Source organism: Apteryx rowi, unplaced genomic scaffold, assembly GCF_003343035.1.
Source record: "Apteryx rowi isolate R43461 unplaced genomic scaffold, aptRow1 scaffold_24, whole genome shotgun sequence".
NCBI classification, from domain to species: Eukaryota; Metazoa; Chordata; class Aves; order Apterygiformes; family Apterygidae; genus Apteryx; species Apteryx rowi.
Genome location: NW_020448752.1, coordinates 603,361 through 745,768, shown reverse-complemented (window position 1 = coordinate 745,768; position 142,408 = coordinate 603,361). Strand labels below are relative to the sequence as shown.

The 142,408-nt window shown below is 46.2% G+C and overlaps 2 protein-coding genes across 2 annotated transcripts; one reads left to right on the top strand and one right to left on the bottom strand.

Annotated features, from left to right (window-relative positions):
• Positions 1 to 67,846: 67,846 nt before the first annotated feature.
• On the top strand, positions 67,847 to 109,816 carry HTR2C (5-hydroxytryptamine receptor 2C). The gene is made up of 3 exons (XM_026066315.1): positions 67,847 to 68,307; positions 96,931 to 97,131; positions 108,961 to 109,816. The coding sequence occupies exons 1-3, from the start codon at positions 67,923 to 67,925 to the stop codon at positions 109,788 to 109,790; spliced, it is 1,416 nt and encodes a 471-aa protein (XP_025922100.1). The 5' UTR covers positions 67,847 to 67,922; the 3' UTR covers positions 109,791 to 109,816.
• Positions 109,817 to 124,160: 14,344 nt separating this feature from the next.
• IL13RA2 (interleukin 13 receptor subunit alpha 2) lies at positions 124,161 to 135,924 on the bottom strand. The gene is made up of 9 exons (XM_026066357.1): positions 135,846 to 135,924; positions 132,601 to 132,752; positions 130,505 to 130,658; positions 130,027 to 130,147; positions 128,138 to 128,322; positions 126,820 to 126,977; positions 125,883 to 126,027; positions 125,196 to 125,298; positions 124,161 to 124,210 (listed from the first exon to the last, which is right to left on the bottom strand). Exons 1-9 carry the CDS (start codon positions 135,922 to 135,924, stop codon positions 124,168 to 124,170), a joined length of 1,140 nt encoding a protein of 379 aa, XP_025922142.1. The 3' UTR covers positions 124,161 to 124,167.
• Positions 135,925 to 142,408: the final 6,484 nt, after the last annotated feature.

The window sequence follows — 142,408 nt, the reverse complement described above, 5'->3', positions numbered from 1 at the left end:
CTGACTTGCCAACAGCTGGTCCAGAGGCCAGCGTAGCACCTAAAGGTATCGGAGAAATCGCTTCCCTTCCCCACCTGAATCTGCCAGCAGCAGAGATGGCAGCTGGCATAACTCGCACAGTTCTCCCCTTTCTTCCTTTTCCCTATCGTAAACATTGTGATCATATTTGTTTTTTTTTTCTTTTCAACTCTTCTAAATGCTGTCTTAGTCGGAGCACAGGACTGACTCATTCTTGCATCTGGGTATTGACGTCATCGTGATGCACTCTTGATTTCTAGCATGAATGTTCCAGTCTCTCCAGTAGGGAATTTAAAATGAATACATGATGCCATTTATTATTGATGAGAGGTAAATGAACTAGAAAAATGACATTCATGGGCTTTCCAACTCATTCTCCATTGCATTGAACATATTGGACATCAGAGCCTGTCAACAGAGTCATCTGAAAATGTCTCCTTCAGTGTTTCACTCTTAAGAGCCCAAATTATTCATCAGATATTTTACTATGTTAACATATTCTTATGATCACATTGAATTTAATTCCAGTGCATGGAAAGGCAAGTTCACTGTTTCTGTTTGCATAAAAACAGATTAGCATATTAACGCTTTATCAGCCACCCTTATAAATCCATCGTAGCAAGTCGAAGCAGAAGGAAGCGCAAAGTTAGAGGAGAGTAAGATCACATAAAACTGAAATGTTTATATCTGCTGAGATGATCGTGAAGCTCTAGTGAAGAAGATTCTGGTTCTTGGATGAGCAGCATGAAATAAGATGTTTGTATTTTAGAAAGCTGAACTGTTTAATTTTGCAAGGTGGGGAGTCAGCAGCAGGATGCCCTCCGTTCCCAGGTCCACCCGTGTAATTGTGGCACAAGAGAAAGCAGTGGCATTTCTCCAGGCTGATGTTTTGGGGCTTCTTTATGAACAGCAATGTGACAAGGGATATGGCAAAACAAAATTGATTTTTTTTTTTTAAATTTTTTTGATGAAATTACATTCTGCTGTGCCAGTGGACAAAACTACATCTAAGACTTTTTTTTTTTGGGGGGGGGGGGGACCCGATTGAAATTATCACAATTATAGTGCTATTTTCAATCTTGAAAATGAATTTTATGGGTTAATATTTACACATGTGCATAACTGGATGTTGTCATGCATTTAGTTTTGTCTGTTTAGCGTTACTTTAATCCAAAGTGGAGGTTAGCATGCTGGAGCAAAGCTCCGAGTGAGGAGCCGCGCTCCCAGAATCCATGGGATTGCGCTGGTGCGAGAGTTGACTCGGAGAGAGAAGTTTATTGTGTTTACATGCATTTGCAAGGCTTGTATTTCCGTATGGCCATAAAGCATCATGAGAGCAAACTGAAGGTCCTGCCTCTGAATTTTCTGATCCACTAGGAACTGAGATCTGGTTCATGTTTGGAAACTTGAAGTCCCAGGAGAAACTGGCTAAATGATGAACAGGAGCAGCATTTCTGACTGTTCACCTGCTGTTGTGGTTGGGGAGAAGAACAAGTGTTATGGAAAATAGCTCAATATTCAGCCATGAGGTGAGCACGGGCTAGCAAACGCGTATCGAATCCTAAGCGTGCTGTGCACAACGGAGCATTGCTGCACATGCAGGAAGCTGTTCTCCTGAAATTAATGGGACCGTTTAAGTGCGGGTCAAGTATGAACTTGTCTTAGATAATAAATTGGAAGGTGTGCATGAAGTAGGCTAAAAAGCAGGAGTGTGGTTTGTGGGATTAAGTGTTTTGGTTTTTTTTTTTTYCCCCCCCCATGTTTTCTTTCTTTCTGACTGGGTTTTGGCTTGAATCAGACTGAACCACGTCCTTGTTTAGAGGATGTCGGTGGAGAGAAAAATGGATGCCCGGCACAATTTGTCCGACATGTCTATTGTCCAACTGTTAGTCCTCTGCACTGATTTTTTTTTAAAGGACTCTACGGTTGTTCATATGAATCCCACCCACAGATCTGACAGTGTGGTTGAAGTTTGGGCTTTTGAATCCACAGCTGGACACGCGTCTCCTGGCTGCTGCCTGCCCGGGAGCTACAGGCAGGGGAAGCCACGACGTCCCAGCCCAGGGCCTGGGTGATCTGTGCCAGGGCTGGTGGCAGGAGCCCTGCCACGGAGGAGCTGAGCAAAACTAAACTGGCTGGTGTTTCTCCAAGGTGAAATCCTTTTAGCCAAACAATGTTTGTTTGGTTTTTTTCCAYCCTTTTTTTTCCCTTCCTCCACCAACTTTTGCTAGAGTTAGCAAATCAGCAGCATGGTAATTGCATCTGTTTTGAAAACTCTTTATTACCCTCTTGCAGCTCGCCAAGCATAGGCTTTTGATATATATTCTGAAAATGCATATTAAAGAAACATTAGAGGTGCGTTCATGTCCAAGGTACTGCAATTCAGKTTGCAGTATGAAAGGAAAAACTATYTTAAAACTTGCTGCCCAGGRWTAMGTGAGTATTTTTGTAACAGGAATATTTATTTGGGGAGGGGGGACCCTTAATTTTAAGTATTCAGAGTCTGTGAATATGATATTCAGAATATGTATTTGATTGTCATTTGAAAGGAGTGGTGTACTGTGCTGATTACTAATGATTACATAATACATCTAATTGGTAACAAAATCATGAAGAGAGCGTGTGTTTGAAAGTTTGAATGTTGTGTAGTTGCAACTCAGGTTTGCAAATCCAGCCCCACCAGGAAAAATGTTTTGCAAAGAAATTACTGAGTAATACTGAATTTGACACCGTTTTGCACTACTCTTGCCTGGTTTGCAAGCAGGAAAAAAGCTAATTTCGGTAACGCAATATTAATYGCTAATTATTGCTTAAACCTCTGTGCCCTTAATTTCCTCTCTTTTAGTTTTGAAGACGTTCTTGAGAGAAACTAATTTTAAGTTATTACTTTAACRCTTTTTCCTGAAGATTTGAAGAGCCTTGTGCAGACCATGAGCGCGTGTGGTGGGGAGGAGGTGGAGCAAAGTCGGCAGTAGTTTTCCTGAGCCCATTCCCGTTGGGAAAGAAGCCCAGTAGTGGGCAGCACTGAAGCCTTTACGTCAAGCAGAAGCCCCTTATGGCATAAATTCTGCCAACAAGTATGTGGAGTCTCCAAAAACCAAAACCCCAACCCTCCCCGCCGCCAACCCAAGCCAACACTGTACTCACAGCACTACTATTGCTAGAAAAACGCATTTTCTCCGTGATGTGTGATGCCTTGGGAAGCTCACCCGAAACACGTCCTTACTTTAATGGATGTATTTTGTTTTGTTTGTGTTTTAGTGTCTGGTGATCGTTAGGAGTTTTCCATCCTCGCCTGTTCACACCTGCCTTGGAGTTGGCTTGCTGTTTTTCACAGCCTGAAGCACTCTGTTACTCTCACCTTTAAAACAGTGATTTTTTTTCAAGTGTGATTTAAAGGTTACTGTTCAGATTTGATCTTGTGTATRAAAAGTTACTTCTTTTCCAGAATCTCACATCATGTATTCTCGGAAAAGAACCGGCATTAGCAATATACGTTCTTAAGAAGTGAAGTCACCAACGTAGGTCTGGTTCACAAGGGCCAGAGCACTGCCTCAATACGGGAACTGCTCCTGCGAGAACTTATGTATGAGGACACTCATGAAAAGCAAACCAAAACCAAAATTAACAAATGGGCAAAAAGCCCCTTGTCTCTAGCTTTTTTTACCAGCACATTGCTTCCTAGAAATTTCATCTTCTGCACTTTGCTTGTACAAGAAWGAGCAGCTCTTGCGATATATGGGGTTTTTTTTATATTGATTTAAATATATTGAATTTTTCTTTGTAAGTTTAATATGTAACTAGCGGATACCATTTTCTAGGAATATAGTGTTATTCTAAAAAACGATTGAGAACTTCAGTTCGATTCATAATCGCTATTTAAAGTAGCCATATAATTTACTGGAGCTGAGATTGTACTGAAACGGTTTCGTAATTTCATTACAATTTCTGTAGGCAGACCTCTGATCTTATATAACCAAGTGAGTGCTATTTTGGAAGAAAATATTCTAAACGCTTTCCTCTTTGTGAATCACAGGGGAGGGAAAGGGGAATACTTCTCCTGTGAATCAAAAGATCACATTTATTTCTCAAGTGTTCCAGGGCTTGCTTTTCTTGAGGCTTAAAATAGAACTTTTGGAAGTTTTTCACCTCAACAAAATGTTGAGTTTCTAAAGACTGACAGATTTGACCCTATATATTCTGACAGTTTTTCTTGTAGGGTTTTTTTCCGTTCAAGCTGTTATTTTCAGCCCGTTCTTTAAACGTGCACCAGGCCTCTTCTGCGAGCCCCCCGCGCGGGGTAGCGGTTTGAGCAGAGCACCTGTCTGCAGGCTCCGTATTGTTATAGCCCTTCACAAATCATCCTGGTGTCTTAGAAGCCGAATTCCATCTCCGAAATGCCAAGCTGTTTCTTTTTTTGTGTTTTTTTTGTTTGTTTGTTTGTTTGTTTTGGAGACTTTTAAAGCAGATTCAGTAAATCAAAGCCGCAGGCTCTGAGTTTTCCCCTCGGAGGCGGCTTTGGAAAGCTCCTGCCCGCAGCTCCAGCCTTTCCGCCTCCCCAAGTTGCAGCAAGCAAGCGCCGAGACCGGAAAATTATCGGGAGCCTCTTGGCTCTGCATCGTAGCAGCGGCCGAGCGAGGCCCGTGGCGGTGCTTCTGCCCTTACGTGCGCCTGCRTCTGCAGTAGCCTGTGGACATCTCTTGGCCACCCCTTTTTTATGACCATCTGCAGGGCTCTGAGCRCCCGGGGAAGGGTGAGCAGAGCGGATGCAGCGGGAGCTGCTGCAGATCTGCTCTGCAAAACAGATCCCTGCAGCCGGTAGGCAGCGAATAGGTACAAGATCAGATCTTGAAGGATATACAGGTTTGCTGCTGGGTTTTGAAGGACCACTAAAACTCCTTGTTCTGCTAATATCTTTCTTTTTTTTGTTTTTGTTTTGTTTTTGTTTTCCTTAGCTTAGCACTTCACATGCAGCTGATGACAGGAGCCAGCAAACTGCTGAGATTTGCAGCATGACATTGGCCGATACTGGCAGWTTTCCTTTATCAAGGGGGAAAAAAGCTGGAACTCTACTCTGCACCTCTCTTTCCCTTGGCAGCARGAGGTTAACCTCTAATCTGTAAATTCTGAGCGAGAAATTATTGGGGAAATTGCCTAGAGCACCAGAGCCTTATTGGGTAAAGTTAGGTGCAACGCAAGTCATCTAGTTTGTGTATTGGGAAGGAAATGCCGCAGACTGTAGCCAAGGACAACTGCATGTCTAATCCTGGCTCTGACTAAAGGCAAAGTTTTCACTATGTGATTGTTTTTTCTTTTCTTTTTTTTCCACTAAAAGACTTCATTGCTGATTTCTCTGAAATGTTTCATAAACTTCCATTGCRTGTATGTGGCTGGTTGTGGAGGAGGGGGAAGTAACATTTCTAAAAGCCTTATTTTATGTGAACRTACTCCCACTTTTCTGAAAAAACTGTTTTTCAAAACGAAGTTTTCAGCTGCTTTTTATTGGGGGGAGGGGGGTGGAATCATTGCACACTGCATTGAAGTAAGCTGGGAGGGAGGACGAGCTCGGTGAGAAGGTTTAATGTAGTTCCACTGTTAGACTCTCACAGCCGCATTGTGCCCAGGACCACGTGCCATTGACCACGAAGGTTACAAGAATGGTTCTTGCACCGAACCCCTGTGTCTGCAACTTAAACTAAACACGTGTCGGTAGTGCTGGCATTTCCTAAATGCTTTTTTTTCCCTTTTTAAGATGTTTCTTCTTGGTACTATGGGTGCATTTAGTCCTTCATTTTCTTTCAAAACTCTCAGAGCAATATGTGACAGTTTATGTATGGTAGTCAGTTCAGTTAGCTGCATGTACGTTCAGGCTAACTTCTCCAGTGCCGGTGTCTTTGTAGGCTGGGGGAAATTCAAAAACTAGGGAAGGATACTCATAGCAATCAGTAGAGTTCTGAAAATTGTTTTTTGCTTTTTGTTTTTGTTTTCTTCCCCAACAATAAGGAGGGATCTTTGGTAGGTTGTTAGGAAATATATTCTGTAGTTCGGCAATGGTTTGGAAAAAGAAAGCTGGAAAAGAYGAGGTAGGGAGCTTGCAAGGTTATTTGATTGTACTATGGGCTTTATTATCTGCCTTTTCTTATTTCAGATGTTTGAAGTCATCCTTTGCTTGCTCAGCTAATAGTACCCAAAGCGATCATTAATCAAAGTAAATAATGTGGTTGTAGCAGGAAATGTAAGGCGTACAATGCAGAGGGAGTTTTCATTGATTTCGGTGGAATTTGGATCAGTCCTGCCTGTTCAATAGCATAGTGGAAAGGGAAGGAGAATATAAGGCTTCAGAGATGTGATTAGTTTTACAGTTCACCAGGCATCACCTGAACCGTGATAACTGTGTATGAGCCCTTAGCTGCTGGTAGATGCTGCCTTTTTAAAATATAACTTTAACTCTCTTTCATCTTTACTGTAGGCCAAGATCATTCACTCGCACAGCTACCATTGCTCAGCCTTGGTGGGCTGCAGTGGGTCAAGGTGGGGTGGCTTCAACACAGGTGGGATGGGGTTCCCGGGAGAGAGTCCGTATAGCCAAGGGGAGCGCTATCGTACAAGGTCTCCACTTGCCAGGCTTGTTATATCGTCGCTGGGTTTCACATAATGCTCACGGAAAACTATTAGCGATGAATCAAATAAGATGATTGTACGTTTAATGTTTTGTAAATGATGCATAAAATTTATCAGTTGTTGCTGGAAGGCTGTACCAGAACAAGCAATTTGAAGCTGAGAATTTGCGAGTTAACGTACAAGATGTCAATACACGTTCGTGAAAGAGGGAAGGTGGCAGGTTGTCTGCGGTACCGGGCTGTGTACCGCGGTACTGGGTGGTGTACTGGCTACCAGTCTCAGGGCGGGACTCCTGGGCAGGAATGCAATGTTCTGAGCTTGGGATGGGAGCATTGGGATGAAGGCACCAGGCATCTTGATAAAGAAACCCTGTTTTACCTCAATAGCAGTAGCTCTTAATCAAGGAGAGAGAGAGAGAGGTAAGCTAGTTGCTTTAGCGCTTGAGGAGGGGTGTTTTTTTTTTTTTTTTGTCTTCTATGTCAATAATTTTTTTTTGTTTTATCTCTTCGCAACTTTGAAAACATGTTTGCAATGACGGAAGTTTATTGTCTAGTAGTGTCTAGTGATAAAGTTGGTGGAAGATTCCAACTACAGGGTATTCCTCACTCGAGGATATGGTGAATCATAAATTTGGGGTCCTGGGGCATGGGTTATAGACTCATAGGTTGGTAGGGACCTGTGGAGGTCTCTGGTTGCAACCCTCTGCTCCAAGCAGGGCCAGTTTAGATCAGGGCCTTGTCSAGTCGAATTTTGAATCTCTCCAAGGCTGGARAATTTCATCCTTCATGTTTTCATGCTTCTATTGTATAATTAAAGAATATTCCTTTACCTTGCCCAGTTACGTAAGCTACACAATGTGACTTTATGAAAATATCAAAATAACACAGGTAAGATTTGAGTATTAAGTAGCAGCTTAACTCAGAAGCAGCCTATGTAAATGCCATTTTATGGCATACCGATTGCTTCCTGTTATTCCTTGCAACCCGTAGCGGGCTGGGAAATTTCCTTCCAAAATTAACAAAGAGGAGAAGAGGTCTTATTTTGTTAGCCGGAAAACATGCGTTTCTCTCTGTTGCAGAGTCATGGTCACCTCTAGCTATGTTATCTGTTGTCGGTGTGTGTGTGTGTGTGTGTGTACATATATATAATCAAAGTATAGATAAGAAAAGGTATCTGTTGTGACTTATGCTTTAAAAACAAGGGAGCAGTCCCTGTCTCAGAAGAGCGTAATTGTTCCTCCTTCATCATGCAATCACTCAATGACAGACATGAAGTCCTCCGATTTCCACATCAGAGTCCTATTTGTTGAGGCATCCTTCCTTTCAGTAATGGTGTTTGATGTGCATGCCGCATGGGTGCGTGAAGACTGAGCTCGGGATGTGGCAAAGGGAAATGGCTCTTCTGAGAGTGTCGCTCTGCCAGCTTCGCTGACACCGCGCTTGTCATGTCACCCCGTGCTGTACGTCCCACGTCAGGAATAGCTCTTTTGTCAGCTTGACGAGAACTAAAAGGCACYCAGCAAGCGAAAATGCATGGAGGAGTCTCGCAATGAATGAGATATCTCTAAGCTCACAAGTAGAGGAAAACGGAAAACAGCTTGCAGTAAGATCCTTTGTGGCAGAACTCATTATGTTAAGTACAATCAATGTTGTTTGTTGAAGAAACAAAAATAAAATTTAAAATAATCTTACTCTTGAGATGAATGGAAATCAGTTCTGGAGAGGGGTGGGATGTGCTCATGTTTGCTTGCGTCTATGAGAAAAGGGCTTTTGTCGTATTTTCTTTCATTTCCACTGGAAGCTCAGAGGAATCTTGAGTGGGCAGAATGTAAAAACACCTGTACCAGTTCATACGAGGTATTCATCTAGCCTTGCATCCAGTCTCTGACTGGGGCCAAGAGTGGAGGCCTAGAGAAGACCATAACAACAGGGCAAGAACGTAGGTCTCCTAGGAGGAGAGTCTCCCAGCTTCCAGCACTTAGTGGTTCAGAACAAGAGGCAACATCTGTATTTAACATGATGTTTTCATTAAAGTGCTGTTTTAGGATACCTGTGATTATGTGAGAGTATGAGGTGACATTTAAAAAAGGAGGGGGGGGGCGGGAATCAACACCTAGTGCAATGGGAGAAATAAAAAAAGAATTTAATGAATTGTTATATGGACTGACACGTCTGGGATCGGCTGGAAGAGGTTATACTCTGGGCACCCACAGCAGCGGGCTTAGTGGGAGGACACAAACAAGGCTAGCAAAATTATGGCCCAGTGAGGAAGGGCTGTATTCTCCCTTCCCAACCCTAACATCAGCTGCTTTTTCTTTTTTATTTTATTTTTTYCCCCCCCTGGATAGAAGTTTAGCTCTTCATTGAAGACTTCACATCTTCAGCTGTGAGGTCGTTGCACAAAAACTGGACCAGCGTGAGAGAGAATAGGGTGCTAGATAAAGCGTTCAGGCGCTGAAAACAAGGCAATAAAACACGAGCTAGAATAAGAGGAAACCCTGGGCTGCCTTTTGTTTCCTTTTTCTAATCATCTGATCATATGACTTTGTTAACATTTTTCTTAGATTTGTGTCAAGTGGTTTTTATAAGCATGCATATTCTTGACAAGCGTTTGGGGCTCTTTCCCAACAGAAGAGCACTTTAATTATTACTATGATAAAGATGCATCATCATATGATTTGYAGGGCACTGAAGGGACTTTGAAAATCCCTTTGAAAATCAAAAGTTCCTTTTGAAACATCTGCTGGAATTTGTCCCAAGAGTCGCAACTTTGTGTAGCTGTTCATCCTGGCAAGTGTTCAGAATATTTGGTGGTTTTGCCACGTGGTATTATTGCGGATCTGATCGCATAAAGATGATCTCTCCTGTAATACCCTACAAGAGTTCCTGGTGGCGTAGGCCTGATAATCAAGCGTACCAAGTAAACTGGCACCCAACTCGAAGAGGGACGGTGAGCCTGGAGCAGCTGGACCCTTGCAAGGCATTTCCGTTTGGTTGTCCAAATTCACTGGTTAGGCTTTGAAATCTGGCCAGAGCCTTGTAGGTCAGAGGAAGTACTGGAAATGCTTTCTGTCTTGGGGTCTGTTGTGTCCTCATTACACAAGGATCTGAGTGATCTGTTCGTTCTCTACTGCCCTTGTGTTTGGTGCATTGTGTCGTATGTCGTCTCGGTGTGGAAAATGCTGTGACCCCTTCAGAGCTTGTCTGCAACCACGTGGGACTAAGTGAGTTCTTGTGATGAAGGCATGCGGCCMAGAGCTGCGATCTGGCTTCTCGTTCCGCCTCTGACCCAGGCGCCCTGCGCGATGCTGAGCAAGATGTTTAATTCTTTCTGTGCTGTGGTTTGCTTCTCTGTGACTGCGAGATAAATCTTCCCTGCTTGCAGAAAGTTTTGAGAATGCAGATGCACTAACGTTCACTGGTTTGGATCCTTCTGCAGGGAAAGCCCTTGGAAGGACTGTACTGAAGTCGTAGGAGTTCACAGCTCACATGTTTCTGCATTGGGTCCAGGAGATGTTTGGGCGCAGGCCCAGATCCAAGTGGGGAGGAAGGGCTGTGCAGCTGCAACGGGGTTACAGGCCATGAAAGCCGATCYGCTCCACTGGGTAGCGCTGATGTGTAGATAAAACACTCTTGCCCTCCCTCAGATAAATCTGCAGCTGATGCCTGCCGCCTTGAGCACTGAAAACTGTTATGGTGGAATGGGCAGTCGGCTGAAAAATCCCTGCGCTTTTGTCTCGGATTCGCTATTACGCGGTTGGTGTTCGATAGCGCAGCAGCACTGACTGTTAAAAGTAGTTGCGTGTATTGAAGCCTGGGACTGCAAAGGGGCCTCTTCTTTCAGCTGGCAGCGCTAGCAGGTGGCCTCTTGGGAGCTCAGCACCGTTCGTGTGCAGGTTCTGCATCTCAACGCTGCTGCTGTAGTAGGTGCCGCAAAAAATTGTGACGTGCCCTGCGTTGTGCTAGTGGAAACTCAAAAACTGACTGTGCATTTAGAAGAAATGGTGCAATAAAGTAAGGTGAATTCAGTGAGTAATACCCTGAGGAGGAACAGGTGATGACTGATTTCTAAATACTGGGCCTGAGAAAATATTAGTATTAATTCACTAATAACAGAGACTTCCTAACTGAAATGCACCTGCATGGAGCACATCCCTTCCCTTTGAAGATTACAAACAAGGAGTTAGCAGAAGTGGAGTCATCGTGGATGTCATCTCTCAACACACAGAGAAGCCCTCAGGATGGATGCAGCTACAAGGATGTTACTTTGGTCACACAGAAATTAATGGCAAAACTTGAACTGACTGCAGAGAGGGAGGCTCTGAGTGTGAAATGCGCATTTTCTCCCCCTCTATTTCTCCTGTAACTCAAAGTTTTTAGCCTGGGAAAAGTTGAGGGTAGTTGTGCATTTTGGCAGTGAACTGGTGAAAGAACCTACAGTAGGAGGGGAAAAAAAAAATAGTAGTAAGGAGGTAGGAATGTAACCAATTCTGTGATCTAGGGTGACATTCATGTGCCAGCCTGTAAAATTAATAGTAGAGAGAAAAACTAATACGGAGCGCTAAAGAGCAAGTTGTGTTAGGTCATCTGAACGGCTCTGGATTACATATGGTGCCATGCAAAGTGTCTTTGGAAATGATTTAATTTTCTGCTGTGCACGCACAGGGCCCTGAAAACAGCACAAATACTTTAGCAGATGTGCTTAAGAAAGCAAACGTTTTCCCTTCTGTGAGAGTTTCTTTGGCTGCGTTTTAAAACAAATCACGTTTCCATGCGTTTTGATTTCCTTGGGCATTATGGGAGAAGAGAAACTGCTTCAGATGCAGGGTGACACTTCAGCTGTGGGTGTATGGGGCCCTCACATACATTTTGCAGCTATTTGCTTTATCGCTTACTTCATCTTCGCGTGACCTGTCTCCATCAGTGGAACTTGACATGTTCTGCGAAGTTCCTGCAGGCTCCAGTTTGCCAAGAGGATCTGTTTCTTGTCCTCATTAAACTGTAAATATGTGGGCGCTAGCACTTGGCTTTGCAGCAGTAGCTGGTTATGCTATAAACAGGCTTTGGGACTCTTTGATCCCAAAGCACTCTGCGACTCTTGCACATTTGATGGTGGCTACAGTTTGAACCAACTACCCCCAAAAAAGGAGGCCAGATGGGAGACTTGAGGGATCAGAGAGCCTCAATCGTGCAACCTGTAGGAGCAGCTATGAGGGGGTTAGAGCTGTTTTGGAGGCTCTGGACTAGCTGAAGATTTCCCTAGATGGGCAAATAGTGAGCTCAACCGTTTTTAGGGTGGCTTTGTGGCATTGTAAACCTTTGAAGAGTCATCTAGTAGGGTGCCTGATCTGTCTTGCTTGGTAGAGAAGAAGAGGCTGGGGAAAGGGCAAAACAGCCAAAATTGCGTAGCAGAAAGGCCAAAAGGCAGGGATTAGAGAACGTTCTCCCAAAAAGAGCAGGGGCAAACGGGCCTTCTGGCAGCAAGGAGACAGGGTCCTGCCAGCCCCAAGCCAAAGGTGGCACTTGGTTGCTCATGAGGTACCATTAGGTACCTCCTGGCTGGGGGCTCTGGCAGTGCTGTAGAGCAGGGAGAAATGGGGTGATTTGGAGTGTTTGTGCAGAAGTGCTGAGGACTTGCAGATCMTGCTGACTCCAGTGCGTCCCCACACGTAGCCGTCTTCTAGCAAATAAACCCACTGATGCTCTAGCTTGCGGTCAGTTATGGAGCAATATTTGGAAGCCGTATAAATGTCATATATCATATTTAAAATGTAAGCGCACCACTTTGCATCTCGTAACAGTAAAAGCCARCTCTTGCACTAACGGGTAGCAGTTAGTGGTAAGGGCTCTGCAAGCGCRCAGCGAGGCGATGGCCCTGCCGTGTGCTTTACGATGAGATCTGCCCCAGCTCAGCTCAGTGACGCTTTGCTCTGAGGTGCGGAAATCTGACGCTTGGGTTTCTTCAGTGCCGCAGCTCCTCTGCGTATGGCCAGTTTGTATAGGGGGCACCCGGAGCCCAGTATAGCTCGAATGCCCTCGGATCAATACTGGGTTAGGCATCTTCTTTTCCTGGGGTTGGGATAGTCTGGCAAAGGCTTCCTCTGGGAAGCAGTCACAGCAATTACCTTTCCTTGGAGATCTGCCCCCAAAATCAATATTCAGAGGTATCTATTGCTGCCCTTCCTATCTTTGATAAATAGGCAGGGGCACGGACAATTCCCGTGTCTCTTTTCAGAGAGTTTTACTAACCTGTTACTTCTGTTTGACTGCAGCATTGAGTTTTTTGCAGACAAATAGTTTACTTGTTGTTGTTTTGTACTTATTATTAAAAATTTTCTTCCGGGGATTTCTTGGGAAGTGAGAATCATTTCTTTAGTATTACTAACCTCAAAGGTATTCTGTAAACTAAGGCTGTGTTCACATACGTGAAAAGCTTTCTGGGATCACCTGTGAAAGATACAATTATAAATCAATGATTGAGATATTGATTAGCAAATAATAAAATACAGTTGAGAGTAAGGAGTGATAGCCGAGTCCAGCGTAAAGTGCACGGATCCTGTTTTTCTTTGCAGTGGTTATTTCCTTACTAATGCACTTGCAAAACTTCCCAATTATAAAAGCAAGTGATAACTTTTTTTTATTCGAATGCTTTAAACTGTGTAATTTTCTTCTGAGCAGAAATTACTCAGGCTTTCACTTGGTGGCTTTTATTTTATTAAGCTTTAGAAACAATACTGTATTTTTATTCTCGTTATTCTTTTCATCCGTATCATTAAGCACAATGTTAGTGAGCCAGTGAAGGGCGTAGGGTTACCACAAGGAAGCTTGCTTGCTTTGGGGAGGAAAACCAATGATTGACATGTATTGGTGGTTAATAAATTCCATGGCTAGAGTCAATCTGCAACCGCTGAAGAGATTGTTTTATAATGCTATTTCCTGAGTAAATGGCATTATAGAATTTCCGTAATTATACATCGTTCTGGTTTTGAAAATATCCAATTTATTCTGGAAGCTGGGTGGTAATGAGCTTGCAGGCAGCTTGTCATGTAATTTCTAACTGGCAGCGACACTGGTCTATGATTGTATTTTTGCCTCTGATAGTGCTTCCCTTTGCTTTATCATTTACCAAACAATAAAGTAAAAGACAAGTAAGCAAAAACAAAAACCTCGATGGGAATTGTGAGCGCTGCTGAGGCTCCGCTGGGGGGGAGCTGAGTTTTGGGATCCATCCGTGTCTCCTTCCCTCTTCGCTATCTGCCTGCCCTGGAATGGGGCCGGAGCCTCTCGGTGAAAGCAGGACTGGGGCAGGTGGCCGTGGGGAAGCGGCGGTGCCACTGCCATGGGTGATGAGTTCCCACCCGTGGAGACGTGATCATCTCCTTCACTCATAAATATTCCTTTTTCCGCATTAAACGGATGTAGGAAGGTAATCTCCATCCCCGCGCTGAGGCTCCACAGCTGCAGAGCTGGGTTTGGACGATGCAAACTCTTCTCCCAGGATGCTGAGATGCTCCTTCTGGGGCAGCAAATCCAGCATGACAAGGACGTGGAGCAGTGGCATTGATCAGGACCACGCGGCCACGGCTCCGTCGTGCCTGCGGGCCCCCTGCGCCTTCGCGGAAAGCAGCGCACRGTCCCCATCCCGCGTCCTGACGGCGGCAGTTTTCCCGAGGGCCACACACGCGCCRTTACCAGCAGACGTAAGTACAATAAGCATCTCTAGAATCGGCGCTTTTCTATGCGTCTCCAGTAGCATTCCCAACTGGATTGCGCTAGATGAAATGCGTTGTTTTGTTGGTTGAGCTCTTAATCTTAAGTGCAGGGTTTTCAAATAATCGAGCGTCAGAAAACATCATATTTTAGACAGCCTTGCACTCAATCAAATTAGCGACTGAAACGTTGCCTTTCCAATGCTCTTGCAAGGGGGACATTTAAATTCAGGTTGTGGTGGGGGCGAACGCAGCAGTGAATACCCTGAGATAGGATTGCGACTCTTGGCGAGTCCAAGGGATTAATCCTAGTGCTCGCAGCAGCTGTCGTTCTTTCCACGCGGGATTCGAACCTTGCTGCTCCGAAGGAATTAGCATGCAGACTGCAACCTAAGCCTGTGCTGCACAAGATAAAACCGGAGATTAATTATAATTCATGCTGGGTGCGAAACAATACCATTTTCACAACTTAAGGGAACTATCGTACACTGTACAAATAGCTTTCCATGTTTGTTTCTGAGTTTGCAGAGGAGATATAAGGATGACTAGGCAGCTCCTGCAGGCTTGGCTGTTGCAGCCAGCGTTGGGTTGAGCTGCTAACTCTGCTCCTCCCGCTGAAAAATTCCTTACCGTGAACAATAAACAGGTTTTTCTTGTTGCAGTTCTCTGTGCGTGTGCTGGTGCCGCCAGCTGCGTGGCGAGAGGTCCACTTGGTGTCATGCCGTGCTGTGTTCTGGTGTTGGTACAGCGGTCTCACCGCGTCCGAAAGCCTCCACGCGTTGGGGTGTTTCAGTGCTCTTTCGGCCATGGGTCACAGGTGAAGGGAAGTGATTTATTTGCTGGGGATATTTAGAGACATTTATCTGCATGAAATTACTCGTAGTAAGAGGGTGCTCACTCCCCTGCCTTTCGAGGGATCTGGTTTGTTTGTGAAGAAAGGAGACCTTGGGCAACGTCATGAGAAGCTGCTGGTGGCTTTGGAGAGGACCGTGTTTGGGGGGGACGCCCTGCTCTCCAAGGGAGACCCGCAGGTGCAAAGGCGCCGGAGCTGCCCGGGGATTGTGCCAGGACTAGAGCAACTTTTCGCGGGGTTACAGCAATGGATGCAGCGTTATCGCCCTTCATTCCCCATGTGACAAATAGCTTTGAAATAATAGCAAGGAGATCTTTCAGGTCTAGAGGAAAGAGGAGAAAATTAGGAAGGACAGAACAGGCCTTTATAGAAATCTGCACCTCTGTGTAATAGAATATCTACTCTTATGAAGTGAATTCAGCTGCCTTTTTTAGTCCTCTTAGTGCAGATCGTGTGAAGGCAATTCTGTTCTTACCATTTCTTCAGGCACTGCACTTATTTCATTAGCCTTTATTTCTTATCACTTCGGCTCGCTGACAGCTTTTCAAGTCTCAAGTTCTGCCTCTTTGAAATGCTTTGATGTTCTCGTCTGTCTGACAAACTGTGTGTTTAAGGTCCTGGTCTTAATTTAGCATTTGTAGATACCCAGGGAGAATTTTGTTAATGAAGTCTTTAAAATACTAAATGAAGTTCTAGCTTTCTTCATGAATAAAATTTTATCCCCGCTATTATTTTCGCTTTGGAATGATGTTCCTGTTTAACATCTAGGAAATTTTTACTCCTTCAAAGCAGTAAGAGGCTTTTAGGGCTGTAATTAAATGAGGATTTTATGTTTCTCTTGGGATCCTTTTTTGGGTTTGTTTTGTTGAAAGAATAGGAATATGACACAATTGAAAAAGTCTCTTCAATGAACGAAGCATTTGATACTGCAGAGGCATGATTGCAAGTGGTCGTCCAACCTCAGATTAGGAGGGCTCCTGTAAACGTATTTATAATACAGCATTCTCTAGGTTGAAGCCATGCTTCGCTACCTCAAATTTGGTACGAGTTAATTGGATAGAAGTGAATGTTGCTCGTAAACTACATTGATTAATTTTGGAGCTACTGGTTATTGTAGCAGATCTGAATTTCTGAGCCTGGGATACGGCACTGATGGGAACAATTCATTGCAAGGTTGCAGTCTGATTTAACATTTCAAGTACTTAACGCAAGATGCGATAGCTCTAACAGCCTCCTTGAGGCAAAAGGAAGAGGCAGATGCAAGAGGAAAAGGTTGACATTAAGAGGAAGGAAAGGTTTCTGAAAGGCCTGTGAAACCAGGACACCGCATCTATTGTTATTAAGAATATTTAGGGCCATCCTGGGAAGCATGAGGAAGCCTCAGGGACTCGTTGCAGCCTGGAGGAGAGACYCAACCAGGGCAGCCCAGACAATCCCATACATTGGCATAGACGAATTTTGATTATAGTCTGTAACTGATTTTATCACTTGAATCGCACACAGTCTTTCTCTGCTCTAGTAATGTCTGCATTACATACATACATACATACATATATATAAAGAAAATCTAAAGAAAATGCCAAACCTGGAGACACCTGGCRGTGTGAATAGCGTAAGCGTACTGCCAGTTTTAAGGCATTTGTTATAACCTTGGTGACAGTGGACTTGTCAAAATGTGATCTCTTTTTGAAAAGCCAAAACAAGCCTTTTTTCAAAGGAAAATAAAATACTRCTGGAATTGCTTCTAATCGACCAACATTTGGCAGCACATTTCTTTTTTTTAAACTCCTAAGTGCTTTCCCTCTCAAATGAAAATAATTAAAGAAATTATTTACATGATTTAAAATAATGCACAGTGATTCTATTAGCTTAATGTGTTGATTCTTTTTCATTTTGAGAAGCTTTTTTTTGCTTCTGGTTGAAATTAAGACACAGCATGCACAGCCCAGGCACCGAAAGGGAGACTTTTAAATCTTAATGCAGACTCATTCATTAAACAGGGACTAGCTGATCTTTAGCAGTGAGAAAGCCTGCATCAAGGGGTGGGACAGCGTTCACTGCAGTCCAATTAGAAAATTCATTTTAACGCTAGGCATCCTGTCCCTTCTATCCCCAAAGCAAAAATAATAAAACCTTCCTCACATACAAGTAAAAATATGTATTTTAAATGTATTTTTGGAAATAAATAATCTTCTAATTCCTCTGTTTGTACAATAATTGGTATTTGTTAGGTACTCTGACCAGGCGTTGGATAGAACCAGCTTTGGCATAATGCAGTGTGCTGTTGGGTATGTGATTCTGAATTGTGCCTAGTGGGAACTTGGTCAAGTGATCTGAAATAAAAATGATTTCCAGTTATGAAATGTTTTTTAAGGAGTTCATATCTCTTCTGAGCAGTGCAGCCTTGGCACACATTCAAAATTCATGAGTCAGCATCTTCACACTGAGGGGTTTTTTAAATGGTTCTTTTAATTACTTCTGAAAGTTGTATCTGTTCTAGGTTCAAATTATTTTCAGCTGTTGGCTCTTGACCATGGGGATTAACCCCCTGCTCCTGATATTATGAAAACTGAAATATCCGCTCAGTGGCCTGATTTCAGAGTGAGGGCTGCAAGACTCATGAGCACGTGGAAGTTTCCAACATTAGTAACTTCAGACCTAAAATCCAAGCCTTAGGCACTCTGACGCCCTGTGATGGCTCTGAAGGTTGTCCATCCGTCCTCTGTGACCATTGCTCTGCAGCGGCTGTAATGCATGTGCATCTCTGCCAGTAGCAACCATCTCTGCTGACCTCCTCCCTCCTTCGTTTGGGTAGATGTTCTGGTTTTGGGTACCCAAGGATCGAGGAAGTGCTCTCCCTTTCCTTGGGGGGAGGCTTTTAACATGGTAGGGTGAATGCAGAGCTGTAACTACTGCAGTAAGAGTGGGAGTGATGACTCTGAAAGACATGCGGTTGGAGAAGACCAGGCCACAGATAACTGTAAAGCCAACAGGCCAGTCTGGAGGAGTAGCTAAAAATTGTCAGTGTTTTTGCATCTCTCTATAGTATATTCTCTGTTAACTCACCTGCCATTTTCTCTGCTTGCAAATAGACTTCTTAGGCTGGACCTGCCAAAACGCAGAGTGTACGCTGTGCTAGCTGTCCCAGAGAGCCGATAAGCATGGTCCCACCTACCTCAGGCCAATTCCTTGGTGGGCAAAGAGGTCCCTTCCCCACTGGCAGCCTGTTAGTTGCTTTTGTCTTTTAGGTAGGTTAGAAACTTCACCTAGCGCGTTCGGGGAGGAAGGGAAAGTGTGGCTAATGTGTTGCAGGAAGGGAGGCTCATTTCTGTGTTTCTTCTCGAGTCCATGTCCAACACAGCAGAGACCCATCTGCCGTCTTCAGAAACCCCCCTGAAGATGCAGGTGCTCTGGGAAGAGTTATGTCACTCTCCTTCTCACTGGATGGCCAGAAAGTGAATAGGTGGAAGCGCAGTTTGGTGTCAGAGGGGGATATTTGGATTATCTCGAGTCTTGATACAGGAGAGGTTGGTACTTCGGCATGTGCAGAGCATCCGCGCGCTCACTGTGCTGCTTTGCACTGGGTATTTGCAGAGGCGTTTCCAAAGCAGAGGTTAGAGTATTTCTATACCCTGTGTAATGCTTTGTACTGGGTGCACGCTTAACTTATCTTTACATTGAGAATTTACGTATCTGATAAAAACAAGCACAAACTGCCCTAGACCCGTCTCCGACGCTTAAGCAATCGTACAGGTCGTCTCTGCTTTGCATTGAACGTCGGGAGCGGGGACCGCTGTGGTGGCTGGTCGGTGTGTTGTGTTGTGACTCCTCAAAACCTGCACTTGAGTGGCCCATGCTGCAGAACGGATACTGTGGGCCTGATGTATTTGTTCGTTAGAAAATGGGTGAAAAAGCACAATAAAATAGTGCTGCAGAAGTCATTGAGGTTTTCACATTTGCATGCAATTCGTGTAAAAAGCTTTCAAGAATTTTAAGACATAGAAAGCAGTGTTTTATGTGAGCAAATCATATGCAAGATAATGCTATAAAAGAGATGCATATAATGATCTTACTGTAAGCCACGGCAGTAATGAATCTAGGAGGAGTTTTTAATTTCCAAATGGGCAATGTTTGAAATTTTGTTGGAAGTTGCAGCTGCTTGGCCCTGTGGCAGGGGGACACGAGGAACCCGTTAGCATCTTGGCTGCCCTGCAAGAGGCGGTGCATTTCCATGAGTTTTAAACGTTACTCATCGGTAATGACTTTGCATTACCGATATTTCCCAGGGGAAGCTGAAATTTTAAGGTGTCATTATTTTCCTTATAAATTGCTTTGGAGCCCCTTATTAAAAGGAAAAACATCTTAAGATGTTTATATCATAACTGTAATTATAAAAATAATATTYGAATCTGAAAAAGTCAAATGGGGAAAACCCACAAAAAACCCTCATAATGTTTAAAGCCAACGTAGCACAGCGTGACTCAAATATTACCGCTTTGCACTCTTACAAAATTTTTTCTGAGACTGCCTCGAAGCACTGTAATCACTAAATGAGTTAAGTTGCATTTTTACTCTCTTAGGCAGGGTAGAAGCATTCCTGCTTGGCAGGTGAAGAACGGAGGCACAGAAAGTTATTTTTTGAGCCCCTTTGGGAATTTTGGCATATGGTAGAACTGTGATAGGAGCCAGATTTTTTTTTTTCTTCTTCCAAATATTGGTTTTAAAGCTAACGCTGCAAACCCTTACCTAATAGTTTCTCTAGAAACCCAGCAACTCTCTGGAAACATTAAGGAGTTTTGTGAAGGCAGCGGATGTTACCGAGGCCCCGCTGGGTGTTTGCTCACACATTTGCGAGCACCCTGCCAGTTATCCGATGAGCCCTACCTGGAGGGATGGAAATAAGCACACGCGTTGTCGTAGAAATGGCTCAGTAATACAGCAGTCTTTTAGCTAATGACAAAATTAGACTTGTGAGCATGAGCTCTTGGGGTGAGTATGCTTCATCGGTCCTGCAGAGCTGGTTTTCTTTCGACACCACTTCATCTTTAGCGGTCTTGAATTTGACCAAACCGTGGTTCCCGCTGATGGAGGTGCCACCTCCTGCGTTTTTTCCCCGTGATGCAGCGTGGCGGTTCAGGRCGCTCTTCAGCCAGGGCGAGGGCAGCGCAGGCGGCAGAAAGCCGCGGCGGGAGCTCGACGCAGCAGAGCGGAGTGCGGGCAGCGGCTTCTGGGAAGATGATGGAAAAAAATGAAGTATGGCTAATGGACCTGCGCTCCCCTCGTTCCCTTCTGGCAGTCGTTCCCGCTAACGCAAAGTGAGCGTAAACCTGGCGCCAAGACAAAACCGTAGTGATTTGCTATTGTTTTAATAGATCCTAAAGCCAAGCGAGGGATCTTTGGGCTTCCCTGAATTAATTCCTCTTTGAGCTGAAGCTGGATGCTTCAGGCAGGCTCTGGAGGCTGAGAGCTGCCTGTGCCGCAGCCGCAGCACCCTGGAGTGGGGCGCACAGCACCCGCACCCCTCCCACCCCCCCGGGTGTGGGTGCCCAGGCACCTCGGGGAGCCCCCGTGCACACCGCTGACCCTGGCACGCGGGCAGAGCAGGAGCTGCAAAACCCCCGGGGCAGGTAGCACCAGGGAGCTCTGGGCACGTGGCCGGTGGGCTGCAGTGAAAAGCGGAGATTGAAGGAGTGGGTGTCTGAGCCCGTCGGTGAGCCAGACACAAATCTGACACAAATCCTAGATAAAATTAATCACCTTATAAATAAGAACTGTGACAATTAGGAAAAGGTATAGCTGCTGACCACTGTGTCCTCTTGGATGATGTAAAAACCCTTTAAATTACTCTCATGACATCACCCAGGTGCAACTGTTACCAGCCAACTGGAATCAGCCTCTCTCTTTTGGGTGAGGGAGGAAGACTAAGAAATAAAATTATACAACAAGCGTAACATCGGTTACTTGAATAAAATGTCTTTGATTACAGTCAGTGCTTCTCAAATCAAACTTCTATTTAGATTATAATTCTGCTTTGCGTATTGCTCTTGGCAATGGTTTTCCCTCTTCCGGTGTTTATTTGGCACACGTTTCTTTGGGATGAGGGGGGAGCTGGTGCTGTGCTCTGCCGTCCCCGTGCGGAGCAGCGGCTCTGCGAGTGCCCATCCCCGCGAGCTCCTCTGCCGACAAGTTGAGGAGGCTTCTCATCAACCATGATCTGAGCAGCATCACTTTCAGGCCTGGAGCGTTATCATGATAGCAGGTGCCTGCTTTGGAAAGCTCYCTAGGATGGCGATTCCTATGGTTGCGTTAGGACCAGCTGCTGAGGAGCACGCGCGCCGTGTGAACTGCCGCGTCCAAAAGCCGGTYGTTTAGAGCTGGATTTTTCCAAGTTTGTGTCTGTGTTGCAGAGAAGGATGAGATGCTTCAGGAGAAGAATGAAATCCCTTCCCTGTTTTRTGCAAGGCGTATGGTTACAGAAGCTCTCATTAACCTCCTCATCTGAGGAGGAAMCGCTTGACTGCACTAAGGTTATTGAGAGTGATATATTGGATAACAAACGGGAATGCTAACGGAAGGCAGAGTCGGGGGAGAAGTGCCGCAGGGACAGAGCTAGAGGTGATGCCTGCATCTGTCGTGTTCTCCCGGCAAAAGACTAGTGGGAATGGGAATACCAGAGGGCACAGCCAAAAGGCGTCGAAGCGCTGTGGATTTGCCGTGTTGGCTGTGCCCAACGTGGGGTGCCGAGAACATGCTCGTCTGCGCCGAGTTTGATATTGGCACGACGCTGAGCTCCAGGGGATGGAGACCGAAACGTGCTGGAGACCGTTATTTATTGCCTGCTTTTGCCAGCTGAGAAGCAGCTTAGTTGTGTGCTCTTTGCTCTGCTCCGTTCTGTTTTCTAAGAGTGTTCTGGAAAATCCGCGTTTCCCAAATTGCCCGTGCTGCCTTTTTAACGTGGAGGCAGCTCTATGCGCTCAGACCGTGGGACCCGGGGTGGCACCGGCTGGATCAACGCGATAGAGTGAAGCTGCTGGAGGGCACGCGGAAAATGCTGCCTTATTCTCTGCGACTTTGAGTCGCCTGGTGTCCACTGAAAGAAATGTCATTTGGTGTCAAAACTGTGCTCTTTCTCATGAAAGTGTGGGGGTTTTTTTGTTTTAAAAAGGCAGGTCTTCCAGGCCCAGCTGACCCTGCGTTGCTCCAGTTTTGCTCTTCTGTACCTGAGCTTCTTGGCTGTGTTAATGTTGCAGCTCGTCGCAGCTTTGCTGCTGCTGCCTGACATTTAGATCGTCCCCAAAGGTGGTGCGGGGCAGTCGGTGCAAAGCTTTTCACCAAAAATTTCTAAAAAATTTCTAGCCCTGCAGCAAGGATTCAGGCAGCAAAGCAGCAAAGACAAAAGCTTTTTCCTTTTTCTTCCCCCGGTGCCAGGGAAGCTAAAACGAGCTGTGAAAAGCGCGGTAGTTTCTGCGTGTTTTGGTGCAGCCCGTCAGCGGGTTTTGCCGATGCGGCTGCCGGCGCGGAGTGACCCGTGGCTGTCCCTCTCGTGCGGCCGATCGCTAAGTTTGAGGTTGGAAAGTTGAGCTTTTCACTCAAAGCTTTAATTTTGCCGTGGTAAAGGCAAACGCAGATGACAAGTTCAGAGACGCTGGAGCTCAAATGCTGCATGCGGAGGAGCCGCGGGCTCCAGCGCCAGGCGGGAGCGGGGTGGTGAGCAAGGAGCTGTGCCTGGGGTCCTGCCTCAAACCCACCTTCAATTTGCAATAAATAAATAGACAAGTAACAAGACATTTTGTCTGCGGAAAGCTTTGACTTTGATCCTGAAAGCAGTTGTGCTTTCCAAGGGTAGACTAAATGGAAAAGGCATTTTTAATTGTTTGTGGAATAAGGGGAGGAAGGACTTGCTGTTGAATCTTCGATTTGCAACCTTTGCAGTTTATCTAGTTACTGCTTTCCAAAATTTCTAACCGTTATATATTCCGCGTTTCTATGCAACAGTTAATTACATTAAGCGTGATTAAGCGCTGGCCCTGGCGTGCTGGCCCGTTGCTTCTCCCAAGTCTGTGCCTGGGCTGCCTGCGGCGTGAGGGCGAACTGATCTTTCCAGTTGTGTTTCGGCCCGTGCAATGGAGCATTTTCTGCTCTTTCTCTTTGCTTTTATGGAAACAAATGAGCGCTCTGAGTGCCTTTGGCCGGAGGCCGCTTGCAGGCAGGAGGCGAGCGGGGCTGCAGGCCCCCGTTTGCTCTGCAGCCCCGACGGGAGCAGTGACAAGTTTGCAGGTGGGGTCACACCTGGAGGGTTGCAGGCTGAAGCCCTGGGGGGCCTGGACTTGCCCTTCTGCGTACGGAGGTGGCATTTGTGTCCCGTCCTGTTTTGGAAATAAGATGCCTAATTGTTAATTTTTCAAAATTTTCTTTGCAGTTTTTGGGTTCTTTTAGAGATGATGCTGAGCAGTTGGGTAGGTGGCTCAACTACAGTGCAAAACTCTGCTTGCAAAACACAGAAAATATATCAATAATGGTGCAGAATCTTAAATGCCCTGACATTATCCTGCTACTGCATTGGCTTTCAACATTTATGCATTTCAGGAGAACAGCAGCTTCTTAATTAAAAACACTAAGCAGATGCAGATTATATTTAATTTAAATATTTATAGAATTAGTTTAAGCTTTCAAAATAGATTAGATGTTGAATGGGGAAACTGCTATCAGCTGAGTGATCATTTTACTTCTGAGCCCAATTAAGAAACTAGTCAGGAATACAGTTAAAAAGTTGCTGTGTTTGAGAAAATATTTTCTAAAGTTGTACATTCAAAGGGGCTTTAAAAACAAGTGGTCTTAAGTAAAAAGGGTAGTTTGGGAATATTCTATTACTTCTGATAGTATTTTAAAAACTTGCATTGTCTCTTGGCTTTCCAGGAATTACAGTTCTTCCCATTATCCTGAATACGACTGGGAAAAATATAGTGAATCAAAGAGAGATGAAAAAATAACAACATGCCAACTGGTTTGATTTTTATAATGCTTAACATGTTAAATTTGAAGCAAATGATCATTTTGGTTGATTTTAATTAGATTAAACACATGTAAAATTAAGCATGTATTTAAATCTTCTCAGAGCAAGACAAGTATAATCCCACATAACAACATTTTTACAGTCTTAAGGATGTTCCTATCTGTAAAGAAAGTCTTAGCTTTAAAATCTATCACAGTATCTTCTCCAAATCCGAGGCCAATATCATTTCAGTAGTCCAATGTCCTTTGACTCATCCTTTTCCCCAGTATCACCCATGAAAAGGCAAATCAGTCTGTCCCGATGCTGTTTTAAAGAATCACAGAAAAATTCAGATTGTAAGGGATCTAGACCAACCTGCCTGCTCAGGTTCCTTGTCCAGATAAGCTTTGAATATGTCCATGGATGGACATTGCTCTAGCCTCCTGGACACCTCCACTCTCATGGTTCGGCCAAGAGAAGTAGATGCCTGAGACCTTATTGGGAACGTGTTCAAACTTTTGGCTTGTTGCTCCTAATTTTCTCTGAAGACAGTTTTGTTCCCTGGTGCACCTCCTCATTTTGGGAAACCCTTTCTCTATTGTGTTGATTTGTCATATGCGTAAAGGTGATGAGATCCTACAGGCTTTGGGACTATTTCATGTAAGTGTAGACTGCGTTTTTCAAAAAAGTTAATGTTGGCCAGATAACCTGAGATCTATAAAAATTTTCTGGATTTGGTTTGAGCTTTCTAGAAATCTCTCTTGTAGTACTTTCAATTTTTCAGTGTGGCTACAAGAACTCACAAGATTGAACCCGGGCATTTCATACAGATGTTTCAACAGTATCTCATAACTTGCCCTACTGGCTTCCGCTGGATTTTACTCTGTATTGTGAAGTCTGTAAGATCTTTTCTGCTTTTGCTTGATGTTGCTACTAAACATTATGTAAATTGTTTTAAATTATATTTCCTGTTTGTGCATTGCTATTTAGACTTGAATGTAGCATGTGTTTAATTTTTTCTTGGCTTCATTACATTTCATCCCTTGCTTCATTGCATCATCTGTCTTGTTAGTCCATAAATTTGATCTATTCTAATCGCTGTAAAATCTCTGTTTCCCCTCACTGCATGTCACCACTGAGACTAGTCACGTTGGAAATTCCATTGCTGGAAGGTCATTTCATAGGAGATGCAAGAGGAAGCGCTATGAAATACTGATCATTAAGGCTGGTGTTTGTTAACCTCAAAGCAGCTGTTGCAATCTGTTTTCTGTTCATAGGCCAGTTTGGGTAGCTATCACACGTTGAGATGGCCACCCATGTGAGTGCCGTTGGTCTCAAACTGGGAGCGCAGCAAAGTCTTCAGTGGGATTTATGACCTGTATGCATGATAGGTTACGCTGTATTTTTAGGTTGCTTTCATGAAGGCGAATTGCCAGTTCAAAGTTGCTTTTTTTGGGAAAAGGCCTTTCCGCAGAAAGAGATTTTCTGGTACTTCTTAGGAACAGATGGTGATACAGAGCCAAGAACATGCAATGGCAACTCCACGATGGGATCCCTTGCGCAAGAGCACGTTGTCCAAGTCTTGTGTGCCTCATGCTTGGCTTTCTTGCTCCTTCCAAGAGTGCTGGTGGCTTGGTACTTGATATATTGATATCAAAATAGGTATGTGGTAACAGTGATATCAGTTCATTTCAATAACTTTCCTGTTTTTCATGTTTACAGATGTCAGTGACTCTACTATGCTTTTTTTCTGGTGCTGATACCTGCTCTGGGGCTGGCCTGGTGGCACAGGCGCTGCGTGCCGCAACTTGTCCTAATCTGCTGACGGCGTTTGCTTTATTACGTCCCCTCCTGCTCCTTCTCCTCCTCCTCCTTCCCCCTCATTTATTGCTTCTGCGTTGTGTTAGATACCCAGTGTAAACTCGTGTACAGATTTTCACGGTTCCTTGGATGCCTGTGCAGCCCCTAGCAGAACGATCCCTGGTCGGTGCCACCTCGAGGCTCTGGGGTCTGTGCGAGTGTGTGCAGTGTGCTGAGTTTTGGCTGCGTGTTTTCTTAGGCTGTGCTACAGGGATGTTTGTAGGAAGAGCTCTTCTGGACCCCAAGCCCTTCCCTAGCCTGGGCTCCCTTGCTGGGCTGACTCCTCTTTCTCGCCACGCTGGGCTTCATGCGTGAACGTTCATGGGAGAGACTTGGGAAACTACAGTTCATGCAACTCATGCTTGCAAAGGGAAACTACTGACTGTCTTGGAAAAAGTACTTTGATTATTAATAAATAAGGAGAGTGTGATGAAAGCTAGATACTACTTTTTTTCTTGAATCCTTCTGTCCTGTTTTTCCTTTCTTTCTGGTGTTTCGGACTGGTATCTGATCATGCTGTAAACACAACCAGGTAGACTGAATGGAAATGAAAACATGCTGAGCTTCAGTTGGGTTACCAAAGGGCATTTTCCAAAGACATCTGATCCCATTACAGTAAAATTCAACTCTGCTGTTCATAGAGGTTTTAATTAATTAATGTATTTGTTTAATTTCATYGGTTTAGTAGGGTTTTTTTATGACCTTTTACATTTGTTTCCATTCATGGGTGACTCAGATTATTTACTTCCCTGGCCTGGGGGTGCTGCAACCCCGATGTGTCAAATTATCGTGGCTTTGCTACTCCGCTGGTGCTTGCAGATCCCTTGCTCCCTGCTGCACAGAAATATGCTATTCTTCCCGTCTGCTCATTTGCCACGTTTGCTACTTTAATTACTGAAGTCAATGTTTACAGGTCTGATCTCTCAAAAACTTTGGTGACAGGTTAAAGCTTATTGCCTAGAGCGTATTGGCTAGTTGTGTTTGCAGAGAAGCAATTCCAATGAGCGTGAGCTTGTGTCGGTTTAACTGGGAGAAGAAATTTAGTTGTAAAATAGACAAAAGAAACAAGTGAAGTTGAGTGGTGTGAGTGCTCTCGGGTGTTTCCATGTCTAAAGTTGTTCAAATCTGAAGCTGTTAATTGCTGGCAGTTTTTGACTGGAGTTGCAGGGTTTAAACTACCCATAATTATGTCTGATCACAAAATACTAAAACCACGACAAATTCTGAGTAAACCACAGCTGACCAAGTCATCCAAATTAATAGGTTTTTAACCAATGGACAGATTTAATGGGGTTTTTGAAAGTTACCATGCACAAGCCACAGATTGGTTTAAATTTAGAGGATGGACAGTGTTCTTCATTCCTCTCTCGCTCCCTTTTCTTCCAAAGGGCTCCCTGGCGATGCTGTAATTCCCCGCTGGTGAGCAGCTCGGCTCTGTGCCGTCCCCAAGCGCGGAGCGTGTCGAAGCGAGCCCGCTGCAGGGATGCTAGCAAGAGCCCGACTCGCAGCCAGGACGGACTTCCTCCGCCTGTGACCGTACCCCAGCCCCGGATCCTCTTCGGAGCAGCTACTGGCGGGGCCAAACTCTGCGGTTTTCCGGCATGCTGCCTGGGCCTTTTCAGACCTAGCAAAGGCTGATGGAAAACGGCATCTAGGTCCAGCGTGAGCACGAGATACTCGCCCCACTCCCCGGATGCGTCCCCGTGCCGCAGTCCCTGGAAGCGGTGCCTTCTGACAAGCACCAGATGTGCAGCCCGCTGCAAAGAGCCTCCTTCCCTGAGCACATGTGTCCTCTTGCAAGAAAAAAGTAAGTGTTGGTCAGTAAGTGCTGGGTGAAGGTATCACCGTGTGTTTGGCTGAAAAAAGCTGCCCCTTTCCGGCGCAGCTCCTCTGGGCCTGGGGGGAAGGTGAGGAGGAGAGGGCAGCCCTGAAGGCCAGCAGTGGCCGTGCGGTTGCGTTGACCTGCTTGAGAAAGGGCTTCAACCTCCTGCTCTTAATTTGCTTCTGTGGGAGCAAGGCAGCGCTCCCAGAGGAGGTGATCCTAAGACTCTGTTTAGGCAGGTTTATTTGGTTTAAAGACTTTATCAGCAATACTGCTTTTGGCTCTTTAACTTCTGATTAGCCCCAGTTCTGCTATGTCTGCTATGTTGTTTTACGTTGATGGGCACCTTACCCAAAGCATTCGCGTCAGCCAAAGCAATGCTGGGTTCGTATTCGGAGAAGTTTGCTCTTCATCAATCTCATTGGTGTCCAAGGTGAACCTGAGGGGATTACTGCTCTGAGCCAAGTGACCTCGGGCTATTCATCTGGAATGCAGAGGCWCTTACAGACCTTTATAAAGAAAATAACTTCGTAATCAGTGCGAGAGACCTGTCTCTAAACCAACCCATTTGGAAAAGTTGCCAGCGTAGTAATTGCAAGCATCTTGTCGCAATCATGCTGAAAATGACTTCCCCTCATTGACAGCGGTTCTTACGCTGCCTACAGGACTGAGCTCTTTTTGCATCCTCTCCTGTGGTGCTGTGTTAGAAACGCTCTGCAGTACGAGACTGGCGCTGGACGTTGTGCTGGACTTTGAGCAGATGTTTCCTCTTTGTCGTCTGAGGGTTTCCCTGCAAAACGATACCGCTAAAACCATTTGGGAGCACTGTCAACGTGCAGAGCGCGTCTCTCCACCTGAGGCGGATGGGAAACGTGCTTCTGTTCCTCTGCGTCTGTGCTTCAGTCTCTGGTTTGCTAGCCAAAAATGTCTGTGTTCTGTTATACAGATATATATATAATGACTGACTTTCTTGAAGTCAGCAGTAACTTATTTTCCAATCTCAAACTTCAGGCACTTACCATATAGTTTCTTCCCATTCTTTTTGCAAATGAGAAAATATTTATGTTCTTGAATGCACATTTAACAGACTGCATTCACTTATGTGATGGTTTCTGTTCCTTCCCAACGGTAAGGTTCCACGATGGCAGATACTACACAGACACAGGAGACACTGCCTTGAAAAGTTTACTGGCAAACAGAAAATTTGGAGTAAAAATACTACAAAAATGCAAAGTGAAGGATGTGCTGGCCCGTAGTTGCAATGTTAATGTGAAGGTTTTGGTTGTGATGTTTTTAACTTTGGTTTTGTTTTGGTCATCAGTTTTTTAACGTATTTCGAGAGCATAAATAGTGATGTGCCTTGAGGAGCCCCGCTGTTGCCTGTAGGCATATAGGGCCTTTAGGTGCCTTTCACGGGGGGACTGACATTGCTGGCAGCTTTGTTATTTTCAGCATTGTTTTTTGAACAGTATTACTGAGGAGGGAGCAGAAATGAAATCATTTTTGGGTTGATGAGCCTTAAAGGTTCATCTGGAAGATTTTTACTAGCTTCATGAAAGCTCCTGTAGGCTTAATCTAGAAAATTATGGCAAAAATTGTTTTTCTCCTTTTCACAGGCTTCTCTTTAAGCTTCTTGATTTTTAAGGTACTACCCCAATCCCTTGTACTCCAGAAAACTGATCTGAAGCTTTACAGACTAAAACCCGGTAGGTCCTAATTTCGGAGGATGTTTTGAACAGTGCCAGTAGCAGGGAGACAGAGGACCCAGGACAGTACCCTGGGGATCTCACAGGCGATGGGAGACCTATGAAGGCTGGAGTCCTGCTGGGAGTGCTTTGGCATGTCCTCCTCTGATTCGGGTAGAGATGGGATGTATTTCACCCAGCATGTGCATGGGTGCTGGTTTTGCTGGCATTGGCAGCAGTGAACGCTTCAAAAGGCAGACTCTTACCATGTTCTTTGAGAGATTCCTAGTATTTGAGCTAGTCAACTGAAGAACAAACTTAAAGATATTTATTCCAGAAATGGCATTAGGGAGGATGCAGAGGCTGTTATGCAAGTTCCTCTCATGGAAAACATTTGTTTCTCCTCTCCTGGCAGAGATGGGAATTATTTGTGAGAATTTGTCTAAGAATTCATGAGAAAGTAACTTTCTGGGGGAGACATAAAAAACAAAAAAAAAGCCTTGACAGCACTGGCCCATTATTGCTTGCAGATTTTGATAGTGAAGATTTGTGGTTTTGGAGAGGGTATTTCCATGAGAATTCCAGCAGTTTGGTTGTGGTTAGAGTTGCTGTCTAGCAGTAAAAATGCCTTTGAGAATAAAGGTTTTGAAGAACCTTGTAGGTCCTTTCCGAAGGAGTATTTAGCCCTTCGGATGATTGCAGTAGAATTGTTTCATGCTTCTCTTGGGAGCAAAAAAGCCCTCCTAACCTACTGGCATGCTCTCCTTGTGTTGAGCAGGGGAACATGGACATCTCATGTTGAGCTTATCTTGAATACCACGTTTCTCCCATGCACTGATCATCTCTGAAGATGACGTGGCGGCTTGTCATAAAAAATAGTGTCTTACCCTAGTTTTAAAATACCTTGTATTTAAGATGTAATGTGAGCAACTTTGGTTTCTTCCACTCCCCCCCCCCCCACCCCGGCTCTGGGCAAACACCCAAGGAGCCTCTCTTTTCCTTGCATCCCCTCCACCTTCCCATCCCTGGTGTCACTCGTCTGCCCCAGGCAAAGGATGCTGCACGGTAGGGTCAGATAGCCCTTGCTGGCACTTGGGTCCATCGCAGCAGATGAGGAAGCTTTCCTTCCTCTAGGGTTGGTTGGGCAGGAGGGATCCATCCACGTGATTTATCAGCTGCCCCGCGGGGTGTAGGATGTCCTGATATCAGTGTTCAGAGACCAAGAGCAAGGGAAGCTACCTCCAGCTGGATTTCATACAGAGCTATTTGTCTCTGAAAGTGCCAGCAGATTTAAATAACTGCTGCTGTTGTCAACAAGTTCCTCCTGCGTGTTCTGTAATGATTAAGGTCTTCAGAGGTTTTGGATCACTTATGTTTCTCAGTGTAGCTACAGATTGCGAACATAAGGGTTGCATCAAGTGTATTAAATAATGAATTCAAAGGCAGAGGTTCCTTTCCTTCTGTGTACTTCAAGTAGCAAAATTCCTGCTGACTCTACATTTCTTGCCACTGAAAGAGATAACTTGATCAGGTAGCTAATGTTAACTYCAAGCTTGCCAGCTTTTTCACTTGACATACAATTGCTCTTAGAAACAGCTGCTGCTTTGCTGCTACCAGTGCCAGGGAGCGTTTTGTTTGATGACTTAATCAACATGTTATTCTATCAAGAACTATTTATAGATTCGTATACAGATGTGGGTTGATAATTTTTGGAAAAAAATTAATTTCCTTGAATTCAAAACATGCCTGTCAAACTCATGTCCTCTTTCTGATTCGGTCTGAAACCTGGAGCCAGAGTCTAAGCAGGTTTTGTATCTAGTCAGAACTGTGCAAGATGATGACTTTGTTATTCCTAGACTTGCAGCAAATTTTCTTAAAACGTGATTGCTAAAAAGTTTGAAGTCAGTTTTTTGTGAATATTAAAACTCTGTCCATAACTCTTTGCAGTTCACTGTGCCTTGTATGGTTAACTTCTATGCAGATCAAACTGGGCACCAGCAATTTGAGGCTCAAATTTCAACAGCCAAGAGTGATGGTTAAAGCCAAGTGCCACAACATTAGATAGGCCTGGTTAATAGGGACAAATTGTAGTTTCTTCGGCTCGCTTCTAGTTACTTATTGCTSTTTAGTTTTGTCCTGGAAAAAGAAAGAGAGAGAGAAAAGAAAAGACTACAAAAAAAAATTAAAAAATGGCTTGGACTTTTCTAAAGCAATTGTAGTTGAAGGAATCTCAATATGGAAATTGGCTGGGGCAACTTCTTGCAGCATCACAAGTTTGGAAACATGAAGAACAGGCTTTCCAACATCCTGTGAAAAATGCATCCAGTCCTCCTGCATCAGTGGAATCAGGCTGAAAACTTCTGGCCAGTCTGAGAGTCGCTAATTAAACCCAAAGGAAAATAATGGTCACTTTTTGGGGGGAATTTCCTTTTCCATTCAAGAGGATGGATGAATGCAATGATAAAAAAAMCCAGCAAAACATAATAGCATATTTATTGCTTATTTGTCCACACAACCCATTTTTGTGGCTTGTGGCATTGATCTGAGGTTCCTTCTCTGTTCCCATCCCATTCTCAGGCTACGCCTAATGTTGGTCCACCATTAGCTGTTTCATCACGCAAAGTCTGCTGCGTTCTACCAAGCAATGGTGGTAGGAAAACAGTGTTTCTAGGGAACCTAAGCAAGCTGGAAATGCTAATCCCTTTTCTTTCCCTCTGTATAACACCCACAGGTTTGCCGGTTTCTTTATTATCACTAGGTATCAGCTGTGTTATTAGGGWGGAGCAGAACAAAGAAGGTCCTGCCTTCAGACCCCAAAACGTCTAGGTTTAGTCTTCAGGGAATCTGGGCAGTGCTCAGCTTTGCCAGAGATCAGATCCTAGGTACGATAAGCATGTTGCCAGAGAAATCACAGTCCTCCTGACTTGTACCAAGTACCCAGCTCAATAAATGATACCAGAAACACCCTGTCAGACCCCGTTCGTCTCCCTTGATCTGTTACCGGGCTCAGCAGTAYGGATCTGTAGTTTGTCTTTTGTCTTTTTAAGAGTTTATGAAGAAAATAGTTGCAGAATACCTGTTGCTTGACTACTTTGAAAAAAGATGAGCTAAATGTTTAAAAGTGCTTTTTTTTTTGGCCCAAACCATAGTGTCTGCAAGTGGGCTACTGAGAATTAGCAATTTCAGGTTAGTGCTGCGCCCTTGCTTAGTTTTAGCTCCCTGCCTGTAGAGGAGCCTTATCAACTAGATCATTGAGAAGGCTGGGACGACTAGTGTGCTCGGCATTTACAACGCTTTATTTCTCTGAGAAGAGGAGGTCTTTTTGCTCCATTGCAAAGACTGTTGCTTTTTATGCTGAGCGTAAAAAATGCTTGGTCTTTTTTCCTGGAAATATTTTTCGTTGGAACTCTTTGCAGCCACTTTGAAACTAAAAAGCTCCTGTTACCTACAGGTATTTCGATAAATGTTGCAAGAAACCAATATCTGGTGACTTGCAAAAAAGACATTTTCATCTAAATCCAGTTTCTGTAGTTCTTGTTTCCAGCTGGTATTAGAGGTTTTAATGCATCCGGTATATTCAGTTGTAGTTTGGGCAGTTATATGAATGTAAAAGATTTTTGACCTTTTGTTTGGGACAGTGAGTACATTAAATTACAGGTTAAATTTTCTTTTGAAAGACATTTTTAATTAAAATTATATATATATATATWTWTWTTTTTTGAAACCCCTTATCTTCAGTTCTCAAGACACCATTTAGCCATTTGCAAAAACTCACATGCAACAAACCGAAGGCCAGATTTTCACTTGATATGACTTTTTATTTCCTGGGCTTTCTTCTAATCTTGTTCTCTCAGTTTTTCTCTTGCTGCGAGTCCATTGTGCTTAGAGTAAGTGGGACCAAAATCAGAATTATTACATTTATCCTGAAGATCTTGATACCAAGTTTGTTCTGCATGTCTCGGAAGAGCTAATCATTCATCTCAAATTGAATCCTGACCTGTATGTACACTTTAAGTACTAATTTAGCTAATGGACTGCCCCAAAGTTTCAGCATTATTTCAGGAAATAATCAGTAATCCTGACTTTCACAAACTTTCATTAGTTTACAGAATTACACATTTCTCTTAAGAGAACTAATGAGAGTTTGTGAAATTGTCATTCAGGTCTTGTCTCTTCTTTCTTTCTTCCCTAGTRTCTTCCTGACTCTAGAAGGGCCCTGTTACATCCTAATTAGGTTTTGGGTTGGTTTTTTTTGTTGTTGGTGGTGGTCTTTTTAATTTTTTTTTAAATTGTCCAGCTCTCCTTCCAAATCGGTGCTAATGCGGACCTGCTTTCTCTGCCAGATATGTTTGCAGATTTTTGTAGCTGTTTTAAGAAAAGCTGCCAAAAAAAAAAAGAAAAAAAAGGAAAAGAAAAAAAAAAAAGCTTGTTGTATAAGCAGGATTTAAAATGCTGCCATAGCCTTTATAACTCCCTGTAATGAGCGGGAGGGGACAAAGCTCTGGCCTGACGGTCCTGCTGTGGCTTCTGGGAGGCCGCCTACCTATTTTCTTAAGCTTTGCAACTCTAACGTATCCTRTATGGACAGACATGTAATTACTGTTACTGATGTCCACTTCCCTCTGCTTGTTTTAACAGCTCCTGGACAGATTAATGAGTAATTGTAATGCCACGAGACGGTTACAGTCTGCAGCCTTATATTATAGGTTGCACGAGGGTATTTTTAAGCTGAAGCTAGGGTTTACAGTGTCTTGAGAGATGTTTCTGAGAGTAGCCACGTTTTCAGCTCGCTTCTTAGCCTACCTTTCAGGAGGCTTTTCCTGGGTTATTCTTAGCTTCTCCTGACACCCACAAGCATTTCAGGCTGCAGGGAGATGGGTTCTCTCTGTTGTGTAATGACTGCCAGCAAGCAGGGCGCTCCCTCCTTTTTTTGGGCCAATAACAGCAGAAAAACGGTTGACCCTCGCCCTGTTTTATTTTGAGCGATGACGCTGGCTCGCGGTGCTCGGTAACCTTGTGGGGGATTCTTTCATGAAAGCAGTGATCTGTTAAGAATAGAGGTAGATGGCAGGAGAGAAAATAGCTTCAGCTGCTGTGAGTTATTTGTGTCCATGTGACGGTCTGCTCTCATCCTCCCGTAAACACCATATTGGCCTGGTGCTCCAGCAGGTGCATGACAACGCAGAGCAGGTGTGTGAAACAACTGCTCCATTCAAGGAGATGTGTGACCATGCAATGAGGGTGTTCAGGTGCTTGGCAAGATGACCACTTTAACCCATTCTTGTACACCCTGGTTTTGTAGCTGGCGCTTTGAACAGGCCCAAGAGACTGGGAGCATGTTTTCCCCTTCTGACCTCTTCTTGGCTTAGGGAGCATCTATTTTCCATTGAGTGAATGTAATCAYGGTTCATCCGTTGCCATTTCCACATGACAGGAGATGACTTTAGGTGACCATATCTCACACCAGAGCAGCTGGTAGCTATGTGAGGCATGGCGTTAGAAGACTACTCACTATTATTGTGGGAAAATCCTGAAGCCAATATCCTCAGACTTTGTTCAGTGTCCTTTGTCTGGTTTTGTAAAAATATGAGGGGGTACGTCCAGCCCAGAGAGGTTCTCATACAGCTATTTTGGCTCTGCGTTGTCGCTCAGCCGGGGAAGYGTCGAGGGGGCAGAGCCAGCCCGTGCAGCTTCCCGCTGACACCGGGTGGAGCGGCTCGTGGGGCTGATCACAGATGAGACATCTGGTTCAAATTCTTTGATGGAAGTTGCAGCTGCTTGTGCAACCATCCATCACCCAATGTCATTCTTTGGCTTTTTAGGCAGCCAGTGACATTTTCTGATGAAAAGCCATGTTATTGTTTTGTAAGAGTCAAAAGGGACTTCTGGACAAAGAGAGACAACTTCTTATGACCTTTGCCATGAGARGGACACCAGTGCTGGAAGTGAAGAGTATTCAGTGCTTAAGGCTACATTTAATATCCCCCCGTGACCTGTTGTAAGAAGAGAGATGAGGATGTTAATGCCCAGAGTAGTCCGTGAAAGGATATGTGCTTTTAATCAACTTCCCAATAGTGGGATAAAAAAAGCATTAATCCTTTTAGTATTCTGCTTCTGTTATCTCTATTTCTTTTTCCAAGGTCMGTAAGACGTAAACAATGGGGACGATAAGCTTCAAAGGCGTTCAACTATTGAGCAGTGAGAAAAATCACACTCGGCAGTATGGATTGTTCTTCTTTYGCCAGCCCTTTTTGTAAGGGAGTCAAACCAGGTAGAGAACAGGCTGCGTGGTTTCCCATGGCGCTGGTCCCAACAGATTTCCAGCAGAGCCTGAGCTTCATCTTGTGATCTCCAAGCATCATTTGTCGCATTCAGACTGGGGATTTGGACTTGCTCCTCTTATCAGGAAATGAAGCTTCTTGACCTAGGGGTGGCAGGGTATGGCTGTATGTGATAAATGAAGTTATTGTTATAACTGACAGTTTTGATTTTGTTCTGGTTTCAAGGAGTATGTGTAGTTTCTTTAAAACAAAATGGGGAATAAAAAACCCTGTCATCCACTGCGTGCACTAATTTCTGCTGGTGAAATTTTTAGCATAATGGTTTGGATATAGTAGTAAAAAGCTGCTGTGATATTGTTCGCATATCCAGAGTGGGCTTTTGTTCGGCGGTGGTGAACTCTACCCCTAGGTAGCAGGTATGCCTTTTCCCTTGACTTCCTTAGGGTATGCAAGARCCACACCTGGCTGTTTGCGTATTAAAGCAGCGCAATATTGACTTGGGCATCTTTTGTGAAYGCTTAACACATGAGTGACTGTGCTGGGTCAGACCAAAGGTCCACCCAGCCCAGCACCATGCCTCCAGCAGCAGCTAGTAGAAGCTACCAGGGCAGGAGCGCTGCGCCGAGGGCAAGCACACAGTGCTCGCCCCTGTTATCTTCCACACTCCTGCAATTTCTGCTTCGGGACTTCCTGAGCCAGATCTGGGATTACCCTGTTTAATAGCCCTGAATGGATTTTTCTGCCATTATTTTGTTTTAATTGCTTTTTTAGACTCATCTAAAATTTAGTTATTCATGAYGTTCTTTGGCAGTGAGTCCAGTCGTTTTTAACATGGCATTTCTTGAAGAAGTACCATCTTTTGCTTGCTTTAGAGGGTTTTTTCAGTTTAGCAGCCTGTCACTGGTGGTGGCTACYCTCCTAGCTTTAGCATGGGAAAATATAAAACCTTTGGGATTGACAGTTATGTAYTGCATTTCCTAAGGAGAGAAATTTATTCTAGCTTTGGGCAGTCAGTTGTATACTGCTGTCATGAACTTAATGGTTCACATACCATATAAATTGTGGCTGTTTTAACTATGGATGATGTCCCTTTTACCTATGCAGATCCTTTCTGAATGCTCCTCTTGCCTCCAATTTAGTAATATTCCATGCGACTTGGCAGCAAATTTTATTCTCCTGCATAGAAAATGTGCCATTTAATGAGTTTATAACCTATTGCATTTGTATTTAGGCCTTGATTCTTTCTTTCTTTGATGTCGCTTTAATTTAAGTAGAACAAGCAAGTTGTGTCCTGGAATACCAAATAATTACCGTAGAATAGATGTTTTGGTTAATTACACGATGCAGTCAAGCCCCAATTTGCTCTACAAGGTTTCTTTTGATTGATGAAGCTTTGAGCCGCCTTCGCGGCAGAGCTCGGATTCGTGCCCGTTCTCGCTCCGTGCATCTGGAGCCCCGCAGGGCCGAAGGGCTCCCGTCGGTCCTCGGGGCGGTCGGGACGTGCGCGGGGACGGTGTTGTAGGCGCGTGTTGCGCCTGCGCACAGGCGAGGGAGGGAGATGAAGAACAGTGGTAACAGATTATAAGCAGCAGCGTCAAACAGTAGTTTCTCATGCCGGGAGAAAACCTAAACCTGATCTAATCGGACCTTTTGCATCGCAAAAATCTATAGAATTTATTCCCTCGTGATTCCAACCCAGGAACTTTTTGATTTTAGGTGTTGGCCAGATCCCTTTTCCCTCCATGCTGTTACTGTCGATGTAAAAAGCCAAGTTTTATTGCTTACTGCGGCACTGCAAAGATTTTGTTTTTGTGTATCATGCTGTGAACATCCAAGCCAAGTTGTTGACAGTCTTAATGTGTTTCACAGCAAATAAATTTCCTGAGGTACGATGTGTTCCACCTTATCCTTTAGCTAATATATCAATTCTGCCTCAGGCAGAAGTGCTTAGCATCGTGTCTCCTGGTTGTTGCTTTTAATTTGAATTCTGTTACGAGCATTGAAGAAACCGTCTCAGACATTACAATTGCTTTAAATTCACAGTAGAAATGGTCCTCGAGCCTTTAAACATGGTGCAAAAATGCAATAGTTCTTGCAGTTCTGAGGAGGAAAGAAATTTCAGCTAAGTACAGTATTTATTAACAAAAATGGATGAATTGTCCTATGGTAATTTTTTTTTTTCCCTAACAGCCATTTCAAGGCTTGAGAGCAAGGAATGAGCTTGATTGAATTTAGCACCATAAAAAATTGCCATACTGGCTGAGATCGGAGGTTCATCCCGATTACTCTCCTGTCCCTRCTGGTGGCTCAGGAACTTCGGGGTATGAGCAAGAATATTCTCTTCCTCTCTTGGTAAAATTGGTGCTAACAGTCACAGCTTCTCAAAATCTGGAGTAATTGGATTTAGTGGATGATGTTAGCATCAAGGACCTCCTGAAGAAGAGAGAATGCTTCACTAACTGCTTTCTCATATGGGGGTTTTAACTATACTATTGATATTTGCCTCAGCAAATAAGTCATATTTTCCCACATCTATCTGCCGTAGCAGCACTGAAGCATAAGAGTTCTGTGAAATGCATTCCCAACTATCTTTTTTTTTTTTTTTTTTGCCTTTTCTTTTGCTACTGCTCGCCTGGCAAGTCGCGTGGTTACCAAAGAGTTCAAGTTTGTATAAAAAGGGTACGCTTTGCTCTCGTAGTTGCAGCAAAAAGCTTGCAAACTTTAGGAGCACGCAGTGCACGCTTTCTGCAGCTGCAGAATGGGAGTGAACCCAGCTGGGGTTTGCTGTGCTCCTGCTCTCAGATCTTTTTTCCAAGACAGCATGTCTTGGTTTATCTACTTGTAAATTGAATATAACTGAGCTTACCAGTGCTATGCAGGCACTGTATGACTGAAAGGCTGTTTGAGACACCTCGGATAATTGAGTTGCTGTGTAAGCACTTGTAACGAAGGAGTCTAGCTAAATTAGCTGTCACGGTTTCTGCAGAATTTTTCCGCAGCATGCAAAGATACGCCAGTGGTTTGGCGTCTTCAGGATGCTTTGAGATAGGGTCAGGCGGACTAGTTCACCTAAGGAAAGAGCGTGTCTAAATTATAGTCTCCTATCTGTCTGCATCTGGCGCAAGCTGCTTTCTAAAACTGGAAAAAATGAAAAATCCAGGCTGTGTTCTTGGCTTTGCTGCGTCTTCCCCTCCCGTTTTGGCTGCTGGCGTGGCTCCGGCCRGGGGTCAGGTATCTAAGTGCTTTCAAGCCCGGCTTAAAGCAGGACGTGCCGAGGCTCTTGTGGGAACGCCGCTTCGCCCGGGCTCTCGGCGGGCGGCGCGGTTCAGCGGCGGTGCCTCGAGTTTCGTGGAGACGCGGAGACGAGCCGATCGGTCGCCTTGATTTACAGCGGCCACCAGCTGGTTCGCGCGCTCCCGGGCGCAGTCCGAGCTGCGGCGAGGGTCGCTCGCTGTGCGCCGGCGCTCTGGGCTTGCGCGGGATTGAAGCCGGGCGGCCTTGTAGCTCGGGGTCTGGCGGGGAGGCGAAGCGGCCGCGCTGTTTTGGCTGCCCTCTGACAGCTCCTCGCGAGGACGTTAGGCCTGGAGAGGAGCGTGAATCAACTGGCTTTGCGGAAGAACTGCTTGGCGCTCTGCCACCCTGCCTGGAAATGGGACAGAAATAATGTCGTTGCTCTCTTCTCCTCCACTTTGCCCAAATGCCCCCAAACCCTGAGGCTAGAAAAATGGTCCACAGCAACCAAGAAAACGGCAATGTGTTCCTGTTCTTAATGATGACAGGATTTAGCCTGACTGAAAGGCCCAAATTACTCAGCCTTCCTCGGCGAGCTGCAGCAGAGGAGCGTGGATCGAACAGTCRAGCGCTAACCAGCGGAGAGCGAGCGGCGCGATCTTGCCGCCGGCAGAAACCGCGCTCTTGCTGTGAGTGATAGCCAGCACGGGGAGCGAGGCGGGAGACGCCAGAGCCGGGAGCACGGGCTGCCGCCGCTCCAGCTGGGGCGCTTGGCTCCCTAACTGCAGGCTCTGCCAGCTCGTTCTCTGCAGAGCTGCTTCGGATTTAGGAGAACCAAGAGCAAGGAGGTGCCGTTTCAAAGAYGTGGTATCGGAAGATAGCGTTGCGGTTATCTAGTCTGCCCTCGCACAGAAGAGAGGCCAGGAAGTGTAACCAGAGGGTTAAATGCGTTTGTGGACATGGTCAATATGTTCATAATGCGCATCACTTGTGAAGATATAAAACTAGGCTGATCCCAGTGCTGACTCTGAAATGTTAAAATGATTTAGTGTAATTTCCCAGGTTCTGTTGTATTCAGTAGCACAATTTGCTTTTGCTGTATTTGTTTAATTTTGAATTAAAAGGGTATGTCTAGAATTAAGCATTTTCTTGCCAGTTTGAGATCACTTATTAGTGATATATTCATACATCGATSAGAGATTAAATTTAGTATATTAGTCTTAGCTAGCTTAACATTTTTAATGAAGAGAAGAATCTGTTTTCTGTAACTAAGCCTATAATTCTAAGCAAAACTGATTTAGCTGATCTCATAAATGATCAGTGAAATTGGAACTTGATTAAGTTCTAAATCATTAGCATCTGGTTTTAGAATATGATTGTAAAGAAACATGAATGAGAAGAGGATGCTAGAAGCACATCTATTGCTAAAGTAACTGTTAGAGATGATGAAAGTAACTTAGTCAAAATTTAAGATTGCCTTAACTGAGTGCTCAGGTTTTTTCAGTGAAACATAAAATAGTGCTAAAGATTTCTCTGTTATGAATTTGAAGTGAAACTCAGGGTCATCAGACTCCTGTGAGGACCATGAACAAACTGAATAAACTTGGATGAATCATTAACTTGTATCTAGTGAGAAATGATAAATTTGCCTAATTGCTTGTTCTCTGGAGTTTCATCTGGGTTTTATGGGATCGCTGGGTAGAACTGATGGGAGAGGGATGAGACAAATGAACTGAAACAAAGCCAAAGCCAAAGGAAAAGCTTATCCCACTGCAGAAAAGCAACCTCAAAAGTGAGCATTAGTCTGTCTTAGTTCAATATATCTAGTACAGCACATACTGTAAATATGTAGCTGTTTGAGATGAGCTGTTAGGTGGTGTGAACACTTCTTCCACGTGTAGGATTTTCTTCATCTTGTCCATGGACAGCTGGTGACCTGCAAAGAACTGGCTGTTTATATGGCTTCTGTTCCTCATTTCTGAGCCTAAAAATACATTAAATACTATCTTCATCTTACTCCTTCATGTAGCAGAAATTGCCCTGAGACTAACTACGCGTCTGTGAAGTGTAGGAACGATAGGATCCATGAGACAAGGTGTCTGGCAGGGCATGTGTCTGGGAACCTCATGTAAAGCACCAGAAGGATTCCAGCTGCCTTGAAGATTATCAGTATTTATATCCACAAGAGGCTGCTCAGCCCTGGGGGAATGTTACTCCCTGCAAACCAGTATCTGTTCCAGATGCATGTAGCTGGTGTTGCAGTGCCTGTTTCCCACACGTTCCTGTGCCTTAGCAGAGAAACAAGTTGCCCTCACCTGTTTGGGAACTTCTTTCTTGCTGCTGACGGTTGGGATAGGTGCAACTGGAGGGACCGTGCACATTTGCACGTCCTCTTGTGCTTAAATGTTCAACTATTGCAAAGAAAGAGCCTGGGCTGTGGTAGCGAGTTGCATGTTCCAGCACGGTGCACGTTACAGGCTGCAAGTCAGTTGGCTCTTGCACTGTTGCTTGTGGGGATTTGGTGCCATGTATTCATGCAGAGGGACATCCGAGCAGAGGATTTGAGCCCATCACCCACATAAGAGCAATTACTGTTTAAAGCAGAAGTTACTGTATGAATATGTGAAATGTGTAAGTGGTCCTTTGAGCAGGGACTAAACATGGATCCTCCCTGCCTTCTCTCTAGTCCAAAATTTATTTCCATCTATGCGGAGCAGAGTAACTTCAGGAGGTGGGGTTGCTGAAACAGCCCTGAGCCTGATGCTGTGACAAGAGACGTGAAACTGTAAAGAGCTGACCTGCTTTATTTGGGGAGGCCGAGGCAGCCGGAGATAAGAAGGGCTGGCTGTAAGAATGTGACCCGCCTCACTGTGGGAATGGGTGTGATGAATTTCCCTCTAAGGAGGTTATTCTGTTCTCGGACATGCTTTTTGGTGACCAACAGGGCTTGGCTGGTGACTGGTACTGCATCGGAAAGAACAGAACTTTAGGTGCCAAACAGACCTCGGGCGTGCCAAAGTTTTTGCACCGGATTACAGGAGTCTCTGAACCTGAGCCGGAGGTAATGGGTTGTTGAGACCTCCGTAGGGCATCCTGGAAGTCCTCCACAGAGAGGGTCAGAGATGCACTTGAATCGGGATCTGTGAGAGGCAGTTCTGAGCCCTTGCTCATGGTGTTTGCATAAGGTACAGGTGGTTGAATTTTTTGGCCTCTGCTTTGTATCTAGTATGCGATGAGTAGTTTCCGCTTTATCGGTAGGCAGCCGGTGCACTGTCGTTGCAATGATTCATTACCTCGCTATCATTCTATATGCAATTTATCAATCTGAAAACAGCCTTTATGAAATGCCTAGTATGTTTACAGTATGAGAAAAATGCTCGATAACGGAATGAGTCCCGTGAATAATTAAGGGTTGGGGTCAGGGCCATATATAATACAGTGTTGAAATGGCCAGTTCTGTAAATATGCTGGTGATGTTCAGGAGTACTGGAAAGCAAATTAACATGGAAGAAAGGCCCAACTGTTCAGCTGGCCCCTCCATAGACCCTAAATCTCTGTGAACAAATGTTTTTGAGCAGAATTAGCCCATTTGGCTGTACAATCTGTGCATTGTGTACTTGCTTGCATTTGCAATAAATGTAAATGAGAAACTTCATATTACACTGCTATGTATGCAAATCCAAGCCCCAGCTCTGCAGAGCGCTTGCTGATGGATAGTGTACATTGGTGCAGAGGCCAAGCTTCTTCAGACCAGTTCTTGAACATACAGCCCAATGGGTCAGCTACATAACAGCGCTTAAGGCCCACAGTTTGGGTTTCAGAAGGCAAAATCCTAGACGGACACTCAGCTTCCATCTTCCAGATACCTAGTTACTATTTTCAGCATCCCAGTGCAGAGCTGGAAGTGTTGGGAAAGACCTGGACTGAGCATGCTTTCTTCTTCGAGGACTTTTTCCTCTATTCGTCCTTTTAAGAGTAACTGGCGAATGTACTTTTAATGACAGACCACACTTTTCAAGTATTCCCCAGTCTTTACAGGTATGTAATACCTATCCTCAAAGATGGGAAGAACCATTGCAAAGAGAAGTCTCTCTTGGTCAGTGTTCCCAGACTGACTTCTTGTTTGTTCGTTTTTCTGCCGTGTCAAGCCAACGCATTCCTCGTGTGCCATACAAAAACGAAGCCTGTTGGTATTGGCTGCCTATTGCTGAGCAGGGGAATTCTCCTTAAAAGGAAAACTAGAGAAAAAACTTAGTAGGTGCTTTTTAGCCCTGAAGGGTCAAGATTTTAGCCTTTTATCCTTTCTTGCTGTTCTTGTAAGGCAGCTGGCTTTTATCATCTTTCCAACAGACTCGAGCAAAAACATTCACAAAGTTTCAGAAATAGGCGGTGTGGCTTGTAGTTGGCAAACTAGCCACCCAAAATAGGGTTCATTCCCAATATTCCTTTGATTTGAGAGGAACATTTCATACAACGCCAAGCTGGTTTTCCATGTTTGATTTTTATAGGAGTGCAAAAATGCATAGGATTCTTGGGATTTTTTTTTTTTTTTGAGTCTTCCTCAGCTGGAAATCTGAGAAGTGGGATTTTGTTTTTCTGACCTGATTGCTTCCATCCTATCTGAAAAYCAAGACAGAGATGAAAAAGGTACACCTTCAAATTTCAGAAGTGTGAGAGCTTGGATTTATGCCTAGTACAAGGGTAACGGGGTTGAGCGCTTTCTAACTAGGATTATCRTTCTCCAGTATACAGTGTGACAGTTGACTCGTTTCACATAAAAAGAATGTAATTAAATTTATTTTGCAGATACCAAAAATACTCAGTAAAGTGACCCTACTGGCTCATGATTTTCTGCTAGTGATTCACACAAGTCAGTCCCCCGACAGAGGATTCTGGAGAATGACCTTTCTGTAAGACAGAAAATCTCAATTATTTCTTCAGCGCACGCTAAACAAGCTGCTATCTCGAGCAGCTTGGAAGGAATAAACTGTGCTGAACTAAGCTCAGATATAGGCATGCAAATCCTAGGCAAGTCTCTGGCCTTAGATGCGTATAAACTTGCTATATTCTTGTGCTCTAGGGACTGTTAAGTGAAGAAACATTTCTCTATGTACAAAACCTGTGTGAGTGATAAATGCCAAAATGGCAACAAGTACACATGGATCATTGCATATTTGGGCTTTAACGCTTGCTGTTTTCCCAGGAAAGCATCGATTCCAGATAGAGCAACAGACAATACGCCTTGGCCAATAGCRTCTGCAGTCCCAGCACTACCGCAGGATCAGACTCATAGAGAAGCAAGCCAGAAATCGGTGCTAGTTAAATCAACTTTTGAAAAGTTCTGACAACTCTTACTTAGTTGAACCATAACTAACAGCAATACATTAAAAAAAAAATTATCAGGTAATTATTAGAGAACAATAGCATTGTTAGGCTGCCTGGGCTATCCACCAAGGGGCTGTCAATCATGGTTGTTATGAAAAGCACAGCATTTAGAGACTGTCAATCATACCTGTTTGTAAGAGCCAAAGGACCTTAGGAGTTGTTATGCCTGAATTTACCAAATGCAAAACTAACAAAAGCGTCTGAGTTTCATGCGGGCTGGTATCACAGTGCATATAGAAGATCTTGCGTTAAGTTTATACCTTTATTCATCTGAAAATGTCTTACAACACTGGAAGCTCGGAAAGGCTTATTTTCTAGCTAGCTGCTTTGATGTCACTGCCTTTAAAAGCTGCTTAAGCTTACCAAATCTGATAACAAAAAGTAACTTTTGTTAGGTTTCTTTGCTATGAAGCCAACATGCTAGAGTTAGCATCCAAATCCCAGAGCGCTGATGCTAGAGTGGTTCAGCTTTTTTGGAGAGTTTTGAACACTTCTACATATCCAAAACACTGCAGCAAATACCAGCTGGAGAATTTGAAAGGACTCAGTAAATCCTATAGATGCCGTCACACAAAGGTACTTGCCCATGGATGCTATCAGAAATCGTCCCCAGGAGACAGAAAAAACATAGAGCTTTGTGTCTGTTTATTTTTAAGAGAAGCCATATGAGCTTGCCTGTTCCTGCTTTAAACCAAAAAGGAACAGTTTGCTTTTTTTTTAACATAACATTGAAGAGCTTTTGAGACAAAATGGTTTTCTGATGACATTTTTCAGTAGCCTGGTCTCCTCAAAAACACAGTTTGCATTCAAAAAAGGGAGTTTCCAGTACTCTGTAACCACTGTACCACTTCATAGCTTTCCTGGATTTATTCTGAGGGGGAAGAAGGGAAGGATTCCTTTCCCCATTTTCTGAATGTCATACGGACCTCTTATCTTAGTATTTCAGTCAGACTCGGAATAAAAATCTATGACCTTGTGCTCCTTCCTCTAGCATGAGTCACTGGAATAGCTGAGGTTGTCCCAGCCTCACAGAGGTCAGTGGCAGTTTGAGTTCAGGATTTACTTCGTAATCGTTGGTGATGTCAATACTGAGATCAACGTTGAGTGATGATCGATGATCGACTGATGTCAGTACTCAGTACTGAGGTCATTTATTTGCGTCTTTTGTTTGGCCACGCTTTCTAGGCATCCTCGATCCAGGCTGCAGCRCTGTTCCCGCAGGAGGATTTATAGGTCCTGTCGCCCGAGATTCGGAGGGCTGTAACTCATGCGTTTTGCAACTGAGACCAAGCGGCAGCCTGCGTCTGTGCATTCAGTATTTGCAACACTGTTTGAAAATGTGCTTGTTTCTGAATAAATCATGGTTTCTGTTTCTTTGAAAGACTTCCATTGAGGAATCACTATCATTCAGTTTTATCCCAGAAGATTCGGGGCTTTTAGCAGGTTCCTTGCTGCTCCGGACCCTGCAGGAGCTCTAGCATGAGGAACCCTGACATTAAGTGCTGCCGAGGCAGAGGAGCTGTTATATGAATTCTTTCTCATCTGTTGGAGCTCTGCTTTACCAGATGTGATGCCAGGAGTACGTTTCCAGCACATGGATGTTTGGGTCTGTTCTTGGGAAAAGCTCCAGAGCTATGGCTTGGTGCCTGGCACAAGGCAGAGGCCACGATGTCTCCTGAGATGGATCCCGAGGCATTTTCTGCTCCCAGGGCCAGCCTCGTGCATGGGAAGGACTTCTTGACTGTGGCCCCATTGGGCACTTCATTAAATATGGTAGGATACAGGGAGGGGAGGGGGGGACCAGCCTCTGCTCCAAACAATTCGTGGCCTGACTATCCTAAATAGATATAGGAAGGAAAGGGAAAGGAGTCCCGAAGAGAAGTAACCTGCCCAAAGTCGTCATCCAGGGAGTCAGTAGCAGACCAGGGAGAGAAGCTACATCTGTCACCGTCCAGATGAGTTTGTTGGACTGACCTGGACGGTGACCACCTCCCATAGCAGTGTGCCCACGTACCACGGCCATAGGTGTCATCTTGCCAAAGCTGTAGCTGCGCTCACCCAATTGGTGGTTAATTTAGTGAATTTTAGACCAAATGTTAATAATTAAACTCAAGTGGTTAATGAATCTCTAGAGAAAAGATCAAATTATACTCTTCAAACATGGAGCTAGAATTTTGGCTAATTAGAAGAAATATGTTTTTCCTGTGTGGGGCAGTTGCTGAAGTGACAGTTTGGAGACTGTTGTGACAGCATTTGCAGAGATGGGTGCCAGCCAAAGAACGGAGCTTTTTTGGTGTCTCTGGTTGAGTAGTAGTTTCTTTTGAAGGTTTAATTATGTTGCATTCTTTGAGCAGTTCATTAGGAGTAGAARAACAATGAACTTGTATTCCATGTGGTTGATGTTCACACATTTTTATCCTAACATGATAGAGGAGGTTGTTAGGTCCGGACAGTAACATGGTGTCCCTTTCTTGTAATTCTAGCCGAACAGCAGAACTAGTGCTAGGTGGAAGACGGCTTTTTTAGCCCGCAACTGTTAATGAAGAGTCCAATTTTTTTCTGCCTGATATTCCAGAAAATGTAAAAATGTCAAATAAAAATAAGTGAACTAAAAATCCCAACAAGAAATAAGTTTGGGTCAATTAAGCCATTTTGATATCTTGAAATCTTTCATTTCTGTATAATTTTGATATAAAATTCTTTGTGCTGCTACTRTGTTAAATGTCAAAGTGAAAAAGTTATTTCAAATTTCAGCAGTTAACTGTTTTCAAAATGTAGAAGTGAAATTTTCTCTATATTTGTCCCCAGTACTTGTCTTTTGAGAAATTCGTCAAAACTGTTTCCCCCCAAAAGTTTATATTTTACCTTAACACACTTTTTTTGCAAGAAAAAAGTTTTGTGGAACTGTTCCCAACCAATGCTAGTATTAAATATTCTCTTCATTGCATTTTACCATTTGCAAGCACTACAAGTAAACACCATTGCTATGCAGCCAGAATTTATCAGAGGTGTCGAGATAAAACAGATTAATTTTTTTCAAGCATACATAAGACACAGTTTTTATGGCCCAACAGCATATGAGAAAATAAACAATCTTTGCTAGTCATTAAGCAGATGTAGCAGAACTGAGCCCTTTCACACTTTTAGAAGTTAGCAATTACTTTGTTCRTACCTCTGTTTTCATCCCTTTGTACTAAGGAGAAAACCTAATGGATTCAAAAAATTCCTTTAACGAAGGCTTAAATGGCCTAACTCCCATTTCAGTGTAGTGACACCCTGATGAACTGCCCTAACGTGCTGGGAAATTAGCTCCATACCCAAAGGCATCCAGGCCTCAGTGTGGAGACCACTGAGCAGTGATGCCTAGCATCTTCAGATGGGGAGAAGGTTATTTTTAAAGTCAGAAAGGATAAAGGGCTACAGTCGCTGTTTCTTCACTTGCTCTGGGCTGGCCTTAGTTTCTGTGTTTTGAAGAACCCCAAATTCTGCAGGTAAGAAGCTGGTTAACTAAAACCACAGCTTAGTATATTCACAGAAATGCCTTTGACCTGCAATTTCCCAACTATTTCTGTATTTCTAATGAAATTGTTATTGGTTGGGCATRTAATTATGGCTATCCTTTAAAACGTGGGTCTCTTCTATTCAGCAGCGCAAGGAATGGGTTGGACGAGACTGGGATGATCCATGAGGCTTCTTTGCAGAACAAGCTGCCTGGAGCAGTGATGGTCTCCCCACAACATACAGCCTGTGCAGTGGCCTGGAGGAAGTTATGTGCAAGAGTAGCTGTTTTATTAACTCTATTTATTGCACCTGCAAGACAGAGGCAGAGAACTAGAGAAACTGAGGAGATGGCAGGAAGGCAAGGGGCAGGTAGTTGAGTCCCAGGGGAAAGCTAAGAGTGGGTTTTAACGCAATGGTTCATTGATCAGAGGAGTCGCCTCTTGTTGGAATTCTGCTGCATTTAGTAAAAGAGCTTGGATGCATTCTTTGGAGTAAACTTCTCTTTGTTTTGCACTAATGGCTGTCACCAGTGTCTTCTAAAAGAAACCATGTGCAGCAACCAAAACTGTGTGTGTCTGAGTGTGGAGGGTAGCAATGTATCACTGACACTGAGCAAGAAATAGTTGCAACTGAGCAACAGTGGGAAGGGGTCTTCAGGAGTTCTAGCTGCTGATGTATATTGTAGGGATTTTATGGGACAACTTGGAAAACCTTYCTGCAGTCATCCATGGGCTTATTCATGCTAGCAGAAGCCCGTTCCTCTGTATAGGGCAAAGGGAAACTTTTTCCTGTTGCAGAAGCTGGAGAACTGGCCAAAGATGAAGAAAATCCACAAGCCTTGTAGAGAAACACAACTTGTGGCTCGTCAGCTGATGCTTCAGCCCTTGAGACGATTTGCAGTATTGTCCTTTCAGCCCAGGGCGCTCTTCTAGCATGCAGGAATGTATAGTGGAGATGTCCTCTTCTTATGTGTATTTTCTGTCTAATTCTGTGGGCTGTGAAGACAAATTATAGCAGCTATGCCATGTTTCTTTTGGAAGAAACCTCGTGCTTCCCGAGGATATAGCCGTCACTGGGAAAGGACGGGTAGAAAATTCTGTTTTCATTCATTTCATGATTGCACCCCCTCTTTTCTCCCATCAGCTGTGCAGCGGGTTGCTGCTGGTGTGCAGTGTTGTACAGCAAGGAATGAGGGTGTCGGGTCACGTCCCACCCTGGGGATGATCCCCCCTTACAGAAAGACTCAGCCCCAGGGTAGGATGTTCCTAGGCAGGTGGGGGAAGTGCTGGGAAGGACCAAGGAAGCACCTGGTGTGCTGCATATATATACACATATACATGTATGTAYGTATAAAAGTGTGTGTATATATATATATTAGTTACTACCTTCCAGCCTTAGCTGGATGATGGTAAATTGGGCAGAAATCTTGGTTTTCAATGGCAAACCATTCTGGTAGGGCCCAGGAGGGTCTGGTTTTGGCTGTCTTAAGCTTCCAGGCAGTGCAGAGCTTCATGTTATGGGGAAGATCTCATAAACATTGCAGAGTCCCCCAAGGTAAGGGATGCTCCTGGCACAGAGGAAGTCCCCGATGGTTTTTTGCTRTCATTGTATTAACTCTGCAAGTGAAGCGCATTGAAGCATGGGGCAAGAGAGGAAGACACTTTAGTGCACAGCCASTGCTACTCAAAAATTAGACTGTAGCTCAGAAAAATCAGCATGACAGGCACGTCTGAGTATGCATGGCTTTGTTTTGATAACTCTGTGTGAAGTACATCAGAGTAACCAWGCTTCATGCTGTCTGTATTGATAAAGAGATCTTCTAAATTACATTTCTCCGAGCAAGGAAATAGGTAGAAATATGTTTTTAAAAGACCTTCCATTTCCTTGTCTTGTCCAGAAGAATTGTTTAAGATTGTAGCTTTGCCTAGGTAGTATGCGTGTGCCTTTTATTTCRTTGAGAGCCTGTCTTCCATCTTAACAGCAATATAGAAAAAAAAATTATGCAATCAGCTKCTTGTTTTGGGGGAAGATGTGATCAGGCACGGTAGCCGGCTGGGTTAATATAGCGCAGTCCCATCTGCTTATTTTGTCAACCTCTCTGCCTTAATGYGGTAAGCTTTTCTAAAAAGATAGAAAGTTAGGATTTACGTGTTGTTGTTTTTTGTGTTTATAACTTAGTCTTGTCTTTCACTTAAATTTCTGTTGTGATGCTGGCAACAGGAACTGATTTGCTGTCTGAAATGGGGCAGTCTCTCATGGGTAAGGAAATGTGTTCAGCTAATCACCAAAACAGCATCTGCAGGCAAAAGGATTGGGAACGTCAAAACCCCTTCTGTTTTAGGAGGCTTGTAGCACAAACTATGCGAGTGCTGAGTTTGTTTGTACAGACTATTGCTCCTTGGCTCACGTGAAGTTTCTGTGACATTCAGCAGATGAAAAAGCGTGTTTTCCCATGCAATAGCAGCCTTCTCGTGCCCCAGCGTCCCCTCCTGCTGTGGATAACTCAGAGCTGGCCGACAGGAGACCTGCACCGTGGATGCTTCTCGCTGCCCAAGGGTGGTTAGTCACCGTCTTACAGTGCTGAAAACTTCTTTGTTACTTGTCTGAGCAAACCCTGTGATGTTGTAGGAGAAACTTGCCCTGATCTGACTCATCCTAGAGACTGACCTTCCCCGGCTGCAAATGCAGCCCTGCAGGACTGGGTAGTGCCCAGGATGCACCAAAGCCAGGAGCAGCGTCGTGGAGTCCTGCAAACTTAAATGCTTGCTATCAGCAGTACATGATCTTATTTTGGGGGCGCCTGCAAACAGCGTTCTGGTGAAAGGCTGATAGGAGGCATAAGGCTTGATTACTGAAATTTTAACTGTTCTGGATGTGGGGCTTTTTAAGAATTTCTTGTTGACGTGTTTGAGTGCAGAGTTCCTGGCCTTGAGTGCCTTTCAAAATCCCGAGTCRAGTGCCTAAAACCAGAAAACTCAAAAGTTACTGTGCCCTGCTTGTATTTGTTTGCGTACTGTTTTTTAAGCCTTTAGGAGATGGATTTTTCATCTTTTGCCCACAGCTGTGAAGGCTGGTAACAAACTGACTCAAAAGGCTGGGATTTAAAAACCCAAGGCACAAGATACTAAAAGATTTGAGAGGAAAAAATGTGACAGTTGGCAGCACTAGGCTAGCCTCGTATTTCCCTTAGTAATATGAAAGCTGGAACCTGGGTAACTCACACTGCTATTACCTCTCATAACTGGACTTTGCTTTTGTGGTTAGAAAAAAAAAAAAGTAGTAAAAAAATTCACTTGAYATTAAATAGTAGCAAGTGGGAGCAAAAAGTACTGTATTTTAAGAAGTCTGTCAGAATTCTTCACAATGTTGCATAAAAGTAAGTACTATAGCATTGCAGTTCCAGCTTTGTACTGTATTTTCTTCTGTTGTATAAAAAAAAATGTTGTTTCATTTTTTTTATTTTTTTCCCCCCRCGAGGTATCAAAATTCAGACCTGTTAGGGACCATTGGGTCTCTCTGTTTCTCTCCTGGGAGAGAGCTGCATGTAGAGTGGAGTATTCTGCTTTGATGTAAGCTCAGGCTTCTCTTGGATCTTGTTTTTCTTGTCGTTATGCTTTAAACAGGCAGAGCGTTGTAATGAGCAAGTTACTAAAATATCTCTAGTCCTCAGGAGCTAAGCCCCAGTCTTCCAGCCTCCTCTGCCCTCCCTTCCCAGGYGTGCTCCACGCCGTGGCCACCGAAGCCTCGCAGCTCTTCTGGAGCTCGGGGAGGAGTGATCCCTTCTGTACGCTGTCAAAAGAGGTGGTTTTATCTCATTTGGCATCGACATTGCAGCGYATGCTTTGTTCTCAGTGGGCTGCGCTGGCGCGTTGAGCGGGGTCAAGGGGAGAGGTGCGGCGCCYGTGGTTCTGAATGAATCAGCTGCTCTGATTCAGAGCTGGGCCTCTCGGTGCTTCAGGGCTTCTGCTCCGCAGTGCGCTGTTGATATTTTTGGCTGAATAAAGCCCTTTTACATCTGAATGACTACAATGGTGCTTTTATGTAGAAAGCACGAAGTATTACGCCTTTCAGTCCTCTAAATGAATTTAATGCTATAGAAGCATCAAGTATCAAAAATTCGCTCTTATAATGCTCTTATGCCTTATGAATCCTCAATGAAGTTGCACTCTCTAGTTGTTGATTTGGGTTTTTTTCTTTCTCCTTTCCTCTCCTTAGTTCTGTGCTTGAACAATGTCTGTCCACCCACGCAGCTTTCCCGAGGAAGTGCCAGCAGGGCTACATTTGCTTTTCCTTACTTTCAGAGCTCTTCCCTGCTGTCTGCGAGGCTGAACGGCCTCCCCGTTTTGCGGATCTAGTGCTCAGGCCTCAGCGCTTGGTCAAGTCAGTGTGCTTTAGGTTAACGTATGCTATTGTGATCATGCTTCCATGATCCCTTGATCCTTGCCGAATGTGAAGTAATACGATTCAGCCTGTAATGAAAGAGTTTTAAGAGTGTTTAAGAGTTTAAGAGTGTTKCCTGGGTTGCGTCARTAGCGTGGTTCGGTCACTTGTTCCAGTGTTTCMKRAGTGTTTGGTTTCTAACATTTTGGCTGTTCAGCAGCTCTCACAGCTGTATAGAAACACTGATACTGCAGCTAGGTTCAAAATCTTCAGTTTTGCTCAGGAGCTGTAAACTGGTATTTCTATCCATTATGTTTAATGACTGCTGGTTGCCTCTTCCACCCCTGAAGTTTCTAGCCCCTAGCATGGTGCTCCTCACCTTGGTGAACAGTCTGCTTTCCTCCAGTCCTTCTGTCTGGTGCGGCATTGCTGCTTGGTGTCCCCAGGGGTCTGTTTTGGTAGATTTGGTCTGGAGCAATGCTTAGACTGTTTGTTTTTCCCAGGTCGTCTTTCTTTCTTTCTTTCTTTCTTTGGAGTTCTTGAAAGGTGTTGCCCAGTAGCCCATGTCCTGTTTCATATCGGTATGTATACTGAGCTCCTTGGTTGTCTGGTTGCTCGGCCTTACAGAACAAAGCACTCAGGTAAGATTTTATTTTTAACGGCACTAAGAGAGGTCTGTTAATTTTGGAGCGTAACATAAAACCCAGTTCTGCCTAGGGAAATTTAATGGAAACTTTTATGCCATAATTGGAAGCAAAGCTTGGGTCACGGTCTGCACACACAGATTTCTCCTCATTAAGGTTCAGTGTTCATGTATACCTGTGTTATGGGCYTCTCTGTGTCCTGCCTTCCTCATCTTTGCATAAGGATCGCGTGTCCGCAGGAGGGAATGAATTTTTACTTTGAGGTGTTACCGAGACAGTTCACTAAGGGCCTGCAAGTTAAAGTCACGTGTTCAAACCCGTAAGCACTGAGGACTTCCTGTGCGCTCCTCTGGACGAACACCCACATTTACGCTCCTTGATGAACATGTGTCTTTCATCGTTGCAGCCTGGTTCGTGCCGGCATGGCATTGYGGCTCGCGACGGTGGCAGTTGGGTGGGATGCGCTTGGCTTGACCCGCGTGGGTGAAGCTGCTCTCAACCCCGCTGCRTAGTTGGTGTTTCTAATTGCTATTTGGGCTGTTTTAGTGCAGTAAAGCTGGGAACTGAGAAATGTGTTTGCTACTTCTTTGGCCTTTATATGCCAATCTTCTTTGAGGGTCAGATGTGTATGAGAGAAAACTGGTGCCGGTTTAATTACAAAATGAGATGATGAACTTCTTAGCTCATCTGCACATGAGAGTCTATTATGGCTTGTTAATTATTGGAACTAACATAAGTGTTTYGTTTTTAAAGTGCTGCTATTTATTAAAACATATGTTTGTGTGGTTGCACTGTCTGGTGAGAAGTTGCTCAAAATGTTACTTAGGTGGCCTGAGGCTGCATGTGCAGCAATGCCCCTGTGATTATGCATTTATGTTAGTTGCTGGCAGTTTTAGAAAAAATGTCCGGTGTAATTCTCCTGTCAAAGAGCTCACGAGGTGGTTGCGTTGTCCTTGTACAAATAAACTGAACACCCGTTCCTCTAAGTGTTTCAAGTGCGGACCTGCGAATACACGGGAGAAGACTTGCCTTGAGCTGGGATACGCAGGAAACGTGGCCAGATAATTAGGTATGAGACAGAAGTCAGGACTTTTGACGTCTGCTTCTTGACTTTCCTGTTTGCTCGTAGGTCAATAGGCCAGAATAATTAATGAATCCAGTCTGCACAGAAGTTGTATCTATTTAGCCCAATGTGTGCTTCTGATGGGAATCCCAAACTACCTTTGGGGAGCAGGATTGCCTTCGTGACATGACATACACAGTGCAAAGACCCAACGCAACCAGGCCGTGATAGCACAGCAGTCTTCCCCACGTTATTCAGTAGAGTAATTAACAGACCCAGAACCCAATGAGATGTCTGTCCTGTTGGTTTTCCGGCCTCAGTTCATGTCTCTCTCTTGTCCCTTTGTTCCCGATGGAGTATTTCCGTCCTGCAAAGTGCATGTTATTACCAGAGGAACCCGGGTTCTGCTAGAGTTGTTCCTTTTTCAACCGTGGTTTACCCAGGGGAAAAAAATGTTTTTCCCCGCTTGACAATTGACGGTTTGTTACTTCCGTAACTTTGAGCTATTCACATAGATATTACCTTGCTGACAAAATGAAAGCAATTTAGTAATCGTTTTCGAGAGAAAATTGACTCCATTAGAGTTCAATTGCCATTGTTCCAGCCATTAAGATGCAGACACTACCTGATTCATACGTAAATTGTTTTGATAGTTTCATTATTTTTCGTTAGTCGAGTTTATTAAGAGCGTGTTTGACCACCTCCCTCTGCTACTCAGGCTAGCACGACCTGCGCAAGGAGAAATTGGCCTCCCCGCATCAATCATTTATGCGGTGATGGCTCCGTCTTTGATTTTCAGTATTATTCATGCTGCCCAAAATGCAGCAGTCATTCACAACCCGGCTGGAAAACACTGCTGATGCACCTGCCAATTTTTTATCTCAATTTTAAGTAAATGTAGGGAAAAAAAATCCTTTAACAAAGGAGATGGCTGCTTTGAATGCTGTTTGAATAGTGTAGCTTCTAAATACTAGTTTTTCTTCACAGGCTGTCATTGAGGCCAGAGGTTGTCTTTACAGTACAGTTACAGTTACAGCCTTCACATTTCTCAGTCTCTATGATCCCCTTATTGGGTTGTGGTTTTTTGGGKTTTTTTTTCCTCTTTTTTCCCCCCTCCTAACTATTCCTAACCATTTTGTTAAATGCAGCCAAGCATTTGCTGGCTCCTTGCAGCACCAGACATTGCAGGACTGCTTTCCTTGCTGCGTTTTCAGCGTATTTCACTGAGAATGCCGTGAGGCAGCTTTGCTCGATTCCTGCCACGTGTGCTTGCACCATATTTGCGCTAGAGTCCAAACGGTACAACCTCCTTATCTCGCATATTCATAAAGAGACACATATACATAATATACCCATATTCATAAAAAGAACCAGGTTAACACAAATTTTGTTAGTTTTTTGATGCCCCCTTCGCCTTTAAGGTCATGCTCTGAGGCTGTAGTTTTGAGAGCTGAAGCGTTTTCCGTTGTGTTGTGTCTCCTTCCCTTCCGTTTTCCTGGCTCGTTTACCGATGCCGTCGGTGACGGGTTGTGGCACTGCAGTTTGCTCCCATGGAAATGACTCCTGCACACTGGCACACGGCGTTCAACGCCTCACCGGTAACTTCTTACATAACGCGGGAGCTGTCAGCACGCTCTCCCAGCGTGCCCATCTGTCTATTCTCGCAAAGCTAATGAGCCTTTTTCTTCTTGCTTGAGGCGTATTACACACCCTGACTCATTCATAGATGATGTCTATTAAAATTGTCAAACGCTTAAAAGAAATTAAGTGATTTCTCTAAACGCAGAGCCTGCTTCTAATCTCATTGAAGGTGTTTTAATGCAATTGGCCTATTTTTCTAAGTACAAATCAAGAGCGACCACGCTGAAGTCTATCTGGCAAGAGAGGAGATTTGGGCCTTCTTGTTTAATTGAAGATATTTGTGATGTTCTGCTGTGTCAGAGCTCAAAATCTCCCTGTGGTTTTGTGGGTGAGGAGCGGTATCAGTGGCAGCTCGAGGCTGTCTGCGGTGGGCCAGCGCGCTGAGAGCTCATCTGCATGAACGCTAATGAGAAGGTAGTGGCAGGCAGCACCATGGGTGGCTCCTCCAGCAGCATAACCAGAGTTATGCACCCTGCRGTGCTGCGCGCGGGGTGAGAAGCAGGACAGGAACTAACGGAGTGAGGGCAAGAGGTTTAGCAGTGTGGGAGTAAAGAAGAGGGGATGAAAGCAAATAGGTACACAGAGAACCAAGTAATCAATTAGATGTTAGAAGCCATTTAGATGATCGATGTAGCTGGGGAAGAAAATGTACTTCAGTGCAAGCACACAACTTGGAGAAAGGCAGAGAATACCTGGAATTCAGAAATTGTCACAAGAGGCTTTGCCTAGATATCACAAACCTGGTCATGCAAGTCAAGTCTGCTTTTCTCAAAGCAAGAGTCATGACTGTGATCCCATCTCGGAGGAGCTGACAGCAAGAAATGCAATGGGGACATGGGGGTGGCAGTGGAGGTGACCAGTCCCGCTTTGCTGGAGACACCATATATTGTCCCTTCGTGTACACTCAGCTTTGCTAGGTTAAGCAAGCCGAGCCTTTTAGCCTTTGCATGTAGGACAGCTCCTTTCTTCCCCTATGGTACTGTGTGTCTCCATGCGTGGACACGGCCCAAGCACACTTGCTTGGCCCATCCTCCGAGCTGGCTGGATGTGTGCCGGTGCTGGTCTGCATGGTTGTGTCCGGGAGGCACAGTAACCTCCTGGGTTTATACAACTTCTTTTTGCACTAACGCATCTCGGGTGCAACGTGTGCAAATGCATCCGTGACCGGCTGCCTGCAGCTGGCCCATGGACAGGAGGCTTCGGTCCGTGAATGCCTGCTACGAAAAATCTCTCTCTGGCCTTGTTCCTCTTCGAATCAACTTTCTTGAAAATACAAGACTAGGGAACAAAAATACAAGTATGAGGGCTTAACAGTGTATTGTGCCAATAGCATTAATTCCTCCTTATCTTTACAAGAAATCTTTTGCTCGATATGTATCTTAGATTGTATCTGTCTTTTTCATAGGCCTATTGCAGTGACTTATGGTTCAGGCACCTAAGTCATTCTCTTTATTTGTTTCCTACCGATAAACTCCTAGTTTATAGCCACATTCTGTTAGTTGTTTATAGTTTGTGATATCACGTTATTAGTTATGTTTAGTTCAGTCCTCAAAGCCATCTAGCTTCTCTTTTGTGATACTCCAGTCTTTCCCAAAGTGGGTGATGCATCCTGGGTTTGAATCATCAGTAACTTTAATTCCCAAAGTAAATGTTTTGTTCTGGGGTTAAAATAATCAAAATTATGTGACTCTCCAGATCAAACCTTGCCAACCTCAACCAGCAACTTACTTCTAGCCTAGGGTTTGGTTTTTCAACCTAACTTACTTCACCTCTGCTGCAGCCAATTCCATGACGACTTCGCAATTGCACTGTTTGTCTCCATTCTTTGGAGTTTACCTAATCATTTCCCTGGTGACACCACATCAAGTGGTTTAATGAAGTCCATGTAAATTAGCTCTGCTGCATTCTTTTTGCCTGGAAAATGGGGTATAAGGAACAAACAAACAAAATCCCAAGGCGCCAAGTCCAACTGTCACGATGTACATCTGGGAAACTCATGTTGCGTTTTATAGCACTTTTCGTGCATCTTCATGTCTTTCATTATCTTCCTTTTCAATTTGTTCTGAAAATTTTCCCAAGTACTGAGGTCAGATGAAGAGGTTTATAACTGTGTGGTTCAGCATCTCTCTTCAGATGCTGGCATCACACAGACCAGTTCTTTTAGCTGTTTCTGTCTGATGATGTTGTTTTCGTCCTTCTTTTTTATACCTGTCATTGAGAGTTTTCGTTTCTACCTACTCTTGTCTTTATGGTTTCCCCAGCTGTGATATATTTAGATCAGAGAAGTGTTGGCTTTTTGATATTTTACTGTCAGTCATCCTCTTTCAGGTCCATATGGATCAGTTTCCCCAAACAAAATTGATTCACTAAAAAAGAGGAAAAAAATGCATTTTTGCAGTGTTCTTTGTTGTTGTTGTTTTTCAAGTTTCTTTAACACATAACTCACCTTTTATCATTCCTGTAACTTTCCTAGAATCCAGTGCGTTCCTCAAATGTTAGATATCCATGTAAACCAAAGAAACAGCAGACAAAGTCCAACACCTGAACACTCGGGGGCTGAAGTCTTYGGGGCTCTGAGGGTTGCAGAATGACAGGTCAGAGCCAGCCCCTCCTTTTTGCTTTTCGTGACAGTAGCCTGAAGACCTGTAGCAGACATCCTCAGCGGCATAGCAAGCCCCTAGTACTAGGCAATGGTAGAAGGATACGTGGATGCTCATGGGGCACAATTTTTGCAGTATTAAAAAAAAAAGTGGCTTCAGGTGAATGGTTTTTCTCTAAATGTCTGAGCTTTCTGGTTAATCTGCTTTACCATCAGACAGCAAGGTGTGTGCCGTGAGGCAGCTGTACAGATGGTTTATGCTAGCCACAGGGTACAATAGCAGACTTCAAAGGGTGGACACCATCGGGAGAAAATGGGGAGGATCATTCAGACATGTTCTGCAGTTGTGCCAAGCTAACTAAGCCAGCAGAAGTCCTCAAAGCAGACCCATATGAGAGTCTGTAAAACTGGAAAGCCTCATTTAGGAACAGGAAAAATACAGCTTCCAGGACGTGGGAGCCTTCCCTGCTTGGGAAGGCAGTAGAGCATCTCCATAGATTTTAAAGAAAAGGTGCAGTGGTGGGACCGGAGATAGCTCTTCTTTTCCATCAGGCTCTCCAAGTGTGAAAAACAACCCTGTTTGAAATTAGCCTGTTATCTGGCCGAGGTGTGAGACATGATCACATACAAAGCAAAGCTTGTGTCTTCCATGAGGTGGGTCTCAGACAGAGCTTGGTGTAGCACCTGTTTTGTGAGAGGCCCGCGTATAGCTGAGAGCTGTTTTTGRATCGCTCTTCGGTGTTATCCGTAGAGCAGAAACCTTTGGCTATTTTTGCTACGGATTCTACGTAAGCTTTCTTACATCAACTGTTGTTACATGTGAAATGTAAATAAGTAGCTTGCTAATGTTTCAATAATCCTGCTTCTTCTAAAGCGTTCCGTCTCTTCTCTGAGATTGTATAGATCTGTGAAAACACATGTTTAATTACATTGTTATAGTAAAAGCCCTGAGCAGTTTTCCGTTTCACTAGGGACGCTGTCTGTTACGCTTTGCCTTTCCTTTTGTTTTGCTCTTGCCTGGCTTATCCGAGTCTGTGGTTTCTTAAAGACGCTCAAGCAACGCTGCCAACTGGAGGGGTACTCGGTAGTATGCGTTAATACTGCACCAGCATATTGGGTAGAAGGCCTCTGTTAAATGTTTTATAATTTAAAGTAAATACCTCTCCCCGTTTGAAATTGGGGGTTTTTGCAGGTTCGTGTGCTTAATGGGAAAATTGGTTTTAAGGGTGAAGCAATTTCAGCCGTCTGAAGGCCCGTGGTGAGCAGCGGTGTCCGGGTGACCCACCTGGCTGTGCATGATGGTCTGAGCTCTCTGCGCCCCGTGCAAAAGTGAATGGGAGACTCTCCCTGGCTCGCTTGTGGTGGAGTGTGTGCCTCCCGTCGTTGCTTAATAAATCCCGGCCACTTCATTAGAAAAACAGCGATGTTTCAAAATTGGCATGATTTCAGAAAATATAGAGAATTGGAGTGAAAAGAAAGCTACAAAAACAACATCAAACAGATTTTTGCTTAAGAAATTGGCCTTATTAAATAATAGATGATTCACCGCCATCCTTCTAAAAATGGGCACATGTGTTTTATGTAATGGTGCGTGTATGTACATACCATGACTCATGATCCGACTTTGTGAGCGTTCGTGTCCTTTCCTTCCAGATTGACTGTTGCTCTCTATTACTATTGCAAACTACTCACGACAGCTTCAGACTGTCCAATTCATTTTTATTGAATGTGAGATTTCCTCAAAACATCGTTTGAAAATGAGTTGCGCTTGACCGTCTTTATTATATGCGTATACGTGTTTAGGTGTGTGTTCATACAGGTACCAATGCCGTATGTACGGTAATCCAAAATTGTGCAGATATATGACCACAAACAGGTTACACGGTGCTGCAAGAACTGCTGAGAATTGTGTGTGTGTTTGTGTGTTTTTTAATGAATTTAGGCCTAGTTTTAAATCTAAGCAAAAGATTAGCTATTCATATTGCCTACAGAAGGCCAGGCAAAGATTTGTTTTGTTTTGTTTTTTGTTATATGTTTTGGGGGCAAACATTGCAAGTTCTTATTTCCAGACACTAACGCTGTATTTAAAGAGCTGCTGTGCAAAGCTTTTTAAGAGAGGAGAGAAAAATTGGTTTTGTTATGGAAGTACAGTAGTCGATATGATTTAACAGTACTTAGTACAGCAACCCTGAAAAGCTGAGGGTAAAAAAATAAAACACCTACCACAGAAGATTTTCCAGCAATGTTATTTTTGAAGTTGAAGGAAAAAAAGGGACTGAGAGTGTCGTTGCAGTAGTGGGAGAAGTGGGGTCTTCGCAGCCGTAAGAGCTACCTTGGGGCTTCTGCACGCTCCTCTGCCTGGGCGCGTCTTGGAGCAAATACGATTTGGGCCCTTTTACACACAATGCCTATGGTAAATTTTGACTTTTGAATGCTGATATTGTATGTTTTCAGTCATTTATCAATGAGGAGGAAGCAAAATGCAAATCTGAATTCAAGATTAAATCCATGTGCAGAGGCATGTGAATATCCTGTGCAATAAGGATGGGAAAATATACCTGCCAAGGAGCTTGAGGGATGCTCACCTGGTCTTTTTACAATGGCAAATTGCAGCCCCTGGGGACATAGTAATTAAAAATATATTTATAATAAATAAACTCAACAAAATTGAACAAATGTGGAGTCTGCATATCTGCATGTAGAAAGTGTGAACAACTACAGTGTTATCATCTCAAGAAGTTAGGACAGTAAGAGATGAGTGTTGCAGTATTTCTGCATGTGTCTCAGCTGAGATGGCAAATTTGTCATCACAGGGAGTGGCCGAGTATCTGCATCTTCCTGGGAGGGTCCTAGGTGCTCTTCCACCAAGGGAAAATAAAAATACGGACACTAGTCTTACTGCCAAAAGGTAGATTAAGATGTCTTCTGTGTGCTTGTATTGCTGTGAAGTGCACTGAAAGGAAATTAATGCCTCCCTGACTCAGTATGAGGGAAGGTACAGAGAGGAAAATTAATACTGTTTGGTTTTGGACAGGATGCTAGTAATTCATTATTATGACCCTAAGAAATATAATTACCTAAGCTAGTGTCTAAGAAAATCTGTTTTCCTCTTGCTGTGAAAAAAAAATGAAGTATTCTTGTTGAGTTTACATGTAATTAAATAGTTATTTTCTGTGCTGGAATTAAAAAACAGTGGTGAAAAGCTGTGTTTGAGGAGGTATCCCTAAGGTTTTATTAAGTGTTTTTTTGCACTGATTGATTTCCAGTTTTGACTGTGAAAACTCCAGTATTCCATCATGAAACTTAGGAAGGAATGTCAGATACTTCCTAGGAAATAAAGTGCCTAAACAAGACATTAGTCATATGGTCCTCAGTTGAAGAATGGCTCTGGGAGGTTGGAAATAGCTACTTAAAATGAGGCACAAGTACTTCTCTGAACTGCGCCTTCAGTTAATTTTGAAGTGAGTATCTACAGAATAATAATTAGGTTTTGATTTTCTTTCCCATTGGAATGATTGTGAAAATATGCATCAGTTTTTCTACAGTCCAGTTCTATATCCTCTGTTCAAAATATATTTGAACGGTAGGTTCACTATAGGGTATGCGTCCAGGGCCAGGAGCTCAAAAGCACCTCTGGGTCTTGCAGTTTGGAGGCTGCTAACGTCTGCGTCCGCGCTCACAAGTGTTATGGCTCAGGGAAGGAGGTCTGACACCTCTTGTGAGCCAAAGCAGTCGACTGCTTTGCTTCAAAAGTATATTCTTGATCCAAAGTAAAATCATAGAATAGCTTAGGTTGGAAGGGACCTCTTGGAGGTCTCTAGTCTAACTCCCTGCTCAAAGCAGGACTAGCTKCAAAGTTAGATCAGGTGTCCAAGGGTAAGCCCCAGCTATGTTTTGAATTTTCCAAAAATGGAGGTCCAACAACCTCTCTAGGACCCTGTTCCAATGTCTGACAATCCTCACTGTGATTTTTTTTCCTCCTTTTATCTAATTTTTCCTGTATATTTTATATGTATAACTTCCTGATATCTGTCATTGTGACAGTTATCTCTTGTCCTTTTGCTGTGCAGCTCTTAGAAGAATCTCACTCCATGGTCTCTGTAGGCACCAACAGTGGTTATGTCCCCCTTCGCCTCCTTTTTGCTGGGCTGAACCAAACGCAGCATGCTCAACCTTTCCGCTTGCAGCTCTATTACTTGGTGAAAGCGACTTATCCCCTGCAAGGGTGTCCTGAAAGAGAGATTTTAACATAACCTTCTGTTCCAAAAAAAAATTAGAATGAATGTGGCACTGCTTTAAAAAATAGATAAATAGAGGCATGAATAGCAGGATATACAAAATTTAAGGTGAAGAATGAAACCTTAAATCTGCCTTCTTCAGCCTAAACTGTGTCTCCTATTATATCGTTTTAAATTATTTGCCATTTTATAAAGAGCTTCATGGAGCTATAACAATGTCAGCTGAATATCTGGCTCAGATAGTTTTGAACCCTCTGCGATAGTTTTCCTGTCAAAAATTGCAGTACGTGCAGCTCACTTTACTTGACTTCAATTTTATTTTTAAAATAAAAATTAGACCTTGTGGAGGTCTACCATCAAAAGTCAAGGCTGAAGAAACACTTTTGGTTTAAAAAATATGTTCGCTCTTTAAGAGTGTCTAGACTTTCATCTGCTTTCCAATGAAACGTGAAGGAGGCTTAGAGAATTAAGAGCTGCTGATAGTTTTGGAGAAAAATCTCTTTTGCTCACATATGGCCGTGTACCTTTGCCAAACCCTTGGACAGTACTTGTTTTTCTTGCAGGAGGCATTGCTGAAAGTCATTGCTTTTGAACATTAAGTACTTCTGGTTTTTACAGCAAGACTTACCGTGAATTAATGTGTTATTCTCTCTGAGTGTGTGCGAGATTGCTGCTGCTTTTTCTGGGCTAAACTGATAATCTTTGATTATCAAAGAATTAATAATCCTTGCTTCTCTTCAGAGAATATCACCATCTCCATGAATTTACTGAGTGTTGAAAGATGAAACAGTTGAAGGCAAATGTATCTTATTCAAAGGGAAAAGATCATGGGATTTGTTCCAAGAAAGTTTAAGCGCTTTTCATTGTTTTGGTCTTGTTTTTCCTTTCGGCAGCAGAGTAATAGCGGTAGATGCTTCCGAAGGCGTGGGAACCCCACCAGTGCCCTGCTGGTGCAGACTTCCGACGGGTCTTAGCTTTCGTTTCCTTTTGACTCAACCGTCTGTAAGCACCAGCATGCCAAACTCTCCCTTTCAATAATTCATGTGTTTTCAACAGAATAGAAACAAAAATGTTCTTCTAGCTTTTGTTTATTCTGAACCAGGCTTTACAGCGGAAAGAAAAAACCCTGCCCAAGTGATTCGTTACCTCCATCAAGAGCAGGAGTGGTGCAGACTAGAATTTGGCTGCTTTGACTGTTTAAATTATCGTTTTAAGGACTGTCAGGAGTAGATTGAACTGGAAACGATGATTGACCGCAAAATCCAGTGAATGTGCTTGGAAGTTAGCTACTGGAAAAATCTGTGATAGGCACAGGTTTTAATTTAAAATTATGGAGATATTTCTTAAATACATGCATAATTCATGAATAAAATGCGAATTATTTTTCTGGTACAGCGACGTGCTTAGAAGACTGTAGCTGAAGGAATTAGTCATAAACGTTTACCTCGTGGAGACTGAGGGATGCAATGAAAAAAAAAGTTAATGACTTCAACCCAGAATCCGTGTAAAAATTTAATAAAATAAAAGTGTTAGCAAAGCAACAGCACAGTTAATTCTGAAGGTGGAACCCAGTCTTCAGCGCTGCTGTAATCAGATTCCCACATACCATTATTCAAAGCGAACAGAGGTGAAATGTTTCCTGTATTGATTTCATGCTGCTGAGATAGATTTTTACCATTACAGTCGTGGATAAAACCTGTCCCGCTTTTGAAAGCCCTCGTTACCCTGATGGAGGATCCATCTGAGGTTATTAGAGAACCTGATGCTCTTCTGGGATGAATAGCAACAACTCTGCAGCCAAGGAAAGCTAAAATTAAAGAAGGTAGAAAGAAGGGGATCCATGAGGTTCAATAAGGATTCTAGCTCAGGAGGGCCAGGATTTTCCACGGAAGTGTGGAGTTGGCAACATGGGCTGAAACCTGGCAGCATCTTAGCTGGCCAAGAGTCACCTGTTTTTAAGTCACCTACGTTCTTCCTCCTTTATGCCAAGCTAAAGGCGAGGGCTGTCGCTTTTTCTGCTAGATCTGATGGTGGGTGAGGCTAGGGGACATCAGACCGAGGGGCAACGCTGTTCTGGTCCGAGGGAGTTTTCACAGTCTTTTCGCTGTTCGGAGCCTTGTTCTTCCCTTCTTCATCCGCAGGACGCGGGGAGCCCGGGCACGAGGGCCAGCATCCCTGCGGAAAGGCAGAGGGATGTAGAGCCTGCAACTGTCATCCAGGAGACTCTTTTTTCTATCCATTTTTTCTATTTATGTGCGCAGTTATTTCAGGTATTAAATTTCAGATGTTATAAGTGCGCCTAGAAGAATGCTTTTTGATGCGTCTTCGTGATTTCCTTTGGTTTTGCCAGTTCTGTGTTGGCACAAAGCTAGTATTGATTCTCTTTGTGAGTCACTTGCGATAATAGACAGGTGAATGGGCCAAGTTTTAAAAGAAATCATAATTCTTTCCTGTAATGGCAAAAGTGGACTTTGGAGGCTGGGATTCATTTTTACCATTATAGTCCTAATACCAACAATAATTTAATTTTTGAATATCGTAGCCTGATTTTTCTGTTGCTATAATTGCATGTACAGTTTTAACTACTGACAGGAGTGGGCGAAAAAGGAATATTGAGGAAACCATATACTTTTATTTCTGCAAAGTTAATATATACGGTTTTGCAAAATTTACTTTGTGTAGAAAGCACTTCGCTGGAAGGTCTGCTCCTGTGTTTGTTTGTTTGAAAAACTGCTCGTTTAGAGCACGGAAATGAGTTTTGAAGTCTGCCTTTCTTAGATCTTAGTGGTAAAAACATTTTTCTCCTGAGACTAACTTAATTCGAAGCAAATTGTGGGGTGACAATTATAATTTTGGCACCCAATGCTTTGCAGTGCATTAGTAGCCAAATAACCTACGCTTTATTTTTAAAACTGAAATGGAGGAAGAAACATTCTGCCGAATGATATGTAACTCCATGCTACCCATATATCAAACTCCTGCTCTGATGTAGCATCATCCATGGAAGAAAATATTACTGCAATTACGGTTGCAAAGCACAAGATAGAGAGCAACCTTGCGGACCACTTCAGCCTGCAGCCTTAAACAGTTATAATATTTGGCATTTTTAAGTCAGAAAGCTTATCTTGCATTTAGGTTTTGTTATGATCTAGAGTTTAGGCATCTCTTTGCCCGTCTTCCCTTGGCACCCCAGCGTAGCGTGTGCCAGCAGCATCGAGCCCGGTCGTGCCGCCTTCCCCCGAATGTCCAAGCGGTCAGAGCATTTGCCCAGGAAGAAGCAAGACCATGGCTTAAGGTCCCGCTTTCCTGACCACGTCCTCCTGCTGGGACACAAACTTTCCGCTCATCCTGCCCAAGGCGTTATCGCTGCACGCTCAGGAGCCAGGAGTCATGGGACCAAAGGGAGAAAATTGCTAAGATCCTGAAATTCCCATGGATTTGCATGGGGGTGCAATGCACACCAACGCGCAAGTGCCACAAAGCTAGCTAGGGCCTCTTCCCCTGGGGAAAGGCGGTTTGGAAAAAGGGTATTTTCGTTTGCAACTTTAAAGCAGAAGTTGTGTTCTGCAAAAATATTGTGGAAGTATTTTTAAACTTTCTAGTGAGACTTTGATTTTTTTCTTTTTTTTTTTCTTGAGCAGTCAAGTTGGGTAAGTAAATGGTCCAGTGACTGTTTCCCAATTCATCTGCAGCTGCAAAATTATTTTCTGTGCACATAGTGTAAAACTTCTTCCTAAATATGAGGTTTAGAGACCCTTTGGGAGTAATTAACTGTGATGTAGAAGCAAATCTGGGTTCATTGTACACACTGCTCATTTAAGAAATGTTTTTCTGCAGAAAGCCCATTAGCAAGTTTCCAAAACCTCCATGCATGTTAAACATTTTATTATAGGACTCTGATTGTTTCTTATTTTACATAAAATCTAATGTAATTCCATAAATTACATTTAACTTTTGATCCCTGGATAGCAGATTGCTGAGTCCCATGTCTACTAAGAATGTATCCAAGGGCTGAAATCTTGCTTTTTTTTTTTTTTTTTAGTTTTAGTTTTGGATGGTTTTTTTTTAATTTTTTTAACGGTGTTACAACAACTCTGTTCCTGCAGCCTGTAAGAAAATTTAAGAGGGATATACTGAAAACAAATTGCATACTATTTTATTCTACTCCCTGGTCTTGTTCCATGCACCATGTATTTTTTTGTCGTTATCCTAAGTGCTTTCCTTTCGCACTTTTATTCCTGCACACTGCAAAGTTTTCCGTTTTACTAGGATGCTGATTCTGATCTGGTGGAAACGAAGAGCAAAGCTGTTTTTATCCATTGTACAGTGGTGGCAGTCAAAAAAACAAAACCCTGAAGAAGTATAAATCACGTGAGATACTTGGAGGAAGTCTAGGCTGCAGCCCATGTCTGGGACCGAGCGGCTGATAGTGGCCTGCTGGTCGCTACTCCTGGAGCGCGGGGTGGAGGTGGCGTGGGAAAGAGTGAAGGAGGGCATGAGCAAGTGCTCAGCTCCTGTGGATGTTCGTCTTTTCTCTTCCGCACGTTCCTGTTGTGTTTTTGGAGAGACTGACAGCAGCGCATCATATGATACCCCTAGCACATACTGGGTTTTATATTCCAGGCATTTCCCAATGTAAAAACCAACTATGGTCTCGTTCATTAAGAGGGTTAAACATTAACATCTGAGTGGTTTTTATGACACTTGTGCTTTATCTCAGAATATGCAAGATGCAGCCCAACGCTTCCATTTAAGGTGATAGTTTCCGCTGGGCTCTGGCGGTGCTAGCTGGATTGGCTGGAATTCCGTGCAATTACTGTTTTGCACAGAGCCGGAGTGTCTGTGAAGTGGCTATCAATTGAAACATATTTAGCTCTTCAAACTTGCTTTTGCAGGTTTCACAAAACATTTAATTAGGGATAATCAGCTTTTAATCAGCCAGAGCACACTGATGTGATTCTCTCCCTCTCCCCCCTGTAATTGTAGGCATAGTCTGTGCCCATAAGATAAATTACTCACAGTCTGGAGAACGTCCTAACCAGCAGGAAGGGAGAGACTAAGGATGCCGCTTGCATGAGGTTAAAGAATGTTTTGGGTATACTGTGATTTCGGTGAAGAATACGCTTTTTCTTTCCTTTTCAGAATGTTGGACCTGGAAACCAGCTGGAGATTGCAAAGTTTCCTTCCCCTCGAGGTTGCCGCTCAGTGGTCATCTTCCGCTGCCCAAGAGGAAACTAGAAGAGCTCCACTCTAACTTCTGGAAGGTTTCTTCCACGATGGAAGATCAAAAGATTTTCTGGCTCTGGTTTTGTGAAGTTCGGCACCTGCCTTGGACCTGCCATTTGGAAAATGGATCATCTATGAGGCACAGTTAAGAGACAGGAGAACTGGTCCCAGACAATGAGCACTTTAAGTAGCACTGGAATATTAGTCAGCTTAACGACGGTGTCTGTTACACTGGATTTTAGTTTGCATGGTGGTCTCATGGCTTGGTCCTTAAGCAGCAATTTGACTCTGAATCAGAGTTTGCCTACATCTGATCCTCTTAATGCCTCTGAGAAGGGGGATGTCTCTCGGATGTCCGTGAGGGAGAAGAACTGGCCAGCCCTCCTGATCCTGGTCGTCATCCTGCTGACCATTGGGGGCAACATACTGGTAATTATGGCTGTGTCCTTGGAGAAGAAGTTGCAGAACGCCACAAACTTCTTCCTGATGTCTTTGGCGGTGGCAGACATGCTGGTGGGTATCCTGGTCATGCCCGTGTCCCTCATTGCAGTCCTGTACGGTAAGTGGCTTCCCTCCTTACTCAGCTGTGCACTTTTGCGAGCGGGGCACCCCCAGGCTGCAGGACCCTGCTTTGCCTGCTGTCTCGTGCGGTGGTGGCCAGAGGAGCATCAGTGCAGGCTCTGCGTGGGGCTCTGCTGGGAGCAGAGCTCCTTTCCATGCTGTGAATAACCTGCAGATGTGGCTGGCGTCGGTCTTAATATAAGACCGCCCTGAGAAACCACAGCAGCGAGTTAGTTTGGTTTAACAGCCCCAAAATTAGCTAGGATGGAAGAGCTTAGGGAAAAGTTGGGCGATGTGTTCGCAGCTGGCCCACTTCCAAGGTCAGAATCAGCCCTTGAACTCCCGTCCGTATCGATGGGGTTGGAGCAATGGCTTAGTCAAGAAAGGAGGTTCGTGCTGGCAGGCTTGGTGCTCCAGTAGAAGTCTTAGCTCTTGGCAGTTATTGCCTGGGCTCACCCTGTGCCCTGAAGTCATGTCACCTTTCCGTGCCTCGGTTTCCCTGTCTCTAAACTGAGAGGGACGCCCCCATTTTAAAGCCCGTCRAGATTCATGGATTCGGGGTGAGCGTTTCTCACCACGACCCTCTCCTGCGGACTCTCACCGATTTGCGCGCTACGGTCAGTATGTTTCCGTTGCGGTGAGGAATTTATACGGCGCTGCCCCGTGGTAAAGGCCCTGGGCAGAACCGCTGTTAGCGCTTCGGAGGAGTGAAATATCCAACGCGTCCAACCTTCTCGTCCCTCTGAGACTGCTTGCTCAGCGTGGTGCTAGGACCCAGCATCTGTGATAGTACAGAGGGGCATCGCACTCGCCTCTGGGTCTTCCCATGTGTACACGCGTGCCGATTAACGCGTGCGCGTTTAATGTGTAACGTTTAATCATTTCTGACGTCCCTTTTCTGATTCTCTTTGAAAAGTATTTTAATATTGATATTTCTTGGGAACGAATAATGCTGTTTACTTACAGATTTGATTAGAAATTGGTTTACTGTCCTATAAAGTAAAAAAGTAGGGATATTTATGTGACTTCTTCACTCGCCTAAATGATTAACTCGGACAGAAATTCATTTCTTAAATTCACTGATCAAACGTACATAATTCCAAAGCTTATATAAGCTGTCTACAGTGAGATAAATCAATATGTGATTTGGATACATGCGTAGCCGTCGAGATCTTATGCATAAAGTGTTTTATTTTGGGTTGTCAGAACAGTTTCATCTCTAAATATTCTGCATATTGCAACATGTGTATTTTATTTTTAGCATTTTACTCTGGGTTTTCTGGAGCTTGAAAGGGAGCGTATAAATACTGAATGATTTGATTGACCTGCACTTGCATAAATTCTGGGTTAAAAAGGTGAATTTATGGAAGTGATCTTCCTTCGTACATACTTTGAGTCTTTTGAAAGTAATGGGAATGGATTTTGTGTTGTGCCCAGAAAATGATTACTTAAGGTCATTTAAAGGTGTAAAGCATGCTGCRTATTTAAGGAGCAAGTAAATGCCATTGATCTGAAGAGGAACTGCAGTTATGTCTTCCTCCACCGGAGCACCAATGTTGGTGACCCAAATGCTTCTCTGCAGGCAAACTACTTTTAAATAGATCTTCGGCAAAAGTTTTTATTTCGGAGCACGCGTGGAAAAATTGTGAGAACGYGGCGAGAAATGGGAAGAGCTGCCAGTTCAGGCACTGCTATCCCGGACGAGCCGCGAGGCCGTGGGCGCCAGTCCCGGCGGTGGCCGTCCTCGCTGCGGCCRATTAAGGAAAAGTTGGATGAATATTCGCACTTCAGCAGGATACCGCTGAGAGTAGTTGGGGTTCAGGGCCAYGGACTGAGCAGGGAAGGGAGTTGCTCTTGGAGACGTGGTTGTGAATTTTTAGTCTTTTCTATTCTATATATTTTAACCTGTGAATTCTGGATATTCTGTAGAATGGTGCTGGGCGGTTTCAAAAGCTGCCACATGCTGTGTGGTTGAAACGTATGCAACAGATCTCTGCCGGATTTGTAGAAATCCTTTTTGATGTATGCAATCAGAAAGGAACCTAAAAAATGCATATATAAAATAGTAAATAGATGAGTGATTAAGTTACCTCTCAATTTCCACATCAATGCTCTCAGACCCGGTGATAAATTCTAGTTTGCAGAGTAGATTCATTTCCTTAATTTTCATCTAATGATGTAGATGAAGTACATTTCACTTCAAGCATAACCAGAAAATTGAATAGACATCCTCCACAAAGACAACTTTGGGTTTTTTTTCCCCTTTTAAATTAAAAGAAGGAAAAATCAAGTTGTCAGTTAGTACCAGAACCTTATTGCAAAGGAAGTGATGGCAGGATGCATCATGCTGGATTTTTCACCAATTAGTCAGTGCTCTGACATATTTATAAATGAGTCTTTCTTAAACGACTCGGGCTAATAGATGAGTTGCGTTTGACAGCTTAGAGCGTTTCCCGTGGCGTGCAACGCCTAAAAAATTTAAACAAATGACTTTGCTAATTAATAAACATGTATCAGGGAGAGTAAAKGAGAAATTAACACTGTGTTTAATCCTGATGGAGAATCTGCCGATGTAACCAAAAGTAGTGGTGTGAGCTGGGAGGGCATCGGCTGCTCCGGAGCTTCGGGCGACCTTCGGGGACTCTCTCRTCCCCTCGGGGCATTTTCGGGAGAAGCAGCGGCGGTGGGTTTGTATCAGACCGAGTGGTTACAGGCACGCAGAAGTGGAGCTGGGCTTTTTCTTGCATTCTTTTGCTAATYCCGGTAGACAATCTTATCCGCTATTCCTGGCAGAAATTACAGCCGGTATTAAACTTTCTTGGCTCTAATGGATCCAGACAAATAAGTTAACGGCTGCCAGCGACGAGCTGCCGGAGCGTGGCCAGCAAGCAGCCAGCGCGCTCACCCGCGGCTCCGGCTCTCCAGATTTCCCTGCTCTCTCGGAGTCGGGAAAACCAACGGCAAGCCGGTGGCCCGGCCCCGCTTCCGGGCAGGCACGCGTTAGAGGCAGCCTCCGTTAGCACCAGCTGCTGGAGCAGCTTTACATCCAGATTATTGTTATTGGGGCTAATTACTGTCATTATTATACGGGGGGACAAAAAACCCTGCCTCCTCTCGGGGCAGCCGTTCGCGCTTACTGCTAAGCGTATATATACTGGGAGCGTGTAAAGAGTTAAGCACGCCTGTGAAAAAGAGGGAAGGACGAATTTGTAAGTGCAGCGATGTTTCTTAAGAGTTTCACTTAACAGCTCGTTTGGCGCGTTCGTGGCTCTGAGTGCAACGCCGGCAGTCGCGTGCGCACGTTAATTGTGGTCATCCACTTGGATTAATTAATGATCTTCCCCTGCTCTCACACTGCTGGCTGGTTTTGTAGCTAGTTACTAACCAACTTCGGCGCTTTGTGACTGACGTATCCGACTGGTGAGATCACCCTCTGTTTTAATGGCGCGATTTGTGCTTAAAGCCTGTCTATGGCCATGTATATACATATATACGTGTCCGTATCTCTCTTATCTAAGTCTCTCATTTATGTGCCTCGGGGGGAAAGAGGCTTTTCCTCTCCCAGCTGGTTTAAATGAAGATGTTGCTGCCATTAGTTGTTCCCTGCTCAGTGCTGCCGTTGGTGGGGTCGGCCCAATTTGGGGGGAACCGCGGTCTTTTAGCCATTCAGGGACTTCAGAGACCGGCCGACGGGGAGAGCGGTGCCTGGAGCGGGCCGGAGCATCGTGGCGGCGGGGAGCAGAAATGCCGTGATGAGACGGGAAACCAGCAGCAGGAGCGAGAGCGAGCTGGGCGCCGCGGGGGCTTGGTGGCCGGAGCGGCAGGAGCTCCCGGCGCTCCCGCGACTTGCGTATTCATCAGGTCGCGCTCCCGCGCTTGCTGGGGGCTGCGCAGATACTTCCTAATTGCTTCTCTCCACACTGTGGTGAGGTTTTAAATATTTATGTGCTTGGTATTAAGTATTAACGTGATTATTGTCGGGAGAAAGGTAAAAAACAACCTCACCTTGTTAATATATTGCCCTTACAGGCGGTTCAAATGATGCCAGCGGCGCGGTGCCTTCGTGCAAAATTAGCGGCGTCGGAGCGGCAGCAGGTTGTGTACGCGCTGCCTGCCTCCATGGGGGGAAGGAGCAGCGGGAAAAGATGCCTTTTATGGCTTATAACCGGGAATCCTTGGAAAGCAATGGAAGGAAAAGAGGAAGCGAAGCCAGGGACGAGGAAGGGAACAGAGATGAAAAGAGGTTAAATGCATGCAGCAAAAGCTGGGGGCAAGAATAAGTCATGCCACCCCGAGCGTGCTGTGAGACAGTGTCACCTGGGCCTCTGAGGGGGTTTATAAATATATAATATATAATATAAAAATATAATATGCACCCTTGCCCTGGGAAAATCGTATTTCAGAAGCAGTTAAGGTGCATTTGTAAGGAAATGATTTTTAGAGCTGCTGCTGGGCCTTCGTTCCCTGGTGACCTGCAGAGGCAAACCCCGTTCTCGAAACACCCGCCGGCACCCCGCGCCGGAGGGTGCTCAGCAAGCAGGATGAGGCCGGCGGCGGGGAGAGGGATGCTCCGAACAGAGCGCCGGGAGCTGCCGCCACCAGGAGGAGGCGACTCTGGAGAAGGCGCCGATGATAGGCTTCTGCCTTTGGAAGCGGCACCAAAAAAAAGGAGCGTGGGGATTATTTAAAATCATTGAATAAAACAAGCTACAGAGAGCTGAAGCCTTCTACTAGCTGCAATGAGAAAAGGAACAGAAATAGCACGAATATCATAAACTAAGGTCTTAATAAATGGGAGACCCTGGAGAATGAGTCTGGATTGTAGGAGCTGCCGGACCAAAGGTCCATCTGTCTAATATCTTCCCTCTGACAGTGGCCAGGGCAAAGCGATGAATTTCCCTGTGTCAGGCTGCTGCTGAAAAGCTCTCTCAAGGGGGACGTTTCCCTTTTACGTTGTATTGGCTGGTGTTTGACTCGTGCCCTGCGTTATGTGAGTTATGTCCCTTGTTATCTCTCTGTCTCAAGGCTTGGTTTAGCACTTCTGGATATGATATCCAGGTACCTAGGAACGGGCAGTCTTTTTTAAAATCCTCCTAAGTCGTGGCCTTAGCTGCGTCTTACCTGCACCAAGTTCCAGGCGGCAGTTGCATTATTTTTAATGCTATCTGATCGTTACAGGAAGGTTCGTGTCCTCTTCCTGAGATGAGCTGACCAGAACTGAACGAGGCCATTTGGTCACTGTAATTTTTGCAAGATTTTCACTGTATGGATATTCCCCTTCCATTGGCGTGCTAATGTTCTGGGCTGGAGGGGTGAGAGGGCTCGCGCCTTGTATACTTGTTGAACCAAAAGTTCAAAAACCTGATGTTTTTTGCTGTCCATAATGCCAACTGGTACCTGGGATGTGTACAAGGAGATATCGATCCAACAACGCGGGTGGGTTCGAGTTACCTTCTGCCATCAGTAAGGTCTGTCGGCTGCTGTGCTGTGTCCTCGTCCGTTTAGTCTCCCTTGAACTCCCTGAAGCTGTCTCGTAACCTCAGCTATCCGAAATAAGCCTGTGAAATCCGAAAACGCGCTGCCTAATTGTTCGCCCCTTTTCCGGAGAATTAAAAATACCTATTAAACTTGCTTTCAGGCATTGAGTATCCTGCTCTTGAATTTCCTCTACGTTAAAAATTGCCTGTTTCCCTAATGTGACAAATGGGATTAAGCTATGGCGTATCTGTGTGGCTGTTGGGAAAGAAAGCTCAGTACGGGGCGCCCTGAATCAACGTAAAAGCTTCTCTTTTGCTACCCGAGGTTTAAGTCATGATGAGAGTAAAAACAAACAAAAAAAAGCTAAATAGCCCCCTGGATACTCACTGTATCCTGTTGAATACTGGACCTTGGTTGCAAAATATTTTGAGGCAGCCAAATTATTACCTTGCCGGATTTTCCAGAGCCCCTGAAAATGTTGCACCCCATGACGACACCACGCTCGGTCATGTCCGTGAATCTCGTTAGCACCCTACGTACCCTTAACTTTTGTAGATGGAAACCTGGCAGTTTCTGGTCAAACAGGAGTTGAGGCCAAACAGCTGGAATCAGCACAGTGGCTCAGGACCGGAGAGGGTAACGGCCCCCGGCAGGAGAAGGGGTGACGCTAGGGGCCCCTTCCCAGCCCTGATTAAATTCAGTCATTTTATTAGCATCAAACTCCTCCCCAGACACTTTCAGTTAGAGCCTTTCGCTGTTATTTGCTATACTGAAAGCTGGTTTTGCTCCATCTGCATCAGTTTTTTCTTAATTTCATTTCTGATCTCATCTGAGATTGTTTATACCACATTTTTTGCCTTTTTGTGTTGTTTTTTTTTTTATTTTGGGTTAAATTTTTAATACAGGATTTAGCATAATAAAGGCTGGAATCATGGTTATTGCAGAAAGTGTCATCATTTGACTAGTGAAAAACACTTTGAAATAAAGACCATAGTGCACGACAGTACTTCATGTTCATCTTCCTGCTACTTTTATTAATGCAGAATTGTTTTTATAAATTGTCACAGGAATTTAACTTATTCTCGTCTTTTGTTATTCTTTCTTATTATTTTGACATGTCTTTTATTGATGTCTTGTCTGAAAATCTCCTCAAGGTTTTTGTATTCCTTTGTTATGAGAGATGAGAAATCAAATTTGATATTTGCAGAGTGGCGCCAGGACGGGCTGTATCCATTCAGATGGACATGTTTTATCTAAATTTTATCTGAAATTCCACTTGGTCATCTAAGAAGCAGCCCCATTCTCAGGACGTTCTCGTCAAGCAGGTTGTACAGGACTCTAGCGCAATACTCCTCAGTGAGATAAATACTGTGTATAATATTTCCATGGATGCTTTCTCCTTCTTTCCATCTGTCTGTCATTTCTCATTTCACTTCAAGAAAAAACTGCCAGACACTTTTCTGGAAAATATGTTGTAGCCTAATAGTGGACATGAAAAATCAAAAAGCTTACGCCTCGGTGAAGGTGGGCTACGGCATTTTGTTGTTGTCTTCCTCTCCCACAATTCATTCAGCAGCCCAAAGGGAAATGAGAATGTTGGATGGACCATGAATAAAGGAACTGATCTCAAACCATGGATGCAAGTAAGTGAGAAAATATGTTTAGGCATGGGTACTGCTCAGTTAGAGGGTCAAGGGGCTTAAACTTGTTTTTATTTTGGATGGAATAACATATCGCCAGTAATCTCTATACCGGTTGTTCCTGTTGGCTGGGTACGTGCCCCTTCTTTGGACTGAAGTGGTTTCTTCATGCGCTACTTCCTAAATACACTTGAAGTTTTAGTGCTAAGCAGGCTGAGTAAGAGAAGGGTCAAAAATGAGCAGCCCATAAAACTGGAGAATAGTGGTCTCCACGGAGCTCCACTCTGAACTGCTGCCATGCTGTGGAAAAGAAGGCGTAACAGCAGTGAAGCAGAGATTTTGGTCTAGGAGGGGAAGAAAGTGAAAATGTTTCTAGTCAAACTTCTCTCTTGGCTTTCTTTCCTTCAAGTTCCTCCGTTTGCAGCAACGCACGGGTTTGGGGTTCTCTGCTTGCACGCAAGGGAACCCTGCAGTGTAATTTCAGGGAAGCAAGGCAGGGGAGGCTCTGCTGCCAGCGGACCGACTGTTCTTCATTAGGAGGATTTTTTTTAAATGAAGTTGGAGCATTGCTTTGAGCTAGACTGGACTTCTGTAGAGTGCCTCAACCCAAAGTTGGGCAGAGCAAGGAGTGCTACAGAGTGCACTTAGCTTCTCCTGGAAGCAGTTTTGCATCACTCCTAAGCAACATCCTGCAGGATCTTTCTTTCTTTTAGCAGATAAAATTATAGCTGAGTGTCCAGTGTTTGACCTGCCATCACTTCTTTGGGCAGATGGTAATGTTCTTTATCAGTAACTGAGCTGTTTTTTCTGTGTTCACTGAAGCTTCAGGGACAGATTTAGAAGGCCTGTCACTTTTAATATAATAGGAACCAACCCCATAAAAATTTGGATTTCACTAAAACCTTGGCTTGTATTGTAAATGCCTCCTAAATAATTTTGTGGGACCCATGGTAAATCTTCTGCATGGAAGCTCTTTTCTCTCCCTCAGGACAAATCCATCCCTGCCTTAGCAGGCGTTACAGTGAGCAGGCTGGAAAATTTGTAGTGGGAAGCAGCATTATCGTGGCAAGAAGGATACGAGAGCCAGGAATACATTTCATAGTATTAGAGGAGCGAAGGTGGCGTGGCTTGCTAGCAGCGCACCCCAAATGTCGGTCTGAGTTGTGTCCTCAGAGATCCTGCACCCCACCAGAAGGGTGGAGCATGACCAGCATCCCCTGGTAGACTGGTTAGGTAGCGGTTTCCTTCATCCCTGTAGTACTAAATCTGCCATGCGGTGGATTGCGGTGTTTCACTGCCGGGACAATTCGGGTCTTGCCTCCAAGTCGCATGAGCAGAGCAAGGGCACCCCAAACCCTGCTGAGCACAGTATGGAGGGGCCAAAGTCATCGCGAGCATCGCGGGGCAGTGGTGCATAGACATAAAAGGACCAGAATTACACCGCTGCCTCGGTGATTTATTGATATCCACCTCACCTGAATTGCCATCTGTTACCCATGGTAAGACAAGCGAAGCAAGTACTAACARCTGGCCCTAATAAATGCACAGGTCCCTTCTGAGCTTTCAGCAAGGCTTCATTAACTTCAGTTTAAGGTTTCAAGGTTACATTTGACAAAGTGTACTTTGCCGTGCTTTCCTTTTGAAAATGAATGTCGTTATCCCTCACTAGGCGCTCTGGAAGCGGGTGTTTTACTCGATTAAGCCACCTCTCTCTTTTACAGCTGTTTTGCTGTAGCTCATCAGAGCCCTGGTTGCAGCTGGGACTCTGTTGTGCTCCGTTTTACACCTCGCGTTGTGCAAAAGCTGTTTGTGGTGGGCAGGGAGCAAGGACCTCTCTGAGGCCACCTCTCTGGGCTGTTGCATCCAAGCGTCTAAGAAACCTGCTGAATTCTGCTCCTGGGAGTATCTTCTGCTCTGGAAACGTATAGCTTCCTGAGCAATAAAACTGCTTGGAACGCTTTTGTCGAAATACTTTTTTTTGATAGAAGATGGTATGTAGCCAAAACTGAAAAATTGTGCAGAAACATATTCATTTCTACGGCACTTCTCTTGGGAAGCTGGAAGAGGGACTGGGTTGCTGTCATTGCTGGTGAAGTGTTCTGGCTGTATGTGGGAGTTTGAGTCCCTGTTCCGCCTACTTCACAATGCTCTGTTGTGCAAAAATTAAGAATTTAGATAGTAACCTAATCACTAGAGTGTACCAAACTATGCTTCAAGCTATAAAGTGGAACTTTTGTCTTGAAAATGATTTTTTTTTTTTTAACATAACTCCATTCTTGCAAAAATGTTTGGAAGTTCTCATGTTTATTCCAATGCCGAATGAAAACGAATTTCCAGCCCTGTAAAATTGCTGAGAAACTCAAATGTCATCCTTCAGCGTGCTCAAATAGCAAACGGCACTTTAGTGCTGTAAAACTGCTAGAGCCAGTCTCTGGCTTGGCGGCGTGTGCGACAAACTGGCCAAGTCTCTGGAGCCTGYGAGAGGTAGAGCGTGGGTTCTGCAGGCAGCAAGCTCCTGCCCTCCGAGGAGGCAATGAGGGAGTCTGTCTTGGACAGCGATGAAGGACAGCCACCTTGGAGCTCCCAGGACAAGCTGACTCCTGCATCCTGCAGCGGGTCCCTGCTTTCTCACCCATCACTTGGATATTACTTGGGTTCCCAAAGGAACCCTTGCCTGAGGTCTTCTTTCCCATACTGCCGAACTCTGGACCAGGGTGATGTCTGGTAGCAACCAGGATTTGCTCCGGGGTCAAGTGACGCCTGCTGTAGGAAAGGGTTTGAATGGCACCTTGCTTGCCCGCGGTGGGTGGGACGGCCTGGCTGCTTTGTGCCAGGTCCCTGTTCCTCCAGCGAGTCTCCTCTGATCTCAGCCATGATCCACATCGTGGCGCTTGAGTTTATGGGGCTCTGAAGGCCAATTTCTGCTGTCAGGTACAGATGCAGAACTGTTGATAGTTAATTTTTACCACCTGCCTCTTTCTTGTTATTTCTTCACTCGGCACCGACTATCTATCATTCAGYGCTGGCTTCAGCCTGTTGCTTAGTGTAGGCAGAGGTATTTTTTATTATCCTCCCCGTGTTCGCTTCCATTGACAAGAGGAATCTTGTCCATATGCCAGTTTTAGGAGAAAACACTGGAGAATAATAAATGTTTCACATTTGTAAACCTGCTTTTTTTTGCCCCTCCCAACCTCTTGCTGTTAGGCAACCAGCTGCTTTGCCTGCTGGGGGTTAACGGAGCCTTYAGCCTGATGGGCCAGGAGCGATGTTGTTGCGCGTCGAGTTCAGACGCGTGCTAGGAGGCTGCATGGCCGCTTTGGCGGGGCTGCCAACGCTACACTTTATTGATTGTGTGCCCTTTGGATAACCTTGGGTTGGATKTAATTAAACAGCAAGGCTTCCCACACCCCTTCGGAAAGGTCGAGCGGAGGGCCGAGCCCTCGCGTAAGCGTTGGGGGATGGCGCACGGGTCGGCAACAGCGACGGGTGCGAGCGAGCCACGGGCGCACTGGGAGATCGTCTTGGCGCRTCACGGCGCTGCCCGGCTGAGGGATAGTCCTGGTCTTCCTCTGGGAACGGGGATCGTGGSCCTGATGTTGCAGCTTGTGATGGATGGATGCTGCGCTCTCGTCGTTTGCCCTGGGGGTTAGATGGGCTGTTTTTTTTTTTTTTGCAAATGGTGCTTCTTACAGAAAGGCCTGAACAAAACCGCTTGTGCTAATCTGGAAAATGCTGCGTGGAAGCATGAATCCATATTTCTGAGATTAAAGGTAACCTGTCAAGTAGAAGAGAGAAGTCTTTTTTTAGGTAGGAAAAGAATCAGGCACGATCCTAGATTTCATTTTCTAAACGTGTTACTTTGCTGCCTCCTTTGTTTTGGCAAAAGGCTGCAGTTAGGTAACACAGTGCGATTTCCTCCGTGCTTACAGGTGGATTGGGGGAATGGCTTCATCCAAAACGCCCCAGGTGAGATCCTGACCGTGCTGAAGTCAGAGGCAGCGTTGGCAGCAGCGGCAGCGAGGCCAGGGTTTTGGCAGAGTACTCTGCCTTCTCCAGCCCTCTTTATGCCCCTTCTGCCTGGCCACGACTGTAGCTCTTGGCACGGTTATGATGGCAACCTTCATCTGGGAGGTCCCAGATGTTTTGCAGCTCCCTTCATGGCATAGCTGCTCATCATGATCCAAACGGCAAAATGCGATCACAGAGTCCAAGGAAAGCTTCCCGATCCCATAGGAACAGAGGAATGAGAAGGACTTTCTGACTCACTGTGTCCTACTGTTTCCTGCCATAGGTGTTAGTAAGACACCGAGCTATTGCCGTCGTATCCTGTCTCTTCCAGAGCCAGTTTCCTTTCAGGTCTGCCTGCTTTCAGCCTGCCAAAGCCAGGATTGGTATGTGCTCGGTTTTTATATGTCAGTGTGTAGCAATAAAGAGCCATGACAGATCTCTGAGCATCTAAGCACCTTATTACGAGATTAAAATTCATATCTCTGTCAACATCAACTTTCTTGCAAGCATCAGTTTTAAATAGAAAATCCTAACACCGCAGTGTGGAGGCTTTGCTTTTTTTGTGTACCTTAGTGCTTTGGAAGGAGAACTAAACAAGCCTTGCAACTTCCCTTGAAAACGCAATAAGCTGGGCTGCTGCCCCTCTGCAGTTTTTACCGGGGGAATCTGATATCAGTATTTCCTCTGTCACAGCTACGCCAGGGCACCACAAGAAGACACTAAGTCAGTTAAGCCCATCAGCTCTAAGCCATTTAAAGGCTGTMGTCCTAAATCAAACCAGAAGATGACTGGTAATGAGAGCAGGTTGCAGAGCAGGTGTCTGTTAGGGTGACTTAGGTAGGCGCTTGCTAAGTGGAGGCAGGTTTTATGCATCCCTTCCAGCTCCAAATCCATCTACGCTGTGGTCTCACCCCAAAACACGCAGTGGTCCTGTGTAAGAACTAACCATGTAAAAATGGAGTTCCGCCATAGAAAGGTTCACCAGGCATCTTGGCGAGGATGTTCCCTCTCCAAATGCTGCAGAAAAGACCAGGGGAGTCCAGCTTCATCCTCCTCCCCAATTCCTGGCAGCTGGAGAGAAAAGAAAAATATGCTAGATGATTTCGGTGGAGTAACTTCTACTTACGCTAGCTGAACGTATGGCCTTTTAGTTCTATAATTTACCTGCAGTATCCATGCTGCCCCTAATCAGGGAGCTTTTTTTCATGTTTTAGACACTGAGCTGAGCGGGCATGTCTTGCCTGCCCAATGTGATTGAGACTTGCCCATCCAAAAGAAATCTTGTATACTCAAGTATGACTCATTAGAATGATTTTGAATGGTACACATTAAGTGCTGTTATTTAATGCAAATAATGATTAGCTCCAAGCATACTCTTAATTTCATCCTTTTGCAAAAAAGATTTGGGAGATGCAGAGGGTTTTAAAAGTTGAGCCTCCGCCTTGTTAAATGCTGTGCGTTTACACATCTGTGCAACAGTTGTGTGCAAGTGATGCAAGGTGCGTTGCGGACTTTTCACGTGAGTTTAAGGGGTTAAAGCATAAGGTTAGTAGAGCCCCACAAACCTGGAGTGTGCGTAGTTACTTTTCTGTTTTACACCAGTACTGATTGCGGTTTAAATACAGCAGCCGTTTTAATGCTGTCAGTGCAGTATTCTCATGCCCAATTTGCTTCTAGATCAGTGAAACTAAATGTGCTTTAAAATGCATGAATCTTTGTTTACTTTTTATGACAGTAGCCTGTTAGCTCCAGTACTGGCTCTCTAAGTGCGCTGCCTCCTTGTAATTAACTTTTATGAGCTTAGTTGAAAAGAAATATAAACTTACATGTACTGTAGCAAGCCAGAAATTGTTACAAGACAATAAGAAAAACAAAATTGTTATATATAAACTGAAAGACCTATGGTGATGAACTGCTCCRGAGATAAATTTGCTGCTTTATAAAGGTGCTAGGCAGACTGCTGAAATAACAAGTAAAAGGAAGACAGCTAACGTCTTTCCCAGAGATGCATTTAGCCGCCTCATCTGCAGGGAAGAACAGCACCCCTCTGGGCCCTGGGGCCATGTGATGCTGGGGCACCCAGCGTCTTCCTGAAGTGTGGCTACTCCGCTGTGCTTAAACTTCATTTCCTTAAATAAAGGGAAAGGATTTAACCAGAATTGCAAACATTTAACAGTTTGTTGAGTTTGTTGTAGTATATGTCATTGCAGGTACATATTTACCTGAGATAAAGTCCCTGCAAGAAGTTATCTAAGATGCCGACGCTAGTCCCAATTTAGGGACCTTTGCAAGCTTTGCCTGAGTTCAGCTTCCCACGGCTCCAGCCGCAGCTCTGGCYTCCCTCATTTCCTGAATCTGTTGGTCATCTGCGGAGAGACCCGGTTAAAGCGTGCGGCACCTCTCCAACCTCACCACGACGCCTAGCTCTCGAGGAGCATCTGCTCTGTGAGGGAGGGATCTGCTTGTGGACTGACGTTCGCTTCCATTTATTTTTATGAGCCTTATGATTAAAATGGAAAGAAAAAAAAAAACCAAAGGAAGTAATAGATTCCATGGAATACTGGAGAGAAAAGCATAGCAACTCCTCATAAACTTTTCCGAAACATTAAGGTAACTTAGGGATGTGGGAAATATCATATTCTCYGTTTGGAAGCATCAAGTGTGTGACCTGGAGCTTGAAACACAGAGGTGACCATACCAGCCTAGCCTGAACTTTACCAGGAGTGCATTTCAGTGGCTTCATCCTTCTTGCCCATCCCAAACACCCCATCTCAGTTACTACTTTTATTTCTATTTCCTGTTACCCATAAAAGCTCTCGCTTCCCCTTCTGGAAGCTGTCTGAAGCCAATTCTAGCAACACTCTTCATGCACCAAGTATCCAGGGTGCATTATCTCATGCTGAGCACTTGCTATCTCTTCTCACTCACCTCAGCAGAATGAAACTGAGATAAGGAACTGGCTGGTAGCATGTGTTTCTCAGCACTTGCCAGCGAGCAGTTATARTTTCCAGGAACGTTCTACTTGCAGTCTGTTTTAAAGATTAGCATATGGCTCGTTTTCCTGTGCTGGCTGCAGCTGCAGAGACTGGAGAACTTAAGGGGAAATGGAGAAGGAGTCCAAGGATGGTCAGCTGTGTTTCTGTACTCTGCCTTGATTTAACATTGTGCGATTGAAAAACTCTTCCATCCTTGTTCTGTATAAAAATGATGCCCTGCATTTTTGGAGGGAATTCTACCGTTGTATGCAGATGCCTCGTGACGGGAATATACTCCTTGGCATATTGGTGAACATCCCGTTATATTGGTTGCTTTTAAGGCATGGTGTTTAGGGAAGAATTTTGTGAAAATAAGCATGGTTTCTTCTCATCATAAGCTATTGCTGAGGTTCTTTCTGTGATTGATACAATAATATCATCACTGCTTGCCTAACGGCCCCCCCTGCGTGATGGTGACATGCTGAGACCCTGAGGAACAGATTACAGCAGCTTCAGGAGAGGAGCATGTAATGGGCCAACCCAGCTTTTGAGCTCAAAAGTGAGGAAAAATCACTGCCGTTATGCAAGCCAACACATACATAAGCAGTTGCCTTACAAATGATGGAATAGAATAAAGAGAGAAGGTGAAATCTCTGAAAAGTACTGAGATATATTGTAAGACAAATATAGCAGAGTTATATATTACTTTGAATTATGAATGTTTCCAGGATTGGGTCAATTAACTCAGAATTAATTCAAATTTTTCTTCTACTTCCTTTCACATCTGTCTGTTGAATTGATATCATTAAATTCCACTCAGCAAATTATCATTTTAGTGTCTTTCTACAATTCGCAGAACACATCCCTGGAAATTCTGGTTCTGCAGTTGTCTAATGCAGTCTTTGAAACACGCCCAGGTATCCTTGTGAGGTAGTTCGCTTCCCTGAGACCTAACGATAACGGTAGCGTTCAGTCCCAATGTTGCGTTTTCTCAGCGCATGCTGGGAAAGAGGCTTGGATGTGATTCATTGTGCTTGCATGGTAATTAAATGGAAATTACATTGGCGGAAGAGGGGCCACGTGCCAGTTTCTCTGCCTTGCACTAATTTGCACGCCGCCTCGTCAACGTAACACAATCCTCTTCTGAAAGGACAACGCACTAGAGAAACAGAATGGATCGTCAGTAGCTTTCCTGCCAGAGTTGTCATTAAAGATGCTAACGAGACRAGGGGAATTTGTGGATGAGCATGTCTCGGAGCCGAGGCTGTGATTACCAATATATGCTATATCAACATTTTGGTTTCATGCATTAGCTTTCAAATATATATTGCATTTTTTTGCAGCCTGCTCTGTGTTCCCTGGTTTTGAGAAGGCATGTTGTTGGAAACCTTTGCTGTTCCTCCAGGAACTCTGGTAAGCGCAATAACTACAGTGGATTTAGTGAAGAATCTCTCCTCCGAGACTCCAGTTCCTAGATGAAAGAGGTTCAGGGCTACAAAGTTCAACCAGTAATCCACGAACATGAAACACCTCGTTTCTGCATCAGCTCTTAGGTACGAGATTTTAGGGGCGAGGCAGAATGGTTGTTAAAATTCTGTTGATTCTCTGCTACTTTTCAAGCAGTTTGATTTCCATCCCTGTTGACATGCTGGCAGCAAGCTCTCTTCTCCAGCTGTGCAGGAGATATCAGGACAGACCAGTTTTTATYCCTGACCAATCCATTTCTACCTTTTGATGTATGATTTTTTTGTGATGTGTTTATTTTAGGTTGGGATGTTGTCTTTGTTTTTATAAAAGTCTATTTTCATCCAAAATCAGGGGAATGGCAGCAGCTGTGGAAAAAGGTCATGATTTTCTTAAGATATGGAAATTGTATGACAGGCTTTTAGCATACCTATTTGACACCCACTGGGATGCAGAAGACTAAACGTGTGTCTGACACCTGTGAATATTGAGAGCTATTTTTAGGTGGAGGCAGAGCTTTGTAATAGCTACTTCCTTGTGTTGGTTCTGAATAGTAACTTTGCACTCTGCTGTTTAAATCTTGAATTTGTCGGGTTAAATTTTGAATTTGCCGGTTAAGCATTTGTTGCTTCTCTTTCGTTAGTTGGTCTGAAATGACCACAGAGATCGATTGCATTTTTACATAGTAGAAGCCAAAAGCTGCGAGTTTACTTTATTACTAAAATCTAGCTAGCTGTCTCTATCCAAGACACACAACAGCAGAACAAGGTTGTTGGCTTGACATAACATGGCAAATTGGTGTTGACAAACATGAACACAGGAAAAACAACTTCCAGGACCAAGCCCTTTAAATGTATCTTCTACATCCTCATTTACCGACTTTACATAGTGATTTTTCCAAGCATTTTCTAGACCATATTGGGATAAGTACCTGTTGTGCCTTGGGAGTAACTAGTTCTACTAGGGTACCCATATTACTCATTTACATTTGTTAAATCTATAGTAACACCTATTTTATTACGTTTTGCTATGTTATTATGTTAACGCACTATTTTATTATCATAGTTATCACTGGTTTTGATTTGTAATCAAGTGCAAGATTACACTGTAATAATAGTATAACTATGATAATAAAATAATGTTGCAACTGATTAGAAAGCAAAAGCAAGTCTATCAAAAAACCCAACGGTATACCTTAACTAAATATCATTTCTTTAGATTCCTTTTCCACCTCATGAGACCACTATAATTTTCTGGGTATTCGTATTGTTTCTAATATATCAGCACGCCCACACTTCATTTATCCATATTGAATTAAACTTCTGCTTCATGTTAATGGAACTTACTGTAGGCCTACAATTTCTGCAAAACTCAAAAATAAAGCATTACAMCTGTACCCAAACGGTGGTCAAATACCGAGTTTCACTTCAGCTGTGATACTAACCCTCTGGAAGATATTCTACCCAATGAAGCGTTGTTATGTGAAAAAGGATCACCTCTTCCTCTGTTGGCACCTATAATACAGGACTTCTCATGATTCAACACTGCATGCCTACATCATTTCCCAGAGAGGAGCATCAACTCTGCCAGAGTTGATATTGCTCCTTGTTTGTTTTCTTTTTGGCTGGGAAATGTCACCTGAATTGCTAGGTGTTAGAGTGTGAGGATGAAGGTACGTGTGTTGGCGTAGTCTGAGGTGTTTCTAAATCTTTGGAGCTGTAAAGAAACCTGTGTTGACTAGACTCTTACGTGTTCTTGTGCAGCAGCTTGACAACAATCCAGCATTTTATTGGGTGTAAATGCTGCAGTATGAAAGCACCACCATCTAAGCTTAAATCTTATTCCAACTTCATCTTTTATAGGAGAAGCTGTTAGTAGTGAGCAGTTTTAATTTGCAGCAAGTTGTGTACAAAATGCTCAGACTAATGCAAATCCTTAATGTCATGTTACATGGTTTTACAACTTGGCATGTCACGTCAAACACAAATCGGCTTGCTTGGACTAAACGGCTGAATTAAAATCATGGTGCACTAAATGAGCTGGGGCAGATCGGCCCCGACGGGCAGGCTGCGTGCGYGGGACCGCAGAGCCCTTGTGCGTCACAGGGGGGACAGTACAACTTCGGCTGCATGGGGACGTCCCAGACCTCTGCTTTCCCAGGGTCACCTTGGATGKTTGCATGGGGGTAACAGGCTGGTCTGCCCTTTTAATGGCAAGGGGGCTTGGTGCGAGCCAACCTTCTCTGCGTATCGGACCAGAGGGGAAGATGGTTCCTGTAAAGGCCAAATGAATCAAATCCTACAGGAGGGCCAGGCGTGCAGTTTCTTGGCTGTAGCGCTGGCGTGCTCCTGGGCTGAAAGGAGAATTAGCCTGCAGACTCCTGAAGATGAGAAAGGACAAAGTACTGCCACACGCCAAGCCAAATTTTTGCAAGCCTTCTTTCTGCTCGTAGAAAAGTCAAATCCTTCTTCCCTCCGAGAAGGCTTAATGCAGAGAAATCTGCAGAATGTAATTCCGTCCATAGCTCTCCTGCAGAGAGGTTAAATTAAACTACGAGCCTTTAAAGTCTTTGCTTCCTCGTGGTGATAGAAGTGGAGCAGATCACACCAGGGGCTCTCCTCTAGCCCACACGCCTTCTGCAGCAGGTGTCTYAGCTGTCGAGGAAAGCTTCCTGCACGGCCGACGGGGACACGGGCTTCCTGGCAGGCACYGTGCCATCTGGCTTCTCTGCCGGGAAAGCTTGCAGACTGGGTCCTGCGGCGGAAAATGCTTTTCCAGGTCTGTGAAAGAAGCCTCCGGGGTTCCTGTGGTCTGGCAAAATGTGGGAAACCTCGTGTTGCTGGTGGTGTCTCAGCATTGTGGTTGCACAGCTGAGAAGCCTGCCGGTAACCCCTTCTCACCGCCTGGCATATCATGTGTGCAACAACCCCAAGTCCAGCTGGTGCAGCGGGGCTCGGAAGGGTCTCCTGTCTGGTTTAAGAGTAAGACGCTTTCATCAGGAGATGAGAGGCCAGAGGTAAGGACAAACGCTTGTTCCTGCATTTAATTTAATTAATTAGATATTCGTGTCAGATGACTTCCGTTCCGCTGCTGTTTCAGTRACGGATGGTGATGCTTTGTTGCATTGCCTTGTATTTGGGGCAGGTTACAGGTATACAGATTATTATTATGCTGAGTTGACACATGGTGACCGTTAAACTGCTAGAAAACAACAGTGCTTGGTTGCGTGTTCACAAACACATTTCCTTGGGATTACTGAATATATAATGCTGTGTTCAGTAAAAAATGTTTTCACTGAAAAAGCCCACAAAGGTGCTGTTCTCCTGGTATCTGACTGGTAAACTGACGCTTCTCCTATCTGTTCTGGCTCAGAAGCATCCTGGGCATGGTGGCAGAAATGTTTTATGAACGGGAGACTTTCAAATGAAGTATCCGGTGGCAGGAGGACTGTGGACGGCACTGAAGGATATGAGCAGAATTTCTGAGCTTCTTAGAAGCCCTCAAGAAGCTTCTTAGAAGCCCTCACCTTTGCAGTGGCTGCTTTGGAGCACTCCCACGCTGGTGTTTCTACCATGAAGATTTAGAGATGCTTGGACCAAAATATGGTTTGTTTCCCTTGCCTAAAGGGATTTCTTGCCATTAGCAGTCTTACTGAGCGCACTTCAGTAAAGACTGCGTGTACTGGCTTTTAACCTCATCAGGTGAGCAAAATGTGACTCACACTGACATGAAGGTCAGCCACACAGTTAACCTGATGTCCCTAACAGCTTGTCTGCTGTTGAGGAAGGTGTGCTGTGCGGTAAGRAGGAAAGCTAACTCACTGGGCTGCTTTGATATCCGTAAATTCATCTAAGCCCTTAGGTATGRGTTTAACTTACCGTTGATGCTCGAGCGCTGTAAACATAACGCTGTGCTGAGCAAGGACCGGAGCAATGGTTCGTGTTCTACTCCGTTTCCTGAGATTCAGTTCTTTTCTTCCACATTAAAAAAGTCAGYATTGAGGAAAGGAAAACTTAAAAAATAATACTGACCAGGCTTGCAGGGTATGTCAGTCTAGTAAAACTCCCCCAAACATCCTCATCTGTAAGCTCAAAGTTAAACGAATCCTTATGTGATTTGCAGGAGTAGGGGCCTAAATATGTTGGTTTAGAGTAATATGTCTGGTCTTATATAATTGCCCCGCTTTCTGGAATATKTAGTAAAAACATGGGCTAAAGATGACAGCTCTCTGAATATGGAGCAGTTTACATCAGACAAAGCAAATCCGTATGATGTCTCATTCTTCAGCGGGGCATTTTCTCCTGCTTCAGAAGGCCGGTTGGTTCTGCTGGGTTGGCAGGAGGCAGGGCCAAGCCGAGACAGAGCGTTAATCCCAGGTGGGCTCCCGGGCAGCTGTCGCGGTGGCACTGACGTCTCCGTCGCTGCTGAGGTGTGCTGAAAGCAACCCAAAGACCTCAAAAAACCAAAACACGAAAAACAAACCTTCATGTGATTTTGTGTCTTCTCACTAGTCCCCAGAGCAGTCCGGGCTTGCAGGGTAGAGCCATAGTCTGAACTTTGGGATTAGAAACGCTGGTTTCAGGCAGATGGTTTCTTTGCTCCGACTAAGGTAACAGCCGAGCGGCCAGCTATAATCTGTGAATAACACCRGATCGTTTTCAGATTTAAATTTTTGTTTCCTCAAGTGATCTGTATGTTTTGGCAGATATGTCTTGTGATGATGGATCACTTTCAATTTCATCAAAAATAGGCAAAAACGCCTGTTGTTTTCATATGTTTGTGCACTTTGTTATGTAACAGCTTTTTAGAAAACATTTATATTATAACATTTAAATGGTATTAATCTCTGTTTGCTCATCGACTTCTTTTCCAACATAATGTTGGTTGGATTATTGCTTTATTAGTTGTTTAAATAATGGGTGAAGGCTGATCCATAGCCTGGGCGGAGGAAGTTAAAGCAGAGGCGACTGTCCTGACGTTGGCCTGACGTATAGAACATCAGTGACGAGAATTTTTACTGATATGAATATTTTATTAGGCTATAGTTTCATTTAGACAAAGCGTTAGGAATACCTTTTATCTCAGATTTGTATGAAGAGATCAATTCTCAGYGTGTGCGAAAACCCTTTGTACAAGGTAGGTGATGCGGTTTGATTAATCGTACCATTGCCCTTATCGCTCTACATACAAACTCCAGATACAGCTGCAGATACTGAAATTGCAAGCAAAGAACGATATTRAATTTACAGATTTTTCCTCTGATTTTTTTCAAACATAATTCTTGTTTCTGCCAGTAGATGAAAAGATTAATGTAACATACAGATTTGGGGAATGACAGGCCATACCAGAAATACTTTGATATTTCCCTAAGAGAAGAGGCGCTGCCTTTGGGAGGGTAAAGGTGTTCCATACGTTTTCTTCTTAATAAACATCCCATTTTATTAGCAGGGATGTTTTAAGTATAGTATGCGATAAAGCTGGCTCCTTACCTTTTGAAAAATATTTAAATGATATGCAAGCAAGCTTTCTCTGGATCAGATAATTACATCCATTCTGGTTTAATTTTGCTCCTTTCTTACAAGTCCTGTCAAGACTGCGAGTCGTTGCCTTCCTGGATGGAAAGCAAAATCCAACACAGTTATTTAAAATTCTCAAAACAGTCTAATGGGCTGCAATTGTTTAATTTGCGATAAAATATGGTCGCATCAATTAGTCGCTGCAACTGGTGAGACACAGACCAAGAGAGCTGCGGGAGCGGTTCCCGCGGGAGGCCGCGCGGTGGCGAATGGCTTTCCTCATTCCCGTGTTTCCGGCTGGTTTTRAAGGTAGCTCTGTTTGCAACCTCTGTTTTTTCCTGCCTCCTGCCAGCCCGGGGAGGTTTCTCCGTGGTGGACACCTCGCTGCCGTGCTCTTCCACCACCGTGAAGTCAAGGGCAGGGTGCAGCGGTCCTCCCGGCACGGTGTGCAGGCGCTGCACCGCCCTCCTCCTCCTCCCTGGTCGTCCCTTCCACCCTCAGCAGTGGCATCACCTGGGTGCTCATCCTCTGCTGAGCATCTGAGGAGACCCTCGAGTCTTTTTTAGACTTGTAGCCTTCAAAAGTACTGTCCCTCTCCTAAAGAGCATCTCCACTCGTTGTGTGCAGGCRTGCGTCCTTGTGCTCCGCCGTGTTGGCATACCTGTTATTTAAGGGATCCGCATAGCTTTAGGGCATCCTTTTTTTCCTCTAGAAAAATGCAAGCCTGAAAATTCAATTTAAACAGAAATTCAAGTGCTCATGTAAGCATCGGGGAGTTCAATATTTAAGAAAAACATTACATTTCRGTATACTGATGATGAAATTGCAGGCGCTGGCAGTGCTGCCCTCGGGACTAGCTGCTGCTGCAGGCAGGCGGCTCGGCAGCGCCGGYAGGAGCCGCTCCGGGACAGGGACGGGGAGGCACCAGCAATCGCGGTGTTTAAACAGGACCGTCTCTAGCTCTCAAGCACGATGCAGGTTTTTGCCCYGCTCGGTTGTGTGACTCTCAGGATCGTGCGGATGTCTCTGAATCGTTTGTCGGTCTATGTAAATGAGAAGGAAATAAATTAGCAAAAAAGAGACGCATYGCTTTACACTGGCTGGTCTGGTATTTGAGGCTAAGAAATACTTTGCTTCCTAGATAAGGAAGAGAAAAGAGAATCATTTAAGTTCTTATGTTCCCTTGGGAATAATGCAATGCAGCAGTGTTAAAACCGTATGTAATTGCTTTCTATTTTTGTAAAGCCCGTGGCAGCTATGAAACTTTGAAGTGAATACTGGAAAGTTTGGTTAGTATGAAGTGCTTCAGTTGCAAGAGACTCTTGGTGCAGTTGGGGTGAAGCTGGCAGGGGCAGGGGCAGGGGCAGGCTTTTTCCCACAGCCCAAGATATCTTATCTTCCTGGAATGCATGAAAGAATCTTCAAAAGTTGCAAAATCTTTCGGAAAGAGACAGCTTTTGGAGATGTCTTCTGGGTTGCTGTTCCACGCCATCTGCGTGCTGCTCGGTTACCCCAAGGTAACCTGAGTGACTGCTGATACTGAATATCGCGGTATTCTTCCCGTTCCGACAAGCGTGAAGCCGCCGAGTGCAAACTGCATCTTCATTTCTCCTGGAATTAGGCAAGGCATCTCCTGGATTTTTGTAATGGAGCCTGCTGAGATTCACAACGCTGCGTAGCGCGTTAGAGCAGTTTGTGGCCTGAGTCCGATCTTTGGCATCTGGAGATGATGATGAAGTGTTCAAAGCATGTGCCACGTTAACCACTGTGAAACTGTGCTTTACACAGGGATTAAGATTCATTCGAATATAATGACTTCCTTCCATTTCTGGTTCAATTACTTCAAGGCCTCCTAGCAGTTAATGTGAAACATAAATATGGGAAATATCAGAAGCCAAAGTGGCATTTAAGGCAAAGCGGGATAAATGTTAGATGTATTTTAGTTTCTTGGCCAAGCCAACAATAAACGAGGCTGTTCTAGAAGAATGTCTGTAGCTCTTATTTTACACCTATTATTTCTGTATTTTATGTGTGTGTGTGTGTGTGTTTGTATATATATAGATATAGTGTGTGTATATATACAGAGATATAGAGTGTGTATGTGTATATATAAATACATATATATAAAAAAAAATCTATGTATAAAATCTGCCATCATAAGCCTAAAAGACAAAATACACCCTCATGCTGCCTCTGTGATTTCAAAAGGTGGTTTTTACCCTTTTGTCCTTCCCAGCTGATATAAAGCTCTGGCTAAACCCGATAAATGTGTTCTGAAGCCTTTTCCAAATTCCTGTTTATGTCTGGAAATGAAATGAATGCTGGAGCTTTCTGTGCATTTACCATAAAAAATGTCTGAAGCTACAGTGCTGAAGTTCACATAACTCTTTGCTTTATAGGGGTGTAAGCAGGCATTTTGTCACCGAGTACGATACCAAATGTGTCCCGAGCGTTACACCGCCTATTCCCGGGAGGGATCCTGGGGCGGATTGCACCATAAAAGTAGTATATATGCACGAGCAATAGTCCTTTCTGGAAACGTGGAGATGGTGGACCAGGCCACGTCCTTTAGTAGCATGGGGGGTTTGTGGGCGCACACAGCTCCTATCTACTCCGGCTTAGCACAAAAGGCTGCGCAAAGCTCATGAGCTTTGGTTGGTGGCTTTGGGGGGAAGGAAGGGGTTTGGTATCAGCTTCGGTCTGTTTTGCAGTCCCACAGTTGCCTTTAGTTGCAGCTTCTAACACAGTTGTGGCTTTTTTTCTTCAGTTCAGCCATTCTCCTACAATCTGGAGTAATTCTGTGGCACCATTCCACGTGTTTAATTTTGCTCTGGTTTGCTGTGAGATTCCCCTCCTGCTGCCGTGGCTGGTAATTCCCTCTCTCCGGCAATGAGCAGCACAATGGCCCTAATAACGCTGGTATACAGCACTTCTTACCCACGTGCCATAAAACCTCTAACAAAAGTGATTAAATTTCATCGTTGCCATCTCGTCAATGAAAAGCACAAAAATTTAAGGGAACTGTCATCTGATAGCAAATTAGCTACAGCGAAAGATGGTCTGGAGCTTTGTCAAAATGCTTTTGAGCGCCCGTGTTTTGCTGCCATCGGGTTGTGCCTGCCTCGGCTCTTTGGTGGCACACGGGAGCTGCGGTTTTCTGTCTCACCACAGTGAAGCACAGGAGATAAAATCCCATCTCTGGACCGTGAGCCCGGGTTAAATATGGGTATTTGACCTACATTTCCCAGGAAGAACCTGTAGCAACTCAGGCAGATGCTATTCAACATCAGAGGCTAAAGGGCAATATGTAGGCGTTTGGCAGAGCTTTCCTTCCAGGATTTCATACGTTGTGTTTTCATCCTCCCCAGAGCCGGGCGCTAGCACTGGAGGATCAGTGTTTTGGATGGGACAGGCTTTTCGGATTCGGAAACAAAAACCAGGCTCGGGCTGGCAGCCGGTGGCGTTTGGCTGGACGAGGTTGTGCCCCGGATGGCCTCCGGCGAGGGGAGAGCTGGTAGAGCCTACGCCAGGGAGAGCTGCGCAAAACCCAGGCGAAGATCTTCCTCCTCTTTAATCCGCGTGGTGCGATTCGGTTATCCACCACAGGCTCGCTCTGGACAAAACTCCTTCCTTTTTGACTTAGGCTGTTTAAACCAAGGAAGGGGATGCTAACGTTGCCTGTGAGTCAGCTGGGGATAGGAAGGGGATGAACTTGGTGTGCACCATAGGTGGCATGTCCATCACCCCTCTGGTAGGCGCGGGAGGATTCAGGCACCACGCTCTGGGGTGGTGGCTCCTTGTGACACCCTGCCCGTTTCTCTGCCCGTTTTCTTTTTAACTAATTCTCATGACGAGGCTGCCTGGAGATGGAGCCAGATGATTTTCTCTTTTGTGAGAAGCAAAACAGACCAAAGATCTCCAGGAGTGGCCAAAGGGACATGGCTGGGGAAGGGCAGCGCATCAGGGCAAGCGTATAGCAGTACTGTGCTGGCATCCRGTCCTTTTCTTTAGTAGTTTTTGGCTCAGGAACTACCTGATCTAGAAGTAGTATCGTTGTGTTCAGTAGCCTTTTTAGCGTTTTTCTCTATGAATTTGTCCAGTGTAAACTTCTAGCATCCACAACATATTCTGAGGCAAAAAAATTCTGCAGCTTGATTATACACTGGATAAGGAAGTATCTCCTTAGACACTGGATAAGGAAATATCTCCTTAGACACTGGATAAGGAAATATCTCCTTACCAGCTAGATTCATTTAATTCACTTCAGCACTATCCTATAAGGTTTACCAGCCAGTACACTAAAGATGTGACTGATTTCAAGGGCAGAGATTATTAAAAGATACAAAAATCAGGATTTCTTACAAAGAACTCAGATTTCACCCACACGTTTAGTATTGTTTAGTTCTTTTTGGAGTAGACGTGGGACTGGGATGCATGCTGGCGGCTGGAAAGGCATGCACCAAACTTAGAAGTGCTGAGGTCCAAGAGTCCGTTTCACTCAGTCACCTGCACTTCTAAATATGTGATAATTGCTATTGTCTGTGCATGTAATGAAAGAAAATAGAGCAAATTGGAGAAACGTTACCTTCTGCAGATAGAATACCTCTGAGGAGAAGGTTGTTTTAAATGTATAACACTGTTAGCAGAGGTTTTTTTAATCTTTGTTTACCTCTTGGTGCAGGCACGAGGCACACTTCCTATGTTTGTGCATTTAAATGAAACAGGATTAGAATCAACTTTTTAYTTCTTTTTGCACAAACTACTGGCTTCACAGGCTGTGTAGGTATTTTTCAAATGCACACACCGTTCTTACTTAAAGGTAACTGACTTTTGAGATAGGATGTGTATTATGGCCTTTGTATCAAGCTATAGCCATGTGTTGCATGCTGCTACTCTGCACATTTCAATAGTGACATTTTATTATCATAGATCATTTAGGAAACTACCAGAGAAAGTAAAATGTCTCCTCATATGACTGCTTTTTCATCTAGAAGCATAACACGCTGACTTGGGACGGTAAAGACTAAAAGGATGAGCCATTAGGAGGGCTTTCATATCACCTTTATCTTTTAAACACATCCTAACAGTTTACCTGGGCAATAATTCAGGGCAACGCTGCTTTGATCTGCTTGCAGCTATTCTTTCTACGTGCAAGAAAATACTCAGCTCTGGGGCTGGCTGTAGTTCCTGCTCTGCYGGGGCCGGTAGCAGATGGTGTCTGCGAGCCTCACACCACAAATATGAACATTTACTGTCGCTTTTGCTCCTGCTAATTCTTTGGTGGTTATGCTGTTGCCTAGTCAGCATCCACAGCAGAAAATGTTCCAAGGGGATCAGTTATGGGAAGTGTTTGGATAGTTTAAAGGAAAAAGTAAGAGTGCCTGTCCGTCTCTCAGCCGTGCTGGGAAGGTGGTTGCTGTAGAAACCTCTTCCAGGTCTAGCGAATTTAGAGAAGCAGATCATGCCCACTGTGACTCCAGATATCAGATCGGAGATGCTCCCAGGCACAGGGAGCCCGGCATCTCTTTCCGGAGACACCGGAGATGGCCTGGCCAGCTGCGCGACCGGGAGGGGGCCAGCCACAGTGGTTCCACGCGTGCGTTGGAAAGCTGCCTCTACCAGGGGAAAAGTGGCGAGGGGTCAAGAGTGAGTGGCTGTGATTTAGCTTGGGTTGGCAGCAGGTGCTGGGGGCTTTACCGTGACCACCTGGGACGCTTGAACGAGAGCAAAGCCGCTCTTTCCCGGAACATTGATCAGTGGCACTGATAGCAGCGAGCGCAAACAGGGCTCATTCGAGACCCCACGAATCAGGACCGTGCTTGACTGAGGGTTTGAACTCGGTTTCAGGTTGGGGCAGTGGTGTCCTAAGCCATTGCGAAGTGCCAATGGGAACAGGAGGCCGAGTATTTGCTCCCAGCTCCATGAGGGGGCTGAGTCGTSTTTTAATCGAGTTCAGTGGATCTGTACAGCAGAGATGCCTTTTAAATTAAAGATGTGCCTGCCGCAAAGCGCTTTACTTCATTTCCTTTGGAAAGGAGCTCTTAAATGCTTGATGCTTTGGATTTCCATCCAGTTCACCCCCCTGATAGGGACAGTGCCTGCTTGCTGAAGTAACAGGTATCTCTGCCCCGAGCTGAGGTCTCGCCGTGTGGCTTTTGGCGAGGTACCGCTTCCCCTGTGAGTTCCTAATGGTAAAATGAGCTGCCGGGTCTGTCTGGTTCCACCACACTCGTTGCAGGTTGTTCCTGGGCTTCACGGGGGCAACTCGAAATGATTTACTGTATTTCGGTTCATCTCGTGTTTTTGCATGTAAGGTATTGCGAGTCTTCGTTTCGCCGGATCGTTTGTTTCAAAATATGTTTTCTGGGACTAATGCTTCTCCCTTTCCAGTAGAGATTGGTACGGTGGAGCTGCGTCATTCTTAGCATAGCGTCGCTTCTGCAGAGCGATGGTTCTGACCCTCAAAGATTCTTTTAGCCATCCACTTTCTGAATGAAGATACAGGAATACCTCATGATTCAAGCATTACAAAATCTCTCATGTTCTCAGCTGCTATAGATACTGCTGATTTGTTTCGATAAGTGAGTGAGAAGCCCAGAGCTTGGTAGGACATGTTACTGATCTCATACAATCCATGCATGGGAGTCTCATTCAAAAATCAGTTTTCTCTGAGCTTTAATTTAAATGCAAGTGCCCCTCGAGCATTTTTCTGGGTCGCTTTTATTCTCACGCTATACTTCAGCACTGAGGAAAGCGGTTGATAAATGCAGACACCCGAATTAGCTGCGTGCCGGCTGCCGTCAGATGTACCTCTCTGCTCTCTTCGCTTTGATGGTGTACATGTTTGGGTAAATAGTAATACTCAGCTCTGCGGAGCTGCAGAAGGATTTCCAAACTTGAGCCAGTCAATCCCGGCTGCTCTGTAAGGAGGCAAGTACTCCTGTTATTAAGGCACGCCAGCCGGGGAGACTGTTTAAGGTGAAATTAAGAAATCCAAGTGCAATTTAGCTAGATGTTGGGCTGTCTGTCGAAAAACTCTCTGCTGCCTTTCTCCTCGGAAGGCCAGAGCTAAGCAGCACATATCATAAGCTCCCAGTAAGAGAGCTTTAAAATGGATTTGAGTAAAGTTAATACCACGCAGCACTGTGCAATCCATCAAAAGAATGCGATTATGCAATTATGACTGAATGTGATATTTGATTCGGTGAATGTTTGKGGGAAAGGTGAAAAGAGGAACGGAGCTCGAACGGTCACCCCGAGGCATTGCCAAATTAATGCTCCTTTGCGTTTAGCTGCTGGTAAAGCCAGTCACGGAAAGCAGATGTGTGGGAGCTGCATGGGGGTTCAGGGAGCGCCTCGGGCCGGGGCCACCGGAGAGAGGCCCCGCGAGAGCGTCCCCTGGCCCCTCCTCGGGCACGTGCCCCTCACCGGTACCGTAGAGTTAAAATACCCCCCCGGTTTTCTCAGAAATGATGGCCTCGCCTCCCAAATTATTTCCTTTTCTTTTATTCCTTTCATTTCTTTTCTCTCTATGTTTCAGATTATGCTTGGCCTTTGCCTAAACAGTTGTGCCCTATATGGATTTCCCTAGATGTGCTCTTTTCAACTGCGTCTATAATGCATCTCTGTGCCATCTCTCTTGATCGGTATGTAGCAATACGCAATCCCATTGAGCACAGCCGCTTCAATTCCCGCACCAAGGCTATTATGAAAATTGCTGCAGTTTGGACCATATCCATAGGTAAGCAATGCGGCTCACGATCTAACTGTGTCTTAATTTATAATAGTGTTACTCCCATTTTGATTTAGGATTTTTCAGAGGATACTCAAATTAATTTACCTGGCCTGCATGACTGAATATAATAAATGATTGCTGGGAAGTAGAAGTCTTTCACTGGGATTGGTCAGTGACCAAAATAAGGAGTGATTTTTCGGAACACCGTTGCTTCCAAAGCTGAAGCATTGCTGCTATATACATATCAATATGCCAATAAGGATGGTTACACAGACAAATGGAACCATAAAACTGCTGTGTAAACAAAGCAGCAAATAGCATTAGCAAAGGCTCAGAAAATAAAACTCAGCCAATGCCAACGCTCCGGCTACCCTGCAGTCGCTGCAGTTAAACTTGCTCGCTCACATTCTGGTGGCAGTTTAGCTAAAGCAGCGCAGCATCCGAGGCAGGCTAACAGCCAGATATTTACTGCCTCTTGTGCAGGCTTTATAGCCTCTGCTATACCCTGCCACAGTTGGATTGCTGCTAGTGCCGAGCCAGCTAGTTTGAAGTCGTAGTAAATGAGGAATAGACATAAAAGAAGATACTTGCATATTACTTCGATAAAAATGATACATAATGAAGCAGTAAAATAAGGAAGAAAAGGAAAAAAATGACTGTGTAATATCAGGAATTATGTGACTAACGTTTTTGGGAGGAAGTATTTCAACGTGCTCTATAAGAGACATTTGGGACTGGGTCAGAAGAATTGTATGACCTGTTCCCTCTGCTATATTGCTTTTTTTGCTTGAATAACAAGCAGTCTTGCACAGATTTAACATTTACCTTTTCTCTCGTAATGCGGTTGTGACTTTCAGCCCTGTACTGCAAGGAAAATAATGTTTCGAGTGCTTGAACTTCTCTTGGTCTATGCCTGCATTACAGATGGAACATGATACCTTATGTCTGGGTGCTACAGGGGCCMCTTTTAAAGACGCTTGCTGAGTTAYGGGAAAAAGGGCAAAAAATAGCAGAAACATGCCTCTTCTCTTTCTGAGTGTAATAATCTGTTAGAAACACGTTTTAGTGTGCCACAGGCACACTGAGGCTCGACCCTGTAGGAGGAAACCATAAGCTGTTGCTCGGCGGGATGCGGCAGCACCGGGGTTGCGACGAGCGCCCCGGCACTGCCTCCGTCCCCAGCAGTTACGGGCTGCAGGTCTTGCTTTTTGATGCGGATACAGCTGGCCCAGAGAAGTCTTTCCTTGCATCCCTTTACTTGAAGGCAAAGGCAGGATTGGTACCCCCAAAGGGTTTGTTCAGGGTGTGGAGCAGCCCTGGCTCTGAAACTCTGCTGGATTTCCACTATCTCCAGTGCATCTGATAGGGCTTATCCATTTATTTGGGCTTTTTCCAGATGATTGCATTAAGTGGGGAAGAAAAAGCACTCTCGGTATGTCTCTAACTTATTTTAGCGTAACTATTTTTGCATCATAAATGCAGAAATGTGGTAGACAGAGGAATAAACTGAACTTGAAATAAAAGAGAAGAACCCACCCAAAGTGTATTGTTATCTTACAGCTCTTACCCATCTGTCACTTGGAAAATCCTGCAGAAAAGCTACACAATTTTCAAGAGAATGAAATAGGTTAAGCAAATTCACCCTCCCTTCAGTATGAACTGTCACAAAAGAATCTGTGCATTTCTGTCCATGATTAAGTATCAAATTTAAGGCRGCACTTAAGCAGATGCTGGTCTGGTATGTGTTTCTTAAATCATGCTTCTGTTGGGCTGAAGTAACTTCTAAATGTGTCCAGAGTCCTGAATTTTGGTCCTGAATCAGAATTTAAAATAGGAAGTAAAAAGCATGGCATTTATCTTAATGTAGCAGCTTTTGGATAAGCTTCTGTTTTCCTGAAATGTTAATGCTGACAGCAAAACATATAACGGAGGTTCTTTGATCGTTGAGCTCGGAATTGCGCAGGTTGCACGAGCCTAACCTCCTGATCAGGTTCTTAAGCAGGGGAACGTAACGGTGCCCTTCTGTCTGTTGACAGTTGTTCCACAAATGGATCTTTGCCAGTGTCCTCTTTGTTGTGGATTAAAGTGCATCACAGTCACTCGTCCTGTGTTTTAGCAAATGCAACCTGAGCACGACTTTTTGTGTCCAGTTACAGAAGAAACAGGTGCTGCAAAGTGCTGGGTAGGGCACCTTGTGCAAAGGAGTTTGCTGGCAGAGAGCACTATGCCAAGGTTGGAAATAGAAATATAGGCCTCTGAAATATCCACACAATTGAAAATGAAAATAAATTACAGCTGTGAGCTTGCTGGCACAGTCTTGATGTTGTTTCAGACTTTGCACTGTTGCAAGGGCAAAGGTTTTCTCTGGTAACATGTGGACATAACCCATCTYGCCAGACTCCCTGTGTCCTCCTCTAAACAAGGTGCCTGAGGGCCACCCTGGCATGCTATTTTTTCTAGTAGTTTAAAGGAAGAGAGGAGATCCCCCTTGTAGCTCTAAGCAGGAGCGATAAGGAGGTCGTCAAACTGAATGCATTACGTTCCTCACCGCATGATACAGAAGAAAGTGTTTACTGGTAATGTTATTACAAAAGAAATAGCACTTTGGAACTGTGAATGRATGAACTTCAGGGGAATTATCTGGTGTGGAAGAACACGCACACGTTGCTTCTGATGTAAAAACAAGTAAAATGTTTTAATTCTGAAGCTCCTTTTGGTTTAATTGCGTGCCTGCTAGCTCAGCAGGGGTTTTCCTCCACTCCCTTTCCAAGGGAGGACAGAAATTGTAAGGTTTGGCCACTTACTAGAGGATGCCACAATTACAGACTTCCTGGCTCACAGTTTTACTTTGTTAAGAACAGCGTAACCTCAGTTTACTTGGTGACTGAGATGAAACCATCCTTTAATCCAGTGCCAGACTCCCTTCTCATATTTATTTGTCCTGAACCAGCTGTTGTTAATGGAAAGATAGCCTGAGCTTACTGTTTCTTACCTTAATTTTTGTACCACAATGTAACTATGAAGACTATGTGTGAGAGTCAGCTTCATTTACAGCAACAAGCGGTCACAGGATTTCTGCCCCCGGACATTGCAGCCTACCTGCATGACAAATCCTTAGCTCCGAAAAGAGATCAGCTCCAAATTCTGCTGTTGACATCTGTGCCATTAGCAGACCTCGCATGGTTGCTTTTTTTACTGTAAAGAATATGCAGTTTCTCAATTGAATGTGAAATTTTTCATTCTCATGCTGCACTAACCTGGCGCTGTGATAGTTGCAGCAAAACTGGAAATCCCAGATTTACTCTGTTCTGATTGCCTGTGCGCACTGTTTTTATTTCATCCCTCTTAGTTTCACGGGTAAGATGATTATGAAATCCTCTTTACAATCTGATAAGCTCCCTGAGCTCTTAATGCTCTCAAAACCTCAGTCTGGCAACAGAGCCGCTGAGGGCCCTTGCACCACCTAACACCAAAGCAACTGGCATCTCCTGAACATCTTCTGGCTAGCAGACAGGAGCTGCGAGCTCTCTTTGGCCTTGATTTTATGTCTCCATGAGCTACGGGATACCRCATGCCTTGTTTATGTAATATTAATCTTGAATGCTTTTTCTTAGTATTTCAAGAATATATATTGCCAAACAAATCTTTTTTTGTTTTGTTTTGTTTGAAAACAGAGTAAGTAACAAAAAAGGAAACCTGCAGCTGAATTATGGTAATGCTATGGTACATGTGTTGTTAGAGCTAGGCTTTTTTCTTTTCTTTCTCTCTCTGACTTGCTAATGATATTATAATTTTGGTTTTGGGTAGATATCCTGGGTTTGTGTATATAATAAACCATTCAACTTTAAAAAGGGATTTTACATTCCCATTTAACATTCTTACCACTTCGTTGTTTTTGTTTGAGGAGATATATTTATATAAGTATGAAAGATGTGTGCTGTAAGGATAAGTAAATGCTCATCTCAGATGAAATGATCGTCTTTCTCATAGCTTTTTGCTTCTGCCCTGAGTGTTCCTCTCTTACACATGCTGAGCAGCCCCAAGCGTGCAAGTTGTCCTCAGGAGGTCCTTCAGTGGGCCTCCAGGTCTCAGTTCAGCCTATCTCCCTGGGAATTGTCCTGGTTGGAGATGATACTGAGTTTGAGGAACATGCTTAGAGTGACACCACCAGCATTAAAAGGAATTTTATTCTTTATATAGAGTAAGAGCAGGTTATGCATGAAAGAAAAGGGTAGGCTGGCTGCAGTGATTCACATAGCATGGCTCAGTCAGTGTTTTAGAGCATGTTCTTCAAGCTCGATTTGTTTTGGCTTGTATTGCTGCCTACAAGCGTGTCCATCTGGGCTGAGTGACTTTCTCAGCAAGGCGTTTGGTTGCTTCCAGGGAGGGCTTGCTCACGAGACACGCTTGCTCCTGAGCACCCTCCACCCTGTGCGGAGCAGTGGTTACTCCTGAGAAACTGTTCTCCACGATAGGAGCACACACATGTGAATTTGTTTGCAGGCATCAGACCCTGGTTAGCAAACAAAAATGTGGACCCACGTTTCATGGAAAAAAATGGCAAAAACACGGCTAATGTGGAAGGCAATAAATGGAGGGTCTAAAAATGTTACCAGGATTTTGCTCAGACCTTTCCAGGCAGGTGGACTGGTGGTGTTTGTGGCTCATCACTTGGAGACGAGGAGGCAGTTAACAAATAAGCCAACTGTCACTAGCAAAGCAAAGGTTAGACAGGCACCGTTGCACCCTGGAAAAGTGTGCAAAACCCTGCCTGTGAGCACTCCCTTGAGAGGAGGACAGCGATACTGTTGCTGAGACAAATGATTGCACGTCAATAAGCCCTAAGAGAGGGCAACGTTATTTTCTCTCCAGATCTGGGAGAAAATGATATTAATGTATTTTTGTCTTTATGTGTTTGACATTAAGTGTTTGACAGTGTATGTTGGACTGAAATTCTTCCCTCGTGGGTATGAGGGTCGTAATCCACAGCTCTGTGAGCTGAGAGAACATCGTTAAAATCATTAGTGTTTGATCGTCTCTCAACGGCTGAAAAGGCAGCTGCTGAGGGACTGCAGACTTCGAGCAGTCTGTCCGTGCAGACGTGCGGGGGCTCCCAGGTTTGGGGAGGTTTTGGTGGTTTGTTGGTGCAGGTTGTCAGACCCCCATCTGTTGAGCCTGTGCCTGTTTGCACCAACTGAGGATCTGGTACAGATACAGCGCCAGGCCCCAGGGAAGAGGTTTTCTCCCCAAAGGGAGCAGTGCTTGCTTCTGCAGGTTCAAAAATGAGACCAAAAAATTCAGTCCTCTCTTGGCTGCTTGTTAAATTTTCTCACAAATGGTTTCTTTAACAAGAACACGGTACCTCTGCCTTCCTGGATCCCGAGGAAGACCTCCTGAATAATAGTCATCAAAATTGAAGTGAATAGCAAATTCAGAATTAGGTGTGCCCGATGGAGTTGGTGATTTCTATAGGTTGAAATGATGTAGTGGTGGCAATGCTGGAGAGACTTTGCTAGTCTTGAGGGAGCACAGAGGTGGCTTTAGCACTGTAAGTCATGCTACTACTKGCTGACTGCAGTAGCAGATCAGGTATTTGTGCTCGTAACACTTTGCAGACCTATCTTCTGGTCCTGGATCAGCCGGAGACCCTCCCTTTATGGCCTAGAGCATGACACTAAGGTGTCCTCTGCCTCGGTTTCCCATTTTTGACTGTAAGGTTATTTCCTCTAAAGACTTTCTTTTGCTCATATGTATTTGTTCCGTGATTCCCAAGAGGAGCGTTGATCTCTCCAGCACGTCAGCAAGAGTTGTATCAGGGTGATAAAGAGCAAGGAGCTGCCTTGGGATTTTGGTCACAGGTGTCCATGTTAGTTTGATTTTTACCATCAAACGTCAGTGAAATGTTTTGCCTGGGACAGCAGCAGATGGAGATAGTCTGAACCGTTTCGCAGAGAGGGTGGATTGACCATCCCACCGCAGCCATCCCAAGGGTCAGAGGAGACTCTGGACTCCTCTTCAAGGACTCCTTACTGCTGCYGACCATCCGTTTCAGCATCCCTGTGTGACTGCAGGGGGAAGCCCACCCAGGGAGCAGGTACTTTCTTTGGATGCCTCCCTGGGAGCAGGTGGCTGAGCAAAGCCAGAGAAGTAATTTAGCAAAATAGAAGGGCAAGTGGGAAAATCATTTATTTCTTCTGGCGTTTACTGGCATTTGCTACTTTTCCTTCTGGGCTTGGGTTGTTCAGCGCTCTCCCAAGGTTTAAGTAAAGGTCGGCAGCTTACTCAGGCACACTTAGTAATTACATTGCCCTTGCCTTTCCCTGCTATTTGCAGTTGTGCTCATTGCAGGCATAAGATTGCTCCAAGTTCAGGCCCCTTCTGTCTTTGATTTGAAACCAATACAAGGCTGGCACTGTTGTTCTGTTAGATAAAACTAGACCTAATCCTGCCCTCAAGGTGCGTTGTTGCTATATTAGCACATGAAACGTAGTGCGATTTGTCCGCTGACRTGYGGGGAATATAGGGAATTCTTGGGGWTTTYTGAGCTCTTCCAAAGCCCGCATTCTTCAGTTTGCCTCTAAAGAGCTGCCTTCCCAGAACGAGCGCCTTTTCTTTCGTAATACAAGTCGGGAGGCTGGTGTCTTGGGTTTTACTTCTTGCTGCCTGTTAGTTAGCATTAGAGATCTCTGCAGGCACCTTTCAAGGCACTTCTGCTAAGAAACCAAACAGCTTTGTTTTGGTTTTCTTCTCCCTTTTCTGAGAGGGTTAGGAGAGGCAACTCCTATCTCCTCCTCCTCCTCCTCCTCCTCCTCCTCCTATCTCCCCTAACGCATAGTTATGGCAGCTGCTAACGTTCAGGCGAATGTCTTTTAAAGTCATAAACTAAGTTTATTTTGTATGATGATAACGAGGAGGGTAAAGGCACAGATTTAAACAGGCAGTGTTTAGCGTGGGCACCCGTGTATTTTTGGTTTTGAAGCACAGACACGGACTGCTTTTGTGGCAGCTCTAGGCTTGTCTTGCACACAGCTAGCTCGATCTCTGGGTTTTTTTTGTTGTTGTTGTTTTTTTTAATTGTTTGTAAATGCCAGAGGATGGTAGAGAGGTCCAAAGCCCACCTGCRTCAGCAGAGCCCTTCCTGCGGATTGCAGCGGACTTTGGATCTGGTRCTTATGCCAGCAGAGGTGGCCCCTGGTATTCCCAACCCATGTACCAGCAGCAAAACCCTCTCATGTTCAACTCAGAGAATCCTTCATGTGGAAAGAAAAAGTAAACCCAGATGCGGGCTCCTGTTTTCTTTAATGAGGTTGCTGTCCCTGGAGGAAATGAAATCTCTTCTTATTTAAGAATGTTTTGAGAAAGAATGGAAATTAGTTCCTTTTTTTAGTGGAAGTAACCATCAAAGACTCAATCTTTCCAGTAATCTCTGTTAGTCTCAGGGGCATTCACAGAAGAAAACAAGATATAAACCAAAAAAAACATTATTGTTTTTCATTTAAGCCTAAATTTTTTAACTGTCAATTGTACATTTGGACTTTTTACCCAGCTTTTTCTCTGGAGCAAGCTAGTAAATGTTTTACCGAGACACATTTGTAGTCATTTGGGTTTTGTTTTATTAATTGGAAATCTGTGAAGAGCATCTGTTGCTCTGTGTCCGCAGCATCATGTCAGCCCCATTTGGTGAAGTGATCTGCTGGCTTGAGAACAGCTTTAAAGATGGCAAGAAGCAGAGTTAGGACAACAACTCCAATTGGATTTGTAATCCAGAGGATGTCTCTCTGTCTTGCTTTCCACCTGCCCTGTCCGAGAGAAGCTAAGGGAGGGGAGAAGAGGAATATCCCATGGGTCTTCTGGTTTGCATTGCTCAGGTGCCATGAGTACACTTACTGGTGAGGGCAGCACGTACTGAGCTGGGTCTGCAGGTGGATATTTGTGCGACTGGGGCTGCGGTGGCTGCAGTTTTGCAGTAACCCCCCATGAAGGAAGCCCCTCTGGCTGCTCTTGGCCCACACGAGGGCTTGGTCTGGAGAACCCTCTCCCCAGGGCCAGACGAGTTAGTGCCCATTGCCCAAATCCTCTAACTGACTTAGTTCACTTGAGGGCTGGTTGGGGGGTGGATCCATGATAAATCCACGTTACAGCGTGAATTCGCGTTATCGAGATGTGGTTACAGCGCAGATCTGCTGTACTGGAGCGAGTTACRAAGGGAAAGGGCAAGGCGGAGGAAAGCGTGTCAGATGGGGCTAATCCTCGGCCCGTTCAGCACTTCGGCAGCCTCGCTGGCTGCTGAATGCAGGGATGTCGGCAGGCTCCTTCCAGGGCATCTTTTCTCCTCCTAGCATTAAAGATGGGATTTCCTTGTAGGTAAGAGCAGGGCAAAGGCCAAGGGCTCGCTCTCTCCTCTGCCTTCTCAGTTGAAATCCTGCTTTGGTACGAGAGAGGCGAGGGATGCTTCTCCATCAGAGCGGCCAGCTCCTCATTCCCTCTGGTCAATGCTGGGGTGTCTCATGGTTGTGCAGGGTTTTAGACTGCCATCAGGACTCCCGATTTGCATGCTCTTTGTATCCCAGAATTAGGTTCCTCTTCCCAAATGTACTTCATGCATGTGACTGTGCAGATATCCTGAAACCCCATTTAATTTCCCTCGGATAAAGTCAGTAACAGTGAATGCTGTGGTGACTACTTCGTGAATGAACCTTTCTTTCTTTTTCTGTGTTTTATTTCAAATGAAATGTTTCTTTACAAGACTCTAAAGCATAAAACTACCCACACACATGTTTCCGCAGTGTAATGCCCTTGATCTATTCAGATTTCTTCTTTGTGGAAAGGCTGTTTGATCCACCTCCCGCCAACTCCTGAATGTCTGTGGTTTCAGGCAGCCAAGACATTGGAAAGATGTCTTTAGCGATACAAAGTCAATGACCTGACTGGATGAAGATTACTGCAGTCACAGGGACTTGACGTGGGCAAGTTACCAAGGGTTAACATATCAGAGAGGAGACAGTTACCTTGTCAAGGGTTCACTGATGAACATAACTTCAGCAGTGYGGAGAGAAAGAAGACAGGATCCTGGAACTATCACTTGGGCTAGTGTAACGCATGCTATAATTGCAAAAGGCATTCACAATTATTTCTTTTCAGAAGAAATTCCTGCACTAACTTACTGGCAAATGGTAATTTTATGATAATGACAGTTTGCAGATGTATTCTCCAGAATCCTGAAAAACACTTAACTGGAACAGTAAAAATGCCGTGGTTAATCTCTTTAGCATGTTACTGTCTGTTTAGGAGCTCAGAGTCCCGTGGGATCAGTTCTAGGACCTGTGATGTTCACAGCGATCCAAAACACAATCCAGATGCAACCCTGGCCTTGGCATCGGTTGTTACTGCTGCGGAGAAGGAGCTGGGGAACAGCATGGGCTGCCGCACAGACACAGCTGCTGAAGGCTCACGGACAGCCGAGGGGTCGGGAGGGTGCGGAGGGAGGGAAAGAGAGAGTGAAAGGTGTTCTGCTGCTCTCCAAGTGCCCGTGCTCCTGCATGTGTATGCAGTTCTTGTCCTTTCTTTGAAAAGACAGAGAGGAGTTAGAAAAGAAACAGAGGAAGATAACCAAAGGCATAAAAGGACTTTGGCACGAGGAGAGAGTAGAGTAGTATTCTTCTGCTCCAAAAGAGRTGTCAGATGGTAGAGATGATAAAGGTCTATAAAATCACCGAGGAGGTGGAGAAGGTGATGAGAGAGTGATTATTCACTGTTTCTCGCAGCAGAAGAACTAGGGGGAACGAAAAGAAATTTATCAGGCAGCAAATTTAAAATAAGCAAGAAATACTTTGTTCACATGACAAATATAAGTTGTGGAACTGATTGCTGCTGAGTATTGCAGAGGTATAAATGGGATCAAGAATTCAAGGAAGACAGGTCTCCCAAGGGTTATTTAAAAAAAAAAAAAAAAAGAAGAGTGTGGATATAACTTCTGGCTGTGGAATTCTCTAAGCTATAATGCCAGCAGCTGTCCCATTTTATACCATATCCCTAAATATCTGGTCCTGGGCACTGCCAGAGACAGGAGATGGGGCTAGGTGAGCCCTCAAGAGACTAACTAGGCCTGGCCCACCATGTCCTTCCTGTGTTCTCGTGTACACACAGGTTATGGTATTCCAAAATACATTGTTGTCACTTGTGTTGATTTTGGGTGTGTCTAGACAGATTTCTTTGAAAGGTTTCAGCTCTGTGTAGGCTTGAGCTCCACAGATCAGGGGCCAAAGTCTGCATATCTCTGTGCACGAAACTCATTCAGGTGAGACCCAGCACTCCAGCGCTAGTCCTCTGTTCCCTTTCCTTTCCGTCCCCCCAGGAAATGGGTGATGGCTTTCAAAAGGTAGAAGAGATCAGATACAGACGAAGTATTTTAAAATAATAAGCCCTTCCAGGACATTAGTGTTGGAAGCTGTTGACTAAATGGGTGTGAATAAGAGCTGTTGAAAATGCTTTCCTTCCTTCACTGCTGCGAGGAACAGGCCAGCCRTGAGCCGTGGGCGAGGGCTGCTATGTGCAGTCCTGGACAGCCGTGCTCCGGGCTGGACATGCTCTTGGCTTGGCCCATGTGCCAAATGGCCAGACGGCACGGGCATGGAGCCATCTGCAGGGACCCTCYGGTTAGGGTCCCTAACCTGCTCCGGAAAGGCCTGATGTTCTGAAATCCTGCACAAACAAGTGGTGCTGGATGATGCTGAAGAGGGAAAAGGGATCCAAAATGCTCTTAATCCCACTTCTCTTCTGTTAGGTCCATGACTGTACAAAGTAGCTGCACTGTGCCACCAGGATGCAAGAAAAACAGCCTTGGTGAGCACAGTGATTCCTGAGGCTTATTCGTCTGCTTAACACTTAGGAGTGGCTGAAAGTCGTGTTCCAGCTATTATAGCAATTGAGTCATTTAAAGTTTCCTTCCTCTCAGCCAGCAGATGTGTAGCTGGGGTTCTGATTTCAGACTGTCGTGTCAATCTGATTACCCTTTTTGTTACACCTTTTCTACTCTCATGGTGTCGGTTGCTCCAGTTCTTGCCCTTGTGTTCAAGAGGCTGGGGAGAGTAATGGGGCAGGTCCTGTGTGCTGTAGCCTGTGCATTTGACTGTGCAGTTGCCTCCTCTAAGAATCCGAGCCAGACAGTTCAGGTATGTGGCAACTCTCAGTTTTATACTGCTTGTGGATGAAATACTGGGACAGGTACAGTTTCCAGAGACCAGCTGCCTGCTCGCCCGGAGGTAGATAAGGAGGCAGAGTCCAGAACTGGGAGTTTTTCTGCTGTGAGTCCATGATATGATGGGGAAAGTGGTCATTTTTCTATGAGGATTATTTAATGTTTTTAACAAACTTGCTGCTAAATTTTAGTAGCTGTAACTCTTCTGCGTTTTGGTATTTTCTTCTTCAAAGTTTGCTGTTATCTGTCTTCTGCCTCTGATTTCAAAAGCTCCCCGAATGGGGAGGCACRGAGGGTCCRGCTGCAACACAGCACATTTGTGGTGTAATAACTGCCTTTTCTACAACCACAAATCACAAGTAATGCTAGAAAAAGAACTTGATARCTCAGTTATGCTGGATTCACTGYGGAGCACAGCAAAGCTGCAGAAGTTCCCAGCGGAGGGTGGTTGCGCTGTGGAGCTGTGCTCCCTGGGATGTCGTTTCCAGAGGTTTTCCCTTCCGCCTGGGAGTCGTAGCTTCTCTTTTGAACAGCTTTCGGCAGTGGGCTGACCACGTGCAGGACCTGCAGCATCTGTCCTGCCTCTTTGGAGTCCTGCCCAGCGTGGTAACCCGCTCTTTTTGCTCTTGCTCTTCTAGGGATCTCTATGCCCATTCCGGTCATTGGTTTGCAGGACGACTCCAGGGTGTTCGTAAACGGGACCTGCGTTCTCAACGACGAGAACTTTGTCCTCATCGGGTCCTTTGTGGCGTTCTTCATCCCCCTCATCATCATGGTGATCACGTATTGCCTCACCGTGCAGGTGCTGCAGAGACAGGCGACGGTGTTCATGTGCGGCGAGGTGCCCAAGCAGCGGAGGAGCAGCGTGAACTGCCTCAAGAAAGAGAACAACACAGAGAACATTTCAATGCTTCACAATCACGAGGGGGCATCGCACTTGAACTCTCCGGTAAATAAGGAAGCAGTGCTTTTTCGGAAAGGAACTATGCAGTCCATCAACAACGAGCGAAGAGCCTCCAAGGTCCTGGGCATTGTCTTCTTTTTGTTCCTCATCATGTGGTGCCCGTTCTTCATCACTAACATCATGTCTGTCCTTTGCAAGGAAGCCTGCGATAAAGGCCTCCTGAGCGAACTCCTGGACGTGTTCGTTTGGGTCGGGTATGTTTGCTCTGGGATTAATCCCCTCGTATACACACTCTTCAATAAAACCTATCGCAGGGCTTTTTCCAATTATATCCGCTGCCAATACAAGACCAGTAAAAAATCAGCGGTGCGACAGAATCAGTGTCTGAATGTTGCTTCAACAGCATTATACGGGAAAGATCTGACTTTAACTAGTTACCGAAATGGCAATGAATTCAACAGCATGGAACTAGATGAAGTTGAGGGTCTAGAAATGCAACCGGGGACTTCGGAGCTCTCCATAAACAGCTGTAATGTTGTAAGCGAAAGAGTGAGCTGTGTGTAAAGGTGGCTCACACAGCCTTTTGCTACAGTGTATCTGTAGCCAAAATATATTGTGTAAAAATGTAAGTGTTGGTCAAAGGACAATGTAAATATTGCATTCTGAACAAAGCTTTTTTTTTTTTTAAAAGAAAAAAAGAGTTGTCTTTCCAGTCCAGTACTTAAAATCATATATATTAATATACTGCAGTGAAGTTTAAGGTTCTATATTTACTGTTAATACTAGATCAGAAATATTAGTTACTTTGCATATGTCATGGACAAACTGTTTGAATTCTTCTTCCAGTGCATGAACAAAAATGCTGAATATTTATCTCAGGTGGCATTTGCTGGAGTCCAGAATGGCGCGTTAATAGTTATATATCAAATACATGCTATTAGACTTGGTCAGTATAACTTTCTTTTTCCAGTTGACAGTAAATATATACTTTAAATCCTCACCCACATTTGTGCCGTGTAAAGACCGTACAGAATCCTGGCAGAGAGGCATCACGAGAGCGTAGCAGTGTTGCAGTCACTTGGCCAGATGTGTCGTGTTATGGGTAATGGCTCGCTGGCATGTTGGGGCAAGCTCACGCCTTGAGGGACCTCTCTTAAGTTGTGGCTCCCTCTCCAACCCTGCTGGAGRCTTCTGTTTCCTTTCCATTCGCCAGGAGGTTCCTGCTCCGTCAGAAAGGTAGGGAAGGTGGTGCCGGTACGGGTTTGCTGTCCTGGCTGGATCCCTTGTACTCTCRGAGGAGAAGCCTGAGAAGCAGCACAACCCCCAGGTATCCGGCTGAGCCGTTTTTTAAAGAGTCTCAGATGTGTAAAAAGCCCCCGCTTTGTCCGAAAGATGACCGTGGGCGCTGGGACGGGGGAAGCTGTGAGCGGGCGCCCGCCCTTTGAATCAGGTTTTTTTTCTACCCAGGGAAGGGTGTTTGGGCTTTGTAAGAGCTCTTGTCTTCTTGCTCCTCACATCTCCTTATTGCTTGGCTTCTTTCGCATTTGCTCCCCGCCCCCCCCAAAAAAAAAAAACCCAAAACACCAAAATCTTGGGATTTGCAGTATTAAAATTCCGGTGATAAAACGCTGCGTTAGGAGCAGAGTAGGAGCAGGGGCGCACGCGGTGCCGGCAGGGCAGGCGGTGGGGGTCCGGGGGCGCCTCCCCGGCGGGGTGCTCAGCGGGAGAGGTGCAAATGAGGGGCCCTGCTCGTTTGCCCTGTCTCCGGAGGAGGGGGGCAGAGCTGGGCAGAGGACGGGGCTGTAATCGCTTGCTGGTGGCATGGTTCAAAAACAAGCTATGGCCARGGACAGGAAGGAAGCGCACGAGGAATTGTGACTTGGAACTAGTCTATGTGGAAGAATAATCTGGATTAACTTTTAAATTTGATTTATTCCATTGTGCTCCCCTAAGAAAATTATATCAAATTAAAGCCACTTAAATCTTAATGAAAGCATCCACATAGGGGTTTAATGCTTTTGATTCACACCATGAGTAATTTGAATTAATTCTCCTCTGTGTTCCTGTGTAGACGAACCCTCGAAGGCACCGTGTCTTTCTGGCCCAGTGCCTCTGGGGTGATGCCTCCCGTGCAATTTCCCTTGTGTAGACTGTTGTCTAATGCCAGATCTAACCCTTAATGTTTTTACGTCTTCATTAACTAATCCTCACATGTAGCCGTGCCCATCTAACACGGCTGCATTTGGCATCACTGACAGCAAATCCTCAGAATAGAAAAGCTTGAYGTTAGGCCTGGATAAGTTGCGTTTTGCTAACACGATCTGCTTGTACTCTAAGCTTGCTGTGTTCATCACGCTCAAATTAACTCGTAGGGGAAATAGAAAATTCTGCTAGTGCTTTAGCGTGCTGCTACGCCGTCGTCTCGCTGCGTACAGCAAACCCACRACCAAACTACAACGTAGGGGTTGCATCTACTGCTGGGTTGCTTCCAGCCTGATACGCTGAAGGCGATGGTCCTCTTTTCCCCTTCCCTCCCACCTGCGCAAATCCACAGCCCTCCCGTGAAGGCGGCGCGTGGCCCTGGAGGCAGGCAAGGTGTCTCGGGGAAGAGCGTAGCTTGCTGCGTGCAGAAGGCAGCAAACTGGTGCCTCGGTGACTGCGCTTTGCGTCAGATTGGACTATCTCAAGCAATACAGAAAAATCAGAAAGGTGGCATTGCTTTTGAAGTTTGTTTTTTTTTTTGCCTTGGGTGAACTTCATAGCACGTCTTTTACAAACACGTATATGTGTGTGTGTATATATATGTGTGCGTGTGTACATATATATACATATATATATATATATTTAAAAGCCAACCACAGACTTTGAAAGCATTTAGCAATAAGTTGAATTACAGTAGCTTCTAGCACATGTGTGAACAGGTCGTGTGTGAATAGCTCCTTTGCCACACAGTGTCCTATAAGTTAGCAAAGTCCACGCAAAGGCGTCGTCCTTGCATAGGAGCTTTCGTGTCTCACTCTTGCCAGTTCTGTTGTATGGGCAAAAAGGGAACCTGCTATATTTGGATGTAAATAATGAGAACTGAACAGAGAATTTGCGAAATTTTTATAAATGTTTTTAAAAAAATATTCAGCACCAGAATTGTAAATACGTTGAGCGTTGCTACTCAGCTGGACCCATTCTGATGTACGTTACCTGTTTCGATGAAGAGCCGAGGAGACTGCCTTACAGCACCTGCGTTCTTTCCCTGCCAGCAGACGGTGACATTTTTGTGAATAGTTAAGTACTGTCACTCACCCAACTTCCTTTGGGTCATTCACATCAGGGTTTTGTGATGCTGCTATTAATTTATTAAAGAAAGTTTGTTGGTTTAATCACTCTTACTTAATTTTTTTCATGGTCTATCGGGAAATAAACAAACAAACGTGCCCTCTCTTTCCTTCATCTGTCCCCAATTAAAATATGTCCTGACCAAAGAACAAAAAAACCCCAAAAATTGGTATAAGTAACTTTCGTTTCTCTTCCTACTCTTGAACTATAGCCCACAGTTGCTTAAATCCCTGAAGTCAGTGCCAGCAGATTTCCCTACACTCCCAACCCCAAAGCTTGGTAAATACAGAGCGAGTGATAAACTCTTCCCCCTTTTCTCCAGGAATATCTGTCAAAAATGGCTTTTTTTTTTTCTTTAATTGCCTCAATGTAAGGAACTGATTTAGTTCTGTGCACTTTAACCAAAGTCAACTTGTCCTCACAGCAGCTTTGCGTCTCCTGAGCTGGAGCAGGAGCCCGGTGGTGCCTCAGGAAGGCTTATGCCGGGCTGTCAGGCGGCGGAGCCCTCGGGAAGTTCTGTTTCCCTTGTCAAAGCTCGGCTCAGGTACATTTTTGCTTTAAATAGCGTGTGGTGTTTCCTTGTGAGTTTGGACTAAGCGAGTGACGATCGCTCCTTGGGAAGGGTGAAGGAGGCTGAAGCGCGTTCGTTGCTTTGTTTGCCAGCCCGGATGGGAGACGCGCGGACGGGCTCTCCCGTGAGATGGAGCACGCGCCGGGATGCTCTGACCTGGCCGGCACGCCGCTCCGCTCACTTGTGCTGGGGAGGCTAGTCGTGGGCTTCGTGTCGTGCTGTTGTCAGGCCAGGAAGAGCGAGAAGACGGCGTTTCRGCTCAGGAGCTTCCCGTTTTGCAATGCGAGCCATAAACGCAGAGGCCGTGCGGTTCAGCGGTGCGACCCTGCGCAACGCAGCGCGGGACGGCAGCCCCTGCACCGGCACCTCCGTGAGCTGCAAGGGCTCACGGCACTTGTGGGGCTGCAGGCTTCCCCGCTGGAGGCCAGGAGCAAGGCTGGCCCCGTCTGCTTGGGCAACGCTGAGGAAGGAGCCTTGGGGCCACGCCAGGCTGGCAAGGCTTCCCACCTCGGCATGGCTCTAGCGCCTCGCTTTTACGACTTGTGAGTTAGCAGTAGTTTTTATTTGAGTGGTCRTTTAAAGATGCTGATGTTAGATATGTGTGAGTAGTTGGTGTGAACAACRTGGTTATCTTGGTCTCTTCTTCCCTATAAAGACCCTCACCTCAGCCATCTGTGCCTTCCTTGTGGACAACTCTGCAAAGAGGTTCATTGCTGGCTTGATGTGCGGCTGGGGCTCTTCAGCTCCCCGTCCCCAGGGTGTGTACCCTTGCAGCAGGCTAAAGGCAGTCATCYGATGCACTGGAGCCCCAATGGCCCTGGGCATGGAGACCCAAATTCCAAAGGAAAAACTTATGTTTTAAGGGAAAAAGCAAACCKCAGGTTGCTCCTTCTCTTCAGGAATCTTGTTTAGCTTTGAGCTAATGAGGGGTGTTTGATAGTCTTGTAGACCAGTGATGCTRCTCTGGCATTCCCAAAGCCCTGGCCATCATGTGATAAAGATGCAGATGTCTCCTGGATGGGTTTCCTCCCTCGGTCACAGTGTCTTTCAGATGCTTACCAAGCCAACAACTGCACTTGRCTTTGACTCCATTTTAGACCAGGGTGAAAAAGGCGTCAGAAGCATTTTGCTGGAAAAGAGCTTACAAAGATCACCGAAGAGCAGAGGTGGACAGATGTACACACCCCTGCGTGCACATGCTCCCGCACACAAGCACACGCACCCCCGAACCCGCAGGAGGCAGCAAGAGATATCGCACTTCAGTCTGCCCCTGAGAAATGGGAATAGCTGAACAGCTGGGGGTGAAAACTGTAACGGGGAGATCAAATGCGGGCTGTAGGTGGCACTGCGAAATGTGGGCTGTTCTAATGGTAATTAATACCGAGGGTGCATGTAACACAGAATGCTTTTCTTTTTTTAGCTGTGAAGTTGTTATTGGCTGCCTCTCCCTCATTTTCCTTAAAGTCTCAGGCCGTCTACTTGTTTCTTTGCTTTTACCCACACTGAAACTCATGTTCTGAAGCTCTCAGAAGTCAACAAATACTGAAGTGAGGTGTCGTTCCCTCTCAGCTGTGCAAGGAACAAYGTGAAGATGGAAGGTCATCAGGTGGGTAGTCTTAGATGCATRTAAGAGATGGACAATCAGTGCAGCAAGGCGGGTTTGCCAGTTAAACAGCTGTGTCAGAAAATGTCTTATGGTCAGCCAAATGCATGAGCTGTGCACTGAAAAATTTTGCTTAAAAGCCTACATTCTGGGCTCTGCTGATGGCAGGAGAGTGTGTCTGTATGGGAGTCCACCAGCATGGGGTCCCCAGTGCTGCGCATGGCTGGGTGCAGCCCTGCTGCCCGCTCCGTCTGGGATGGGGCTGGTTTTCTGACCCAGTGCAGCATGTCCTGACACAGTGCCCCAGCAGGACTTACTGCCCTGTGCCGAGCAGTGAAATTGCAGACGAAGCTGCAGAAGGCGAGGTGAGGTCCCTGGGCCAGAACTACAAAGATTTTGGGGCACTAGCAAAGTAGGTAAGTGTCTAGTGGTGACAAAAGCCCAGCAGATTTGATTGCTCCGGGAYGGTGAAAGTAAGAGAGTTATACAGGCTGTTCACAGCAGCCAATGGATGAAAAACTACTGTGAAAAAMTTGAGAAAAGGGATCATGAAAGAGAAAGCAATGCTCGTTAGGTGTTACATCTCTCACGAATGCTGCCTTATCTTCTGCTTCCCCCAAAATGTAAAGATCTCTTAGAATTTGAATACATTTTCCCCAGCAGTTTCCTGGGACAGCAGCTGCTCTTTTGCCACTCCAGTAATACCGTGTTTATGGCTACAAGCACGTAGCTTGTTAGGTGACCTGAGGAATGAATCATGCATGCAGCATCACAGAGGACGTGTTAAACTCACTGTTCTGAACTTTCCTGTGCTAGAATCATAATTAGGTCACCAACAATTTGGATAAATTAATGTTTAATTAAAACACAACCTAATTATTCAGTGTATATTTCTTATGGAATCTAATTGTGACATTTTGAATTATTTAAATTGTTGACACACTGAAAACAATCTGTCAGCTGGTGTCTGTTAGACCACTGCCTGGTTGCATTTGTCAAAATTTAGAGCAGAGCTTTCCATCTGCGTGCCGTACTGATGTTCATGTCTCTTGCAGAAGAACCRAGCTGCTGAACAGACTGGTGCTGGTGATGGATGCTAATCAAAGCCACTGAAGAGTTTAGTCAGGATCCTTGTCACAGGGTTGGGCAGCTGTTYTGTGACTTTTTGGAGAGGAAGGTTTCGTTATAACTCCTGCAGAGCCCACACTTYCCAAAGATCATGATATTGCTCAAAAAAACAGGTGAGTGTGAACACCAAGCTGAGATCCCAACTGTCTCGTGGGTCCATCTCCCCTACTCACTGATATGTCTCAAATGTGAATGTGTCTCAAAACGTYTTCTGAGAGGACCCTCAGATCGCCATGCTTCAGCTCTAATCCACAGCACTGCTTAGCCCACTTGGCTCARTACTGCCCTAGCGATGCTCCTAGGTATTGCTAATGAGAAAATTCCCTGCATCCCCTACCAGGATGCCACGCGATGACATTTAGCAAAGCTGTGGGAAGTGTAACTGGTTGTGTGCGACAAAGCAGGTGATGCAGCAACCCATGGTGAACAAACAAGGGTTTTTTGTCTGGGACTTCTCCTTACCCAGATCCTTATTCCTTGACGGTAAAATACCCTTGGGGGTATTCCTTGGGGGTCTGCTTTAAAAAGTAGACTGGAGTGTGTGTTGGGTCTGAGTGGAGGCCCCTGTGACAGGCATAGTGGGGGTGACACAGGGTCAGGCGGTGGCTTGGAGAGCCCTTCTGATGGGAAGGGAGTAGAGAGCTTGGCTTGTTCCTCTTAGAAAGAAAAGATGGGGAAGAAAGCTCTCCATAAAGCCATCAGGGAGTGGTTATAGTGACTAAGGAAGGAGAGGAGTTATTTAGGCTAGAGGAAAACATTGACACAAAACAAAGCCAGGCCAGAAATAAACTAGGAATTAGAAGCAGGTTTCTAACAACTGACTATTACAGGTCTGGAACAGCACCTTCTGATGAGGCAGCAACAACAGTGACAAAAAAGCCTACTGGATGCTCTCACATTCAGGAAGGAGTGTATGCTATAGGGGTGCCACAGGAGGACCTCAGTGTCCTGCACCTCCAGGCTAGCAAAGCTGGGGGCGATGAGACAGCCATCTGCATGATGCCACCCCTGACCTCCTCGGCAATCGGCCCCAGAGCGTGGGAGGAACAAACATCTTGAAGCAAGAATACTATTTTTATGCTATGGTCCTTCCCAGTCCTAGGGAAGCCATGAAAAAGGCCACAACTTGGGAGGCATTTGCAGGTGAGATGGTCCCAAGTCAATGCCTCTCCCTCCAGGAGGACAAGCGGAGCATGAGGAGTTGAGGGATCACGGAGGCTGTGTGTTCCCAGCCCTGAGCCAGGCACAAAGTGTATGAAGCAGTATTTCATTTGCATTCTCGGAAGCATCCAGAATTAAGCAGGCTGGCTAGCTCGGGCCAGACTGCACGCAGTCACGTAAGTAAGTTGTATTTACCCACAACAGCACATCTGTGGACACTGAGTATTATTGGCCCAGCCTTGGTCTGCTCTGGAGAGCTGCAGCGTTGAGGTAATGTCCCGCTGGGCTGCCATTAGCTGGTGGTGTTCAGAAAATGCTGCTGAGTGGCTTTAAGTGCCAAGAGACAGTTTTATGCTTGCGTTGTCTGACTTTTAAAAAACTCTTTCTTTTGTCACTGTTTCCAGTTGTGCAACCAGGAACTCCATGCTTTTGCTTTACTTAAATAAATTGCGTTGCTGGCCTTTTCAGCTCTCTGCTGTTAAAAATGGGCTCAGCTGAACCTGGCAGGCAGCAAGGTTATTGTTTTCTCAGAGTCAGTGTTTCTAAACAGGCTGGCAATATGGGCAAAAACTTCTGGATAGCTATCAGCCAAGATTAATTTGAGAGCCCCAAAGCTTAGGACATGTTTCCAGTTCAGCAATAAAGAGCTGGAACATCATCAGATGAAAGGCAAGGGGCCCTCTTATGGGCTTTAGGCAGCACTTCTGTGGGAACAGGCTTTAACGGCAGAGACGAGGCATGAAAACATCCTTCACCAGGGCTCATGGTGTCCTGGCCAGTCCCTTGTTTCCATGTAACAAGGAAAAAACCATGTGTTTTTAAGCATGAATCACCAGAATGCCCAGGAGTACAAATGCTCTCTCTGAGCAGGTTGATAGCTGTTTCTGGCTCCATGATAGCACAGTGTCTGCATAAGCGCAATGGTAACGTAGCTGCTATAGTTGCGTACATCTTTATCCCCCAAGCAAAAAACCTTGAGGTTCCTTGGAACAACCTGGAAACAAATATAAGGCAGAAGATGCCCCAGACAGGGACCGCTCGGTGGCACAGCCGCTCTCCCCAGGCGCCCCGGCCAGCCCGGCTCTGCCGACTGCACTCGGACCTTGCACCTTGCGTGGGTGCAGGGGATGTTTCGGGCACCTGGAGGCAGGGCGAGAACCTGTCTCTGTTGTCTCCATTTCCTCCTCCTATGTAAATTTTATATAGCCATTTAATAGAGAAAGCTATAGAGACTGAGTTAATACACTCTTTTCACCCATGTGCTTGTGTGTCATGGCCATGTAGGGGGAGAGGCTTGGGGAAGCGAAGATGACGTGTCTAGGGGCAGATGGGCGGCCGCGATGCCGGCCAAGAAGCGCGTTTTGCCCAAGCAGCGTGCGGACTGGCAGCAAACGCTGCCTTGCACCTCCCGCAGCAGTGGCCACGCAGGCGGACCGCCGGCAGACTCGAGGAGGAACRAAGGGTTAGGCTTACAGTGACTACGCGTTCGCACCAAGCTCTCGGCATCTTCATTTTATCTGGCATATGTTCAGCTGCGACCTTTCTTTCTCAATGTGGGCAGATAAATCGCTCCTCAGTGCTCCGCGTCCGACCCTGGGCTATTCCTGAGTGGTGAAGGATGGATGTGTTTACAGATTTTAGCCTTGAAATACAGACCTTTCCCAAGAACATCATGTTTCGATTTGGTATGTATGTTTTCACCACCACTGTGTGAATTCCAGTGTTTTTAGGGCATAAAGATATCCAGATAAGGGAATTCTATTAAAGCAAACTGGTCCATGCTTTGTGAAAAACCCTGTATTTATTACTTGTTTTTTTCCTAAATGGAAATGCATCATGCAAGGCCCTGGGGCCTTGGTGAGGTGGGACACCCAACCACACCAAAGGCATCACATGCCTTTACCACCCACATCCAAAGCTTCCCGGGCAAAAATATGTTCCCAGGAAGAATATATTTTGCAGATGACCACGCTGAGCTGGACCCGAGCGCCTGGCTCCAATCCCCTCCGCTGACCCCAGCTGCAGGAACCGGGTGAGATGTTGGGCGCCTTCCAGCAGAGACAGGACGCAGCCGCCCAGGTCAGCGTTGCGGGGAAGCGGAGGTGCCTGGTGGCTGCTGGTGGAGGTGGACACACGGAGGCGGTGACCGCAGCCCGGACACGTGCCGTCCGGCTCAGCCACCGCACTGAAGGACGAGCCGCCCTCTGCTCTCCATGGAGCGAGGCCTCTTTAAACACCAAAACATTGTCCAGGCTACGTTTAGGATTTATTAATTAGTGTTTTGGGTTTTTTTGAAACGTTCCTGGCATAACCCCTGCTCAAATGGCATTTCACTTCCCAGGCAGAGCAGTCCCGTGGCACGTCTGCGTGGGGTCCGCCGCGGGAGGAGCCCAGCCTGAGGAAGGCAAGGAGCCCAATACCCRATTTGGGTGCAAACCTGGCGGTGGCCGTTGTTCCTCAGCAGGTCGTTTTATTTCTCTGTGCTCCGGGAAGAGGATTTTGACAYGTACACTTTGCAGAGCCGTTTCAGCTGTTCCGACAGCTCGGCCACAAAACGTTGCCTCAAATTGTTTTGTTAAGCCCAGTCATCACCGTGCTTGTTTGCCCCGCAGCTATGAGAACCACGGATCCTCTGGAGAAAATTGGAGTTGTGCATAGACGTACAGAGCTTGGCATTGCTCCCAAATGTACTCTGCTGCTCRCGGAGGCGAGCAGCAAACCTTCCGCGGCCCGGGAAGCTTTCTAGCTATACTGAGGATATCGTTAGTTATTGCACTCGAAAAGCCTCGACATCTGGAAGCTGAAGCCAGGAGGGCTCTGTCGCTTCACACCTTCTCAGGGTCTAGGCACCATCCCGAGAAGGACCTGCTGGCACCTGTGCCTGGTCCAGCTCTCTGGCCAGGCTGGCCTCTGCAGTGGCACCGGATCGGTGCTGGGCTCTGCAGTAGTGCTGGGGTCAGTGCTGGGCTCTGCGGAGGTGCTGGATCGGTGCTGGGTTTTGCAGTGGCGCCAGATCGGTGCTGGGCTCTGCAGCGGTGCTGGGATCAGTGCTGGGCTTTGTGGTGGTGCCAGATTGGCGCTGGGTTTTGCAGTGGTGTCAGATCGGTGCTGGGCTCTGTGGTGGCACCGGATCGGTGCCAGGCTCTGCGATGACACCAGGACCTGTGCTGGGCTCTGTGGTGACACCGGATCGGTGCCCGGCTCTGCGGTGGTGCCAGACTGGTGCCGGGCTCTGCGGTGGCACCGGATTGATGCCAGGCTCTGCAGTGACACCGGCTCAGCGCCGGGCTCTGCAGTGACGCCGGACGGGTGCGTGCTGCGGGAGCCGGTCAGCACGGCTGCGCCGGGCCACGGGCACGAGGCCGAGAGTCGCCAGCGGTGACGTTACCCGACAGCCCAGCGGGTGCCGAACGCTGGGGCGTCCCGCTTGGCGGGCTGGAGAGAGCCGAGCTCCGCCGCCGCGCAGGCACCGTTGTCTCGCTTTCATTTTCAGGCAAAAAACAGTGACTTGTGTCGGGAGCCGATCTGCCTGCGCTTTGCGCTCGCCGCTCGCTCGAGCACGGACGCTGACACCCAGTGGCCATGGAGCTGCCGGCACCGCGCCGGACGAGCGGCACGGGAGCGAGGCCGCTGGCACCGGGATGCAGCCGCAACCGAAGGAGGAAAGAGCTGCTCGCAGCGGAGCCTTGCGGCGTGCCGCGATCGCCCGGGCAGGTTGCAGCGTTCGAGACGCRTCAAAACCTTGTAGTCGGCGGTTAGAAACATGAAAAAACTCGAGGATGGAAAACGAGCCGACGAAAGGGACGTGGGTTTTCGGGTCGTTCTCTCGTCGGCAGCTTGCAAACAGGCCTCGCTGAGAGCACGGGGGCGGCTGTGCGCGTTCGGATGCCGCTAGTGACCTTGGCATTTGCCTTTCCCGTTTTTGTTACCTCCCCAAAGCTGTTAGAATTTGACAGACAAATTGATTTTGCATTCCCCCCCCCAGCATGAACGAAAACATGCTTTCATATGTTTGACGAGTATTGACATTCTCCGGGGAAAATAATCCGCCGGAAGGGTTGCTTCTCGTCCTTCAGCAAATGGCTCTAAGACTTTATCAGTCAGAGGCAGAGAGGCCACAAGCTCGGGGGCGTGCAAAGGCGCTCTCGGTGCGAGCTGGGCAACGGCATGCCTCGCCAGACGTGGGGGATTAAGTGCCGTAAAACCACGGTGGAAGCCAGACAGAAGCTGGAAGCAATAAGAGCAGAGTATGCCAAAGGACTGCTTTTGAAAGAGCTTTACTGAAAATATTAATTACGGACTACAGCAAATGGATTCAACTGCTACGCTGCGAATACTGCGTGAAAGAAATACGTGATTAGTATAATCCTATACATTTGGCGGGGCGGAAAGCCTAATACTGAAATTCTAGCCAGGTTKAGGATGTGGGGAAGGAGAGGTGGCCGCGCGCGAGGACGGGATGCTGCGAGAAAGCAGGCGGAGGTGTCGCTGCTGTGCAGGGAGGACCCTCCGCGCGGGGACGCGTCCGGTGCCGGGAAGCCGCTCCAGGGCAAAGCCTGCCTTTCCTCACCTAGGCGCGCACGTAAAGCCGCAGCGTACAGCTATAAGGAGATGTCCGTAATTTATCACTGCGTTACTAGGCAGGTTTCTAGGCATGCTTCAGCCTGATTTTTATATTTTGCGGTTACTGAAATAGCTCTGATCTTCTCTGGGGCGAGTTGTAGCTCTGGAGGTACAACATCATTCCTTTGCCACCTGTCCGTTCTCTTTAAGTCTTCTTCCCTTCTTATCTCTTTTTGGACCAAATTAGGCTAGAAGTCTTAACCCAGATTATAAAGCAGTCCCTAAAGAGAGCTCCAGCAGGGTCTCAGCATTGCTTCTCGCCTCCGGCATGCTCCCGGGGCGTTTCCTGGGGTTTCTTTAGACCTGGAGCAGGCTTTTTACTCCGTGCTTGCGCTGCGCTTGGCCTAGCAAGAGTTTGGGGCTGTAAGTGGGCTTTTTGCTCTGCTGTTTGACCGGGGGCTTCTCTGCCTGGTTGCTTGGGTTTGTGCACTTGGGCCGTGCGGGTGCAGCGGTTTGCGATCAGAGCACTCGCCCCCGTGGGCAACGCGGGCCCAGATTGCCGCCTCCGCTGGCGTCGCCTCCGCGCGAAACCCCGGCTTCCCCCCATTGAAGTGGCACGGAGATCCCGTCCTTGCGCCAGCAGCGCGGTGGGACCCGGCGGGGCGGGTGGGCAGGCGCTGCCGGTGCTTGCCGGGCCGCTCGGGCACTCCAGACGCCTGTGCGAGCTGCGCCTGGGGTTGCCTTGCCGTCGGGTGGGTGAAACTGCGTCCGATTTACCCGCTGCACCGGGGTGGTCTCTAGTTTATTACCCTGCGTTTCAAACGGGCGAGTTTCACAATGCGACCGTGTATTTTTAGTAGCGATTTAAACTGTTTAACRGGCTGGCAGAATATCAGAGGCATGCTGGGCGCTATTCTCAGCAGCAGGGAAGCTCAACAAGCCTCTTTCCAATGGATTTCTTTAGCGCTTTTGGATTTTAACCATTATTATTAATGCCATAACTACTGCCCACGATGRCAGTCCTGAAAACCTGTAGCCCAAATGCTCCCCAGTTCTGGATGTGCCCAAGTCCCGTAGGTCCTAAAAGCACCAGAAGGACCTCAGCCTTAGCCCAGCCAAGCAGCTCAGCTCTGAACTCAGCTGTGCTCCAAGCCAGCTTTGTTTCAGCTTCCTCCCCTCGCTCCYGGTTCCCTTCGCCCTCTCTGCGAGATCAGGCAGCGCCGTGCCCCGTCCAGCTCCCTTCACTGGTAGCCAGCGTGCTGCATTCATTGAGTTAAAGCACGGCATTTGCAGTGCCCATTGCACACACGCGCCGCTGTTCTCGGCTGTAGACCCCCAGGAAGCAGCAGAGGGTACGGTCAGAGGTTGCGTCTCCTCAAAATAACAACAATCGGGTAATTTCACTTCTGCTCCAGTCCGATTTTCCTGGTGCTTTCTTGCCTTGGTTGCTCCCCAAATAGCATTGGGTTGCTGCCCATTGAGCAGGGGAGCAGCTGATATAGCGACTGAATAATTTTGCAGTTGGATGCATAAGATGCTTGCTGTGTTGTTCTCTGACTGATTGTATTAACAGGGCTCTTTGCATATCTGATTGATTGCTGCAAGCTTTATTTTCTTTCTAAGCTTCCTGGGTTCACTAGAAATTCCCATCTGGGAATAAATGCTCCCGCAAGAAAAWGTGTTCTCTGGCTTGGGCAGAGGAAATGAAAGCACAGTAAACACACGGGTCTGAGTTGGTTCATTTTTTTTTAACAGACAAACCCAGAATTGTGCTTGGTGGATCGTGTCCCATTGGGGGTTCACCCAGCCGTAGTGGTGACTGGGTTTTTTTTGTTTGTTTATCATCGTAGGGAGCGATTCCTTAGAAGCCAGTCAGCAATTTCATTAGCTGAATACATGGCTTTGAGAGACATCTGGGGTACTTCACCAAATTCTGGTACCTGTGCTCGGTTCCCAGAGAAGTTCCCATACTTGCCTTTGCCGCAGTAACCCTTTGCTTCTCCTTTTAACCATCATCTGCCCTTTGCAATAGCTCTGACTATGACCTTTTACAGCAAAACTTTCTCTCGAGGCCTCCCTACTTCAGCTTTGCGAAAGATAAGGCATATCAGGTGATGAAATAAATGCAGTTAGCTCAAGGGCAGCATTTAAATACTATCGGCAGATTGAGTATTCGGGGACTAGGAAGGAAGAAGTGGTGAGAGAAGAGGGGGGTATGGTGGCTACCTGCAGGCATTAGTACGTAGCCTTGTGTGTGAGGTATTGCCCTTCAGTGTGCCTCCCGCTGAAACTCTGAAAAAAACCCACACAGCAGAGTGGTGTCTTTATTCACTGCAGTTCCCACTGCCTCCTTTTTCTCCCTTGTCCCGTTATCAGAAACGGTTTGCTCCAGAATCAGTTGAGAAACTCTTCCGAGGTTTTCTCGGGCCCGTTGAAGACTTGAAATCCAACAACCRACCTTGTAAATGGCAGCAAGAAAGGCCCAAAGGGACTTCCGATAGCTCAGGGCTCCTTGTCTCTCCTTGGGATGATCTTCTAAGAGCAATCCATCAAACACAAGCGGTACAGTCATCGTGTTAGCGGAGTTAGCATCCCACAGACGAGGGCAACGGCTTTCCTGCTGGGGATCTGCAGTGGGCACAGGTTGTTATTCCCAGCACCGAGAGAGTTGGTGGCCCCCCACGGCATCCCCGTGACACCCCACAGCATCCCCATGACAACGCAGGGGGAATTTGCTTTCCATGGGTTTCTTGCTAGCATCTACACTTTGTTCAAATTTCGTGAACAAAAACATTTGAAAGGCAAATAGAAAACAGAAATGAAGAAGTGTGTGTCTGAAACCCCATGTATTCATCTATCAAAAATGCATTAGTTCATCTCTTCTCTATAGAGAAGAGATTATTAGTTCATCTTCTTAGATTATTAGTTCATCTTCTTCTCTATAGAAAGTATTTCTATAGCCAGTTCTCCCTCATCAGTGATACCTTAAAAAGCATGTAACAAAGGCTACCCACATGCTCACCCTGTACAGTCTTACTATACAGTAAGGAAAGGATAATAGTCTCTGTACCGGGAGATCAGTTCTCTCTAAGTGATCCTTCTGACCTGAAGAAAATGTCGTCAGTGCCGGTAACTCGGGTATGGGCAAGTTCATCTACTGCACCAGCTTTCCCCCTGTGCAATGCGACATTGAAAGGAATGCAGACTGATGTAAGCGTGAAGAGAATGAGCCTCAGCCCGGAAGAATGGCGTTGCTCTACCCCAGCCAGAACAAATCTCTGCTGCCTGAGTGGTTTCGGGCAAGCTAGTGGCATTACTTGCGCTGCTCTACGTGTGGGTAACTTTGCTGCGTTTGACAGAAAGAGCCTAGGCTTGTCTCGCCAAGACTCGGGGCTCTGCTGTGATTTTGTAGCTCGTTGCAAGGCATTTCATATCAGAAACCACCACGGTTATTAGGTGGTTTGCTGGATATAAGCTGCTGTTTAGCGCTCAGTCTTAGGGTATCTATTAATGTATTTGGCTCTTGTTACTCGATATGTCGCTTCATGTATAACTGGAGCCTGAGACACCCGTATGGAAGCACATTGGGTGTGCAGGCTGCCTTCGTGCTTACCTTTTCTTGCACTGGCCAATCAACATAAATATGATGAGGCTACATGAAAAACTCAGAATGACTGGAACAAGGATAAATAGCTGCTTGTCCTCTTTTCTGGACACTGTGGAGAGAAATGACAGCGAATAAGGCAATGGCAGCTTGCAGAACGGGTCATGTTACCTCTTCTAAAGCAAACTCTGATGTACGAGCGACCTGCTGCCCTTCGGCAGAGCATTTATCTGCAGCCACCTCTATGCAACCATCCTGTGGTAGGGCCAAGGCACACTGGGACAGCCCCTGCAGAGCCCAGGCTCTGTGAAGTGTCAGTGCTACATAGTGTTTCTTTGGGAGTTAAGGCAGGGCCCGTCTTCTCAGCTTACCCCTATTCCTCCTAAAATCAGCCCTCATTTCAGTGGAGGCAGCTGAATCCTCCTGGAAGCTCTGGGTAGATGGAGAAGAAGCCCTAAGGGCCCTGTTTTTTGCTGGTGAGGAAAGGTTAATAGTTTGGGATTTGTCTGTTAAGTGCCATGGAGATGCAAAGCCGTAAGAACGACCATGCTGGATCAGGCTGAGGGTGTGACTAGACCGGGATCCCATCTCCAGCACTGGACACCAGCAGATGCCCATGGCAGCCATCAGCGCTTTGTCCCAAACTGGCTTTATAAAGCACGTAGAAGAAATGCTGGTTGATTTTTGGTTCCATACCAGAGAAACACTCTTGCGTCCATTCACTCCAAAAGCCCTGGTCGGCACAGAAATTATTTGTTCTGCCCCTGACACGGACACATGAGACGTGGCTTTGATTTGCTCTGGGAATGGTGAAGGCAGTCTCCATTTGTGTTGACACAGACTGAGAAACAAAACAACACAGAGAAGAAAGGTCAAGGAATTACATCCCACAGCCAGTAGCAAGCTGGCATGGTCTGATGTTGCCGAACACGCTACCCAGACTCTACAAGCACTTGGATTATGGTTTGGCAGTTTTAAATGATTTCACAATAGCTTTGGACCAACCAATGCCAGTAAGATGATTGTGGAGATCAACCTACTGAAAATGTATACGTTCTGAGGTCCCCATCATGCATGTTGCCATTTATGCATGTTAATTTATGGAATCCTTCATGAAATTGTCTAAGTACATCCATCTCTAGAATATGACAATTAAAGAAAGAAAAAGTCCATCAGATGTCCCTGTGATTAATTAATTCTTGCCACTTTTGCTATCAAAACTGCAACTGAATGATGCACAAGGAATAAGCACTATGCAGAAATGATGCATTGCGTCCCAAGCTGCCACTTTGGCGAAATTAGAATTACAGTTTCATTGGACCAGCTTGTGCTCCTGTGTTCAGGAAAGCAAAGCAAAACAACCTTCACGTCCTGCGTAAAGCTTCTGACGTAACGGGCTGGAGGCCTACGAAAATTACAGTTCATGGCCTTGCGCCGGGGGCTGTTACCGTTACAGCAAGTGCTGGGGCTGGGAGGTCACGGTGTTAAGCGGGAACACGTGCGAGAGGGCAGCGGGTCAGGGTTTTCCACCGCGTGCCTCCCCTTCCCGGCCACCGGGCAGGACCCCGATAGCCCCTTCTCCTCCCCGAGCGACGGCGCGCTGCGCTTTCGGCAGCAGCAGGGTTTTCCCTACCTCCCAGGCAGCCTTGGCGTCCCCCCGGTCTTCTGCCAGCTGCAGCTCGTACTCCAGGCACTGGGGTGGCGTCTCCCCACCTGGTGGGCTCCACGTCACCCGCAGCTCCTCGGAGCCGGACACGGACACCACCAGCCCTTCTGGGGGCGACGGCTTTGCTAGGGAAAAGAGAAGGTCAAGTGGTGCAATCAAACGGACGCTCGGTTAATCGCCGCCAACCTCCGGCCTTGCCCGCGGGCGGGATTTCGACGGTCGCGATGCCGCGGGAGCGCGGGCTGCCCCCAGGCTGGGAGCCGCGTTGCTTGGTTTGCTTTCGCACATGGATTGCGCCAGCTCCCGCGCTGAAACGCGGCGCAGGGACTTTGATCGCTGGCGTCTGAGCGTTGYACTCGGCGGGTTTCCCGGCCGGCGCGTGCAGCCGTTCAGCGCTCCACGCGCCTCCAGGCTGTCCTCGTCCCCTGCCGCGAGCGCTGGCTGGACACGCTGCATCGCGGCGGAGGCTCTGGCTTATGGCATGTGCCCAAAGCTGCACAAGCGGCACGTGGCAGCACTAATCGAATCCAGAAATCCTGCTGCTTAGGCCAGTGGCTGCACTGGAGGACTAGCTATTTATTCTGTGACATTAATATTCAGGTAGAGGCACCAGCGTAGTAAGTGCCCAGAGCAGTGGGTGAGTATGAGTGGCTCTGCTTGCTCTCCCCGTCTCTGATGCACCCAAGACCCACTCATGCTTTTCAGCCGTGCAGCGCTGGCAGACCCCGTTGCACCTTGCACCCATCTCTCCACCGCTCATGACTTGCTCTAAATAGCAACGCCCAAAGCCCTCCCTGGGGCTGGAGCAGCGGTTTCAATCCAGCGGCATGGACCAAAGCCACCTCTGCCGTGGTAACACCAGGGCAAGGCCTCCGGCACTGTCTGCTGGGGAGAGCTTGGGACAGGGGGCTCATGGACGTGTTCATGTTCATGTTCAGCTCTTCCACCCGCTCAGCCAGGGATGACCCCTATATCTTAATTTCTTGTTACTTTGCTGCAGACCGTTGGCTTCCCAAACCATTTGGCTGCCCGAGCATTGCACTTGCACGTCCCGGGCTGGGCACCGAGCAGCATTGCTCAACTGCAAATGCTGCTGGAGACTAAGGTCCTGCAGGACACATGCCACAGCCCCTTCTCCAGGGACAAATTCATCCGGGCGCCTTACAGCTGCTCCTTTGCAAGTGTGGACAGTAGTTTGCCTCCCCTCGGTGCGGGAGGGTTAGCCTTTGCCGCGCGACAGCCGCCCGGTTCCCCAGAGCCCGGCTGAGCTCTCTGCAGTTATTACCTAGATTTTGGAGGCGAACAGTGACGTACAAAGGTCTCAGCAGCGTGGCCGCCGCCGAACCGTTGACGCAAATGGTCAGGTCCTTATATTCTGCCTGGCTCAGATTTTGCAACATGCAGCCGATGTTTATACCGTGATCCTGAATATAGTCATCGCACTGCTCGGCATGGTCCAGGCCCTCGTACCTAGAGGTGCGTTAGGAAAACAGGGGAGAAAAAAAGAAGAAAGAAGAAAAAAAAAAAAAAGCAAGGGTGGTAAGTATTTGCAATACAGCCTTTTTTTCCTTTTTCTGTTTTTGTTTTTTTTTTTTTGAGGAAACCTCCCCTCCAAAGGGGAAACGCAGCGGTTCACGGCGGGTGACCCACGCCGCCAACGCGAGCGAGCGCGCCCGCAGGGACGAGCTGCGCCGCCGGCAGGTCCTGTGCACGAACGCGGTCCGATAACGCCAACACGGCGGGCGGGAGCGAGGCGCGGGGTGGCGGGTTAGCAGCTGCTGCGCCAGCGCACCCCCTCCCCAAACTCGCTGGTTTGGGGGTTTCTCCATTAATGGTAGGTGCTGATAGTTCATCGCGAGGAGGCAGGCTTTGGCGTGGCCGTGGCCTGCTGCAGGGACAGTCCCGGGGACCCTCCTGGGACCGCCAGCATTGGCTCCGAAAGCACCTTGCCAGGCTAACGGGCCGGATGCCGGGAAGCTGCCGCTGGCCGCGGGCCCGGCGGATGCGGGATGGGAGCAGCCGGGGGTGACGCGGCGTCTCGCGCTCGTGGGCAGCTGCRCTGCAGCACAAGCAAAAGGCTTCTGCAGTCGTCAAAAGCTCCRAGTTCAACCCGCAGCCTCTCCCTGCCCCGTGCCTCATCCCTCCTCTCCGGACAGAGACGCGCCGCGGGATGATGACCACACGCGTTACGCTCAGGCTGCCAGATTTGCTGCTGGCCCAATAMTGGAAATATTAAGTGCTGTTTTGCGTCACCTTTTAAGACTCCCTGGGGGGGTGACCGCYGTCGCGGCAGGGCCGCATCCAGCCTCTGCGCTCGGAGCCTAACGAGCGCCTCCCGGCATGGCACGGTACGTGGGAAAAYGCCGCACGCCGGCAGCTATACAAATGAACTCGCGGGGATCCAAAAGGCGCCGCGGCTGCCTTCCCGCCCACTCCCGACGTACGACAGGACCCAGATCCAAACGCCTGTTTTCATTACAGGCAGTTAAAGGAGGGTGGGTTTTTTTTTCCAGGACTGAATCATGAATTTCCATGGTTTTCTTCAGAGACCTTTGTGGTTATTAACTTGCTTTTAAATCGGCGTAGCTGCTTCGAACAGTATTTCCAAGAACGATATGGAAACAATTTTTAAATAGCAGCTAGGTCTCTGCCTGCAAGTTGCCCGCAGGCAGGAAACCCAAGTCACCCTTGTTATAACATCATAACAAATGAAGCGGTTCCTTTGGCCCAAACCATAAAGGTCTAGCTTTGCTTTTCTTGAAGAAAGAATCACTAAGTTCGGTTAAGCAGCAGTATAACGGAAATAATGGAGAAACACACATTATTACTGCGCTTTGGCAGCACKCGCGTGTCCGTGAGCTGGGCTAAGGCTATGAAAACGTATTTGTAAGGTAAAACGGTTGGTGGCCAAGAAACCCTGCTCTTCATGTAGGGTTCACTGAGCTYGGGAACCGCCTGCCAAATCCTACGCTAGGGAAAGGAGCAGCTCAAATGCTCCGGGTGTCTTCAGCAAAGGCAAAAGCGCAAGGCAAAGCTGGGCGGTCTTCCCGCTCGTTCCAGGTGGGTCCCGTACTAGCGTCGCCAGCCGTAAAAACGGATTTGCCGTGGCGCTTTACTACCTTGAGTGATTCAAGAGAAGCTGCCTGGATGTTTTCCCATTTCGCTAATACATACCAATAATATAGTCCGTAATGCACCCCTCGAGGCGCGAGCAGCCCTGGCTGCCATGTACACTTGAGGTATTCCCAGTCATGATAGATGCAGTGAAAATCCTTAACTTCTGATTCCAGTTTGCCTGTCAAACGGGAAATAATAACCGCTATTTAGGAAGGTACTATTCGGGCTGAGCAAAAAACCCGTCATTTTACATCTCTGAACAATTGAGCGTTGCAGTCAGAAGAGRAAAAAAGAAAAAAGGCCAGTCGCCGTAATAGGATAGCAATAATATAGATAATAAAGTTGTTATTCAGCGGTGGCGCTCCGGCTGGGCAGCCCAGCGGTGCCTGGAGAGGGGCAGGACACGAAGCAAYGAGAAAGCGGCAGGACCCAGCCGCTGCTTCCGCTTCTCCCTCTTGCCAAAGCCGCCCAACGCCYGTGCGAGGGGCTCCTGCAGCGCGCGGAGCTGCACCAGGCGCCAAAGGCCAGTCCTCACCTTGCAGCGGGACCTGGAAGGTGGCGTGGATCCATTCGCTTTGAACCTCCACGTCGTCGGTACACCGGCCTTCGAGCAGCGTCTGTACCTTGGCTTCAGCAGTCCTGCTGAGGTCAAAGCCAACTCTGAATTTTAGTTTCCTAGTAAAAATAACCTGGTTGAAAGACAGACTTTATAAGCACCTCTTTTGCCGCTAAGTGGGCTGCACAATTCGCTATCAGYGCTCCCGCTCCAGCTGCTATTAGGCTCAGCTTTGTGCTTTAATGTAGCGTTTCTTTGCATGTCTATCCTGCTTCTCCTGCTCTGGGCTTTTCCAGCACTCCTGTTCCTCACTTGGCCGCTCATCACGCGGCAGATGAGTGATGAGCACTGAAATGGCTCCGGTAAGCCATGTCACGTCATCTGCAACCATCTGGGGCAAAGAGTGCTGAAATAGCTAGTTGTGTGTTGCGAAGCTTTCTCCCAAACCGGTGCTGCCCGACCTCGCTGGCTTCGAGTCCCACCACCCGCCAGGACACGAGCAACGACAGGGAGGAGCAGGCTGTGGCTCAAGGGACACCCCTGCCAGCCGGGAGTGCCCCGGAGGGTCTGCGGAGGATGCCAACGTGAGTGTCAAGGTGACGCTCGTCAGCGCGCTGAGGTCAGCAGCAGCAGAAGGAAGGATGAGGTGTCGTGCAAAACAACCGGCCTTGCAGGGATGGTTCACATGGGAAAGAGCAACCGCACCCTGCCGGGCCTGACCGCCGTCCCAGCGAGGAGCAGCAGCCAGCACGTACAGCCCTTCGTGGCGTAACCTTTTGAGCACTCTGAGATATATATAATTTATCTTTTTCCCCTCAGATTTGGAAGCCTCCCTGCCCCTTTAGAAAAAAGAAAAAGGAGTTGGCAAGCGTTACAGCAAACCGAGAGGCAGCAGGGTCTCATTAACCCGGAGGGCACAGCAGCAACGTGTTGTAAAATTAATGTGCTTGCTGCAACCCGAGCTGCAGTGGCGTAGCCCGCGGTGGCATGGTTTGTCACCCGTCCCAGCTTTTAAGAGCCCGACCGGGCCATGTGTTTCTGATAGGCAGCCCTGGCTCTTGCTTCCCCATGGCTTGCTTTTTTTTTTTTTTAAATCAACTCTTCTTTGTAACCTCATCTGGGGTCAAATTTTTGGCAAGGTACAAGAGATGATTTTGTTCTACTTTTCGGGTCTGCCTTGCATGAGACACTTTTATTACTTGTGCTTCAGGGAATTCTGCCTTTTTTTTTTTTTCTGCCTTTTTTGCTTGGTGCTTTTTAAATGTTGGTTCAAATCACCGTAGAAGAATTGGCACAGCCGCACGCTGCTGCATGGCCRGCAGGGTGACTGGTGTCACGCATGATGACAGCATCCAGAAACCAGCCCCGGCGGGCGGTTGGGGGCCCCCAGCACCGCTAACCTGGTTCCTCGCTTCCCTGCCCCGTTTTGGGGCAAGCTTTGCAAGGCTTCTCCTCTCCCCGCTCCGTCCCCTTCCCAACCCCACAGCAGCTTCCAGCTTCTGTGGGCTCCCACAAACATTGCAACACCCCCTCCTGCATTGCACACGTCTGCTATTGCTCTGCTACTCAGCAAGGGGCTGAGACTGGCAATTTAATCGCAGAGATGAGCTAGAGTCAAACATGTCTAAAAGACAAAAGTAAACGGGAATTAAAAACACTCTCCTGGATAAAGGGAATGCTAGATCGTTAGGATAATTAATGAAAATCAGCCTTATACAACACTTTGCATCCCAAAGGATCTGTTGGCATGGTGCGAGTTCCCGTTCAAGCCCTATAAAGCCTTTCTAAAAAGTATAGCGCTTTTACGATGAGGAATGCTGCTGGATACGGTTGGATTCCTTTTGGCAGCAAGCAGCGCACACTCTCTAGGGGCAATAGCCCCTTATTCCCACTCTGACTGCTGCGAAGGTTCAAAACACGTTCTCATCTGGCAAAAGATTCAAACCACTGGCCCTAGAGACTGGGGTCTGGCTTTTTCACAGGAAACCATCGTATCGCAAGCTTAAACCTATGCAGGAACTAAAGGCAGAAGAACAGCAACATRCTGAACAGGATTTCACCGCACTTTGTCTTACCTTCCAGTCTCTGTCGCCCGCATTGCGGTATTCAAACTTGTATTTTACCGTGCATTCGTTGAAGGTTTGCACGTTGAGCGGGGGCTTCCACTCTACGTCGAGCGAACCCAAAAGCCCAGGATCAGTAATCTGCAGATCTTGTGGGGGAGCAACTAAGGCGAAAAGGAAGCAGGGGGGTAAAAACGGATGTTGATGTAAAGAAAGCAAACAAAAAAAAGTCATGAAATTTCATGACGTGACAAATGCAGCTGCTGGGGCGGAGGGATTGAGGTCCAGCGCTGAACATTTAATAGCCTCTATCAGCAAATACGCACAAGCTCTGCTCCCGCCTGCCTGTGCAAGCCCAGGTTTTGCTGGTGCTCAGAGAAAACCCTCCAATGCAGGCAGAGCGGCAGCGGGAGTGCCATGACATCTTTGACGCTCCCCTTCAAGTTGTGTTGTGCAAAACTACTGTCCTGCAATGACCCTTCACGTCCTGTGTTTCCTCAGTTTTGTCTCCAAACATTTACCAGCAACCGTGATGACAAATATCACCGCAAACTTTGCCGTCAGCGCTTGCGACAAGCCTGGATGACAGATTGCATCACATTGCCGGGGGAATATATATTCCCTAACCATAACAGACACCCATCTTGCTTTGAATATTCTTTTCAAGTACATTAGAGATTAATGAGAAAGAAAAAAAAATTACAGAAGCAGAGAAGCAAAAAGTTAGAACAAAATCATTCTTATTTTGGGCACCTTCTATCAGCTATAAAAAACGCGCCTTTACAGACAATCTGGCTTTTATTAAAATATTGTAAGTTACTGCCATATGTTAATAAAATAGAGTATCTTTTGGATGATTTTTATACTAAGAMGACATACTTCCTAAAATCTCCACTCTTTATTGAGAATTCCATTCACATGACATAAAGCTGTTGAAGCTATTCAGTTTTATTAGCTCAAACTAAGCCAATTTTTTTTTTATATAACATCTAAGGTCATTTTTCTCCACATACACTATCTAGAGGCAAAGTTATCCATCTGGGTTTCTACATATTCTGTACATGATGCACTTTTCTTGTGGTGGTCCGGAGCCCTTCTCCTGGCAGTGTCCGGCCGGCGTTGTCACCCGTCCCCAGTGGGAGCCTGGCCTCCAGGACACAACCTTTCCTGACTCCCTTTTTGTATCTTAGTCAAGATCTACACTGTTTGTCCTTCCTTTTTTCTTCTGTAAAGCCCTTACAAAAGCAGACCCTGAGAATACCTTTCAGTGGAAGACAACTCTATAAATCAAACTTTAATGGGTTCCTCGGAGACTTTGTGGAAAACCGCTGAAAGATTTATTTTTCCAAACTAAACCCTCCCAAATGAAACGCACTGTAGGCAGCAGTCCTAAGATCCTGCATTTCCGAGAATAGAAAGCTCCACGGATGATCTGTTGTTGTGTTAGATAGCAAAGTTGGGTATCATGGGAGTGTGTTTAGGGCGGTGCTTGGGCTAGGAGCAGTAGACTATAGTAGTTTGGGGCAAAAATGAGCTTTTCAGTATTTTCTGCGTTACAAGTAGAACAGTTTCCCTCCCACCAGCTATTAGTCCTGCAACTGCAGCCTGGGTTGGGAGCGTGGCGGTGGGCTTGGTGCAGCTCCAGGGATGAAGGTGATGGCCCTGCGCGTGCAGTAGCTGGTGTTCGAGGACGTCTGGCGCAGTCCCGTGCTCTCGCAGGAGGAAGGGGCAGGACTCGCCCTGCTGCGAGAGCAGAGGAGGTGGGAGTGGGGGCAAGGGCAAAGCACGCTCAGCTCTGGGTCTTGGAGAGCCTCTAAGGTGAAGCAAGGACATCTCACCCACCTCCTGGTCTTTTGCAAACAYGCAAAGACTCCAGAAACTGAGGGAGCAGCGCGAGTGGGATGTAGCTTGAGGAGCCGCAGCTGCTAGAAAGCAAACGAGCAACCGTTCAGAAAGGCTATTTCCACCCACGCCAGCAAGGGAGGAGGAAGGCCAAGGGGTGTTCCTCGCACACCAGCGAGCCTSCACCGAGAGCCCTGCTGGCACGAGCGCACGGGAGGGCAGCCAAAGCGTGAAGCACGCGCACAGCTGCTGGTGTGGATTTGCTGGCACCGCAGTCGGCTAGACTGTCCCGGAGGTCAGAAATGTCCTCCTGGGTGGATAAATGTTGAGCCTCAGAGCTGCACAAAGAAGCATAAATTTACTAGACTCCGTTCAGGAGTCTGGTATGGGGTTTTCAAGACTCAAGTAGACCAAACTAAAGTTTTGCTCTCGTCCGCAACGATGACATTCTGAAATCTGGGTCCGCCCAGAGCTTGAACGATCAGGAACGCTTTTTCAAAACAATCACGACTATAAACAGTAATTCTTGCAAAATAAATTTTGACTGAAGTTCAGCGGGGATGGAAACGCTTCCTTTTGGAATATCGCTTGCATTCTGGAATTTAATTTTCTTTTAAATGTCAAGTACTGCCTCTCACATGATTTCTCATTTCTAAGTTATTTCACGACATGACAGTATCGCTCAGATCCATTGCACCGACCCCAGCATCAAACATACTCTACTTTATTATCCAGTCTTGAAGGAAAGCTGCTTCTGAATATTTCCTGAAAAAAAATACCTTCTTCTCTACCTTATTTGCAYTGCAGTGAGGCACATCAGGGTGTGCTCCATGGGCGGCCCTATCTCCAAAGGGAACGCGTCAGGTCATGCTCTAGGTGCAGATAGTTGCTGCATAGGCCACTCAACAGGTTTTATTTAACAGTTTTCGTTGGGACRCTTTCAGCTTTGGCTACAGCATCCATGAAGGTGCCGGCAGAGACCGCCAGTCACCGAGTCCAGCCTCCGGYGAACAGGGTGAACCTGCGGTGCCATTTCCAGGGACAGCAGCTCGCCGAGCAAAAATTGTTGCAAGAAGAAAGTGTTATTCTCCGTTTATGGATAAGCCTGGTGCCTAGCACATCCCGCACAGCCGGGACCGTACCCAGGAACGTTTATGTACCTAAGTGGTATGTAGCCACGACGCCTCTATAGCAAACAATACATTCACCGCGCGGAAAAGGCAGTTCCTGCTCCCTTGCACGCTGTTGCAAAACTTCCACTCAGCACACRCTCTGTTTATGCAATTAATTACATGCCTATAAATCAGCCACTTGCTGCAGCATGAAAAGTTTCAGTTTAAGGCCTACCTTCCTCAAGAGCCCGAGCTAATCTGAAGCGCGCGGTAGGCAGCAACACGCAATGGCCACTGCTTTACCTGACGTGTGGTAGGAGGAAGACGCCAAGCAGCCCCACACCAGGATAACGGCGAAAACGCAAATCCGCTGGTGAGCCATTTGGAGGTAGGACTTCAAAGATTCACCGTGGAAGGCGTTAGAAAAGCATCCGTTCAACCTGCACACGAGGAGGCTAGAAAAACAAACCGGAATTGAAAGGCTTTAGCACACRAATGGGGCCCTGGAGTTCCCTCCGCAGGGTGAGCACAAACAACCACCTCATTTGATTTTCTTCATTTACCACAACTGATTAATCATCTCCCAGAGAAGGGGTGGGTTTTTTGTAACTTTTGGAGATGGCAACGCATGGATGACTTTGGCTTCGTTTACAGTTGTTTCTGGCTAGCTAAGCACATTCTCCAGTGGAAAGTCAGGCTGTACTTAAGTTACGGAGCAGCCTGCAGTGAGCCTTCTCCGGAAAGACTATGTGGTTGGATGACCCTCCGTCTGTCAGCAGAGCCCATGATAGGAAGTGCCTGTGACCAATGACATTTTCACCAGAAAATATCGAAAGAGAATGCCTAGTCCTTTCCTTATCCAATAAATAGACACATTTTATTCAGCTCTCACCAGCTCTTTGGACTTTGGGTAACTTCCCTATTTCAGGCTTTGGTGACTGCAAAGAGAAAGATACGGAGGAGAGAGGCTTGGCTTTTATTGCATCCTCCAGCAAAAAATGAAATATTAGGAATTGTATATGTGGGATGTCTTCTTAGTTTTCATAATACTCTTAGAAGGGGAAAAATTTCTCTTCCTGAGCGGGTCAGCTGGAGGGAAGATGGGGCAGAGAGGAGCAGAGCTTCCAGGCACCCCAGGACTGCGCTTTCGTTCTGATTTCCCGCTGAAGGTGGCTAGGGATCGCTGCCACCAGCAATGCCAGCAACACCAGCCTCGCCTGCTTCCCAGTGCCAGAAAAAACACTCGCATCACAGGGGAAAGGAATATATGTAACTATAGATATAAATAAACAAATAAGTAAATAAATACATATATATATATATATATATATATATATAATCAATCACTCTATGTGAAAGCTTGAGGTCAATGCTTGAGCTCTGCTTGTGCAAGAATATGGCAACACCTACCTGAGACCATGCAATGCTTCACTGAGCTTATTGCAGATTATAAACTCAGTATTAAACGGTCCACACAGCCTTGGTTATTAAAATCAGGCTCCTAGGCTGTACTTTGGCATGAACACTTACTCCTTGCTCCTGCAGGAGTGCAAGCTGCTCCTGGACGGTAGACTCAGACAAGGTTGCGGTGACAACACGCAACCTCAGCCATGGTGTGACAATACGAAACTGGGGGTCTGCTGAATGCAGAGCTTCACGTCAGAGGGACGTGGAGAAATCTGAGGGTTGGGCCAACAAAATCCCCCTAAAGTTCATCTAGGAGAAGCAGAGCCGAGGATCTGGAGGAGGCAGGTTGGGTGGGGGAGAAGGAGCGAATCTGACCTTATCCAGCAATCTCACCAGCAACAAATGGCATCAATTAAAGATACCCAACACTTGGAACAGCTCGTTCTCAATTTAAATAAACATCAAATTCCCCCAGGTGGTCCACATAAGTGTAAACGACAGCAGGATTTTCCTGCTTTCCTGTGAAATGGAAACGCATGGAGGGTTTCCACTGAGAACCAATGATTGTGATCAGTTTGTAATGCATCAAAGGCAACATAAAACAAAACTCCTCAGACCTGCTGTATGCGTAAGTGCCTGACTCGGAAGGACTGAGTAATTCGGCACACGGAGGTAGCACTAGCGAGTGCTGCGAGCAGAGCTGGTTCACAGGGCTGGGAAAGGCAGCAGGAGCTGCTCGCAGCTGATGAACACCACCACCCAAGGACTAAATGGAAATTTTAACGGAGGAAGTGTTTTCTAGTTCCAGCTACAGCTGATTTTAACATATACACATGGTTTCAAAAGGCAAGTAAAAATAAACAAAGGATTACACGGAAATATTTAAAATCCATCAAAGTGCTCTTACCTGGACCTCTGCTAAGCGTATTGGAGCATGCCTGTCTCCAGTGCTGGTCTCCTTGGCCGTCTCTGAGCTGCTCTGCTCAAAACTTTGGTTTTCTTAGAATTTTGGAGGGTTTTACGAGGAGGCCAAGTGGTTCAGTCTTTCTCTTCAGGGGTCAGATGCCACATTGCAATGTTATGGCACTCGTCAGGCAATCGGAGGCTTTATAAAACTAGCGACTTAGGTGCCAGAAAGGACGTTGCTGGGATTTATGACGCGTTGGTGTTGATTACTGCTGTAACTGCACTCAGCTGGTCATAGGTATGTTTTAAATAGCTCAACGATTCGTTAAAATGAAAACCAGATGGCATAAGCAGCGGAGGCTGCAGGGCCCCTCGCTCGAGTCCGCGTCTCCCTCTGGCCGGCCCGGCCACCTGCGAGCCCGAAACCTCTTGCAAGAGGGTCCGTCCCAGTTCAGCCCACGACGTTGCCTCTCCGTGAGCTTGCCGGCTCTGCTGATCTAGGAGCAAAGCCAGCCGCTCCTCGCGGGGCTCTGCTCCAAGTCCTGCTCCAGGGAGGCATAAAATTATCCCCTCTCTCCTGCCCGCTACTCCTGCCTGGTGCGTCAGCGCAGCTGGCGACCATGACCTTTACGTGTTACCTCATTTTGCCGTTTACATCATCGCTTCCCACCAGCATCGCTCCGCGATCCCTCCCTCCTTCCCAGTCCCCTCCTTGGCCTGTGGGCGTGCGGCCGTAGGTCCAGCCCAGCGCACCCTTTGCCAGGAGGGTGCGCGGGAACCGCACCCGGATTTGACCCACGCGAGAGCTCTGGTACCAAATCTACCCCGTATGCAAAAAAAAAAAAAAAAAGAAAGAAAAAAAAAATAGTTATTCACATTGCTGTGCTAAAGGATCAGCCTAAAATGCTGGGTGGTTTCGTCCCCCTGCTCCCTTGCATGAGTCAAGGGATGCTGATTGCAGCAGCTCCTCTCCAGGTGCAATAACGAAGGATGTGCCAGCAAAAGCAGAGCCGGGGCGGCTGCGCCTGTCCCGACAAGTAAGGGACCGCGGCTGACGCTGCAGGGATCTTGCCTGGGTCCAAACTCAGGGACGTGCAACGTATTGAGAAACCCGAGCAGCAGGAACAGAGGAGACACTTCTTCGGAAGAAAGCTGCCCTCAAAGCCCCCGTGCAAGGCCACCTCGATGGCTGTTGGAACTGATGCCCACGTGAATGTGCCAGTGCTCCGCAGCCGGAGTCACCGGGAAGGTTCCCCTCTCACGTCTGCCGGTTTTCCTTTCCGTTTTGTCGCGTGCAACCACCGGCCTGGGGAACAGGCACACGTGGGTCCACCACGCTTGTGCAAGCCGCTGCTGGCAGCCGGYGGCGTTGGCGGCGCAGCCGGCGGGAGGCAGAGCTCCGTCGCTCATCTTCAAGGTGCGAGGCCGTCCCTCCGCTGCCCTGGCTGCTTGGTGCTGCCGGCCGGCCAGCCCTTTGCTTTCCTTCCTTCCAAGCAGTGCAGCGGTTAGTCCGAAGCCTGGTGCTTCGAGCTCCCCGCGAGCTTTCGGGAGRGGGGTTACGGGTGGGCTCCCCTTCGCTGCAGTTGTGCCGCACTGTCCGAGTGCTTCTTACTTTCCACCAAGCGCAGAAAAATGTTCCTCACTGCTGGTAAATGCACGGCCTGGCTTTCGGGGTTATGAAAAATGAGGATATAATTTTCATGTATTTTCCTTTTGCAAGCTATTTAAGCAGAAAAGGTCACACTGGATAGATCATCTGAAACAGATGAGGAACATTTGCCAGTAGGGCGAATGCCAGTTCCAGAGGGCTAGAACTGGGTCAGTTCCTGAGAAAATTAGGATGGAAAAAAAAAAAAAAAAAAAAGAAAGAAAGAAAAATGTCGGTGTTTGCAGCAATAGGACTCGACCATGCAGCGGTGGCTTGGCCGGTGCTCAGGCAGGGCTGGAGCATGCAGCGAGGAGCACGAAGCTCTGACAAGCGCTGGCGCTTTCAGTCTCCACGCACGCTCCATCAGAGCTCCCGCTTGGATTAGCTCCCTTTGCAGATTTAAGACATTTATTTATTTTTTTTCTTCCCCCCTCTCCACCTGCGGTGGCCCTGGTACCTGAGCCGTGCTGTGCTCCTTCCCCATCCAGCGGGGACGCGATCGCGGTGAGAGCGGTCACACCGAGCGCTCCCCTCCGGCCATCGCTTGCGCTTCATCGCTCGCGGGCTGTTCGGGGTTTGGCAGCGGGGTGAGCAGCTCCCGGTGTCACCACGTCCGGGTGCAGGAGCCGTCACCTGGAGCGTTTCCGGAGTGAATCACGGTTCTTCGAGGAACCCAGCCAGCTCTCACGGCCTCACAGCTGTTCCTAAGCATTTGGATGGTGCAAATTAATAAAAGTGCTGAAGCCCCGTGAAGGCAAGCTCACAAGGGTACCTCCAGGATGAAGATGAACTTTCCAAGGGCGGAGAAGTCCCTGTGCTTGGTCCTCGTCCTCTGACAGATTCACTGTGCAGGTGTGCAGAAATTTAAAAACATATCCTTAAAAATGCACTTTTGTTTGAGGAATTAAAGGAGGCGCAACGCGCTCGCTAAATCTTCTAATCGYAAATGTCAAAGTGGTTGGTAAAGATATCATTACCGGAGCTAAGTCAAAGAGAAAAAAGAAAAGGGCCAAATTCTCTTTTGTTAAAATACATTTGATGCATTCATCCCAGTTTTGCTAAATTGCTTGTGTCAAACAATCCATAGCCCAACTCACATTAATATATTGGCATTTGCCATTTCGAAGTAAAAGCCTTCAACTTTTCAATTCAACTGCGACGTTCAGAAGCATCTTCCAGTTGCATGAAAGAACGACACATTTCATTTGAGCCAACCCGATGGTTTTGAAATTGCCAGTGGGGTGAAAAATCAACGGCTTGCAAAAGCCTCTTCGTTGCCCGGTGCTCCGAGGAGGCCAGGCTCCTCTATAAAGCTTGCAGGAAACCTGCTTTTCCAGGGTGCCGGAGTAGGATCCTCGGCAATGCAAAGCTGGGCTGTTGCCCGGGCTGCAYGGGAAAGGGGTCGGCGGCACACGGAAACACGGCGGCAAAGAGGCACGTGAAGAGGTGGTGACAGGCGGCTTGTTGCAAGGAAATAAAAAAATCCCCTCCTTGCATTACGAAATTAAACACTTCCGGCTTCCCCGGGACGCTGGGAAGCAGTGGAGGGAATCCAAGCGCTCGAGCAACGCCTGGCGTCGGTCGGCAGCGTCGCGAGCGGCGTCCGCARCCCCCTCGCGCGGCACGCGCGGCTCCCCGCTGTTTAGCCCCYGCTAGGGTCTCCGCTTCCGAACCCCTTGCCCACCATAAACATTTCATCTGCTTGCAATTGCCGATGAAATACTATCTGCACAGAGATTTCTTTTCCTTTCTCCTGGCTTGGGAGCGCGCCGCGACCACAGCTTCCGCGGGCTCCTTGCATGACTTGTGCCCAGTCCCCTCGCGGGCTCCTGGGGCRGCTTCTGCCCTCCCGCAGTTCTTGCTTTTCGCCTTTGCAAAGCTGCGCCCTGCTTCTCCCCCCCCCCGTGTAGCTCTGGCCAGGCTGGGGCTCCGGCAGAGCCTGCGGGAACAACCTGCCTCCTGTCGCGGCACGGCGGCGGCTCCTCGTTTTTAATAAACCGGTCGGTGGCCAGGGCCTCACCGGCACGGACAAAAYGTCCCTGGGAAAAGAGGCAATGATGTGGCACGGCGAGGCAAAGCCCTGAGCAACTCGTGCAGCTGGTGGTGGAAAGGGGTGCAAGTTTGGGAAGCAGCTTTGAATCCGGATGAGCTGCAAGGGCCGGAGGCGTCCCGCGGCATGGCCGGACCCGGGAGCGCGGCTCCGGCACCCGGTGCAGCCTGCCATCACTGTCAGCATGCTGGGGAGCCATGAGCACCACCAAAATACCTGGACAGAGCTGGCACGGCAGCGAATGCCAGTGAACCGGCCACAGAGACGCGGGAAAGGAGCCGGACGTGCTCTCCGACGCAGGACGGCTCTGTAAGAGCTGCCGGGGGGAGCCGCCGGGACCAAGGGGCGACCTGCTTACGGACGCGCTGGGGGATGCGGATGCCCCCGACGGACCCGCTGGGTCCCGGGACAGGGCAGATCCTCGGCGAGAGCTTCTCCGCCCGCCACGGGACGTACGAGCGAGCAAGGCCGCCGCGGCTCGCTCGGCTCCGGGGAGCGAGGGGAAACCCCGCCAGCCSGGCGCGCGCCGCCTCGGCCCCTTCCCGCTAGCGTCAGCCGTGCCCTGGTGGTCCAGGCGGCGACGCGGAGCAGCGCTTCCTGCTCACCAAGAATTCCCACTCGAGGCTCGTCCCGGTCTGCTGCTCTAAGAGCAAAGCTCTCTAAGCTTGTTTGCTTTTCTCTCCATCCTTTTTGGCACAGGAGAAACCAGCTCCTCTGCAGCCTTCCAGGGCTCAAGGATCTCCGCTGCACAGCTCAGCACCGGCAGAGCGAGTTTCCCTTTCCCTTTCCCTATAACTCCATCCAGCTGCTTGCACGGGAGAGTTTACCAGCGATTTTTTTTGGCAGCGGCCCTTT

Bases quoted from the DNA above. Each gene is read 5' to 3' on its own strand.
- HTR2C (XM_026066315.1), top strand. From the start codon at position 67,923: ATGAGCACTTTAAGTAGCACTGGAATATTAGTCAGCTTAACGACGGTG. The intron at 68,308-96,930 runs GTAAGTGGCTTC...TCTATGTTTCAG, and splicing joins CCTCATTGCAGTCCTGTACG to ATTATGCTTGGCCTTTGCCT. The intron at 97,132-108,960 runs GTAAGCAATGCG...TTGCTCTTCTAG, and splicing joins AGTTTGGACCATATCCATAG to GGATCTCTATGCCCATTCCG.
- IL13RA2 (XM_026066357.1), bottom strand. From the start codon at position 135,924: ATGGCTCACCAGCGGATTTGCGTTTTCGCCGTTATCCTGGTGTGGGGC. The intron at 130,659-132,600 runs GTAAGACAAAGT...TCTTTCAACCAG, and splicing joins CGGGCGACAGAGACTGGAAG to GTTATTTTTACTAGGAAACT. The intron at 126,028-126,819 runs GTAGGGAAAACC...TTTGTTTCTCAG, and splicing joins ACGCCAAGGCTGCCTGGGAG to TCTGTGTCAACACAAATGGA.